Source organism: Syngnathus floridae, chromosome 22, assembly GCF_059516105.1.
Source record: "Syngnathus floridae isolate MCC-2025c chromosome 22, RoL_Sflo_1.0, whole genome shotgun sequence".
Taxonomy (NCBI): domain Eukaryota; kingdom Metazoa; phylum Chordata; class Actinopteri; order Syngnathiformes; family Syngnathidae; genus Syngnathus; species Syngnathus floridae.
The window spans coordinates 8,459,201-8,589,304 of NC_142434.1; the positions used below are offsets into that span (position 1 = coordinate 8,459,201).

General features: G+C 42.7%; 1 protein-coding gene, 1 long non-coding RNA gene and 2 pseudogenes across 3 annotated transcripts; 1 reads left to right on the forward strand and 3 right to left on the reverse strand.

Annotated features, from left to right (window-relative positions):
* Positions 1 to 16,255: 16,255 nt before the first annotated feature.
* Positions 16,256 to 21,710, reverse strand: LOC148379549 (DNA (cytosine-5)-methyltransferase 3C pseudogene; annotated as a pseudogene). The gene is made up of 4 exons (XR_015855537.1): positions 21,698 to 21,710; positions 19,165 to 20,668; positions 17,818 to 19,059; positions 16,256 to 17,196 (listed from the first exon to the last, which is right to left on the reverse strand). The product of XR_015855537.1 is annotated as a DNA (cytosine-5)-methyltransferase 3C pseudogene (transcript).
* A 4,031-nt stretch (positions 21,711 to 25,741) lies between these two features.
* LOC148379550 (DNA (cytosine-5)-methyltransferase 3A-like) lies at positions 25,742 to 29,610 on the reverse strand (annotated as a pseudogene).
* Positions 29,611 to 29,882: 272 nt separating this feature from the next.
* LOC148379551 (uncharacterized) lies at positions 29,883 to 86,113 on the forward strand. The gene is made up of 3 exons (XR_015855501.1): positions 29,883 to 30,687; positions 85,146 to 85,289; positions 85,889 to 86,113. It is a non-coding gene; the product is annotated as an uncharacterized LOC148379551 (long non-coding RNA).
* Positions 38,397 to 43,565, reverse strand: LOC148379552 (uncharacterized). Its single transcript, XM_088367635.1, has 4 exons — positions 43,460 to 43,565; positions 38,771 to 39,300; positions 38,512 to 38,635; positions 38,397 to 38,446 (listed from the first exon to the last, which is right to left on the reverse strand). Exons 1-4 carry the CDS (start codon positions 43,563 to 43,565, stop codon positions 38,397 to 38,399), a joined length of 810 nt encoding a protein of 269 aa, XP_088223761.1.
* Positions 86,114 to 130,104: the final 43,991 nt, after the last annotated feature.

Sequence of the window (130,104 nt, forward strand, 5' to 3'; positions counted from 1 at the left end):
CTACATTGGTATCTTCTGCCCGGCACAAAGAAATGCGAGACCAGTTCTGGCGCTCCCCCAGCTGGTCCCCCACTTCATCCATCGCCTGCCTGCCACGACTTTACGTAACCCAGATAGGGAGGCTAAGCGGGTACTCGGCCTTGCCCAAGGGCCTCCCGCAGACTAGTGGAGGGAAGGAGGCATCTTACTTCTCCTGTTGACAGGTGTTGACAGGTGTTACCTGCTAACTACCTGTCCCACAGGTATTATAGAACAGGGGTTGAAAATTGGGAAATTTGAAAATTGTGTCTTTTAAGATGTGTAGACATATGCGTTGGCGTTCATCATGCCAGCATTGAGTTCTAGGAGACCAGTGTGTCTTATTTAAGACACTGGCTGCCAGTGATCATTCAAATCTTTCCCACTGAGGTGTTTTGGATGCTGTTTTATCTGCAGATATCTTACCTATTTAGCAAACAATGTTTGCACTTTAATTTCCATGTTGAAACTTGAATTTTTTAATGGAATTGTCTGTATCCTACTGTTTTGGGTTGTTTGCCAAAAGGTTTGTTTGTTTAGTTGCATGAAGTAGTACTGCTTTGGCAGCTGCTGCTTGTTGCACAAAAATATGTTACAGTGTAATATTTTGTAAATGTATCCTCCAAATTGTAAAAATATTGTAAATGTATCCTCCTACAATATTTTGAGACCGTATATGATCTGATTGGTTGTGATCCCTGATTGGTGCCCCTCGTTCCCAGCCGACCCATCAGTGCAGGGGGGAGTGGCTTTATCAGTGATTGGTTTCAGATGTGCCACCAGGTGCACTAATTAAACCTCCTATTTAGAAAGGACTCTGTGCATCCAGGCTGGCTGTTTGTGTCGTGTGAGTTGTGTTGCGGAGTCAATCTATCTACATAATTTCGTGGGTGTGTTTGTGCTGGTGCCCTTACTTTGTGTCAGGGTCCATTCACCTTGTGATGATGAGAAAACCTTCTTAACACAATAAAGCAGGGGTAGGCAATTCCAGTCCTCGAGGGCCGGTGTCCTGCATGTTTTATAGGGCTCCCTGCTGCAACACACCTGATTCAAATGATCAGGATTGTTATCCAGCTTCTGCAGACCTTGCTAATTATCTGACCATTTGAATTAGGTGTGTTGCAACATGGTGACATAGAAAACATGCAGGACACCGGCCCTCGAGGACCGGAACTGCTCAGCCCTGCAATAAAGCATTCCAATCTAATGATGGCAAAATGAAGCTTAAGACATGAAGTGTTTCAGAAAAATGTGTGAAGAAGTTGTGATTCATGTCTTGAGACATTGTATGCTCATTAGCAGGCTGTAAATTCTCCGGGCTTGGAGTCTGAAAAAGAGGGAAAGGGAAAAAGAAGATGTCTGATTTGACAAATCACCCATTAACCGCTGATAATAACATGACACAACACAATTTTAACTTTTGAAGTGATTTGCCTTGCAGTTCCAAGCCCTCTGTGACACAAAAGTACTTCACTTCTAAAAGTGCCATTCACACTCTAAAAGTGTCATTCTTGACAAGGAATGTTCTATTAATGGCGCTGATTGCCTTAAACTTCTTCCCCTGCAGTAATTGCAGATTGCTGAGATGCCTTGTGAGAGTTGTTCTATGGTTGTATGTCAAAAAAAAAAAGAGAGAGAGAGAGAGACTACAAGAGTACCAGAGACATCAGGTTCGCATACAGAAATGACGTAGACACAACCGGCATGGAGGGAAACAGGAGGAAACGCTCTACCACGAATTTACACATCAGAGTTAAAATTGCACTCGAGTCTCGAGCCAAACACTCAAACAAGATCGTAAACCGAGGTAGCTGGACCAGATCTGCCATTCACTGACCGGTATTAGCAGGTAGAAAAAGAAGAGACTGGACGATGAATTTGGCTTTCTCCACAGATCACATCTGAATGACGGCCGCAATTGTTATCCAAACTTCTAGTTTCATGCGGTATTCAGCTTATATTCAAACTTCCAGTTTGTTTGTTATTGCTGTATTCAAATCATTACTGTATTCAAATCATATTTTAACTTCCACTTTATTTGTTATTTCTGTATTCAAATCATATGATATTCTGGACAAATTTCTGTTTTCTTTGTTTTCTCTCTTTTCATTATTATTGTAGTATTATAATTAGTACTGTACAGGAGTAATGTGGATTTGTGTGTCTGGCAGTGAAACCTTGGTTGGAATCGGGAAGAGATTAGATAAGCAGAATTGCTTCAACCCACTTCCCCTTTCGACAAGTCATGTAAAACAAAGTGTTAAACGAAGTTGCACTAAGTGTGTTGCACTTGCCAAAATGAGCAAAATAACAAATAAAACCTCCTGAAAATTATGTATGAAGCACATCAACACATTTTATCAACTCGAAAAAATATGTTCCTGTTAGAATGGGTTTTGCAAACTAAATGAAAACATAGAACAAAACAAATGAAAAAGGTGTGTTTCAAGCCAAGGTTTCAGTTTGCGAAACAATCTTGAAAAAATTAAAACGTCTATTTCCATCTTTCTATTAAAACGTTTATTTCTATCTTATCTTCTTTCTTTCAGTTTGTAAAACAATCTTGAAAAAAAATGAAAACGTCTATTTCTATCATAAAGAAATGTGAACGCCAGAATTGAATCTGCAAGCTCTGCACTGAGGAGGATGTGCTAACTAGCCGACCAATGTGCTACCCAATTTGAAGTCATTTAGCTCATTTTCACTGCTTTCTGCTAACGTTTTAAGTGGTATTGTTCCTTTTTTTAATTTAAAGTTATAGAACTCTCTCTCTTCTTCAGCTTGTCCCGCTGTAGGACGTTGCCTCTTGAACCTTCCTGCGAAACAGCACTCTGTCTTCTTCTATTCTGCCAGCTTCTGTTGTTGTCGTCCCCAACCAGTCCTGTATGTCTTGCTCCCATCTTCTTGTTGGTCTTCCTCTTCCTCTTTTACCCTCCATCTGTGTTTCCAGAATGTGTTTTTCAAGTGACTCATGGCGTTTGATATGCCCAAAATATTGCAGTTTCAATTTTTTCACAGTCTTTAGCAGTACTGGTGATGCAACTCCCATTCGTGTCAACACCTCGCCATTTGATATCCTATCAATCCACCATATCCGCAGAATCCTTCTGTAGCATTTCATTTCGAAGGCGGTGATCTTTTTGCTGTCAGTACTGTTGATGGTCCACGCCTCACAACCGTAAGTTGCAATTGGAAATATTGTACTTTTTAGAATTCTCATTTTTGTGTCTATACACTGTCCTTTCCAGAGCTTCTCCATCTTTTTCACTTTGGCAAATGTCATTGCCAGTCTTCTCCGCATTTCTGGTGTAGTTTTTCCATTTGCTTCTGGCTCCAAGATATTCAAAATGACTGACCCTTTCTATTTCTTCATCACCAATCGTTATTACCCCCTTCTCTTCACACTTGTCTGTGTCCATAATTTTCGTTTTCTTCACATTCAGATATAGGTCTTTCTCTTCGCTGTGTTGTTTGACCGCCCTGATGAGATTTTCCAGCCCTCTTGGAGTAGTGGCAGGCAGCGCAGTGTCGTCGGCATACCTTAGGTGTCTGATGGTCAGCCCCTGGATTCTTGCTTCGTTGTATTCACATCTCCTATGATCGTGTTCCACTTCCCTCATGATTCCTTCAGTGTAACGACTAAATAGGTGTGGTGAAAGTATGCACCCTTGTCTCACTCCCTTTTTTACTGGGAACCATTCTGTTGTTCCACATTCGAGTTGTACAGCTGATTGTTGGCCCTTGTAGAGTGATTTAATCAAGTTAATCAGATGTGGATGGAAGTTCATTTCTTGGCGAGTTAGCCAGAGCTTTTTATGATTGACACAGTCAAAGGCTTTTGAGTAGTCTATGAAGCATGTATGAAGACTTACATTCACTTCCCGATGTTTCTGAATCATCATTCGTAGATTGAAAATGTGGTCTCTCGTTCCTCTGTTTTTTCTAAATCCTGCTTGTCTTTTGCTAACTTCCTCTTCCAGTTTACTTTCCAGTCTTTTCATGATAACTTTGAGTAGTATTTTACTTGCATGGCTGATAAGCGATATTGTTCTGTAGTTGGAACACAATTGTAAGTCTCCCTTTTTTGGTAAAGTTATGAAAATTGCCACTGTTTTTTTTGCCATATCTTTGTGCACAATTTATGGTATACCGCTACTCCTTCTTCTCCACTTGCTTTCAACATTTGTACTTGTATGTTGTCGCATCCAGGACTTTTTCCTTCTTTAAGGGATTTGATAGCCCATTCGATTTCTGATCTGAGTGATGGTAATTGTGGTTGTGTGTTTCTGGTTCTATCTGGTCCAATACTTCTTCCGAATCATTTTGTGCGTACATCCCCTCACAGTACCTTCTCCATCTGTCCACAATTGCCTGATTCTCAGTCAGTGTGTTGCCGTTTTCATCCGTTTACCCCAAGACCGGGTTGAAAAGTTTTTGTGAGACTCTTTATTTCTTCATACATTTCTCTGCTTTTGTTTTTTCTCATATGGTCCTCAATTTTCTGGCACTTTTTAACCAGGTATGTCTTCTTATCCTCCTTGCACATTTGCTTCACAACTTTTGCTATTGCTTTGTACTGTTTGCTATGTAGTCCATAGGATTTCTTTGCTTCTTTTCTTTCGTCGATCTTGTTTAGTGTCTCTTCTGTCATCCAAGGTTGTTTTTTGCCTCACTTTTTCTTTAGATGTTTTTTGGCTGTTTCCATTAATATGTTTTTTGCCTCATTTGCAATGTCGTCCGGTTCTTTTTCTTCAATGTCAATCAACAGTGCTTGGAAACGGTTTCTTGTTTCTATGGTGAAGTTCTGATCTATGTTTTGTACATTGTAACGGACAGGTCTTGTTGTTGTCTTCTTACACTTTAATTTCAGTTTCATTGTTCCTACGAGAAGTTCATGGGCTGTGTCACAGTCAGCACTTGGTTTTGTCGTGACATCTTGTATTATAGATGACCATCGCTTTTCAACCATGATGTAGTCAATTTGATTTTTTGTTTTTCCATCTGGTGGTGTCCATGTATACAGCCTTCTTGGATGTTTCTCCAACATTGTGTTTTTAATTGCCAATTGATTTGAGAGTGCAAATTCAACAAGTCTAGAGCCTCTCGCATTTCTTTCCCCTAGCCCTGACATTCCGATCAGTCCATCTTCCTCACTGTTTTTTTTGCTTCCGACTTTGGCATTGAAATCTCCTGAAATGATTAAGATGTCCTGCCGTTCTTTGTTGTCTACTTCTTTTTGTAAAGTCTCGTAGAATTCTTCTAATTCTTCATCTGTTGCTGCAGAAGTTGGTGCATATACTTGTATCAATGTGATATGTTTTGCCTGGCCCTTCAATCGTACTGTTATAATTCTGTCGTTCACTGGTTTGTAGCCTATGAGACCTTGAGCTGCTGCGCTTGACAAATATATTGCCACTCCTCCCTGGCCTGCCTTTTCCCTGCCTGAATATACCATGCGACCACCGCAATCTGTTGTAAAATGTCCGCTTCCTGGCCAGCGATGCTCGACCAGCCCTAGGATGTCTACTCCGATTCTAACTGCTTCCTTTGTGATGGTGTTCAGTTTACCAGCTAGCATACTTCTTACGTTCCATGTTCCCAGTTTGTGTCTCTGTTTAAGCCATTTATTCTGGTTGTTTCTCATTCCAGCCCAATTAGGCGTTCTGCCTTCATCAGCTTGGGTGGTACTCCTCCCGGTGTCAGGCTCTTCCCCAATACACAGGAGAGACTCATCTAGCTTGGGGGTCTCACCACTGAGTCCCATATCGTTCTTCGCGTTATTTGCATTCATGGTTCAAGCTTCCACGGCATCGTTTACTGGTAGTAGTTTGCCATTGCTTTCTACCAGAGCAGTGACCATACTGGACAGGAGTCCCAGCCATTGTACCTACATTGGTATCTTCTGCCCGGCACAAAGAAATGCGAGACCAGTTCTGGCGCTCCCCCAGCTGGTCCCCCACTTCATCCATCGCCTGCCTGCCACGACTTTACGTAACCCAGATAGGGAGGCTAAGCGGGTACTCGGCCTTGCCCAAGGGCCTCCCGCAGACTAGTGGAGGGAAGGAGGCATCTTACTTCTCCTGTTGACAGGTGTTGACAGGTGTTACCTGCTAACTACCTGTCCCACAGGTATTATAGAACAGGGGTTGAAAATTGGGAAATTTGAAAATTGTGTCTTTTAAGATGTGTAGACATATGCGTTGGCGTTCATCATGCCAGCATTGAGTTCTAGGAGACCAGTGTGTCTTATTTAAGACACTGGCTGCCAGTGATCATTCAAATCTTTCCCACTGAGGTGTTTTGGATGCTGTTTTATCTGCAGATATCTTACCTATTTAGCAAACAATGTTTGCACTTTAATTTCCATGTTGAAACTTGAATTTTTTAATGGAATTGTCTGTATCCTACTGTTTTGGGTTGTTTGCCAAAAGGTTTGTTTGTTTAGTTGCATGAAGTAGTACTGCTTTGGCAGCTGCTGCTTGTTGCACAAAAATATGTTACAGTGTAATATTTTGTAAATGTATCCTCCAAATTGTAAAAATATTGTAAATGTATCCTCCTACAATATTTTGAGACCGTATATGATCTGATTGGTTGTGATCCCTGATTGGTGCCCCTCGTTCCCAGCCGACCCATCAGTGCAGGGGGGAGTGGCTTTATCAGTGATTGGTTTCAGATGTGCCACCAGGTGCACTAATTAAACCTCCTATTTAGAAAGGACTCTGTGCATCCAGGCTGGCTGTTTGTGTCGTGTGAGTTGTGTTGCGGAGTCAATCTATCTACATAATTTCGTGGGTGTGTTTGTGCTGGTGCCCTTACTTTGTGTCAGGGTCCATTCACCTTGTGATGATGAGAAAACCTTCTTAACACAATAAAGCAGGGGTAGGCAATTCCAGTCCTCGAGGGCCGGTGTCCTGCATGTTTTATAGGGCTCCCTGCTGCAACACACCTGATTCAAATGATCAGGATTGTTATCCAGCTTCTGCAGACCTTGCTAATTATCTGACCATTTGAATTAGGTGTGTTGCAACATGGTGACATAGAAAACATGCAGGACACCGGCCCTCGAGGACCGGAACTGCTCAGCCCTGCAATAAAGCATTCCAATCTAATGATGGCAAAATGAAGCTTAAGACATGAAGTGTTTCAGAAAAATGTGTGAAGAAGTTGTGATTCATGTCTTGAGACATTGTATGCTCATTAGCAACACCTATTTCTTGCAATCGTGTGGAAATCTTTGATGGCCAAAAAAGGAACAGGCTGTTCAGCAGGGATTGCTTTTATGGCAGAAAGTCGTTCCCTGTGCTCATCTAGAATAAATATGCTTCTCTTTGCTCTTACTTGTCCGTAAAGAGCCACACATAGGCAACTCAGTTACAGGCCATTCCATTTTAACAATTGCAAATTTACCAGCCTTTTTGTTTGCTTTTTGAAGCCTTTACAATGTCATAAGTTCCTTTAGTCTTAACATTATTGGCAAAATTTCATGACAGTTTTGTTCCTTCATTTTAGCTTTTTCCAATGTCATTGATCTCGACAGAAATTTAGAAAAAATAAAGACATCATAAAAACACGTCACGTCCCGAACCCAAACTCGCATATGAGTGGGGATTCTGTCAGAATGTGAATTATGCTGGTGTAAATATGAACATTTTGCTTGGGGAATATTGAAACTAAGTCACTAGGTGAATTGAATGATCTTATCATATATATAAATCATTTCTTGAATGATTATATACATTGTTTATCACAGGCCACCGAACTGGCGTGCCGTGGGCCACTCGGAATATTCATCTCCCTGGTTCCACTGTTTTATATGTATTTGGCGGCAGCCATGATGTTCAGTTGAAATAAACTACAGTAATGGCAACCCTGGTGTGATCATTGACGCACTCGAGAGCAAACTTTTACATGGTGTCAGGAATAAGATGAGCCTTCTCGTCGGCGAGTTTTTACCTTTTGTTTACAGTCTACGTGCAGTGCATGTATATTATGTTACATTTTGTTCGCGTTGGCTACCATAACGGCAACAAGCCACTCCTCTTCCCTGTAATGGCGGACGTATTTCGCAGACCCAACCGGCTCATTTTCAATGTGAACATCGCAGAGAATTGGCGTGTTTTTGAAAGGGAATATGATGTCTTCATTGCCGCGGCACAGCCAAGACCAAGCTTACATCCTCCTCAACATCGCTGCAACAGAGGCCATAGAGCGGGAGCGTTCATTTGTCTATGCCCCAAAGGTGCGGATTCCTGACGGTGAAGGATGGTTCAGGATTGTCACTACCGCCAAGTCCAGAGAGGATCCGATGTGCCTTAAAAGAAAGTTCAATGAAATCGGCAACCCACAAAATAACAGGATGATGACAGACCTTGTTGATGACCTTGTTGAGGGATAGCAGGCTGACTCTAGCCAAAGCCATTTCAATCGCCCGCATTCATGAGATGATTGAAGAAAGCAGTAAGACACTAGCATCAGCAGCTACCAGCATTGATGCGGTTAAGCCAGCACCAAGTAAGTAGTTTGGCCAAATTCCAAATCACTGGACGCGCCATAAACTATCTCACAATGCTTAAACTGTGGATTTAGCCACGCAACTAGGCGGGAAAGTTGCCCTGCATTCGGTACACAGTGCCACAGCTGCAGAACGCTTAATCATAACAAACAGTGCTGTAAGTCTAAACCATGCAACCAACTATGTAGAGCCACGAGACGATCGGTGAACGAAATCGAAGTGAATGCAATGAAGAGACATTTTATGTGGATGGTGTTGAGGTAGACAGTCAGGTGGTCTATATCAACTCGAGAATGACAAACGCATTGAAATGAAAGTTGATACCGGGGCAAAATGCGATGTGATACCACTAAAGACTCACAGAAGAGTAACAAACGGATAACAACTAATCAAGCAAGGGTCAGCCTCGTCTCTTATAGAGGCACCAGACATCAAATGTAGCCTAGATGTCCACCAGGTCACCGTGGAAAGTAACACTGACTTCAGCCTACAAGTACTAGCTCAGTACAAGGACCTATTCAGCAACGAGCAGGGAGAACTTCCTGTCACGTACTCCATGAAGCTGGATCCCAATGTGCAGCCTGTGGTCCGCCCTGCCCACCGCGTCCCTATTGCAATGAGCAAGAGAGTAAGCGCTTGAGCGTATGCAGTGCATTGATGTCATAACACCAGTCACAGAGCCAACTGACTGGGTCTCATCCATGGTCACGACACACAAGAAGGACAAGAACAAAATCAAGCTGTGTCAACTCTGAAAGTGCTCAGAAAGTTGAGGGATTTGTCACGATGGACATAAACGACAAACACGTTGAGATGAAGTAGACACGGCAGCAAAATGCAATGTGATGCCACTAAAGACTCACAGAAGAGCCGTGTGCGGCGTTGAATATGCCCCACCACCCAATATGCAGCGTGGAAGAAGTTGCAGCAAAGATGTTGGGAGCGACAGTATTCTCTGTTTTTGGATCCCAAGATTTCTTTCTGGCAGATAATAATAATAATAGTATAATACAGCCCGCTCTCGGTTCTTGACCACAATCCGTTCGAGAAGGCGGTTCGAGAACTGATTTGTTCGAATTCTGAATCTATTTTTCCCATGACAAATAATGAAAAATATTTTAATCCGTTCCAAGACTTAAGAAAACGCCTTTTTTAAGCATTTTTTTCATTATTCTACGCCATAAACTGCATAAACAAGTGAGTAGGTAATGTATAAATAAATAATATAAAAAATAATATAATAAATAAATAAACTGAATTAAAAGAGTAGGCTAGGCTGGTATTGCCGTATCTGTAGCAACTCGTACCCCAGCCTCGATTACTGAAATTGCATAAAAGAAAAAAAGTGCAGAAATACAGCTTGTGTGTTTTATTCTAAAAGTAAGAGATCTGTTTAAATTGTAAGGGGGAAAAAAGCATATCAGAACATTTTTTTTATTTTTACCAATGAAAGACAACATATCAAAGATCATGTGCAAAAAACATCAAAAACATTTTCTCAATTTCACCAATTGTAAGAAATAAAATAAAAAAAAGTGCAGAAATTCTAATGAAAGATAACATACAATATACTGTGTCAAAGTTCGTGTGCAGCAAAAACATTTTCTTACGTACAGCATTTTCACCAATGAAAACAAAAATTTATTGGTTGGAAGGTGAATCCCCTTCCATAAAAACATCAGGAAACTCGTCTGTAGGTGTTGTCTCTCGCAAATCTCTTCGGTTGGGAAGACTCTTCCACTGGGCGTTCTTTCCTTTTTGCAAAGAACTTATCTAGAGTAACTTGTTTCTGCCTTCTTTTAAGAATTTTGTGGAAGTGGGTAATGACAATGTCAATAAAAGCATACATAGTTCTGGTGTTCCAAAGTCCCAATGATCATCGTCACACACACACCTGTGAGTGGTGAAATTTGTCCTCTGCATTTAACCCATCCCCATGTGATTTTGATCCATCCCCTGGGGGAGAGGGGAGGAGTGAGCAGCAGCAGTGCCGCGCTCGGGAATCATTTGGTGATCTAACCCCCTCAATTCCAACCCTTCATGCTGAATGCCAAGCAGGGAGGCAATGGGTCCTATTTTTATAGTCTTTGGTATGACCCGGCTGGGGTTTGAACCAACAACCGTCCAGTCTCAGGGTGAACACTCTACCACTAGGCCACTGAGCTGGTTCCGGGTTTATCGGATTGATAAAGCTCGACAAAGTTCTGCAGTTCATTCCAGCCCTGTCAGGTTTTCTCGGGTCCTCTTGGCTCATATCGCGAGGTTCGACTTCCGAGTTTTTGTTCGACATCGGAAGCAAATAAATCTCAATTTTTTTTGTTTGAATTCCGATTTGTTCGAGAACTGGGACGTTCGAAAACCGAGGTTCTGCTGTAATAAAAAAAACTAGAAAATGCAATTCCTGCAGAAATTGTGTGTGAAGGCGAAGAAGTTGAATAAATACTTGGGGAATGCTTCAGAATGGTGTTTAAAGTTGGAACAGGTTGAATCGGTTGAAAAATGTAGAAAATAGAAAACGAAATTTTGTGAAAAGTTGCAAAATTTTGCGCAAATTTTAAACGTTAAAATGTGAAATTTTTTAATTTGGCATTTTTGGTAATGTCCTCAATGTGATTTGAATGTGCTGAATCATGTGAATTTCAAACTGGAAGGAAGTAAATTAGTTGGAATGGGTTGAATCGGTTGAAAAATGTAGAAATTAGTAGTGAAAAAGGAGATTTTGTGCAAATTTTAAACGCGAAAACGTTAAAGTTTTTAATTTGGCAAGTTTGGTAATGTTCCCAATGTGATTTAAATGTGTTAAATGATGTGAATTTCAAACTGGAATGACGTAAATGTGAACTGTTGAATCTGCCATTAAGAATGAATGGGGAAAAATTTGACGTAAAATTGTGAATTTTGTGAAAACGGAAAATTTTTGGAACGAAAAAAATGTAAGCAGCCGTGTCATGAATATTTGGAATAAGTGAAAAGTGGAACGGAGTGAATCGGTTGAAGTATGTGGAAGTAGTTAAGCGTAAAAAAAGTGAGCGGAATAAGTAGAATAATAACTAGAATTTGCAATTCCTGAAGAAATTGCGTGTGAAGGTGAAGAAGTTGAATAAATACTTGGGGAATGCTGCAGAATGATGTTGAAACGAGTTGAATCGGTTGAAAAATGTAGAAAATAGAAGGGAAAAAGGAAATTTTGGAAAATTGGGTGTGAATTTCAAAATTGAAAATGTGGACTTTTGGGTAAATGGGAAGTTGTGGAATAGGTAGGAAAATGATGAACAGTTGAAAGGTGGAATGGGTTGAATCAGTTGAAAAATATAGAAATTAGAGTAGAAAAACGAAATTTTGGAGACTTTGGTTGAATTTCAAATTCGGAATATTTGGTAAGTGGGAAGTTGTGGAATAGGTAAGTAAAAGATGAACAGTTGAAAGTTGGAATAGTTGAATCGGTTGAAAAATGTAGAAATTAGAGCAGAAAAAAAATTGTAGAGAATTTGATTGAATTTCAAATTTGAAAATTTGGAATTTTTGCTAAGTGGGAAGTTGTGAAATAGGTAGGCAAAAGATGAACAGTTGAAAGTTGGAACGGCTTGAATCGCTTAAAAAATGTAGAAGTAAGAGCAAATGTTAAATTCCCATAGAGAATGAGTGGGAATTTAAAAGCAAAAGCAATTGCGCCAAAAATTTTTTAAGTTTGGAACGAAACGAAATATACAGCTTCAGAAGGTTCACTTTTGGGGTTAAAATGTTGAAACGGGTTTAATCGGACAAAAATTGCAAAAGTTAGCGCAAATGTAGCTATTTGGGGTACTCTGTGTTGAAATAAGGTCACTTCCGGTTTTATTCGTGTCACTTCCGGTTTATTTGGGTCACTTCCAGTTTACCCAAGGTCACTTCCGGTTTATTTGGGGTCACTTCCGGTTTGGTTTGAGATACTTCCGGTTCATTCTGGGTTCATTGGGGCACTTCAGGGTCAATCCGAGATGGCCGCCACACCGGACGTGGGGGTCACTTTCGGTTTGATTTGGGTCACGTCCGGTCTATTGGGTCACTTCCTGTTTGATTAGAGGTACTCCCGGTCTAGCTGAGGTCACTTGCGGTATATTGGGGTCACTTCATGTTTAAAAATGTCACTTCCGGTTTATTTGGGGTCACTTCCGGTTTACCAAAGGTCACCTCCTGTTTACCTAAGGTAACTTCCGGTTTGATTTGGGGCACTTCCGGTACATTCTGGGTTCATTGGGGCACTTCAGGGTCAATCCAAGATGGCCGCCACACTGGAAGTGGGGGTCAAGGGTTGAATTGTGAAAGCGTAGTGGAAGTGGCGGTGAAGGGGGTGAATATGGTAATCATAAGGCTAACAAAGTGAATAAAGTTGGAATGGGTTGAATCGGTTGAAAAATGTAGAAATTAGAAGGGAAAAAACCAAATTTTTGGAAAATTTGGTGTGAATTTCAAAATTGAAAATGTGGAAATTTTGGTAAGTGGGAAGGTGTGGAATAGGTAGGCAAAAGATGAACAGTTGAAAGTTGGAACGAGTTGAATCGGTGGAAAAATTTAGAAATTAGAAGTGAAAAACTAAATTTTGTGAAATTTTGCAAAATTTTGTGCAAATCTTAAAAGTGAAAACGTGAAATTTTTGAATTTGGCAAGTTTGGGAATGTCCCCAATAGGATTTGAAAGTATTGAATTAAGTGATTTTCAAACTGGAACAACGTAAATGTGAAATGTGGAATCTGCCATTAAGAATGAATGGGGAAAAATTTGCCCTAAAATTGTGAATTTAGTGAAAACGGAAAATTTTTTGAACAAAAAAAATGGAAGCATGAATATTTGGAATAAGTGAAAAGTGGAACGGAGTGAATCGGTTGAAGTATGTGGAAGTAGTTAAGCGTCAAAAAAGTGAGTGGAATAAGTAGAATAGTAATAATAATAATAATAAAGGACAGCAATAACAATAGTGTGAAGGTCTTCACCTTCACACTAACTAGAAAATGCAATTTCTGGAGAAATTGTGTGTGAAGGCGAAGGCAAATGTCAAAAATGATAAGCGGGAAGAAAAGAAAAATAAATTATTATAAAATAAATGGGAAAATGACGAGAGTTACAAATGATAAGCGTTAAAAATAAGCGGGAAGAATAAAAAGGAAAATAAATTATAAAATAAATGGGAAAATGAGAAAAGATACAAATGATAAGTGTCAAAAATGACAAGCGGGAAGAATAAAAAGGAAAATAAATTATTATAAAATAAATGGGAAAATACGAGAGTTACAAATGATAAGCGTTAAAAATGATAAGCGGGAAGAATAAAAAGGAAAATAAATTATTATAAAATAAATGGGGAAATGATAAAAATTACAAATGATAAGCGTTAAAAATGATAAGCGGGAAGAATAAAAAGGAAAATAAATTATTATAAAATAAATGGGGAAATGATAAAAATTACAAATAAGCGTTAAAAATGATGAGCGGGAAAAAAAAAGTTATGAAAATACAAATGGCGAGTTACAAATGTTAAGCGTTAAAAATGATGAGCGAGAAGAATGAAAAGGAAAATAAGTTATTATAAAATAAATGGAAAAATGACAAAAGTTACAAATGATAAGCAGGAAGAATAAAAAGAAAAAAAAGTTATGAAAATATAAATGGGAAAATGGTGAGTTACAAATATTAAGCGTTAAAAATGATAACCGGGAAGAATCAAAAGTAAATTGAATTATAATGAAAATAAATGGAAAAATCACGAGTTGCGTTAAAAATAATAAGCAGTGAATAAAAAGGAAAAAAAAATGCCCCCAGTTGGAATCGAACTCACACGGGGCAGATTTACGTGCTGAGAAACGCCCGCGCCACTAACTGCGCAAACGGTCCGCTAAGGTGGTGGAAGTTGTTTAATGTGATGAATGTTGAAGTTGAATGGGCGAATGCGTAGTTTTATACCACAAATGTACTAATTATGCATAAACGGTAAATATTTAGAACGCCAAAAACTGCATTAAGTGTTCGAGTTTGTGAAATGATGAAACGCCCAATGTGACACATGTGAAATTTGAAACCTCGCATGAAGATGGCTCGTGTTGAAATTGCCATTCAGAATGAATGGCCACATATTGAATAAGCCACATTTGCCAATGACACAAAAACAGTGAATGTCATGAACAAAAAATGCTAAGAATAAATGCATAATGTTATACCACAAATGTACTAATTAATCAAAAATGTTCAATGTTTAGAACGAAAAATACTACAAACTCTGGCAGAAATCAATGCTTTTGACAAAATATTTAAGTGGCACAAAGAGCTATGCTTCCAAACAGAAAACTTAGTCTTCCCAATGAAAAGTGCAACTGCACCCCATCCAACCCCTAACTCTGACAGAAACCAATTGGGCAAATGGACAGCATTGGCAAAATAAAGTCTTTATTGACATATTTCAACTACTTCACCCTGCGAATAAATGAGTTTTAGTAAGAGTCCACCTTGTGGTATTTGAGGCAGCTCAGCAAAAGTCTTGCTCCACACACTCGTGGCAATTGTTGTCTCAACCCCCTCCCCATCCACCAACGTGACCTCTTCTTCTTCGACCATCAGTCCTATGGCCACTAAGTTGACAGTTGCATTGTAGACCTAGTGAATAAAAACACAATTAGGTTTACTCAGGTGAAAACTGACAACAATTATATAACTCAAAGGTTACAAATAAGTCTATAAACTTAAAGGTCAATTCAATACAGTCACATCCAGCAATTACTAGTAATTCACAAGGTGTCCATAAAATCCTTCCATTATCTGTACCGTTTTGGGGGGGGGGGGGTTTGCAAACAGGCTGGTCACAAGTCAACAGCATTTCTCATAAAGTTGTAAAATTTGAAGGAGATTGTATGGAAAGCCGGCATTCATAGTATTATACTCATTCATTCAAAACAACCTAAACTGATGACATTCCTTTTCCATTTTAAAGATTTTTCTTTGCTCACCGATATCTTAGAATACTGTGTGGTGTTGAGCGACAGGCCAAATTCGTTAGTCACGGCACGAACGTGCGTGAATGTGTAAAAGGCCCCAACCTTGATCGGGGTCAATTCGCCTCCCTCCACACAGCCACGCGTACGACATCTTCGTTTTGCAATAGTTTAAAACCAAATATTACTTCAGTATGCATGCGTGAAGTGGAATAACAGTAAATCGATAGGTTGCTTACTTGTTTTATGTATACGATGCTCAATGGCACCAACCGAGCCCCACGTACAGAAACCATTCTGCTTGGCTGTTTCTAATTTGGAACAAACAGAAATACAATTGTTATCCTGCAATGTTTAATGGTAGAATTTTTTTTTAATTTTTAGTAGTTCTAAATAGATATTTAACATGCATGTGTGCGTGAAGTAAACTTACACTTTCGACCTGTCCCTCAATGTTTACCAGCCCCTCAGGAGGGTTTCTGATCACCTCGTTGAGAGACATTGGCAACGACTGGGGGAAAATGAGCTTGAGGGCCTCAGCCCTCAAAGCGTCGCTGATGTCCACCTCCGCCCCCATATATACTTTGCTGGTCTTCTGACAGAGAAGAACCTTGGGGTTTCCTGGTTCCTCCATAAAATGGACGAAAACATAACTGTTGCCCTCTGTGACTTTGCTCTCCAGATTATTGAAAAGAGTCATCTTGAAAGAGGCTGAACCATCACAGAGGGCAACAGTTATGTTTTCAAAATGCCCATCCATTTCACAGCCCGTAGCACCCAACTTCCACCCTCTGGCCCGAAGGTCTTTTCGCATCCCGACCGCTTGCGCTTTAATAACTTTTTTGTTCATTCTGAAAGAGAAAGTGCCAAATGATAATGATGAGAAATTTTTCAGATTTGTTTTATATACACACTTCCATTTCATTCCAAGTCTATGAAGAAAATTTTAAAAAATGTGCGAAGTACTTGTCAATCTGGCGAATGCATGTCCCACTGCAGCATTTACAAAAAGGAAAAGCACTTCACTCGAACAAATTGCAAAACGGATGACCGAAAGCGGCCAAAGCAACATGAAATGTTGCTTGTATTTGTAGTATGTGATTTTGCTAATCTTCCTTTGTTTGTTTGTGTAACCACTTTGACTTTAAACCACCAATGTCTCCAATTGCAAGCACATGGGTATGGCAGTGGCCATTTTGTCCCATTGTGCACACATGGACGGCCAATTTTCCTCGTGCAAAAGCCTTGCGCACAGACTTTGAACGGCCTTCTTATGATACAGCATTAATTTTCACAGGTAAAACAATATAGCAGATTTAAAAGTGCCGCCTATGCTTGTTTTACAACTTATTTTCACTTTCATGCATCTGATGGAGTTAATTCATTGCAAGTTCATCAGAATGTACCTCAGAAAAAGACCATTGCAACAACAGGACAATATTTTTTCCAAGTATAGTAAATGAACAGCAGAATCATAGAATACTTGATTAACTTCCACTCAGTTTGGAAACAATATTTTGCACACCAACACAACAGTCTAGGTTAAAAATAAATAAATAAATAACGAACTATGCACATGTCTGTGTTTATCAAAGTATTTATCCAAAATCAAATTTCAAGTTGGAGGAGAGATACCTGAGAAAACCACTTACCTCTGTCTTCAGGTTTGCAGTAACGAGGGCAGCTTGGGGTCTCCACCCGCTTCTATGCATGGTGGAGTAAAAAAAAAAAAAAAAAAGCTGTTTGGGCATAGCGTCACAACTTTATTAGTTACACAGATAGATAAATAGATAGATCTTTATTGTCATTGTCACATGTACAACGAATTTAAAAATGCCAAACGATCAGTGCATCTGCTAAAAGTTAAAAAAAAAAAAAAGCTCAAAGTTTATATAAACTAAAAGCAACACAAGCAACACAACTCAGTGGCCTAGTGGTAGAGTGTCCAACTTGAAACTTGAAGGTTGTGAGATCAAAACCCAGCCAGGTCACACCGAAGACTATTAAAATAGGACCCATTGCCGTAAACAATCACAGCAATGTGAATAATATCCGGAAGTAGGAAATAAAGTCAATTCACTTGTTTTTTTACCACAATAAACCGTCAGGACATGTAATGTTTTACTGATTCAATACATCCATCCATCCATCCATTGTCTGAACCGCTTAGTTCCCACAGGGGTCGCGGGCGTGCTGGAGCCTATCCCAGCCATCATCGGGTAGTAGGCGGGGGACACCCTGAACCGGATGCCAGCCAATCGCAGGGCACACACAGACAAACAACCATTTGCACTCACACTCACACCTAGTCTTCAATCGGCCTACCAAGCATGTTTTGGATGAGGGAGGAAACCAGAGTGCCCGGAGAAAACCCACGCAGGCCCGGGGAGAACATGCAAACTCTGCACAGGAGGTGGAATCGAACCCGCACCCTCCTAACTGCGAGGTGGACATGCGACCCAGTGCCTCACCGAGCCGCCTGATTCAATACATAATAAACATAAGAAAAAACATCAACAAAAATAAAATGAACAAACTGGATTTGATTTAAATGTATTCAATTTTAAATTGTGAAAACACAAAACATGATAAACCAAACCAAGTTGGTGATTTTTGTGGGCAAAAAACAGAATAATTTATTTTTTACAGCTGAATGAAAGACAGTAGTGGGGTAAAAGTACTGTTTTTGACTTGAAAAAGTTATGTTTGAACATGTTTTTTATTATTAATATCAAAAGTCAGTGATGTGGTATTATTGCATGTTGATACTATAATAATATATATATAGTGTGTTAGAGGAGGTCTCACATAATGTTGTCAGTGGGGTGTGCTGTGTTGCGCAAGAGGGATTGTACTGCTATGTGAGACAAGTGGGGAAAAATAAAAAGTTGCTGAATAAATTAGCATTCATCTCTACTCCGCATAAACAGAACAAGTGTTTTTTTTAAATTTAATTCAACTGTAGCATGATTGTAGATGGTATTAGACAGACTTGGGAAGCATATACAAAAGGTAATGTAAACATGGTTTGAGGCAAAGAAATGTAGAAAGTCCAGACATTGTGCAAATCAAAATGATTACAACTTTAGAGTTCAAAGCACTGTCGAAAATAACAAAGTAACCAAATAAATGTATGATTAAACAATAAATAAGCAATCAAACAAGTTAACAAATAAATAAATAAATAAATCACAAGCAGTCTCAAAGGGCTTCACATAGACAAATTGGCAATTATTCTCAAAGCACCCCCTGATCTTAAGCTCCCAAAAGGGCAAGGAAAAACTCAAAAAACCCCTACCAGGGGAAAAATGAGAAACCTTCAGAAGGGACCACAGATGGGAGGATCCCCCTTTCAGGATCACCAGGCTGCAATGGATGCAGAGAGGGCACATAAAAGACATCATGTTAAAAAAAAAAAAAAAGTGGATGTCCAAGTCAAAGCGAAGAGCTGCCAGAGGTGCCCTTGATTGTTCCATAGATGAATCAGCAGAAGTCACGATTGCCACGCTGGTTTGGGAGTTTGCGTTCCATGATGCTGGCCTCCATCGTACAAGTGTTTTTGAAAGACTATAAATAAATAAAGGAGAACAGAAAACAGTTTCTAATGAATACAACCGTTAGATTTAGTCCCAGTTCTATATCTTTAATGCTTGCTATGCTAACAGTAATTACCAAGAGGCAGCCTTCACAGTTTAAATATTTCATGTATGCCAGAAAGATCAATACACAGCTATGAATCCTTCTCTGCGAGATTTCGGAAGAAGGTCTGCTGTCCTGTTTGTGACATCATACAGTAGAGTGTGGCACCATTTAAATTGGGAGTTTGAAATTTAAAAAGGCAAAAAAAAAAACATGTATGTCATATTTTTCCGCTAGTAAACAACCGATGTGAAACAAAGTGTGACTTACGTTGCACACATCGCGGGCACACCGGACAGATGGTCGACAGCTCACTGTCACGCCTTCCGTTTCTCTACTACAGGCAGACCATGACGGCAGCTTTGCAATTGAATAAAAAAGTGATATTTTTTTTACTACACACTTCCCTTTAACCAACGTAACCATACGTTATGACATTAAAACATTTATTTTCAAAAAGTACATCAATTTATCTTTTTTCTTTAGTAGGGTTGCAAGTGGCAGAGAACACCCTGGACCAGTGGGCAGCCAATTGCAAAGCACATTGAAAACACATTCTCACCCAAGGCCAATTTACACACATGTTTTTTGAATTGTAGGAGGACACCAATATACAGTGGCAAACATTTGGTGTTCCGGGAAGAGCTCTCATGCTCATGCATGGAAGTATTGTATTTTCTGGACTATAAACCGCTACTTTTTGCACAAGCTTTGAACCCTGCATTTTATAGTCCAGTGCGGATTATCGATGGGTTTTTCATGACTTTGATCATTCTGTATGATTTGTGCATATATATGGAAATAAGACATTAAAACACCTCCAGCTTATTATGCAGACTTTCCCCTAATTTTATCTGGCGTGGGTTTTATTCAGGTGCGGTTTTTAGTCCAGAAACGGTATTCATGCATATACGGCCTTACAGACTTGGCTGGTGCGATTCACATTCAAAATAATCCTTGAGTGGCGCCATCAGGTTGCAAATGGCGGCAACGCTCTAGGAACACCCCGGGACCCTCTGGCGCTGCAGGCAGTCCATGTTCTTCACATCCGTGTAGTGTTTGGGGAAACCAAAAACCTGCTCCATTTGGGTACACCACATGATGACGCCTTTCATGATGACAGGAAGTCCCAATTTCCCTTGAACCATGGAGTTTTTCTTGTGATGGTTCACACCTTGTCCAGCTTTGCTGCACGGCCAACTTCTAAACAATCCTGAAGATTCACTTTTTAATCCAGGGATGGGGCTGCCGGCCAATTCATACCTAGGAGGTTTCCCCAGAAGTAGCAAGCTCGATGTACAGGGCTGACAGTCACGGACGGCATCGATGATAATTGGAATGCACTCCAGGAATCTGCAGATGTCCGTCTTGTCTCTGCTGGACACGAACACCACATTTTCAAAGAGCCAGAAAAAAGGCCGGTCGTCACCCTCCTTCGGCATCGGCAACGTCAAAATGCGGTAGATTTCTAAGAAGAGTCTTCCGGTGCCCTCAAACAATCCTTTCCGTAGGATATTTGCCCATGGAAAGATCGTTGCTAGGACTTAGTTTAGTTTAGTTTAGTTTATTGTTTAGCACAAATAACAGTGCAAGGAGGGAGACGAAGCTTCGGGCTTGTAAGAAGCTCCACTCCTGTTTTATATACAAACAAAGTGCAGAAACAAAGTGCTGTGCAGTCAAATGTCATTCAAGTGTTTAAGAAAAAGAAAAGAAAAATATATATATGTATAAGTAAATAAACAAAAGCATAACAAGCTAAATATTAATTTTTTCATATTTATATATGCATATATACGAGTGTATGTATACATACATAAACAGATACATGATACTAAAATAAGAAACAAGCGAAACAAAATAGACACTTATCGATGTTGAAGCAATCAAAGAGATACCAGATAGGAATAGCTAAAAGGAAACAGAAGAACTGTAAACAGAAAATAACAAAACAAAACATGGAAGAATCGGAGTCAAAATTGTGGATTAAGTTGATGATCATAGTATAGATCAGCTGAGTGCGGTGGAGTAATTATGGACTGGTAGGATCATGAGTGGAGAAGGTGGTGTTTCAGGTGCTTTGTAAAAGCAGCCTGTGCAGATATGGATCGGATATGGATTGGTAGTTTATTCCAGAGTGAGGGCCCTCTAAAATGGCTATTATATTGATGGCGTGATGTTCGACAGAAAGGTGGGTGAAGATTGTCCCTCTGACTTGTTGGATAAGAATGAAAGTCTGATGCAAATGTGAAGAAATTATGAAAAGTGGCTGGAAGACAGTGTTTCCTATATATGTATTTATGGATGAGTAGACAGGTTTGATGAATGTTTACTTTATCAATTGGCAGTAATGAATAATTTCTAAACAGTGGTGCCGATGGTTCATATCTATTTGAATAAGAGATTATTCTCCGGAACTTCTTTTGTAAGATGAGTAATTTGTTGAGGTATGTTGGATATGTGGCTGCCCAGATTATGTTGCAGTAATTGAGTACAGGAAACAGGAAACTATCATACAGAGTGCGATGAGCAGAAGGATGGACCAAGGGACAAACTTTTCGTAAAATACCTAGAATTTTCATAGATCTTTTGCAAACCAAATCAATATGTTCGGACCAATTTAAGTGTTCGTCTACTATAACTCCTAGGAATTTGGTGCTAGTAACTTGATGGATTTCGTTATTGTTTATGTAAATTTTGGTCTGTTCTTTGGGGTAAGATTTGTTTATATTGCAGAAGCTCATGAAGTTACATTTTTTTATATTTAGTGTCAACTTATTTATTTTGAACCATTTTGTAATAGCGTACAACTCAGCATTCACACTTGCAATGAGGGAATTAAAGTCATCGTGGGTGGCAATGAGGTTGGTATCATCCGCAAATAACAAAGGGAGAAAATTTGAACAAGACATGGAAAAATCATTTATGTACACCAAAAATAATAGAGGACCCAATATTGAGCCCTGCGGGACCCCATGAAAAGTGAAACAATAAATATACGTATTGTTCTCTGTTGGCAAAATAGTTTGTGAACCATTTCAGGGCAGAATCCTTCACTCCATATCTCTCTAGCTTAGCGATAAGGATCTTATGGTCGACAGTATCAAATGCTTTAGTTAGATCTAGAAAGACACTGTTAGATAAATTGTATATATATGTTATCATGCGTTCCCTAATGAGTATTTATTAATAAAATTATTGCACAGAATGCTTGCTGTTTCGCCTTGCAGACGTCCACCAGTCCACAAGTCATACGATGCTGTCTGGAGCTTCCTGACCTTCTACATCTCTGGGAATCCAAGAAAGCTGTTGATAGCTCAAACTATCTTGTTGATGTCTGTGACTTCTTATTTCACATAGCATTTTGTCCTTGCACTCTTTTTGTTTCTCATGGCATCCTGTCTGCAACTTCTCTTTTCACATAGAATCATGAGACAAAGCCCGCGCTTTCCCCCACCCCAGGGGCTAGTCTCACATTGTGGGTAGGGCATTTCCTAAATAAAAAGAGTGAGGGGTGTAAACAGACCTTTAGTGTATTTGGATTGCTGTAAGTCTGGATGCACTCCTCGCGAGAAAAGACTCAATATTCTGCCTCACTGGTTTTGTCTGCTGATCCTTTTGCTGATCTTGAACCTGATAGACACCAAGAGCGAATTTCTTATTGTCAAGAGCTGTTGAGATATGGTTGACAAGCTGAAGCAGTGCATGCTCAGTGGAAAACGTTTTGCGGAAACCATATTGGTGCTTGTAAAGAATATTATTTGTTTCTAGATGCTTTGCCAATCTTGAATAAACCAATTTTTCTAGAATCTTGGAGAAGCATGGAAGAATGGATATGGGCCGAAAATTACCATATTCATTTGTCTCGCCAGCTTTGAAAATAGGAATGACTTTAGCAATTTTTAGTTCTTGGGGTACAATGCCAAATTTTAAAGATAAGGAGAAAATGTGTGTTATTGGGATTATTATTGAATGGATGATTCTCTTAATGAGTAAGCTTCTGATCTCGTCATGGCCAGGGGCCGAGTTTTTCAAGCTCATGACAATGCTGTAAACTTCCTCAACACTAGGAGGGTCAAGAATGGAGAGTGAAGGAAACTGCCCTTTAATTAGGCAACAGGGGCTTGTATCAGAGGTTGAGAAGCTAGATGCCAAGGTAGCGCCAACATTTACAAAGAAATCATTGAAACCATTAGAAATATCTACTGGGTTTGAATGGGCTCCATTTTTCCCCAGCATCTCATTTGGGGTAGATGTTTTAGATTTTTTGCGATGTAATAAATGGTTGATAAGATTCCATGTTGTTTTGATGTCACCAGAGGCTTGAGTAAATTTATCAGCATAGTAAGTTTGTTTGGTTTTCCTTAGCAATACTGTAAATTTATTTTTATATTTCTTGTATGTTTCTATATTTATAGGAGTGGGATTTGCAATAGATTTTCTATAAAGTTTTTTTTTTTTTATGTGAAGATTTTTTTAGTTCATCCGTTATCCTTTGGAGTTATTTTTACGATTAGAAATTAAAGGAAATGAAGACTCTAATACATATGTGAGTATTGTTAGAAAGGAGTGATAGGCTTTGTTGACATCTTGCAACAGGATAACCTCATCCCATGACACAGAGCTGATGATAGATATAAAATGTTTTATAAATGTTTTTCTCGGTAAATTTGCGGAATTTCATTTGATCACCAGTATAACCTTTGATTTTTGGACCACTATCATTGTGGATGAAATTGAAGACAGGAAGATGATCAGATACATCACAGATCAACAGGCCAGATGTCATTTTGTAGTCTAGAGAATTAAATAAAATGTTGTCAATGAGAGTGGCCGTTGAGCTTGTGATCCTGGAGGGTTTGTTAATAAGAGGGAAGAAGTTACTGGAGTATAATGTATTAAAGAAGTCTGCTGTATGTGACTGCTTAGTTTCAAGTAAATTAATATTATAGTCACACAATTTATTTTCTTTGTTTATGATTTCTAGAGTGGAGTCGAGGGCTTCATTGAAAGTGATTTTATCAGAATCTGGTGGTCTATATATACATCCAATTATCACATTTTTGTTGTTTATAAGTGAGCAAGATGAAAGTTCTATAAACACAGATTCTGCTACAGTCATATCAAAGTTAGCACTTAGATCCTTTCTGGGAGAGAAATTGAAATTATCAATCACATACAGTGAGACACCACCACTTTGCTTGTTTGGTCTACATGAGTGTATAGGAGTGTAGTGAGAGAGAGGGTAGCCAGATGTATTATCAACCATCCAGGTTTCAGTAAGAGCTATTACTGAAAATGAATGTGTTAAGGTTGATAAATAGGTTTGGAGACCATCATGATTTTTAGAGATACTCCGTACATTAAAGTGGACAGTGGAGAATACATTTGTTTGGCAGTGGCCAGGAGGAGTGTTGCACAGTTTGTTAAACATATCTTCAGAAAAATATTCGCATGACAATTCAACAGATTTTAGGGAAGTGTAATTAGTATCTGGGTTCAAGAAGGACTCATAAATACCAGCAGTAACATTCTCTAGGTCAAATGAATTAAATAATAAAGAGTCTAGATTCGGTGGGACAGAAATTCCTGCATTATTGAGAGTGTCACTGGATGCCATGAAGGGCGTCAGGGGACGGTCTACCTGAGTTGGATGTCCTCCCCGCCAGTTTCTGTTTGCCATGTTGTGCTCCGCTGTAATCCACCATTCTCGTCAGGAGAGTCCAATAGGTACCAGTTTATGGTCATCAGTTCAGCCATTGTAGGTGTTAGGTTGCACCAGGCCATTGATCTTCAGTTCTTCCAGTTCACTCACAACGAGGGTTTTGACATCTTCTGGTGTTGCTCCGTTTGTTTTAATCCATACTTTGCAGTTTCTGACCCACGTTGCGAGAATCTTGTTTTCCTTCTTCAGTTTGCGTGCGTTCCAGGCTATCTCAGCATTCTTCGTAGTGAGGTGTTCATTTAGGTAAACATCCGTTCCTTTTAGTTTCCTCCCTTGCTTCAAAAGATCCACCTTATGTTTCCTATTGACGAACCAAATAATAATTATAGGAGTATCTTTTGGTCGTTTTCGGTTTCTTGGGAGTGTGTGACAAGCGGCAATGTTTCCTTTCTGGAGATCCATATGCTTACTCTCGAAAAACTGTACTACCTGATTTTCCAGTGTTGACAGTTCATCCGATGGAGAGTCATCTGTTGAGGGATCCGAAGGACCCGCCGCCCTGGCATAGGAGCGGTGTGTTGTTTTAAGACCAGTGATTATGAGGTCTTCTTGTCGGGAGTACTGCTCTACTGTGCATCTACTCTCGGTACAAGCGACAGGATTTTCTCATTTTTCTCCTTGGATAATTTCTTAAGCTCCGTTAGTTCAGACGTTAGCTGGAGCAGGGTGGCTTGCTGCTCTAGGAGTGTGGTAAGGTCTAGCCGTATCAAGTCAATGGATGATTTGAGTTCGTCGTAGCCCTCATTTTTTTTGGGCGGCATGGCGAAAAGTTTGGAAATGAAAACCTGAAAACATTTGGCTGCCTCCCTCCCTCACAGCAGGATTAGTGTCCAAGGGTCCTGTTTAATTGGGCTTGATTATCAGTCACCAGTGCTGCGGAGAGAAAGGTCACTTGGTCACTGGACTTCCTCCAATCAGCAGGTCAAAAGGGCCCCATTCAGCAAGGTGTTTCCTTGTGATGGTGCGGACGTCGTTGACGTATTCAATCTTGCCAGTGTGCTTGATCATACCCACCGCGATGGAATCCTCACAAATCTCTGATGCAGTGTAGCATTCCACCTTGAAGCCAAGGTCTTTGAGCACCAGGTATCCTGTTGCGATGCCGTCAAAGAGCGACAGAACTTTCAAGGGCTTGCGGCAATGGCCGGGTAAACTCTGTGAGGCTCAAACTCCATGGCATTGTTGTTGGCAAAGAAGTCTTGGACCTTAACACTCCAGTCTGGCCTGAGTTTGAGCTTTCCCTCGCACTGCGTTGGCTGGCAAATGTAGCAGCTCCATGGATCAATATCTTTCAGGTCATGAAAGGTTCCCACCAGGATCTCCACACACTTCTTACAGAAACATTTGCAACAGCTGGCGTTACCACAAAGAATGACTTCTGTTCCGCCACAGCAAACGGTGCAGTACGACTGGTAGCCATCTTTATCATAGCGATACAGTGTTTCTGTAAAGTTTTCTTTGCATTTGAAACAAAGACCGCCTTCAAACAATGGGTGATGCACGACCACGTCAGGCGACCCGCAAGCCAAACAACAATCTTCGATTTTTGTGCCTTTGTCTCGAAGCCTCTCAATTAAAGTGTCTCTTGTGAAGCTGTAGTTGCAGGTGCTTGCCCGACTCTTAAAAGCATGTTTCCTTTTCACAGACGCTTGGTAGTCAGACTCAGTCGAATCCGAATTGGACAATTGGCCAGCCTCGTGAATGGCAGGTGGCAAAAATCCCTGCGGCCCTGATAGTAGAAATCCTTTCACTGCCCAGTCCAGCATCAGATTCATTTCTTTTTCTTCATCTCCTTCTTCAAAGGACTTCTCAGAGCGTTCACTTGCCAGCTCTATCACTTGGAAGATGGTGGCCTTGTAAGTGGGCAGGCTGGCAAATGAATTTTTGCAGAAACATTGAGTGAAATTCCGAAAAGGCATCAAAGCTTCCGTTGGGATCTTTGAGAGGGTTCCATCACCTAATCATTCAACCCTCCGCACACCTGGAGGTGAAATTTTGGTTTTCCAAGGAATCACCAAGCCGGGCCACCAAGGGAAGCCCTCTATCTTCCCCCATATGAGCTCTCCAGTCAAAAACCTATTCCCATCCTGGTAATTGGCTTTCCGTCGTCCTTTGTGTGTTGTATATCTGGGTCGTGCCTTTTCCACCCTTTTGCCAGAGTCGCCATTCTCGACAAGTAGGCTGTCATTTATGGTCAGCTCTTTTAACTTGGTAAGGGCTATGTGACATGGCTTTATATATTTCGTATAGCATTCCTTCAGTTCCATAACTGTGTTAGCTTGCGGTATTGTTTGCCTATTGGGGCTGTCTGAAATGCCCGCCATTGCTCTCCGTTGAGCATTCACTGTCAGAGAGTCATCATCTGCAATTCCCAGGTCCTTGCCGTTGGCTAGCGGCTCAGGTTCACAGTCTTTGGCGGAAGATGACAGTTTCCTTCTGCTTTTTGTAGCGGGTTCAGGTAGCAGATACAGGCTGATATCACAGTTGTTTCTGGCGGTCACGGCATCGTATTCTTCGTCCGTCACATTGGCTGTGTAGAAGGCTTTAAACCAGAGGTGTCAAACTCATTTTCACCGAGGGCCACATCAGCATAATGGCTGTCCTCAAAGGGCCAGATGTAACTTATAAATGTAGCTAAATGTATTCGAATGTAATGAAAAATAAATGTAACTAGTCCTTAATGTTAAATAACTCATTATTTATTATAACTTATTCAAGTGACAATTACAGTTGCATAGAAAACATGTTTGCTTGTTCCTCTTACATAAATCCTTGTGAGCTTATGAAAACCCACATAAATCCATTAATGAAGGATCAAACTGTCCAAGTGAATGAAGAAAAATAACATAAAACTGTATGACATTTTACAAAAAAGGCTGCACACAGCCTTGCATCCAACTGATGGTTTGATGACAACAATTTGTCTGCATACACACATAAGACCTGCTAACATTAAATAATTACAACAGCAGCTACACATAAATATGTAATCAACTAAAAATACCAAAATAAAGGTTGGCTCAGTTATACAACTATATTGGTCAAGTTTTTCGGTTAGTCTTTGATGAGGAGATGCTGCCTGTCCTTGAACACACCAAGTGGATTCTCTCTCTACTATCGATTGATCATGTTCTGAAAATGATAAACACAAAACAAAATGAAAGCACAATCGTTAAATTGCACAATGTTTAACTGTTCTTCCTCTTGGTTGAATTACATTTTATTATATTTTAATTACGTTTTTAAAAAAATGCTTACCTGTGTGTTTTCTGACCAGATGTCTGACACCGTATTCCTGTTGCCAGTGTGTCAATGTCTGGTTTGAGATCCTGTGGTGAGGCAATGCGTAGCACAGCATGGAGGTTGTCATCCGTGAGGCATGATCTGTGCTTGTTTTTGCTCAGATTCATTATGGGAAAAAACTGTTCGCACAGATAGGTGCTCCCAAACATGGACAGAACACGGGCAGCATGAAGTTGAAGCTGTGGCATCAAACCAGGGGGCAGCAGATGGTAAAAGTCCTGGATTGCAGCATCCTGGAATTTTGCTCTCAGGCCACTGTTGCTTTGAAGCTTGTTAGGTTACGGATTTTAGTTATTGATCTGACTCCAAATTGCGATCAACACTGAACACATAAATTGCTATGTCCTAATCCACACACTGGCACACCTAACAATTTTGCGAGTTCGTTCTGTCAAAGAGAAGACCAGTAGATCAATCAGACCAAATTTACCAATTGTTTATTCCTGACAAAGCGCACTAATACAGGCCTGGGTCCCGGGTCCCTCACACTAAAGCTCGTGCGTTTTTGTGACCACCAAAAGACGACACATTCTTCCGGGTTGCCCAGTTTTAAAGAAACACAATATGAATATTAAAGCATGCAAAATATTGTGAGATGATTGGTCGATGGCCATCTCCTCCCCGTGTCGGTGTTATCGCTGAGGTCAGGTGGTTGGATTTCCCCGCGAAGCCGGGCCACATAGACGTGCTGTTCTCGTTCCTCACCGACCTTGAGGTGGTCTCCTCCGGTACTCCCTATCCGGGCCTATTCCACAACACTTCGAAGAAAACAAGTTCATGCAGTTTGCCTGCACATTCTTCGGCCCCCACCAATCCACACGAGCACTCCAATACTAGATATTAATATGATTATAAGTTTAACACAACCTTAAAAAATATGTTTGCAAACTCCCGAAAGCACATTTCCCTTTAAGCTCAATTAGCACCATCTGAAGGTGTCGGGGTGCAGTGCAGACATCGGTGGTGAACGGATTGGCAAAGATGTCAAAGCCAGACTGTTGTGCTCTGAAGTCAGAGAAGCGCCGATCAAACTCAGTCTTTAACCAGCTCAGTTTGGTAGCCAACTGGGCACATGAAAAAGTCTTGGGAAATGAGGCTGACATACTCAGAAAAACAGGAAAGTGGAAAAGATTGTCCTGTTTCACTTGTCACATCCATAAGTCCAATTTACGCTGGAAAGCCGTGACCTTGTCGGACATCTGCGTAATGACTTGTTTGTGTCCCTGCAGCTTCTGATTCAGCTGGGCGAGATGGTCGGTTATGTCACACAACACAGCAAAGTCACACATCCACTTTGGATCTGATAGTTCAGACATGAGTTTTCCTTTACTCTGCATAAAAAGAGCAATGTCTTCCCTAAGCTCAAAAAATCGCTTGATGACTTTGCTCCTGCTCAGCCACCGCACTTCTGTATGGTACAGCACATCCCCGTGTTCTGAGCTGTCATGTAACATGGGGGAGAAGAGATGGTGCAAATGGTGAATATGGATTGTTCACAGGAATAAATTGGTAGAGCTGAAATTCCAAATTTGTCCAAGAGATGGCGCCAGACCGAAACATGAGACCAAAAAGGGCCAAAATAAACTAAACTAGTAAAAATAGAAATAAAACAGGAATACGGGGTCGGATTGTGAGTCACGCATGGAAGCACAAATGTGATTTTTACTTTTTGATTTCTTTGCTTGGCTAAAAATGAATTCTGTAACAGCTTAAGCAATAGTATTAGTCAATTCGATCAAGGGGCCCGCCACTGTGAGAATAGTGGCGTGATAAAAATTGTTTGGAGAAGCACAAATGTGATTTTTACTTTTTGATTTCTTTGCTTGGCTAAAAATGTATTCTGTAACAGCTTAAGCAATAGTATTAGTCAATTCGATCAAGGGGCCCGCCACTGTGAGAATAGTGGCGTGCTATAAATTGTTTGGAGAAGCACAAATGTGATTTTTACTTTTTGATTTCTTTGCTTGGCTAAAATGTATTCTGTAACAGCTCAAGCAACATTATTAGTCAATTCGATCAAGGGACCGCCACTGTGAGAATAGTGGCGTGACATAAATTGTTTAAAGAAATAGATCAAAGGTTTGGACTTTTATTTCAGAGTTGATTGAAGTGTAACTTTAAAGAGTTATCCTCATGAAACAGGAAGTGAAGAAAAGAGGAAGTGGAAGGTTTTACCAGGGGCTAGCTGTATATTTGGTGGAAAGTAATGCGTGGTCGTAATAAGGGCGGAAGCAGCTGCTGAAGGGCAACAGGTGTACGAGGGTGGGAAACTGGGCAATCTTACCCTATAGGGAGGGTATAGTTACCAGAAGAAAGAAAGGAGGGGGGACAGAGAAGTCTATAAAAAGACCTGCAGGGGCAGCTACGGGGCTTTTTCCCCCAAAGAGCGCTCATACGTGAAGAAGCCCGAAGGAGTTTCAAGATTTTTTCCAAAGTCCCGGGATCTTTGTGTGAGACGCAGGATCGTTTGCTTGGATTAACCTGGATTTACTCAAAAGAATTGGACTGGACAACTTTGCATGAGGAACTAGGTGAGGGGAACGACTTTTCTGTATTTACGCGAGGGTCGTCGGTCCCCTTGAGGCCAACCTGTTTCTCGAATTTGGATTTTAGAAGTAAGATCGAACTGATCACTCGACTTTGCTTCCACCAAAAATAGCACCCAACTGGTATCTACCTTTTCCCTCTTTCATGAACTGTGTTTTGCAATCGAATTGTTCTGGGATTGAATGATTTTATTAGCACGGGTATCAGTGAGTGAAATTGTTCGGTTTCTGGAGTAATTGAGATTTGTAATTCTATTTCATGTTTCTTCAATAAATGTGTTTTGTATATTCATCTACTTAGTTGTGCGCTAATCTGTACGGAATGTGCAATAGATTGTTTGGGGTTGATTTGACAATTTGATTAAGGTGCGGGTGGTTATTATGGTATAACATAGGACCGTAATAAAAGTAACACCGAACATTTTAGAGAATTAAATAACCTTCGTAGTTATTTGAGATACGATTGAATTTCAATCCGTTTGAAAGTTTGCTTCGTCTGAATAAATTAACGGAAGTGTTTAAACCGGATTATTGTATTGGTGTAGAATTTAAAGTAATTTAATTCTTTGAAGGGCGCAGGCCCGTTTCCCTTTCTGACGGGCCGCGTAAAAAGTAACTCCGAACATGTTAGAGAATTAAATAGCCTTCGTAATTATTTAAGCGAAGAGTGAATTTCGTTAAATGTTAATCTGTTTGAAAATTTACTTCCTCTAAATAAAATAACGACGGTGGTTAAATCTGATTATTTGAGTTTGGGAAGGATAAAAGTACTTTGATTGTCCGTCGGGCGCAGGCCCGTTCCTAATTTTGTCGGGCCGCGTCAAAAGTTAAATAGGACACGATCGAAAAATAGAGTTGCCTTTCAAATTAATTACAGGGCAAATCTAATTAGAGTAGGACATTTTGATTTGTTTTAAGAGAGTTATTATTCTTTTTAAAGCAATCGAGTGGGTTGAAGCACTCCGACAGTTAAGTGCTGGATCTACGTATAAGAAGTTAGAATTAATAATGTAAAGTGCATTCACTTTTTTCTCAAATGGTATTATTGTCACACTTTTATTAATTCGATTCTCTTTCGAATTAACAAGTTAGTCGGCTCGCTACTTGAGCGACCAAGTAGAACGGACCCATATCAACACTTACTTTGGCAAAACTAGTGCTAGGGTGCGCTATACAAACGAATCCCTGAGGTCTTAACAAAGACATCTAAAAATATCCGTAACATAATAAAAACTTCAAACAGCAAGCGGGGAGCCATCAATACGATGTGGTCACTTCGAAGTCTTGCCTCGAATCGAGTTACTCGGCTCGAGCTTCGGGTGACTTGAGAGGGATTGGCGTCGTAAAGAAATTAGATTGATTCCGGTGGAGTTAATTTAACTCGGGTGGTTAGATTACGGACGAATCTCCGAATCCCGGCTAAGTCAAACCCGTTACCGGGAAGCCGGGGGCACCTTATTAAAAAAGGTGCGTTTGACAGAGCCCATCTCCAGCAAAAACTGCTGGAACTGACGGTGATTCAGGCCACGCGCCCGAATGAAGTTCACTGTTTTCATGACTGTGGTCACAATGTCCTCCATCCCCAGCACCTTTCCACACAAAGCTTCTTGATGGATAATGCAATGATACGTTATCAGAGGCGTGTGACAGTTCATTTTTTTTGCATTTTCCACTTCATTAGTCCAACCAAGCCTACTTTTCCTCCACACATTACCGGTGCACCGTCTGTAGTTAATCCCACCAAGTTTTCCCACTGCAATGCATTTTTACTTACGGACTTCTCCACCGCATCAAAAATGTCCTGTCCCGTCGTGGTCCCATGCATTGCAGCCATATCCAACAGCTCCTCAGTGATAGAGAGGTCTGACTTTACGCCTCTAATAAAAATTGATAACTGCGCTGTGTCCGTGTTATCTGAACTTTCATCAACAGCTAATGAAAAAGCTGTGTAGCTGCGTGTCTCTTTGGCCAGCTGTGTTGTAAGATTTTCTGCTCGTTCCTTCACTCAGTCGGCGATGGTGTTTCTTGATGAACTGACATTTTTAATAGTCTGTAACTGGTCGGGACACACCTGCTCACAGACCTTCAGCATGCACTGCTTCAAAAACGCTCCCTCTGAAAAAGACTTGGAAGCGTGGGCGATTTCCTCGGCCACAATGAAGCTAGCTTTCACCATGGCCTCGTTTTTGGCTGTGTTATTTCATGAACAAACTCTGCTGCGACCGCAGTTTGCCTTTTAATTCTTGGGCAATTTGTTGCTTTTCTTGAAGGCTAGCTTCAGCGTACTTAGCTCCGTGTTTGGTGTCAAAATGTCAACGCAGATTGTACTGAAGAAATGGGGTCGAAATACAAAAAGTCCTACCTAGCTACAAAAACAGATATGCTCAAACCTCATTGAATAAAGTACATAAGCAGAAAAGTATATTCACATATTAAATCAATATAAGAAACACTTTAAGCTTATAATTATACCTACACACCAAATCAATAAAGAAGACATAACTAGACATTTTTGATAAATGGTAATGAGAAAGGTTTTTATAACTTTATGATCTGATGTATATTTCTGAGCACTTTGAAATAACAAATGACTTTTGATATATTGCCAAAATAGCTTAATGACCCTTAAGGAACTGTGTAATGTATGCCTGATGTTTTTTCTCTAAATCATGGCCCCGGCCAGAGTCGTCTTGACCGTTTAGTACTTGATTGTATCTTATGTTTTAACTAATGCTAGACGCCAGTTTTTGATTACTACTGGACGCTCTGCACATAGGGAAACATTTTGCCTGCCAAAGAAAAGATACGGTTGGAAGCATGGTTAAACTAAGAATAAGCAAAGACATGAAGTATCAAAAGAACAGCAATAGATTAATGATGTCACAGCCAAAAGCTAACATAATTTTGTACAAAATGACAAAATTGAAAGAATGAGGTACGACAGTGTATGTCCAAGATTGGAGAAGAATGTTCAGAGGAAGGTCACGTGGAGATAAAACCAGCAGGTGCCAGAGGGAGCCAGCCAAGGACTCGGCCAAAGATGATCGCCAAGGCCGAAAGACAGGATGGAAGACAACAGCCCCCACACACACCGAATCGCCCATAACCAGCACCCACTCCCATGGCGAACTTGCCCTACCCCAAAGACTCATCACCCATCAAACTCGGCCCACACTGGCATGTGCAACTGATATAAGCTAACCAAAGAACCTTGAACGTTGCCTTTTCTGAATGGAGACTTTCCGCTCTTGAAGGGCCCAGCGCTGTATTGTACTTTCCTGAAAACAGAGCTGTCTGAACAAGAATTGTGATTGAACTCAACCAACCTGTGTAAGTCTAATTTGTGCTTCAGTGTCTTGGCATTTTCCTAAATCTGAAAAAATCAAACGAGCACGCAGTGAGTAAATGGGATAACAGGTGATTGGCAATGGCTTTTGCCGTGAGGCGCAGATAACGCTCTCCCTAAATTGTGGACAAAATCCAACAGTCCTCTTTGACAACTGACACCGCCTCGTAACACAAAAGTTATACCGGTATTTCTCCTTGAAGCACAAACAAGTGTTCACCTTCCCATCTTTCTTGAAACAGTCTTCTGTCTGCATCAGGTTTTCTCTTTCTGGACATTTTGGGATCATTATTTATATCTAAATTCCACTCGTTGGCATGGACACTGCCGCAGCTATCGTAGTTGAAAGGCATTGTGGGAAATGTAGTTTTTGGTCAAAGCAAGCTCTTAATTTATTTTTTGGTATTTATTTTTAGACACTCAAAACTTTTAAGCTCTCGTGGGCCACATAAAATGACATTGTTCAACAATTTGATGGTCTAAACCAGAAATGGGCAAACTACGGCCCGCCAGCCCACAGGGCCGTTTAATCCGGCCCGCCAGACCTGAATAAATTGAATTATTAAACATTTTTTGGGTAATTTTCCCTGCAATGACTACGTTTTCCCAGTCGATGGGGAAACGCCCGCCCGCGCATTTGCTCCCGGAAGACGTGTCTGCACACTCGCAAGTGCTTGTACGTACTCAGTAGTACGGACCCGGCGCACTCCGTGCTCTATTTCTATCAGTGCCCAATTTCGAGTGTGGGCTGTGACGTTTGCATTCTTCTCTCATACGCTAAATCTACCCATAAACCTTCCCCTGGAATCCTTTCATTAAAATGAGTGGGCCAAGGAAAAGAAAGGTGGACACTGACTGCCGAGTGTTTAAAAAAGATTGGAGAGCAAAATATTTTTTCGCTGAAGTCCGATCAATGCCGGTTTGTCTGATATGCCAAGAAACGGTTGCAGTATTCAAGGAGTACAATATTCGCCGTTACTTTGGTACGAAGCATGCTAACTACTCTAGCAGTCAACACATGAACAGGCGGTTACATCGGAGAGGTTGACAGCTAATTTGAAGACTTAGGAAAATCTTACTCACCGACAAACTGAGGATCAAAAGTCAAATACAGAGTTTTTAAGGCCGATTTTAAGGTTTCCTTACCTCTGTCAGCAGGTGTTTGTGAGTTGAACCTGTCCTCTGATTTTCAGATATCCGTCACCGTGTTGCCGTTTTGATTTCTTTATTACTTTATTTAGATGTATTCTTTCACAGATTCTTCAAGATGATATATATGGTCAGAATGTTTGCCGTTTGGTGTGATTTCGCCTCATAAGATAAATATCTTTCTTAAATCTGACCTGCAGGCACTGAAGTGATGGAAACTGTTATTCATAATAATAGTGTCGTATTTAATGAGAATCAGTGATAGTATTTTTTGGGTGAAATATTTTTTTAATGCTGTTAATAAATGCATTTGTTCTCAAAAAAACTTTTTTGAAGATCTATGCTTTACTACCTACAAAAGGCCAAAACCTTTTATGCAATGACCCTTACATGTCATTTAAATTACTTCACACAAACACTACATAACATCTGCTCCTGGTTCGGCCCCCGGTCAAAAGTTAGAACCCAATTCGGCCCGCGAGTCAAAAGGTTTGCCCACCCCTACTCTAAACCTTTTCCAAATTAAGTCAAATCCATGGAAAATAAATTGACAGCTCCCCTTTTCCCCAGTGCTATGACTTTTGGAGACACTGTTGTTCCCGATAAGTCTTTTTTGGCCTCTCTTTTAAATCAATATTTTGTTAATTCAGCTAGTAATCTCCCAGTCATACCCCCACTGCTGCCCTTTTACATTCTTCTATGTTTTCCAGCCCTGTGACTTTCTCCTTTAGATCCATCCTGACCTCAGAGGTTTTAGAGGAACACTCCAAGCTGGACATGAAGGTTACGACGGGCTGGATTCAACATTTTTAAAAATTGCTGCTCCCATTGTTGCTGCCCCCATCCCATGGCTCTTTAACATGTACCTGGAGTTGTCTGTACTCCCTGCAGACTGGAAATCTGCATTGATTTTTCCACTCTTTAAAGGTGGTTCTGGCTCTGACCCCAACTGTTATAGACCTATTTCTATCCTGTCTTGCTTGACTAAGGTCTTAGAAAAAGTGGTTCACAAACTTAGTCTTTATTTGGCCTCAAACAACATCCTGTCCGAACTGCAGTCTGGGTTCCGGCCTGGCTATGGATGCGCCATCAGCTACTCCGAAGGTCCTAGATGATACCATCACTTCCATGGATTCCAAGCAGATTTGTGTTAATACCTTCATCGACGTGACCAAAGCCTTCGATTCCGTCATCCATTCCATCCTACTGCAGAGGCTCTCTAGTATTGGCCTGTCATAACACACTTGTAATTGGTTTGCCAGCTACCTAAACAATCGAGTCCAGCAAGTTAAATAGGAAAACATTCTTTCTGACCCTCTCACCATCTCCAAAGGGGTGCTCAAGGCTCGATCTTAGGCCTGACGCTATATCTATTTGTTAGAGTGGTGCTCACTCTAATTTATTTGCAAGAACTACACTAGAGACAGTATGCCCTTTTAGCACTTGCAAGTGGAGAAAATGACCGTCACTGTGCATACAGCGATGTTCGAACGAAGTCTGATTTAGGCCTCCTCCAAGAGCATATTTATTGAGAGAAGCAGGGTGGGGGTGAGAATGGACAGGTTTGGTGAACCCTCGGCCTCTGGTCAAATCAGAGCAGGAGGTATTTTCCGACGTTGGGGGAAACAGAACAATTTTGATTGCTTTCTCTGCAGCTGGTCAATCAAGCAGAGGATGCAACCACTTTATTTTACTGCGTTGTGAGAACAGGACAAATTTGGTTAATCATTATAGTCTACATTCCAACATAATCATACGATCAAAATAATCTATCAACCCTAACATTCCCCTCCTGTTTATCATATGATTATGTCACCCCGATCAACAAACATAAGCAAGAAAATATAATTAAGATAGAAAAAATAAAAATAAAAAACACAGAAACAGTACATCATTGTATCCATCACTTGCGAGGCATTTTCGATGGTCAAATCATCAAGTTTCTGTAAAACATATTCAGCTAAACAGCATTATTGCAGTCGTCCTTCCGCAGCGCACTAAGGTTATCACCTTCGACATGTCTTAGATGTTGTATTTGCACCTGAGCTACGGTAGAAGACACAAACCTTAACACAGCAGACTTCAAACATGGGATAACACAGGTTGTAAATGAGCAAAATAATACCACCACAACAAGCACAGGAGTGACAAGTTTCAACAGCAGTTGCCACCAGGCGCCAGAGAATAGCCATGCAAAGGAATCCCATTGATGTAGGAACTTGTCCTCCGACATGGCCTGCTGTAAATTCTTCAGTGAGTTCATGCCGTCGTCGATGTAAATGTCATTATCTCTTGGAATGTAAGTTCAACAGGAAGTCCCAATAATTTGGCACACGCCACCTTGCGCTGCAGTCATCAAGTCCAGAACCATCCTGTTTAGCAAGACCATTAGTCTAATAGCCTGAATCTCTCTGTTTTGTTCATCAGTGAGATTGACAAAAGATTGAAAAGAATAGTTCAGTGTCTCTACGATGAGTGATTGTTTTCCAACTCCAAGAAAACAGTGCATGAACGACTTTGTCAATGCATTTGTGGGTTTCATTTCCTTAGATGTAACGTGTAGTTCATTCGAGGTGGCCTTTTTGTATAGGCGGCTCGTGGCATCTTTCGTCCTTCAACAGTCACATTGAGATTAATCCAAAAGAGTTCGATCATAGGTTTCTTTCTGTGAGTCCAGGGCGGTAGGGGTAGCATCAATGACTGTGACAGCACGGTGTTGGCATCCAACTCCTCCCATAGAGGCCATACATTTCGCTTCACTAATGTCCATTACTTGGCCTCCAGGTGAACTTGCGTGGAGGAAGGCGGGAGGTTGGAACACGCATAAGTCAAAGTCAAAGTCAGCTTTATTGTCAATTTCTCCACATGCCAAAGACACACAAAGAAACTGAAATTTCGTTCCCTGCTATCCCACAGTGACAAGACATGGCCCACAATAGACAATCAAGTAAACACGTAAACAACAGCGTGCTGAATGAATAATGAATAAATAACACAACAAATAAATAAATAAATAAGAGGAGCAAAAAGGAGCAAGTGAGCGTACAGCAGACATTCCAGAAAATAGCGCAACAGTGCCGCACGCTACGCAGAAGGGGGTAGCGAGTTGAGGGTCCTAACAGCCTGGAGAAAGAAGCTGTTGGCGAGTCTGGTGGTGCGGGAGCGCAGGCTCCTGTACCTCTTCCCAGAGGGCAGAAGGTCAAACAAAGAGTGAGCTGGGTGACTCACACCACTCGCAATCGTGGTTGCCTTGCGGGCGAGATGGGAGGTGTAAATGTCCTCTAGGGAGGGGAGCGAAGCACCAATAATCTTACCAGCCGTATTCACTATGCGCTGCAGGGCCTTCAAGTTCTGTTCAGTGCAGCTACCACCCCAGACAGCGATGCAACTGGTGAGGACGCTCTCAATGGTGCCACGGTAGAATGTAGACAGGACTGCCTGAGGAGCACACGTACGCCTGAGCTTCCGCGGGAAGTACAGGCGGCGCTGAGCTTTCTTTGCCAGTGACGCGGTGTTTGCGGACCAGGAGAGGTCCTCACTGATGTGCACCCCCAGGAACTTGGTGCAGCTCACCCTCTCCACCACAGCACCGTCGATGATCAGCGGCAGGTGTTTTGTGTGACCCTTCCGGAAGTCAACAATGATTTCCTTGGTCTTGTTTACGTTCAGCAGGAGGTTGTTGTCCCCGCACCACGTGGTCAGAAGGTCAACTTCCGACCTGTACCGAGTCTCGTCGCCCTTCGTGATGAGACCCACCAGAGTCGTGTCGTCAGCAAACTTCACTATGCGGTTGTCGCTGTAGGTCGCAGTGCAGTCATGCGTCAGCAGGGTGAAGAGCAATGGACTGAGCACGCAGCCCTGGGGGGCCCCCGTGCTTAGCGTGATGCTGGCGGAGATTTTGTCGCCAACACGCACCACCTGAGGCCTCTGACAGAGGAAGTCCAGTAGCCGGTTGCAGAGGGAGGTACTGAGGCCCAGCTCGTCGAGTTTGCAGATGAGTCGCTTCAGCACAATGGTGTTGAAGGCAGAGCTTAAGTCCACAAACAGCAATCCTTTCTCTCCAGGTGGGTGAGGGCCGAGTGGAGGGCAGAGCAGATGGCATCCTCAGAGGACTGTTTGGCACGGTACGCAAACAGGAAAGGGTCAATGGTGGGGGGGGAGAATGGATTTGATGTGCTCCATGACAAGCCGCTCAAAGCACTTCATGATGATGGGTGTCAGTGCCACGGGGCGGTAGTCATTGAAGCAGGACGGTGCAGGTTTCTTCGGCACAGGAACGATGGTGGCAGCCTTGAAACACGAGGGGGACGATGGCCTGCCGCAGGGTAAAGTTAAAGATGTCCGTGAAGACACCCGACAGCTCCCCAACGCAGTCCTTCAGCACTCGACCCGGGATGTTGTCAGGGCCCGCCGCCTTATGGGTGTCAATAGCGGCAAGCGGTCTCCTCACTCCGTCGGCAGAGAGGCGCAGGGGCTGCTCGTGTGGGGGGGGAGTGGTCTTCAGCGGGCAAGTGCTGTTCTGGGCGTCGAAGCGAGCAAAGAAGCGGTTAAGATCGTTCAGCAGACGGATGTCGCCCTCACAGCTCCTCGGCGCGGGCTTGTAGTCCGTGATGGTCTGAATGCCCTGCCAAAGGCTCCGTGCGTCCTTGCTGTCCTTGAAGTGGGTAGAGACCTTGCACGAGAACGGCTTTTTCGCTTCTTTGACGCCCCGGGACAGGTCGGCCCTCGCTGTTCTCAAGCCAGCCTCATCCCCCGCTCTGAAAGCCTTGTCCATGGCCCTCAGCAGTCTGAGGACAGCCCCTGTCAGCCACGGCTTCCAGTTCGCGCGAGTGACGACGGATTTTGAGCGAGTCACATCATCTATGCACTTCGCGATGTAAGAGGAAACAGAGTCAGTATACTCCTCTATGTCCGTCCGATCGTTGTAGGTGGCCGCCTGCTTAAACAAATCCCAGTCAGTGGTGTCGAAGCAGTCACGAAGTGCATCGGAGGCACCCTCAGGCCACACCCGAACCCGCCTCCGAACCGGCCTGGATGCCGGCAAAAGCAAAACGGTGAGATGGTCAGAAAGCCCAAGATGGGGGAGGGGGGTGGCTTTGAAAGCTCCCTTATGCGCAGAGTAGACTAGGTCCAGGAAGCTGTCTCCATGTGTCGGAAAAGTAAAATGCTGGTGAAGCCTCGGGAAAACAGACTTCAGGTTGGCATGATTAAAGTCTCCAGCGAAGATGGTGAAACCGTCAGGGTGCGCTGTCTGTTGTTCACTGACAGCCTGGTACAGTTCACCAAGCGCCGCAATTCTGTCGCCTTCGATGTTGGAAGGCGGGATGTACACCGCGACTAGCAGAATCGCAGTAAATTCCCTCGGCAGGTAAAAAGGACGGCACTTGATGATCACAAACTCCGCAAGTGGCGAGCAGTGCTTACACCACAGAGTCCCGGCACCATTCTTCTTGGATGTAGACGCATATTCCACCTCCTCGCGACTTTCCCCCTCGTACAATGGCACGGTCCGCCCGATAGCCCGCTAGCCGCTCCAGATGCACGGCAGAGTCCGGAATGTTGTCAGTCAACTAGGTCTCGGTGATTTTGTTGTCCAGTGATCGAACATTCGCCAGAAGAATGGAAGGCACCGCCGGGCGAGCTGGGTTGGCCGCCAGCCTGGCCCGGACGCCTCCGTGCTTGCCCCTCTTTTGCCTCCTCGCACACCGTTTCCGACGGTTCCCAACCGGTGGAGGAATAGCGGGCGAGGTCGGCGACGTTTCAGGACGTAGCAGTCCGAGCGCCTTTAATGTCACCGCTTCAAAGTCCAGAACGCCACAAAACCCACTTCTGCCGATGTCGAGCAGAACCTGCCTGCTGTACTTGTAGCACAATATAGCACGACGAGACGAACACATAAGACTGTCGGACGAACACTCATTAAACGAACAAATCACCGTACAGACGGGACAGGGAGTGGCCGCTGCGTGTGCACGCGCCTCCATCTTGAAAAGATGTGTTTTCTGGGGTCCCATGACCAGTCCTCATGGTTTTCCTCATGTGACCATCTTCTCCTTTGGTTGACTTTGACAATGGGTCTATTCAGATGAGTCAATAGACCATAGCACGCTACAACCACAACGCAGCAGAGGATCCACCTGGCATGTTTAGATTAGATTAGATTCAAATTTATTGTCAGTGTACAGCACAAGTACAGTACAGCAAAAAGAACTTTGTCATCCAACCAGAAGTGCAAAAAGCAGTAAAGTGCAGAGTAAAAAGAATACTGAGCAGTGGATATCGTGCAATCAGGTAAATATGAGGTGAGTTATACTATGCGGGGTAATATACAAGAGGGATGAGTGCGTATGTGACTGGCTAAGTATTTACAATAAGGTGCAGTAGAACAAATATTTGCAGGCGGTACTAGAATGCTAATTATAAATAGGGTTATAAAATATATAATATAGTCACAGTATAACCAGATATGAACAGATATGTACAAGCAGAGTAAGAGTGATGAATAAATATATAGATTACCGTAATTTTGGGACTATAAATCGCGTTTTTTTTTCATAGTTTGGGTGGGGGGCGACTTATAATAAGGAGCTTATGTGTTTTATTTCAAAAACTTTAAAAAAAAAAAAAAAAAGTGAAACCGCGATAAACGAACCGCAATGTAGCAAGGGATTACTGTAATTTGAATTTCAAGTAACGTCAGCAGCGCGACGCGGCATGGCGGTTGTTTACAAAAAGGACAAAGATTGATCACGGGATGACGAAGATGACGAAGGGCCCCACGTACTACCGGCATCATTAGCGGCTTTGTTTCTAAGTGACACGGAGGACGAAGAGTTTGAAGGATTTAAGGATTTGGAGTGACACAGAAGGTTTGAAAAACTATTATGGTTTTTACGCACGCCCACACCTACTGGCCGAACCAGGAGCAGATGGATGTAGTGTTTGTGTGAAGTAATAGAAATGACATGTAAAGGTCATTGCATAAAAGGTTTGTACTTTTAGTAGGTAGTAAAGCATGCATATTCAAAAAAACTTTTTGAAAACAAATGCATTTATTAACAGCATTAAAAAAATATTTCACCAAAAAACTACTATCAGTGATTCTCATTAAATACGAGACTGTTATTATGAATAATAGTTTCCATCACTTCAGCGCCTGCAGGTCAGATTTATGAAATATGTTTATCTAATGAGGCGAAATCACATCAAACGGCAAACATTCTGACCAAATACATCATCTTGAAGAATCAGTGAAAGCATACTTCTAAATAAAGTAATAAAGAAATCAATAGTATTGTTGGTCTCCCTTTTTTGCGAGTGCATCATGGTCTGGAGTAAAATTTGTTGTGGTAATTCTTAGGATAGAGCCGAGGTGTCGGTCCGTTAACCTAGAGCTGTGACGGGCGTTGTTGACGTTCATGTGGTGGAACGTCTGCTCACACACGTAGGTCGAGCCAAATTGTCCTCTTTTTTTTTTTAAACACTCGGCACTCAGTGTCCACCTTTCTTTTCCTTGGGCCACTCATTTTAGTGGAAGGATTCCAGGGGAAGGTTAGTGGGTGGCATTAACGTAAAACTGTATCTGAAAGCTCAGCGCGCAAATTACGAGAATGCTGACGTCACAGCCCACACTCGAAATTCGGCACTGATGGAAATAGAGCGCGGAGTGCGCCGGGTCCGTACTACTTAGTACGTACAAACACTTATGAGTGTGCACCGAGCTTTCTGACACGGCTTCCGGGAGTTAATGCGCGGGCGGGCGCTTCCCCATCTATTGGGGAAACATACTAATTGCAGGGAAAATGCCCCCAAAAAAGTTCAATAATAAAATTTATTAAGGTTTGGCGGGCCGGATTAAACGGCCCCGTGGGCCGGATGTGGCCCGCGGGCCGTAGTTTGCCCAGGTCTGGTTTAGCCTGTTGTTGCTCGTTCATGTCTGTTCTTGGTGTTGGATGTTATCGAATAAATTTCCCCCCAAAATGCGACTTATACTCCGGAGCTACTTATATGTTTTTTTTCACGTTATTGTGCATTTTATGGCTAATGCGACCTATATTCCGGAGCGACTTTTAGTCCGAAAATTACGGTATATAGAATTATGTGCAGGTATGGACAGTATATGCAGGTAACACAGGTGTTGTTGTGGTGGGGTTATTGTGCTACAGGGTTCAGAATGATAAGAGTTCAGGGGGATGACAGGGGAGTTGTGCTCGAAGTTCAGGGTGATGATGGCAGAGGGAAAAAAGCTTTTCCTCAGTTTACTCGTCTTGACCCTAAGAGTCCGGTATCGCTTCCTGGAGGGAAGAAGAGTAAACTGTGGTTGGGATGACTGGAGGCTTTGATGATGCTGCGAGCCTTCTTTGGGCATCGTTTTTTGTAGTAGACTCGATGTGGAGTCCCCCTTGCTACTCGGTTGGCAGAGACACCGGGACATCCCATCGCTTGTCAGAGTGAGCTGAATTCTTCACTGACATTGAGACGCACCACCCTAAACGATGGAGCCCCTTTGTAGTCAGAACTTCCCTACCACTCCGAATACAGGGGTCCAGCACTCTCTCTAACTTGCAGTGGCTGAGGTGAATCCAACTGGGGCTTCCAGCAACGTTCAGTGGAGTCAAAAAGACTTGGAATGGTCCCTCGCACCCTGGCTTTCCCAGTTTTTCCTTTTCACGACCTTTATGTCAACTCAGTCTCCTGGCTTGAAGGTGTAATGTCTACGGGTCCCGTCAAAGAATAAGAGAAGGATGCCTCGCTTGGATGTGTTGATCGTCTTATACTTTATTGCCACCCGCGCATTACCAACACCGTTCCTCGTTGTATACCAACCCTCTTTCCGGATCCCCTACACTTCGCCACCAGGGGCGCTACACATACATGGCACAGTATATTCAGATCTGCTGAGAACATTATATCACTCTTCCTTTTTTTTTGAAACAAGAAACAACTAGAATGCAGTTTTCCTCATAGATTCTTTACCGCTAATTTGTTCGTAGCGATACCTGAAACCAAACCTCTATATTGGGACAAAACAGCTTAATATTTTGTGCATAAACCCTGCTCCAATAAAACAGTTTACATGGCATCACACTTCACTTCCAAACTGAGTTTAAACGTTTTCAGTGTATGCAGAAATTCAAGATTCCTCGTAATCACGAAGATACGAAGGAGGACGTCTATTGTGTCGCGATGGATATCGTGGAGGTGGTGTATCCTCAGCAGGTACGTCGCGGCTATGGACAAAGTCTGGGGGAGCGTTCTGCAACGCGGCATGGAGTTTTTTGAAGAAGGATGAGTGTCCATCTTTTGATGCTGTAATCATTGAGCCTTTGATCCTTCATATTTTGTATGGTTCAGTATTGTAGGGTGTGGGGAGCTTGTTGTGCTTGGGCTGATGGTAAAGCAATGTGTCTCCTGGGGTGAATGTGCTTAGCGCTGCATGACGACGTGTGTCAGCGTAGGTTTTCATCTTGCTTTTAGCAGCGTGATCCTTTGCTCTGATGGCGCGATCTGAGCTGATGACTGTGGCTGTAGGAATTTTCGTGTAGATCTTTCATTGGAGTTCTTCCGGTGAAGCACCTGTAGTGCTGTGTGGTGTGGAACGATACTGCCTGAGGAAGGTGTTGAGGTGTTGTTCCCAAGGAATGTTCAGTGTTCCTGAGACACAGATGCTCTTGCCTAGTGTGCGCATAAAACGCTCGGCAGTGGCGTTAGCTTGAGGCCACAGTGGTGTGATCTTGTGATGGTGGAAGCCTAAATAAGTTGCAAACTTCGCTAACTGGTCACCATTAAAAGGGGGGCCATTGTCCGTCTTAAGGACCCTTGGAATGCCAAATGTGGAAAACACTTTGTCCATGACTGGTATGACTGTGTTAGCAGAAGTTAACAACTTCAACCACTGGGTACCGGGTGTAGTCATCTATACAATGACCAACAGATATTCGCCAGTGGGAAGAGGTCCATAAAAGTCTGCACTCGCGCTGTGCCAGGGAGCTTAGGGCAGCTCTGACATCTGTAATGGCTCCATGTGAGTGACTGGTGTGTTTGCCTGGCATGCTATACAGTTGTTGACTATGGCCTCTGCTTGCTGGTATGTGTTTGGGAACCACACTTTTGTTCTGAGAAGTTTTTTTTGTTTTTACTATTCCCTGATGTCCCTCGTGTGCGAGCTGTAGGACTCTGTTTTGTAGGGTTGATGGGATGACAATTCATGTGTTTCTCAGAATGATGTCATCAGCAGGGGATACTGTCAGCTCGCTGCTGATTTGTTTGAACTGTCTCAGAATGTTAGCGTGTTGAGCGTTCTCTGTGATTTTGTTCCACGTGTTGTGTCTGATGTGTTCACTGACCTTCTGTAAGACGGGGTCTTTCTCTTCTTTGATCTCTGTGAGGGTCATCGCTTTTGGTGTGGCGTGATGAGACGTGAAGTTGATGTACTCTTCTGCAATATTCGCTGTTCGTGTGCAGTTGTTGGTCTGAAAGTCGTTCAGCTTGCCAATTCCTTTGAACTGCTCAGGGTGGCTGTTGACGAGCTCTTCTGCAACGGTCGTGGCGCTTGGTGAGGGCGACAGGGCGGTGATTATTTTGATCAGTCCTAGCTCCGTGGACGTGTTATAGCTTAGTATGGAAAAACTGTCCCCTTGAATCACGTAGAACAAGCTTTGAGACTGTTTGTCTCCTTTCTTGGCTTGTCCTTTAAATGCACCAACAACAGGGAGAGGAACATTGGAACGATATGGGAATATTTTTGTTGCAGTCTGTTTGGGCTCTGGGCGTGCCTCTAGTCTCTTATACGTTGTCTGGCTAATGATGTTCGCTGTGGCTCCAGAGTCTATCAAGACTGACATGCTCAGATTGTTTAATTTGATGTTAGTCCGTGGCAGCTTTGTGGTCTTCGTGTTTATAACAAACACATATTCATCATCACTGCTCGATGAGTCTGCCTGGTTGTTGTCACTGGGTGCAGTGCTGGCCACATGATGTACTTTCTGATGTGTGTACTGGTAACTTCTGTTGTATTTGTGTTGTTTTGCGTCTTTATTTCTGAACGTGGAGCGGCATTGTTCTGCAAAATGGTTTTGTTTACCACATGCTCTGCACATTTTTCCTTTGGTGGGGCAGTCTTCTTTTCTTCTTCTTCTTGCCTCCACAGTTCCTGCACTGGGCATTTGGTTTGCTCGATGCTGTGTATTTGTTCTCAGCTGGATGTCTGTACTGAGCTGTCTGATGCACTGCATTCACACCTTGCTCCATACCTGTAGCTTGTATTTCGGAGAGCTGCAGTGTTCTGCCGTGGTCTAAAAGTTCATTCAACGTTAATTCAGGCTCTCTCAACTCCTTTCTGTGCAGTCTAGACGACGTGCAGCTTTGAATCAGTTGTGGTTCAATTTCCGAGTCTATGTCAACGAACTCACAGTTCTTTGCAAGCATACGTAGCCTGGTGTGGTACCTATCCAGGTCTTCTCCTGATTGCTGCACTGCTCTTCTGAACATGTATATTTCGTATTGCACATTCTTTATGGGTGAAAAGTAGTCAGTGAGTTGTTTTTTGTATCAGCATACTTGTCTGTTGCTGCCGCCATTGTGTCGTAAATGTCATGCACTCGTTCTCCAGCTAAGTGCAACAGCAATGCTTTTAGCCTAGCATCTCCATTTATGTTCATGTCACTGGTGTAGTTTTCAAACTTTTGTGTCCACTTTATCCAACGAGGTCCAATGGAGCTGACTTCGCTCTCTGTGTCAAACTGGGGGACTGTGACACTGCTCGAGAGCGACATGACGGCGTTGTTCCGAGTTAGCTCCGTTAGCTTAGCAACTCACTCGGTGCGTCGTGTCGTCCTTCTTCCTCTTTCTGTTTTCTTTTCAAGTCCGACGAACGTTTCTGTTGTCGCGCGTGACGTGCTCCTCCTCGTCGCCAGTGTAATGTCTCCAGGTCCCGTTAAAGAATAAAAGAAGGATGCCTCGCCTGGATGTGTTGATCGTCTTGTACTTTATTGCCACCCGCGCATTACCAACACCGTTCCCCGTTGTACACCAACCATCTTTCCGGATCCCTTACACTTCGCCACCAGGAGCGCGACACATACATGGCAGAGTATATTCAGATCTGCTGTGAACATTACAGATGGGGTTGTTGACCTGTTGGGAAGAAAGATCAAGCGGCATTAAATTTGCATTTGACACATCTTTCAGTTTGTTTTCAAAAGGTGTTAACCCTTCTGAAGTGGGAGTGATTCTCATATAGAGCTTCTTTTAGGTTTCCGTGTGGATTATGCTTCACACAAACAGGATATGCTTTAAAAAAGTTGTTTTTAGTAAGAATCCAAACCAAGGGTGACTCATCCCTTCTGTTGACTCATGACGTGTCACAATTGCTGTTGCCTTAAAAAGCAATTTTGTTATTGATGCGGCAGATATCTTTATCCATTATTGCACTATTTGTCGTCCACTTTTGTTTTTCCAATAATGAAGCATTGTTCTGCATGTCTGGAGTGTGTGTAGATGGGGCACATTTGGTGCTCATCTGTCCTGCATCATTCACTGCTCGTAAATCTTGTGTCATTCACCAATTAATTTCATTGGCCTTTTGAAGGGGGAAAAACAGGAGTGTTTGCAAGGAGAGTCTGAGCACTTCCTAATGATTCCTCTTGACCAAAGACCATTTATAACTAGGGCTATCCCATTTATTGCCTCCTGTTCTCAAGGAGATTCTCTGATCTTGGACTGGGGCAATGGACGTTAAGTCCTGTAGCAGATGGTTCCTTTGCCCACAGTTTTTCAGGGAACGCAGCTAATTTCTCCTCCTCCTTATCAGTCAAACAAAAGATGATTAATCAGGAAAGCGCTTAAACACGTGCCTTTCCAACAGCTACATCACTTCCTCATAGCTTCTTTAGTCACTTGTCAACCATTTTCCGATTGTTTACAGCAAAAGTTTGAGAAAATGTTAACGTAATGGTATGACGCTAAATGTATTAGAGAATCTATATGTTATAAAGTGTTGTATTATTACTATCTTCCACTATCTGTCCTACACTTTCCCTCCTTTTGAGGCTTGGCAACGCCCATGCCTCACACCTTTTTGGAAGGATGTGTTCGTTACGACATGATTCTATCATCATTTAATTTGACCTTTTTTCCAAAACACATCTCTGTTTTCCAGTTCACACATCTTCCGCATATGTTACGGGTTGTGTTGGATTTTGTCCACAATTTAGGGAGCGCGTTATCTGCGCCTCACGGCAAAAGCCTTTGCCAATCACCTGTTATTCAATTTACTCACTGCGTGCTCGTTTGATTTCTTCAGATTTAGGAAAATGCAAAGACACTGAAGCAGAAATTAGACTTAGACAGCTTGGTTGAGTTCAATCACAATTCTTGTTCAAAGAATTCAGAAATATATATATCAGATCATAAAGTTATAAAAACCTTTCTCATCACCACTTGTCAAAAATGTCTAGTTATGTCTTCTTTATTGATTTGGTGTGTAGGTATAATTATATGCTTCAAATGTTTCTTTTATTTATTTAATATGTGAATATACTTGTCTGCTTATGTACTTTATTCAATGAGGTTTGAGCATATCTGTTTTTGTAGCGAGGCAGGACTTTTTGTATTTCGACCTCATTCCTTCAGTTGTCCAGTTTTTTTTCTGTAATTCTTTATTTATTTATTTACTTATCAAAAGCAACTCTTTATTCATTTATTTTTTCATAGCATTTAACTTGCTCAAAATCACTCTTTCTTCAAACTTGTTCTACTAATTTTCCATAGTAGTCTCCAACAACTTCAACCATTAAACCTGTATTTTCTTTTCATCCAGTCAATGATTCATCCTTGCTCATTTGCATCTCACACACAGTCTCCATCACATATTGGTCTCACTCTCTTCAAGATCTTCACACATTCCTATATCATTCTCAACTCATATTCCTTATCCTATTTTTTCCTGTCTCAAGGTTCATGATAAAACAATCCACCAATAAAACAAAACACAAAAACGTGCTGGCATTATAATCAGATTTTTTTTTTTATCCGATTTTAAATGTAACCAACTCAATCTCTTGGATTTAACTCACATATAGAAGTTTGTATAATGTTATAACACAACCTGTTAAGGATCGGACAGTACAGCCAAGTGCGTAGCGACAGACTGTATTGTGGAAGCGGATGATGGGAACAGCTGGCGCTGGAGCGGCGATTGGGCTGGAGAGGAGAAACGATTCTGCGGGGTTTCAAATGGTCAAGCGAGTCAGTATCTCAGGGACTGATGAGCGAAGCAGCATCAAGGGACAGACTGACACTCGGGTTTGCGCTGGCGGCGCTGATATAGCGCTGTCCATGAACCCGTGGCAGGTGGCGGTGATTCCACTGACAGGGGGGCGTGGTCCTGTCGCAGGTGGCACCAGCACGTGACAGACCCCCCCCCCCCCCCCCCCCCACAAGGGACGGTTCCCGACGTCCCCGGGAACCGAAAACAACAAAACCAAAAAAAAGGAAGCCAATACCCCGGGCGACCAGGTGGAGGGGTCAGCACACCGCTGAAACGTCCGACACCTCGCCAGACGCAGGATCGACGGACGCGGGGGCAGAAGACCCCGGTACCGGCGGACAAGACCTCCCCGGACCCTCACCCCTGGTCCCCTCGTCCCTCCTCGGGCGCCCGCGCCGAGGACCCGGTTGGTCCGGATGACAGCGATGGAACTCCGTGATGAGCGAACGGTCAGGTATCCAGCGGCTCGGAACCCAGGAGCGATGCGCGTCGTCATAACCCTCCCAATCCACGAGGTATTGTAGGCAACGACCGCGCCGCCGCGATCGGAGCAGGGAGCGGACAGCGTAATGGCCCCCCATCGACGAGCTGGGGCGGCGGTGGCGGAACGGGCGCCGGCGCCAACGCGCTCTCATGGATGGGCCGCACACGGGACACGTGGAACGTGGGATGAACCTTCATGGAATCTGGAAGGAGAAGACGGACTGCGGCCGGGACAATCACCTTCTGAATAGGGAACGGTCCAACAAAGCGGGGCGCTGGTTTGCGGGATCCCGTTCGCAGCGGCAAATCCCGCGTCGAGAGCCACACACGCTGCCCCACTCTGTACTCCGGAGCCGGCGTCCGGTGCTTGTTCGCCTGGCGGGCGTAGCCTGAAACAGAGCGGAGAAGAGTGACCCGGCCCCTTGCCCAGGCACGATGACAACGGCGGACACAAGCCTGGGCCGACGGGCACGCCGCACCACGCTCCTGGTGGGCGAACAAGGGTGGCTGGTACCTGAAGACGCAGTGGAAAGGCGAAAGTCCCGTGGCCGAGCTGGGGAGGGAATTGTGAGCATACTCTACCCAGGGAAGCTGTTGGACCCACCCGCGCTGGTCCCCGGCGGCCATGCATCGGAGAGACCTGCCCAGTTCCTGGTTCAGGCGCTTGACCATTGGACTGAGGGTGAAACCCCGATGAGAGGCTGGCTGTGGCGCCGTGGAGTCGGCAGAACTCCGTCCAGAAGGTGGAAGCGAATTGAGGGCCTCGGTCTGACACGACGTCTTGTGGGAGACCGTGGTGACGAAACACCTCCCGCACCATGATGGACGCAGTCTGCTTCGCAGATGGGAGCTTAGGCAGAGGGATGAAATGCGTCATCTTGCTGAAACGGTCCACCACCGTGAGGACCACCGTGTTTCCCTCTGAGGGGGGGAGGCCCGTGACAAAGTCGATTGACAGGTGAGACCAGGGACGCTGGGGAACCGGCATGGGTTGAAGCAGCCCGGCCGGAGGACGAGTCGTCTTGTAGCGGTTACAAATTGAGCAGGCTCTGACGTAATCGCTGGTGTCCACTTGCCAGGTGGGCCACCAGAAACACTGTGCCACCACGTACCTCGTGCGTGCAGCGCCGGGATGACAAGCCAGGCGTGAGTCGTGCGCCCATTGCAGCATGGACGATCGCAGGCCTTCAGGGATGAACAGGCGACCCTCCGGGCAGTTGCTGGGGCCGGGTTGATCGCGTGATGCGGCTTCCACTTGGCGCTCGATCTCCCATGTAAGAGCCGCCACCCGAACCGAGCTCGGAAGGATAGTGGGAGGCGGACCCTGTCCCTCCTTCCCACCAGGAAACAAACGCGACAGGGCGTCCGCCTTCGCGTTACGGGAACCCGGTCTGTAGGAAAGAGAGAACTCAAACCGGTCAAAGAACAGAGCCCACCGTGCTTGTCTCGCCTTCAGTCTCTTGGCCGATCTCAGATACTCCAAGTTGCGGTGGTCGGTCCAGACAATGAACGGAGTGGTGGCGCCCTCCAGCCAATGCCGCCACTCCTCCAAAGCCAACTTGGCGGCGAGGAGCTCCCGATTACCGATGTCATAGTTCCATTCTGAGGCTGACAAACGGCGAGAAAAGAAGGCGCACGGGTGGAGACGATCGTCTTGGCGGCTACGTTGAGACAACACCGGCCCGACACCCACGTTCGAGGCGTCCACTTCGACCACGAACTGTCTGTCGGGATCGGGAACTCTGAGGATGGGAGCAGATGTGAACCTCCTCTTAAGCTCCTGAAATGCCTGTTCCGCCCGTTCTGTCCATTTGTACGGGTAGGCGGGGCTGGTAAGGGGGGTGAGGGCCGCGGCCGCCGTGCTGTATCCACGGATAAAACGGCGATAAAAGTTCGCGAATCCTAAGAATTGTTGCAGCCGCTTGCGTGTCTCGGGAACAGGCCATGACGTGACCGCTTCCACCTTCCCAGGGTCCATTTCGATGGATCCCTCACGCACCACGTAGCCGAGGAATTTGACAGAGGAGGCGTGGAACTCGGACTTCTCTGCCTTCACATAGAGCGAATTCTCTAGGAGGCGTCGCAGCACCGCCCGAACATGCTTGATGTGCTCAGGGAGCGAGCGGGAGAAGATGAGGATGTCGTCCAAATAAACAAACACGAATTTGTCCAGCATGTTTCGTAACACGTCGTTTATCAGGGACTGGAAAACCGCTGGGGCGTTGGTGAGCCCAAACGGAACCACCAAGTACTCGTAGTGTCCGCTCGGGGTGTTGAAAGCCGTCTTCCACTCGTCTCCCTCCCGGATGCGGATCAGGTGGTAGGCGTCGCGAAGATCCAGCTTTGTGAAGATGGTGGCACCCTGAAGGCTCTCAAAGGCGGAAGAAAGAAGAGGCAGAGGGTATCGGTTCTTTACAGTGATCTCGTTTATTCCCCGGTAGTCGATACACGGGCGGAGCGTGCCCTCCCTCTTCTTCACGAAGAAAAACCCCGCTACCGCAGGTGAAGAGGACGGCCGTATGATACCGGCTGCCAGGGACTCCCGGATGTATTTCTCCATAGCCCGGCGCTCAGGAGCGGACAGGGAGTAGACGCGTCCCTTGGGAGGGAAGGTGCCGGGCAACAGGTAGACAATCGTAGGACCGGTTTGGAGGAAGAGAAGCGGCCCTGGCTTTACTAAAAACCTCCTTGAGTTCGTGATAAAATGCTGGGACATTGGAGATGTCGGGACTGTACCTGGGCGGGGCTCTGCCGAGTGGGCTGGTGGCCGCCTTCAGGCACACTTGATGGCAGCGTTCGCTCCACTGCCGAACAATCCCCACCTCCCAGTCCAGCACCGGGTTGTGCTGCCGCAACCAAGGGTGCCCCAGTATGAGCTGCTGTCCTGGGAGGGAAAGAAGAAAAAACTGGATGGTCTCGTGGTGATTGCCGGAGAGCAGTAACTTAACTGGTTCCGTAACGAAAGCCACCTCGCCGATCAGACGCCATCAATGGCACGCGCGGGAATGGACGGGCTCAGAGGGAGGAAGCCGACACCCCACTGACGTGCCAGGCTAATGTCCATGATGTTCCCCTCCGCGCCGGAATCCACCAAGGCCCCCACATTCTGGTCGCCCGCCGCAAGCTGGACACGTGCCTGTAGCGTGAGCGTGCTGGGACTGGGAGAGCCAGTGCTGGTCGAGCTCACACGGATCCCCCTGACGCCGCGTGAGCTCCGGCCTTTCAACGGGCACCCCGCCACCCGATGACCCCCTTCCCCACAGTAAAAACACAAGCCCAGTGAGAGGCGTCGACGGTGCTCCTCCGAGGGATCCCGAGCCCCTCCCAGATCCATGGGCTCGGCAGGTGGTGTGGTTGACGGGTCCCCAGCAGACGGAAGAATGTGACCACGCGGGTTCCGCGGGGACCTCCTCTCCCGATCGCGCCGCCGCGTCCGGATCCGCCGGTCTACTTGGGCCGCCAAGTCCATCGCACCCTTCAGGGTTCGCGGGCGATCGTAAGAAACCAGTTCGTCTTTCATATACTCAGCGAGGCCGTTTAGGAATGTGCTAAAGAGTGTCGGCGTGTTCCATCTGCTGCTGCCGGCCAACGTCTGGAACTTAAGGGCGTACTCCGCGACCGATCGGCTACCTTGACGCAGCGTCGCCAGTTCCTCGGCGGCGTCTTCGGCGGCGGATCCCAGGTCAAACAGGCAGAGCAATTCCTCCGCGAAGGCGTCGAAGGAATTGCAAGCTGGGGCCATCCTTTCATATTCGGCCAGACACCACAGCCGGGCCTCGCCCGTGAGGTGGGTTAGGACGAACCCGACCTTGGCTGATTCTGACGCAAACGTGACGGGCTGGAGGCTGAACATTATGCAGCAGTTAGTCACGAATGCCCTCACGTGCTTGGGATCGCCGTTGAACTTCTCGATGTTGCCGAGGCGGGGCTCCGGGACGTCCACGAGCCTCCTAGCCTCGGCAGACGGGCGGTGCGGGGGTGCCGTGACCGCCGGGGACGCAGCCACCGACAGTCTCTGGAGGGCTTGGGCCATCTCCTGCTGCTGTAGCTGTTGTTGCTGACCAACCTCGATCAGGTGCCGGATGTCGGCGGACAGGCTGCTGATGGCGGTCTTTTCCTCATCCAATTCCAGAAAGCGTGTTCTCTCTTTCTTTTGAATTTCTCGATCATGAAGCCGGTCCCCATTCCAATTCTCTATTTATCTTTTAGAAGCAATTTGTATTTCTTTACCACTTGATTTGCAAATTTTAACTTTAGTGTGCACACAATTTGATCCCTGGTCATTTGTCATTGAGCATTGTCAATCGTGCACTTAAGAATTGTGAGTGTCCGGCTCTCCGTTTAAAGGGTAAAATTCTCTACTTGAACCCCTCTGCTGTAATGCAGTATGCAGGGGAGCCGTGAATTTATTTAAGCCGGTTCGGAGAGAGGATTCGTTCCGAGTCTCACCACTGTTCAGGTAACTAATCTATCCCTAGATCAATTCCGTCTATTCGGACGCCAGTCCCGCTGAAATCATAGAAACCCGAGGGTTGAGTAACTACTTTGTCGAGACCCAGGATCTCCTCAATCGCGGCCGTCTGCAGTGGCTCTCTCTCCTATTAAGATTGTTGCTTTTGTTATCCGCTCGGAATAGTTTAGCTGTCTTTGTTAAGACCGCGGGAACTCGTTTATTTTCACTAGCGTGCACTCACACTAGCTGAGCTTAAGATAACGGTTTCGAACCAGATCTGACACTCCTTGATGTCGGGATTAAAACTGTCTTCACTTAAAAAAGAACTCAACGGTTTACAGTATGACTAGGACAGTAGAAGAAAAGAAAAATAAGGTTTATAAGATTAACATGTCCCCACTATTCAATGTCCATCCATCCATCCCATCCATTTTCTGAACCGCTTAGTCCCCACGGCGGTCGCGGGCGTGCTGGAGCCTATCCCAGCTGTCATCGGGCAGTAGGCGGGGGACACCCTGAACTGGTTGCCAGCCAATCGCAGGGCACACAGAGACAGACAACCAATCGCACTCACACTCAGGGACAATTTGGAGTCTTCAATTGGCCTACCAAGCATGTTTTTAGGAATGTGGGAGGAAACCGGAGTGCCCGGAGAAAACCCACGTGGGCCCGGGGAGAACATGCAAACTCCACACAGGGAAGGCCGGAGGTGGAATCGAACCCGCACCCTCCTAACTGTGAGGCGGACGTGCTAACCTGTGCGCCACCGAGCCGCCTATTCAATGTAATTCAGATAAAAAAGATTTAAGTAGTCAATCATATTGTTAGGGTTTTCCAGGTTATCTTTATCATAGCTTTATGTTGGAATGTAGACTATAATGATTAACCAATCTTATCTTGCTCTCACAACGCAGTAAAATAAAGTGGTTGCATTCTCTGCTTGATTGACCAGCTGCAGAGGAAGCAATCAAAGTTGTTCTGTTTCCCACAACATCGTAAAACACCCCCTGCTCTGATCTTACCAGAGGCCGGGGGTTCACCAAACTTGTCAACTCTCAACCCCCACTCTGTTTCTCCTAATAAATATGCCCTTGCAGGAAGGAGACTTTCAGACTTCATTCCTTGAACGAGTGAACTCTCCACCTGCAGGTGTCTAAAAGGACTTGCTTGTCTCCCGTGTGGTTCTTGCAAAATATTGTTTGAGTGAGCAAATCTCTAACACATATAATTGAAATGATATGATTTAGGATACTAGAAATTGAAGGAAAAAGATAAAATAGCAAATTACTGTCATTCGAAATCAAAAGACTAGATGTCGGCAGTGAGTCTCAAACCTAATGCTTCTAAACAATCCCTCAATTGAATGTTAATGACCTAAGAGAATAAAAGTTAAAGAAAAAAGTTTAATTAGAAAATCACTTTTATTCGAAATTAAAAGATTAAATGTCAGCAGTTAGTCTCAAACCTAATGCTTCTAAACAATCCCTCAATTGAATGTTAATGATTTAAGAGAATAAAAGTTAAAGAAAAAAGTTTAATTAGAAAATCACTCTTATTCGAAATTAAAAGATTAAATGTCATCAGTTAGTCTCAAACCTAATGCTCCTAAACAATCTCTCAATTGAATGTTCATGATTTAAGAGAATAAAACTTAAAGAAAAAAGTTTAAATAGAAGTTCAATGTCAATCGAATTTAAAAGATAAAAAACAGCTTTTATTATAGAAAAAGAATAAGCAATACAAGTCTTAATTATTCTTACAAACAATATTGAATTCACTCACCAAACTCATGTCTTCCATATTGTGTGTTCTCGAAGTTTACTCGATTGTAAAGCCGAAAAAGTGTATAAAAAGAGGATATATATCTTAAAAAATAAATGGCTATTTGATGGACGAAAAATCAATCTTTTTGTCTAGGACGTTTAGCGCAATCGGACAGCATCTCATCCCTTTGGACCAAAAGAAGCCTCGGCCTCGGTTGGATCACCTTTTTATACAGTTTTGGGCCTAGACCTCTTCCCGTGACTGTTTTAAAAATAGACCGAGGCATCCACCTGCTTGTGCAACGTGCCCTGTCTTCCGGAAGATTTCCATCTTCCCAGGGATGCCTTCGTGTGACCAGAGATTCTCATCCTGGTTCTCATGGATGCTACTCTGTTTTCACGGAAGGAATGCTTTCTCAGAGTTGCTTCATCTACTCCCTAATTTTCCCACGCTTAACCTAGCGTGCGACGTCCGTCGCCTTGTGTCAGCGTGACCTCTGCTGCGGCCTGCTTTCACTCATGTTCCATCCAAAAGCTCTCCCTCCCCTCTCTACTCAACTCTCAGTACATTCATGTGTAAGTGACACATCATTGCCACCTTTTATATTGAAATGGCACAATATTGCCAAATTTATGTCTGACTTCTGTTAACATTACAACTTATAACAATGTTCTCAAATTAATTCAACAACTAATCATCTTTTGTGCACAAAATACTTTATGACTAACGAAATATAATAAGTATATTTCAGCTTCTCTACTCGTGGTTAACATATCACATTCTCATCTTTTAACAATGATCATGGGCTTTTCTAGTTAGTAAATTAAAATATTCAAGCAGTTTCAATATAACATGTCAAAGCAAAAATAACACAAAATCATCCAAAGTTGTGTGTCCATGTTTTACCCAGAATATGTCCTTCTAATTAGTTAACAATTGTGACTACTGCTCTATTATCAGGTCAATTTAACATTAGCACTATCTCTAATAAAATTACTATTAATATGAATAATTAATTTGGAAAAACTAACTATTATCCTATCTTAACTCGGGCCCCCTTCTTCAGGTCTCTCATGTCAAGCTTTTGTCACCATCGTCTGGCGAAATTTAGGATTTCATTTAAGCCTAGTCTAATTGTCTAGGCCAAATCCAACACTCTTTCACGCACCATCTTAACCTCTGTGTCACTCGTCAGCATACAATCAGCATTGTCATACTTCTTGTATGTACAGGGGTTATAATAATCTGACATTGACATGTTTTGCTGTTATATGGGGGACGCTTCAGGTCTTAAAAATCTGGAGACATGTTTTACATAGGAGCGGAAAGCTCATCTTGCTGCTCTGCAACCTTGAGCTGCGACTGGAACGGTGTGCCTGCGAATTGGCCTCATTGTCTCTCGGTCTGACAAACACTTGCGGCCTCATCACTTTTCATCTTTCTATGTTTTGTCTCATGAATTTGTTCTCTTCTCTCTTGTGACACTTTCACACACTTTCTAGCACATTTCAATCCTCTCTTTCTTTTCCTTTCTCAGTTACTTTTCTTCCCAGCCACACTCCTCCAAAACGTCTACCACTTCTTCCACATTTCAATTTTCAACTTTCCTTCTACTTCATACTTATTCTTCCACTTCGGCATGGATCACATACAATTAAGAAATCTGCTCGCCATGTACTTCTCATCTCCTTCCAGAGTTCCTTTATTTGGAGATTTACAGTTTTCATTTCCCATCTTAACTTAGTATGTTATATTCTTACAATTTAAAAAAAATTTTTTTTTTTCTTTGAGAATCCTCAATGCAAGTTTAAATTGACCTTTCAATAAAATTACTAGCCTATGTTATTGCCGTGGGTTTTTGCTAGTCGTGCTTTTGAGTCAAAACCAGTCACACTCTCAACCACACAAACTAGCGCTTTTTTTCTTTCAGGCCTATCCAGGATGGGTGTAAAACCCTCCCAAACAGCTTAGAAAAACAGACAAAAAAAATCTACGCCCTTCTTTGATTCAGAAAAAGAAGCTGTTTTTCTTAGCCCGTTCCTTTCACTGGGTCTTGAACCTGTCAAGTGGCATGGTGGTACAAGATGGTGTAAAATTAGGTATTGAATTTGGCCCAGGCACATTGGCTAACCCAAAACATGTAGTAGTTCCAAAATTTCACCAGGAGATGGTTTTAAAGCTTGACATGGGGTGATCTGATGGAAATTAACAAATCTAATAAATTAAATTGTTAGCAATTGGGAGGACACGACCTGTTCAAACACGAAGCAACGCACAATTTTGGAATATGAGTTTGCTATGCCATAATTTTAAGATGTAACACCTTGAGCAATATCAATATTTCTGTTTAAGTTGGAGGAACCCATTATTATGTTAAGTACTATTATGGGTTGAGATTGATCTTTATTAGACAAGATGTATGTGATTAAGGTTGCAATGTTTTGTCCAACCTGTATTTAACATTGGTGTTCCATCCATACCTGAATATATTAAGTTGAGAGGAGACATTAAGGGCTAGTAGGGAAAGAACGAGCAAAACAGGAAACACCTGCATCCGGTGGCCGGTGGCTGTCGGGCGCAGTGGTTGCTGCTGGAAGCAGGGTTGCCAAGACAACCAGAGGTGCAGGGATTCTGACTTTTTATCTACATATTCCAATGAGGTAATGCCAGAAGCCTATAAATATGATGCCCGAATGCAGAGCGGCGCTTCTTCCTAGTCAGGGCGTTAGCCGTGACGCTGCCCGGAGTAAAAGAACCAAGATGGATTTTTCATTCTTTTTGAGATTGAACCAAAATCTACTAAGATGAATTGCCAGAGTCTTCAAATTGGACATGGTCAAATTTTAAGCTTCGAGGAAGGGCAGAGGAGACAGCCGCTCCGGGCAGAAAGGGGAAGTCGCCAATTTTACTTTTTAGACTACGCTCCTCACAGCCGGAACCTTTCGTATTTTTTAAACATAATTCGGATTTTGGAACAAAGGAGAGCTGATCACTCGACTTGTTCAACCAAATAGGTTTTTAGACCTTTAGTCTCCTCTTCAGTTTTGAGTGGGTGAGTCTTGTTTCCTTTGTTTTTTCGACTTGTAATTCTTTTGCTTGCTTATTCATTAAATCTCTTCTTAAGCCTTAATTCGGTTATCGATTATTTCGTAGTAACTATGTTGAGCATGGTTTTATATGTAGTAATTACAACTTTAAAATGTTTTTATTCCCCTATCGTAGTCATTCTTTAAATCCGTTCAAGTCTTTTTAAAGTGAAGACAGCTTTAATCCTTAACATCAGGAATTGTCAGATTTGTTTCGAAGTAGTTATCTTGAGCTCAGCTAGGGCGAGGGCGCTCTAGTAAATTAACGAATCCTTGAGGTCTTAACAAAGACATCTAAAAATATCCGTAACATAACAGCTTCAAACAGAAAAAAGGGGAGCCATCAATACAACGCGGTCACTTCGAAGTCTTGCCTCGAATTGAGTTACTCGGCTCGAGCTTCGGGTGACTTGAGAGGGATTGGCGTCGTAAAGAAATTACATTGATTCTGGTAGAGTTAATTTAACTCGGGTGGTTAGATTACGGACGAATCCCCTTACCTCGGCTGGTCCAAACCCGTTAACGGGAAGCCGGTGCCACTTTGATGAAAAGTGCGTGTTTGACAAACCCAAGCTGTTTCTTCGCTCGGACAAACCAAAGCCGTATCTCATAGCTTGCACAAACCAAAGCCGTATCTCATCGCTCGGACAAACCAAAGACGTATCTCATAGTTCGGACAAACCAAAGCCGTATCTCATAGCTTGGACAAACCGAAACCGTATCTCGTTCACTTTTACTTTTTATGCGTTTCACATCACACAACTTTAGGGCTTTTACTTACTTGTCCCCTGGTTCGTTGCACTGCCGTAACCGTCAATTCACTGTTGTCAGACGAAGGCAGACCTAAGATGCTGGCCCAGTGAAGAATTTTCTTTCGAGGTCTTTCTTTACCAGGACCTCCTAATGGACGATGGCCTGTCGACAGTGGGTATGTTGAGATCCGGATCACGGCACCAAAATGTTAGAGCGGTGCTCACTCTAACTAATTTGAAAGAACCACACGGGAGACAATATGCCCTTTTAGCACTTGCAAGTGGAGAAAACGTTTGTCACTGTGCATGCAGCGATGTTCGAACGAAGTCTGATTTAGGCATCCTGTAAGAGCATATTTATTGAGAGAAGCAGGGTGGGGGTGAGTGGACAGGTTTGGTGAATCCCCGGCCCCTGGTCAAATCAGTTTTACGACGTTGGGGGAAACAGAACAACTTTGATTGCTTCCTCTGCCGCTGGTCAATCAAGCAGAAGATCCAACCACTTTATTTTACTGCGTTGTGAGAACAGGACAAGTTTGGTTCATCATTATAGCCTACATTCCAACAATCATACGATCAAAATAATCTATCAACCCTAACACTATTTACATTAATGATGTAGTTAAGTTTGCGGGCAGTTCAAAGATCCACCTTTATGCTGATGACATTATCCTATACTGTGAAGGCCATTCTCTCCATTCTGCAGCATCCTCGTTACAACTTAGTTTCACCTCCGTTGAACAATATTTCCATAATCTCCATCTCCTTCTCAACACTAAGAAAACAAAATGCATCATTTTTGCTCCCACCACTGCCTCTAAAATCATTTGCACAGATTCCATTGAACTCGAGTTGGTAAATTGTTACAAATATCTTGGCCTATGGTTGGACTCGTCACTCTCCTTCACTACCCACATAAAACACCTACAGTCAAAAGTCAAATCTCATTTTAGCTTCCTCTATCGCAATAAGGCCTCCTTCACCCGTACAGCTAGATACTCTCTTGTCAAAATTACCATGCTGCCCATTTTTGATTATGGCAACACCATCTATAGGATGGCATCCCACTCCACTCTCAGTAAACTGGACATTCTTCACCACTCCACCATCCGCTTTGCCACAGGTGCACACTTCTCAACTCACCACTGTGACTTGTATCAATTAATTGACTGGACATCGCTCCACACCTGACGACTCCACCATTAGTTTCACCTCATTTACAAATCCATACTTGGTATGTCACCTCCCTATCTCTTGTCCCATCTGCACCATCATCATTGTTCCCTCAATCTAAGGTCCAGTAATCTTATCAAATTCACCATCCCCAAAGCTCGTATAATTTTTGGTCGCAACTCCTTCCATTTCTCTGCAGCTTATGATTGGAATACTGTCCAAAATACCCTTAAACTCACTGTCATCGCATCATTCAATTTTCAAACAAATTGCAACAAGTTTTAGCCGACTCTTGCAGCTGTTAGTTTAATCATGTATATATTGTATAGTTTTACTGTTTTTGATTGTTGTTTTTTATTTTATGATAGTGTATTCATATTATATACAGTAATCCCTTGTTTATCGCAGATAATTGGTTCCAAAAACAACCCGCGATAAGTGAAATCCGAGAAGTAGGGTCACCCGCTCATCTGCACATTTTTTGTGTGTTAATAAATGTAAATGAAACCATTTAAGTTTATATTTTATTATTAGAACATTAAACAATTGTTTCAAACATGTAAATAATACATTAATAATATAAATAACATGCAGAAAAATTTGTATAGATATTGAAAATATAAATGTACGTATGTGCGTGTAACATGTTGACAAGAAGCACTGGGCAGGCTAACAAGCTTGCGGAAAGATGCTAATTCGCGATCGTGCTAACACGCGAAAACAGACCTCTAAAGGAATGTAAACCAACATTTGGAGCAATACTACATTGTCCTAAAGGTTAGACATAGGTGATCGTTCATTTCTCTTGCTAGGAGACCCAATTACGTCGTAAATGACTGCTGTACTACTGTGACATATATGTACGCGAACGTGAAACAGGAAGTGGTATCGCCTGAAAACGGCCTTCAAAATAAAGCACCCAACCTCAAATCTAAGCACGACTGAATAACATAACATGGAGTATTTTTAACACATACTGTAAATATGTTTTTAGAGCAGCTTTTATTATTATAACATTTTTTTTATGGAAAAAGGAACAAGTGTACATACTGTAAATACGTTTTAGAACTCTTTTATTACCATAACAATGTTTATACAACAAGGTACAACACTGTAAATATGTTTTTAGAGCTCTTATTCCAACAATTTTTTCATAAAAAGGTACAAGTGTGTCAAACGCACCTCTTTCAATAAGGTGCCCTCGGCTTCCCGGTAACGGGTTTGTCTTAGCCGGGTTCGGAGATTCGTCCATAATCTAACCACCCGAGTTGAATTAACTCCACCGGAATCAATCTAATTTCTGTACGACGCCAATCCCTCTCAAGTCACCTGAAGCTCGAGCCGAGTAACTCAATTCGAGGCAAGACTTCGAAGTGACCACATAGTATTGATGGCTCCCCGCTACTGTTTGAAGTTCTTATTATGTTACGGATATTTTTAGATGTCTTTGTTAAGACCTCAGGCATTCGTTTGTATAGCGCACCCTAGCACTAGTTTTGCCAAAGTAAATGTTGATATGGGTCCGTTCTACTTGGTCGCTCAAGCAGCGAGCCGACCAACTTGTTTATTCGAAAGAGAATCGAATTAATAAAAGTGTGACAATAATAGCATTTAAGAAGAAAGTTAATGCACTTTACATTATTAATTTTAACTTCTTATACGTAGATCTAGCACTTAACTGTCGGAGTGCTTCACCCCACTCGATTGCTTTAAAAAGAATGATAACTTTCTTAAAATGAATCAAAATGTCCTACTCTAATTAGATTTGCCCAGTAATTAATTTGGAAGGCAAGTCTATTTTTCGATCGTGTCCTGTTTAACTTTTGACGCAGCCCGACAAAATTAGGAACTGGCCTGCGCACGTTAAAGAATTAAATTACTTTAAATTCTATACCAAAACAATAATCCGATTTAAACACTTCCGTTAATTTATTCAGACGAAGCAAACTTTCAAATGGATTGAAATTAACTCGTGTCTCAAATGACTACGAAGGTTATTTAATTCTTTAAAATTTTCTGATGTTGCTTTTATTTATTATTGTCAGGTTCAGAATCAGTAAAAGGATCAGCAGACAAAACCAGTGAGGCAGAATGTTGAGTCTTTTCTCGCGAGGAGTGCAATCAGACTTACAGCAGTCCCGAAATACACTAAAAATCTGTTTTACACTCCTTGCTCTTTTTATTTGGAAATGCCCTACCCACAGTGTGAGACGATTAGCCCTTAAGGGGGGGGGGAAGAGATTGTGGCTTTGTCTCGTAAGAAAAGAAACAAAAAGTAACGCACAAAGTGTTGCGTGCAGATATGGCTATATCAGCAAAACAGTTTAAGCGGTATACCGAGAGATAAAAAGAGAAAGTGACGTTCTTTAAGGAAGATCAGAAGGTTCATGACGCATCGTTTGACGTGTTGTTTTCACGATCTGTTCTGGTGGACGCTGAGCTGTCAGCAGCATCTTGTTTGACACAACCGTCATCTCGCCCCTGACCCAGCCGTAATCCTTCTGTTCTGTTGTACAAGATAAGAATAAGCAAGGCAAAGCAGCAAGCATACTGAACAGTAACATTGTGAATAAGTACTCATTAGAGATTGATCTTTATTAGACAAGATGTATGTGATTAATGTTGCAATCTTTTGTCCAACCTGTATTTAACATTGGTGTTCCATCCATACCTGAATATATTAAGTTGAGAGGAGACATTAAGGGCTAGTAGGGAAAGAACGAGCAAAACAGGAAACAACTGCATCCGGTGGCCGGTGGCTGTCGGGCGCAGTGGTTGCTGCTTGAAGCAGGGTTGCCAAGACAACCAGAGGTGCAGGGATTCTGACTTTTTAGCTACATATTCCAATGAGGTAATGCCAGAAGCCTATAAATATGATGCCCGAATGCAGAGCGGCGCTTCTTCCTAGTCAGGGCGTTAGCCGTGACGCTGCCCGGAGTAAAAGAACCAAGATGGATTTTTCATTCTTTTTGAGATTGAACCAAAATCTACTAAAATGAATTTCCAGAGTCTTCAAATTGGACATGGTCAAATTTTAAGCTTCGAGGAAGGGCAGAGGAGACAGCCGCTCCGGGCAGAAAGGGGAAGTCGCCAATTTTACTTTTTAGACTACGCTCCTCACGGCCGGAACCTTTCGTATTTTTTAAACATAATTCGGATTTTGGAAAAAAAGAGAGCTGATCACTCGACTTGTTCAACCAAATAGGTTTTTAGACCTTTAGTCTCCTCTTCAGTTTTGAGTGGGTGAGTCTTGTTTCCTTTGTTTTTTCGACTTGTAATTCTTTTGCTTGCTTATTCATTAAATCTCTTCTTAAGCCTTAATTCGGTTATCGATTATTTCGTAGTAACTATGTTGAGCATGGTTTTATATGTAGTAATTACAACTTTAAAATGTTTTTATTCCCCTATCGTAGTCATTCTTTAAATCCGTTCAAGTCTTTTTAAAGTGAAGACAGCTTTAATCCTTAACATCAGGAATTGTCAGATTTGTTTCGAAGTAGTTATCTTGAGCTCAGCTAGGGCGAGGGCGCTCTAGTAAATTAACGAATCCTTGAGGTCTTAACAAAGACATCTAAAAATATCCGTAACATAACAGCTTCAAACAGAAAAAAGGGGAGCCATCAATACAACGTGGTCACTTCGAAGTCTTGCCTCGAATTGAGTTACTCGGCTCGAGCTTCGGGTGACTTGAGAGGGATTGGCGTCGTAAAGAAATTACATTGATTCTGGTAGAGTTAATTTAACTCGGGTGGTTAGATTACGGACGAATCCCCTTACCTCGGCTGGTCCAAACCCGTTAACGGGAAGCCGGTGCCACTTTGATGAAAAGTGCGTGTTTGACAAACCCAAGCTGTTTCTTCGCTCGGACAAACCAAAGACGTATCTCATAGCTTGCACAAACCAAAGCCGTATCTCATCGCTCGGACAAACCAAAGACGTATCTCATAGTTCGGACAAACCAAAGCCGTATCTCATAGCTTGGACAAACCGAAACCGTATCTCGTTCACTTTTACTTTTTATGCGTTTCACATCACACAACTTTAGGGCTTTTACTTACTTGTCCCCTGGTTCGTTGCACTGCCGTAACCGTCAATTCACTGTTGTCAGACGAAGGCAGACCTAAGATGCTGGCCCAGTGAAGAATTTTCTTTCGAGGTCTTTCTTTACCAGGACCTCCTAATGGACGATGGCCTGTCGACAGTGGGTATGTTGAGATCCGGATCACGGCACCAAAATGTTAGAGCGGTGCTCACTCTAACTTATTTGAAAGAACCACACGGGAGACAATATGCCCTTTTAGCACTTGCAAGTGGAGAAAACGTTTGTCACTGTGCATGCAGCGATGTTCGAACGAAGTCTGATTTAGGCATCCTGTAAGAGCATATTTATTGAGAGAAGCAGGGTGGGGGTGAGTGGACAGGTTTGGTGAATCCCCGGCCCCTGGTCAAATCAGTTTTACGACGTTGGGGGAAACAGAACAACTTTGATTGCTTCCTCTGCCGCTGGTCAATCAAGCAGAAGATCCAACCACTTTATTTTACTGCGTTGTGAGAACAGGACAAGTTTGGTTCATCATTATAGCCTACATTCCAACAATCATACGATCAAAATAATCTATCAACCCTAACACTATTTACATTAATGATGTAGTTAAGTTTGCGGGCAGTTCAAAGATCCACCTTTATGCTGATGACATTATCCTATACTGTGAAGGCCATTCTCTCCATTCTGCAGCATCCTCGTTACAACTTAGTTTCACCTCCGTTGAACAATATTTCCATAATCTCCATCTCCTTCTCAACACTAAGAAAACAAAATGCATCATTTTTGCTCCCACCACTGCCTCTAAAATCATTTGCACAGATTCCATTGAACTCGAGTTGGTAAATTGTTACAAATATCTTGGCCTATGGTTGGACTCGTCACTCTCCTTCACTACCCACATAAAACACCTACAGTCAAAAGTCAAATCTCATTTTAGCTTCCTCTATCGCAATAAGGCCTCCTTCACCCGTACAGCTAGATACTCTCTTGTCAAAATTACCATGCTGCCCATTTTTGATTATGGCAACACCATCTATAGGATGGCATCCCACTCCACTCTCAGTAAACTGGACATTCTTCACCACTCCACCATCCGCTTTGCCACAGGTGCACACTTCTCAACTCACCACTGTGACTTGTATCAATTAATTGACTGGACATCGCTCCACACCTGACGACTCCACCATTAGTTTCACCTCATTTACAAATCCATACTTGGTATGTCACCTCCCTATCTCTTGTCCCATCTGCACCATCATCATTGTTCCCTCAATCTAAGGTCCAGTAATCTTATCAAATTCACCATCCCCAAAGCTCGTATAATTTTTGGTCGCAACTCCTTCCATTTCTCTGCAGCTTATGATTGGAATACTGTCCAAAATACCCTTAAACTCACTGTCATCGCATCATTCAATTTTCAAACAAATTGCAACAAGTTTTAGCCGACTCTTGCAGCTGTTAGTTTAATCATGTATATATTGTATAGTTTTACTGTGTTTGATTGTTGTTTTTTATTTTATGATAGTGTATTCATATTATATACAGTAATCCCTTGTTTATCGCAGATAATTGGTTCCAAAAACAACCCGCGATAAGTGAAATCCGAGAAGTAGGGTCACCCGCTCATCTTCACATTTTTTGTGTGTTAATAAATGTAAATGAAACCATTTAAGTTTATATTTTATTATTAGAACATTAAACAATTGTTTCAAACATGTAAATAATACATTAATAATATAAATAACATGCAGAAAAATTTGTATAGATATTGAAAATATAAATGTACGTATGTGCGTGTAACATGTTGACAAGAAGCACTGGGCAGGCTAACAAGCTTGCGGAAAGATGCTAATTCGCGATCGTGCTAACACGCGAAAACAGACCTCTAAAGGAATGTAAACCAACATTTGGAGCAATACTACATTGTCCTAAAGGTTAGACATAGGTGATCGTTCATTTCTCTTGTTAGGAGACCCAATTACGTCGTAAATGACTGCTGTACTACTGTGACATATATGTACGCGAACGTGAAACAGGAAGTGGTATCGCCTGAAAACGGCCTTCAAAATAAAGCACCCAACCTCAAATCTAAGCACAACTGAATAACATAACATGGAGTATTTTTAACACATACTGTAAATATGTTTTTAGAGCAGCTTTTATTATTATAACATTTTTTTTATGGAAAAAGGAACAAGTGTACATACTGTAAATACGTTTTAGAACTCTTTTATTACTATAACAATGTTTATACAACAAGGTACAACACTGTAAATATGTTTTTAGAGCTCTTATTCCAACAATTTTTTCATAAAAAGGTACAAGTGTGTCAAACACACCTCTTTCAATAAGGTGCCCTCGGCTTCCCGGTAACGGGTTTGTCTTAGCCGGGTTCGGAGATTCGTCCATAATCTAACCACCCGAGTTGAATTAACTCCACCGGAATCAATCTAATTTCTGTACGACGCCAATCCCTCTCAAGTCACCCGAAGCTCGAGCCGAGTAACTCAATTCGAGGCAAGACTTCGATGTGACCACATCGTATTGATGGCTCCCCGCTACTGTTTGAAGTTCTTATTATGTTACGGATATTTTTAGATGTCTTTGTTAAGACCTCAGGCATTCGTTTGTATAGCGCACCCTAGCACTAGTTTTGCCAAAGTAAATGTTGATATGGGTCCGTTCTACTTGGTCGCTCAAGCAGCGAGCCGACCAACTTGTTTATTCGAAAGAGAATCGAATTAATAAAAGTGTGACAATAATAGCATTTAAGAAGAAAGTTAATGCACTTTACATTATTAATTTTAACTTCTTATACGTAGATCTAGCACTTAACTGTCGGAGTGCTTCACCCCACTCGATTGCTTTAAAAAGAATGATAACTTTCTTAAAACGAATCAAAATGTCCTACTCTAATTAGATTTGCGCAGTAATTAATTTGGAAGGCAAGTCTATTTTTCGATCGTGTCCTGTTTAACTTTTGACGCAGCCCGACAAAATTAGGAACTGGCCTGCGCACGTTAAAGAATTAAATTACTTTAAATTCTATACCAAAACAATAATCCGATTTAAACACTTCCGTTAATTTATTCAGACGAAGCAAACTTTCAAATGGATTGAAATTCACTCGTGTCTCAAATGACTACGAAGGTTATTTAATTCTCTAAAATTTTCTGATGTTGCTTTTATTTATTATTGTCAGGTTCAGAATCAGCAAAAGGATCAGCAGACAAAACCAGTGAGGCAGAATGTTGAGTCTTTTCTCGCGAGGAGTGCAATCAGACTTACAGCAGTCCCGAAATACACTAAAAATCTGTTTTACACTCCTTGCTCTTTTTATTTGGAAATGCCCTACCCACAGTGTGAGACGATTAGCCCTTAAGGGGGGGGGGAAGAGATTGTGGCTTTGTCTCGTAAGAAAAGAAACAAAAAGTAACGCACAAAGTGTTGCGTGCAGATATGGCTATATCAGCAAAACAGTTTAAGCGGTATACCGAGAGATAAAAAGAGAAAGTGACGTTCTTTAAGGAAGATCAGAAGGTTCATGACGCATCGTTTGACGTGTTGTTTTCACGATCTGTTCTGGTGGACGCTGAGCTGTCAGCAGCATCTTGTTTGACACAACCGTCATCTCGCCCCTGACCCAGCCGTAATCCTTCTGTTCTGTTGTACAAGATAAGAATAAGCAAGGCAAAGCAGCAAGCATACTGAACAGTAACATTGTGAATAAGTACTCATTAGAGAACGCATGATAACATATATATACAATTTTTCTAACAATTCCCCCCTGTTTATCATAAGTTCTCGGGGACTAACTTATCACCCACATGGCCACTTCAAAAGATTTTCAGCCAAGGGATCACATTTCGCAAGAACTAACTTACACTTGGGAGGAAATTGAGTCTTAATCGTCAAAGCCAGAGTCACGAAACAAATCGGACAGGTTTACCACAATGGATTCGCTGACAGAGTCGTCACTAGAGAAAGAACTCCCGTCGATCGAAAAGTCATCCCTTTGGAGCAACGGAAAAGTCTCAGCTGGTGGAGAGATAGCAGTTGTAATTAGTTTATTAATTAAGGATCGGAGACAAGGAATGCAGCAACATCCACACAGGGTCAAAATGGCAGAGAAAACGGCAATGGAGACCAGGACCGAGGAAACCAGGGTGCAGTACTTTCCGAACACGTTCAACCAGTCGGTCCAAACCTCCGTGTTCACCCCACTGTGTTCCTTCATCCTCCCATTCAAGGTCCTCAGACCCTCAAGGGCCTGGGACAGGCTTCCGTCGGCTGCAGTATTATTTGGAATAAATGTGCAACATTGCTCACCAAACATGGTGCAGACACCGCCCTCTTTTGAGAGTAGCATGTCAAGGGCCATTCGATTCTGGAAAGCCATGAGGGAAGTAGCGGCCAGTTGGGAGTGGACCGCCTTGAAACCCGCCTCGGTCCAGTTTCTAAGCCTCTGCACGTTGTAGTGGATGTAGTTAATCCTGTCAACATTTTTGTTAAGAGTACACCACCAACACAGGGCGGATTCAAAACCAGCTGCTATCTGATTCACCAGCTTATACTCATCCGGTACTCCTCTAGGAACACCAATGGCGTCTATGTAAGTTGGATTAGCTGCGCCCTGCCATTCGGCGTTTCGCTTCGTTCTCGGCCAGTATTCGGGCACTACGGACTTAGCAAAAGATGTTAGATCATAAGAGGACATTGGTATCAAATGAACAGGAAACAATAGGGTTACCAAAGCGCAAATTCCAGAGCTGTTTAAAGGCAACCTATCATAAAGTTTGTTACTATTACACCAAAACCAAATATCACTACGAGCAATGGGCAAAAAAGGGGCAGTGACATTGGTCATGGACTCACACCATGGAGTAGGTAGGGCGCCGAGCTTCTCACCAGTACCAGGTAATCTAATGCATGTAAAATTACCCTTAGCTACATCGGACGAAAAAAAGGGTTTATATTTTGTCATAGAGGCAACAGGGTAAACCTTATCCCATTTAAAACAATCATGAGTGGGTGAAATGGATTAGTTTAACATTAAAACAACAGCACACTTAGGAACTATATTTGCAGGTATGATTTTCAAAAGAGGTCTTGGACCCATGCATGCAATGCAACTGGTGTTAGCCATCTTTGTGGCTTGCTCAGCCATAAGAAGCCAGTTGTTGGTTTGACCGCTTATTCCTGTGGAGGCTACAAAATAGCTGTCTATATCAGTGAGGAGCATACTTGTGATTTTTCCCCTGAGGCTGGAAGGTTGTGGGTTCAAACCCCGGCCGGGTCATACCAAAGACTATAAAAATGGGACCCATTGCCTCCCTGCTTGGCACTCAGCATTAAGGGTTGGAATTGGGGGGTTAGATCACCAAATGATTCCCGAGCGCGGCACCGCTGCTGCTCACTGCTCCCCTCTCCCCCAGGGGATGGATCAAAATCACATCACGTTAAATGCAGAGGACAAATTTCACCACACCCAGATGTGTGTGTGACGATGATCATTGGGACTTTGACTTTGACTTTGACATTGTTTTGTTAATGCAAATAGCAATAGGAAAGTGAGGACCAAGCCCACAGTTGAAAACCCCAACAAGAAGTGTTAAACAAGGTGGCATTTGGAGGACGAATTTGACCATCAGGGAGTGTAAGAGTCAAAAGGAGGCTTGTGCCCTGATTCTTCAAAGTCACTCGTTTAGCAAAGAACACAGCCTCTTCACTGGAACCAGAGAGCGGGGTGACCATTTCGAAACCTTTTAAACTTTTCATAGGTAAAATAATAGAAGAAGATGTATTAGGAGCCACAGTAAACATTAATGAGTTATTGTAAGTCCAAGACAAAAGCCATGGTACGCAAGTTGGAACGCGGTCTGGTGTACAAACAACATGATCAAAAGGGGATTTTGTGTTGCGCTTATGTCTAGCAATTTTTCCCCATGAGCCATATTGATTAGAATCAGCGTTGGTAGTTGCCCGAGAGAAGAATGTTCGAGGCTCATGGTACTCCATCCCTCCAAATAAAATAACCCCCGAAAAAAAATACAATGGTAACACAAACCAGCAAAAGCAACCAAAATCACATGGCAGACTTTGCGCAGGCCACAGCCTGATTAAAGTACTCACCAAATGACTCTCTAATGCTCATGTTTTTGGATCTCCTCAGAGTCAACACCCTGAGCTTCGGGTTGGTGTCTTGGAAATTGGCTTCTGCTAGCTTTCGTGTCAACCCTGGATCTTGGCACCAGGATCAGGCACTATTACCAGACTTTGCTCACCTTCCGTACTTAGGTTGGGTCTGCGGAGATCACCTTTTTACAATAAGATAAATGCAGAAAACAAATAAATGCAGAAAAAACAATATTCTTTCCCTTCACATTTATGTAATTGGATATAAACCATATGTATTGTCTGAAACGGATACAATAGAGTCGGGAACTTTCCTCTCTGAGGTCTTAAATTGCCTCGTGAAAAAGCTGCAAAACCGTATGTCGTATAAACAGCTTCAACTTGTTTCACCATACCCCACGTCGAGACATGGGTGACCCCATGACTCGAAATAGCAGCCCATTTGAACAAGTTACGAGGCAAGACAGGTTTGCCCAAAGGTCACACAAAAAGACCATCAGTGTTTTTAGTTGCACCCCGTTTTTCCCAAGAGAGTCGTCCACGGGAGGGGCTCTGAGACTGCATGTCAAGCAACACATCAGGGGAGATGTGTGACATCGAATCATGATCAGTGAGAGACGAGAGGACATGAAGCAGGCCTTCTGCAGCGGCCTTAGCGGATTTGTCAGCAAAAGCATTACCAAGAGAAACAGGATCAGATCTTGCAGTGTGAGCAGCACATTTGCAAACCGCCACCTTTAAAGGCAGCCGGACAGCGTCCAAACGTAGAGTTAGTAATGTGGAATGGGTGACGGGCTTCCCTGTAGAAGTTGTCATGCCACGGTTGCTCCACTGCTGAGCAAAAACGTGCACTGTAGCAAAAGCATACTGACTATCAGTCCAGATAGTGACGGACTTGTTTGCAAACAATTTGCAGACCCCAGTCAAAGCAATGAGCTCAGCGGCCTGTGCTGACATATGGGATGGCAGTTCAGCAGCCTCCAAGACTTCGCCGGCAGTAACAACGGCATACCCGGTAAGGGTCACACCAGATTCATTTTTCTTAGAAGACCCATCAACAAAACCCACATGACCATCTGGCAGAGGCGTATCTTCCAAATCAGGCCGAGCCTTTGCAATCTGTTGGGCAGCATCGACACAATCATGGAATCCGCCGTCGTCAGGAAGGGGAATGAGAGTGGCAGGATTGAGTGTTGTGCATCTTTCAACGGTCAGATGCAGCTGAGACAGCAACGTAGCCATGCAAGAAAGATGACGTGCAGGCGACAGAAAACTCACTCACTCACTCACTCACTCACTCACTCACTCACTCACTCACTCACTCACTCACTCACTCACTCACTCACTCACTCAATCAATCACACAGGTGTTAACTAATTTGTAATTATATTGCAAGCAATTCCTAATCCTACTTTACCTTTGTATAAGGCACAGGTGTCAAATTGTGCTTCATATTCATGTCATTACTCGAATTGCAAATTATCTTCCCTCTTAATAATGTTGTAAGTTTAAATATTAGACCAGTTCGTATTTGTCTGATTTGAAAGCGAGTTACTCGTCAGCTTGTTTTGCAACTCCCACAATATGAGGCGCTCACACATCTACTAGGGTATACCAGTCATACCAGCCCTCCAAAAGAAGCCATGACTACACCGCGGCCCGCGAACAAATGAGTTTGACACCCCTGGCACAAGGGATAGCCTTCTCATTGATCAATCGCGTATCTTAAATCATGCTTTTCCTCCTTTGAAGCGACCATGTACTTCAAACCCAAACGGCACCATTTTATAGGGAAAAAATGTGTCGAATTTATTCGTTGTCGACATAATACTGGTCGCAAATTTGCATGTAGAGCATTTTTGAGTTGTTGATCATAGACATAAGTTGAACACTCTTTCTGGTCTGTGTCTAAAGTCTTCAAACAACTTATCTTGTTTTTGTTTAGTTCGGCCAATGTCTGTGTAATTTGCTCTACGTTGGAATTTTATTTTTATCCTGCCCAATAGTTGGTCAATTTGTATTTGTAATGGCACCCTGTTATATTCCAATGGACGGCCCTGGAGATCAAAAGGACTCCAGGTGCCTTTAACGCTTGCCGAATGTTTGGTTAAGGATGCCATGAAAACCTGTTGTACTTCATCACCTCTCAAATTATAGGAAGCAATGAGTTGTTTAATTTGGGGTACAAAGACGGAAAGGACGGTTCGCTTTGCCGTGCCACAACATCTGTCTTTGTAATTTGATCATTTTTCTCATCTTCATTCATCACATTCTTAGCTGCGATTCTTAAGCGAGCTCGCGCTGACACTGTGTCATCATCTTCCTGTCAGTGCAACAGCAAGTTCTTTTTTATCTTTTCTTCGTCTTCCTTATCTTTCAATTTTCCTCTCATCTGGGAAAATGAGAATGTAATTTTGCTTTTTAATTTTTAATTTTAAGTCTTGCAAAATTGCTATATCCTTACTGCACCGAGATAAACTGTTAAACATATCTTTAAACAAAAACAATCTATGCTCCTGCAGAGACTCTTCAAAATGGGACCCAAATGTCAGATTACAAATCAAACCTCCTCCTTCACTCTCACATTTTTTTGATAGAACAGTCTACTTAGCTAGACACTGTCATATCATACTAAATAATGGCCTGCAAATTAAATATAGTGTTGTTGCTGTGGTCCCTCAAAACATGTGACTAGAATTCGGACAATTACTAACCCCCATCAATTGATAAATTATCTCCTCACTAAAGTCCTAGCCTGTTAACCTATCTGCATCAAGAAGACATTTGCAATGCAGGGGATTAGAGAATAATAATGACACCATTGATTTCTAATCATTAACCTAATTTTATCCAGTTCTACAATGTATGTTTTCTCTTACTCTCACATTTTTATGAGGGTTGGGCACTCTCCTCGTCGGATGAGTTTCTGCCCACAACCGTCATATTATTCTATAATTTCTAATTTTTACATTTAACAATGCAAATCTGATAAACCATTGTCTAGCACACCGTTTTCGTGCACCAATTTAACACAATTCCAACCTTTATAACGAACTGATACACAAAGACAAACATACACAGAAACAAACACACGGGCCCACAACATAGACATGACAATCTTCCCAGCTGATAACAAGGGTGGGGGGAGCAACTGAAGTGCGGAGAGCCTCGCCACGTCGCATAATGCAACCACCTCTGTCCAAAATATGCATTTGTCAAGATATTTTATATTTTCGGTGTCGACCCCTTGCATTTTAATTCATGTCGGGGTAGCGGCTTTTGTTTGCTATTTGATTTTCCCATGGTTTATTTCTCTAAATTTCGGAGTTGGCAATTCGAATGGAACCTACAGTGTCCTAAAGCCAATTTAATTCACAGAACAGTGGTTAAATGTCTCCTTTCCTCTACTCTCACAAAACCACTGTTTACATAAAGGAGAGCTCAAATGAGATCACTCTCAGCCAAACCATACACACACTCACACAATGCGCATTCTTATCGTCTCACAGGCAAGCAGGGGAGCCCGCCCTCCCGTGGATTTTAACAAACTCTTTAACCTTCCTATTGTGCAAGGAAAACTTATCTTTACCTTTTTCTCAAAGTAATATAAAACCTATCTTTTCATGGAGAAAGAAGCCAAACCGGCTAAACAAGGGTTAAGGAAAACCCACCACAGATGGCAGCAGAAAACTAACACATTAGGAAGGTTAGTGAGGAGGCCCCACGACACCTCAGCGGGATTTAACTGCTCCAACTACCTGTACGTCTTTACTTCTTTAGAAAACAGAGGAGTCTGCCCTCCTATGGAATTTAACTGACGTTTACGTCAGGGGACTCCAGCATCCCATACAGAATTTAACTGTTTCTAAATGCACTTGATAGGGTCTAGAATTGTCAAGGTTTCAAGTGACCTCTTGCCACTACACTTTCATTCCTTTCAACAGAATCAAGATTCCTACTCACAGTCTGCTGGGCCTTCTCCTCGGATGATCTCGTCAACCACTCCGGTGTCCAACCGACTGATCGAGACAGCCCCGTGAAAAGGGTTTCTCTATCTATATGCCTTGGCCAAGGACTTGTCCTGCGTCGAAAAGTCGGCCGGAACCCCGAAATAGGTCTATTGAGACCCCGGAACGAGCCCCCAAAAATCTGTCAGGTTCAGAATCAGCAAAAGGATCAGCAGACAAAACCAGTGAGGCAGAATGTTGAGTCTTTTCTCGCGAGGAGTGCAATCAGACTTACAGCAGTCCCGAAATACACTAAAAATCTGTTTTACACTCCTCGCTCTTTTTATTTGGAAATGCCCTACCCACAGTGTGAGACGATTAGCCCTTAAGGGGGGGGGGAAGAGATTGTGGCTTCGTCTCGTAAGAAAAGAAACAAAAAGTAACGCACAAAGTGTTGCGTGCAGATATGGCTATATCAGCAAAACAGTTTAAGCGGTATACCGAGAGATAAAAAGAGAAAGTGACGTTCTTTAAGGAAGATCAGAAGGTTCATGACGCATCGTTTGACGTGTTGTTTTCACGATCTGTTCTGGTGGACGCTGAGCTGTCAGCAGCATCTTGTTTGACACAACCGTCATCTCGCCCCTGACCCAGCCGTAATCCTTCTGTTCTGTTGTACCAGATAAGAATAAGCAAGGCAAAGCAGCAAGCATACTGAACAGTAACATTGTGAATACCGTATTTGCCGGTGTACAGGTCGACTCGGTGTATAAGTCGACCCCCTAAAATTCGACGGAAATTTACGATTTTATGATATATCCTTTGTATAAGTCGAGCTCAATTGTTGCATTATATTAAACTTCAAAATTCAATATGCGAAATTTATTGACGAAATGTGTTCAAATTCCGGGAGGCCGTGCGCATGCGGCTGTTTATAAGCACCGCGGAGGAGATCGCGGCCGGCGAGCTCGCGCACGCCACCCGGCACCAACGGGAGGCCGGAAATAGCTCCAAGCCGAGCGGATCGGCACTTTATAAGCACCGCGGAGGAGATCGCGGCGCCTCATTGGACTTCCAGCGGCCGGCGAGCTCGCGCACCCGCCCGGCACATCCGGGAGGCCGTGCGCACGAGCCAAGTGGCCGAAAATAGCCCCCGCCGAGCGGATCGGCTGTTTATAAGCACCGCGGAGGTGGTCGCGGCGTCTCATTCGACTTCCAGCGGCCGGCGAGCTCGCGCACCCGCCCGGCACATCCGGGAGGCCGTGCGCACGAGCCAAGTGGCCGAAAATAGCCCCCGCCGAGCGGATCGGCTGTTTATAAGCACCGCGGAGGTGGTGGCGGCGCCTCATTCGACTTCCAGCGGCCGGCGAGCTCGCGCACCCGCCCGGCACATCCGGGAGGCCGTGCGCACGAGCCAAGTGGCCGAAAATAGCCCCCGCCGAGCGGATCGGCTGTTTATAAGCACCGCGGAGGTGGTGGCGGCGCCTCATTCGACTTCCAGTGGCCGGCGAGCTCGCGCGCCCGCCCGGCACATCCGGGAGGCCGTGCGCACGAGCCAAGTGGCCGAAAATAGCCCCCGCCGAGCGGATCGGCTGTTTATAAGCACCGCGGAGGTGGTCGCGGCGTCTCATTCGACTTCCAGCGGCCGGCGAGCTCGCGCACGCGCCCGGCACATCCGGGAGGCCGTGCGCACGAGCCAAGTGGCCGAAAATAGCCCCCGCCGAGCGGATCGGCTGTTTATAAGCACCGCGGAGGTGGTGGCGGCGCCTCATTCGACTTCCAGCGGGCCGCGCACTCGCGCACGCCGCCCGGTTCAAATTTTCTAAGTGCAACGCACAATGAGATGCATGAGAAACGGCCTTGGTTACCATCACATTTGAAGCGATGAATACGAAGTTAAATTTTATGACTCGGTGTATAAGTCGAGGTCGATTTTTTTCGGTCGATTTTGGATCGAAAAAGGTCGACCAATACACCGGCAAATACGGTAAGTACTCATTAGAGAACGCATGATAACATATATATACAATTTTTCTAACAATTATGGTCCTATGTTATACCATAATAACCACCCGCACATTAATCAAATTGTTAAATCAACCCCAAACAATCGATTGCACATTCCGTCAGATTAGCGCACAACGAAGTAGATGAATATACAAAACACCTTTATTGAAGAAACATGAAATAGAATTACAAATCTCAATTACTCCAGAAACCGAACAATTTCACTCACTGATACCCGTGCTAATAAAATCATTCAATCCCAGAACAATTCGATTGCAAAACACAGTTCATGAAAGAGGGAAAAGGTAGATACCAGTTGGGTGCTATTTTTGGTGGAAGCAAAGTCGAGTGATCAGTTCGATCTTACTTCTAAAATCCAAATTCGAGAAACAGGTTGGCCTCGAGGGGACCGACGACCCGATGGCCATTCCCCCCCTCGCGTAAATACAGAAAAGTCGTTCCCCTCACCTAGTTCCTCATGCAAAGTTGTCCAGTCCAATTCTTTGGAGTAAATCCAAGTTAATTCAAACCAGCGATCCTGCATCTCACACAAAGATCCCGGGACTTTGGAAAAAATCTTGAAACTCCTTCGGGCTTCTTCACGTATGAGCGCTCTTTGGGGGAAAAAGCCCCGTAGCTGCCCCTGCAGGACGTTTTATAGACTTCTCTGTCCCCCCCTTTTTTTTCTTCTGGTACCTATACCCTCCCTATAGGGTAAGATTGCCCAATTTCCCACGCCCCTATAGGGTAAGATTTGGTCAGGTTCCCACGCTCCCATCGGGTAAGATTTGGTCAGTTTCCCACCCTCGTACACCTGCTGCCTTTCAGCAGCTGTTTCCGCCCTGACCACGCATTACTTTCCACCAAATGTGCAGCTAGCCCCTGGTAAAACCTTTCACTTCCTCTTTTCTTCACTTTCTGTTTCATGAGGATAACTCTTTAAAGTTACGCTTCTAATAACTCTGAAATAAAAATCCAAACCTTTGATCTATTTCTTTAAACAATTTATGTCACGCCACTATTCTCACAGTGGCGGGCCCCTTGATCGAATTGACTAACAATATGGTTTTAAGCTGTTACAGAATACATTTTTAGCCAAGCAAAGAAATCCAAAAGTAAAAATCACATTTGTGCTTCTCCAAACAATTTATGTCACGCCACTATTCTCAGAGTGGCGGGCCCCTTGATAGAATTGACTAACAATATTGCTTTAAGCTGTTACAGAATACATTTTTAGCCAAGCAAAGAAATCAAAAAGTAAAAATCACATTTGCGCTTCCCCAAACAATTTATGTCACGCCACTATTCTCACAGTGGCGGGCCCCTTGATCGAATTGACTAACAATATTGGTTTAAGCTGTTACAGAATACATTTTTAGCCAAGCAAAGAAATCAAAAAGCAAAAATCACATTTGCGCTTCCATGCGTGACTCACAATCCGACACCGTGTTCCTGTTTTATTTCTATTTTAACTAGCTTAGCTTATTTTGGCCCCTTTTTGGTCTCATGTTTCGGTCTGGTGCCATCTTTTGGACAAATTTGGAATTTCAGCTCTGCCAATTTATTCCTGTGAACAATCCATATTCACCATTTGCACCATCTCTTCTCCCCATGTTACATGACAAGTGTGCGCACTGCAATTGTGTGGGCACTCCCTGCCTTCTGCTGGCATGTGGGCAACTTTCGTGCCATAATTCCCCAAATTGGAAGTTTCATATTGAATTTGATATAGATATAGTGAAACCTCAATTAACGAACCGCGATGTAGCGAGGGACTACTGTGTTATTTATATTTATATTACTCAGGGATGAGAATCTTCTGCGGATTTCCGTGTTTCTTTCCGTCGAGAGTATCATTTTCGTGAATCGTGTGGATCAGTTGAGAAAATTGTTTTTATGTGGGGTGGGCGGCTGAGAGCAGTATTGCGACAGCCGCCTTATTTTCGGCAGCATTTTGACGCTAATTTCGTCGCATCATTTGCCTACTCATTTGCCTAATGAGCAAAAGTTTTAGCCAGCATGGCGAATGTTTTAGAGAAAATAGATGAGGATTGTGCCAGCGAAATAGACAAGTCGAACGGGATCAGGAACTGCTTCAGATGGGCATGGCTCGAGAGGAGCGTCATCTTACAACTCCGAACACAGTCCGTAACCACCTGCCTGACGGAACATATCTGTAAATTAGATGTCCCAGGGCCTTTGGAATAATTTGAACTGCAGCCGACGTTAGTGGCGCGGCGCAAACATTGTTGACATAAAGGACGATCGATGGGTTTAATGATTTGGAGTGACACAGATGATTTGATAAAGGTGTTATTTATGTTATAGTTATTTGGATAACTGTCAGTATTACGTCAGGCCCGTTCTCAGCCCTTCGTTTGTGTTTATGTCACGTTAGCATACCGTATCGTTTAGCCCAGTGGTTCTTAACCTGGGTTCTATCGAACCCTAGGGGTTCGGTGAGTCGGTCTCAGGGATTCGACAGAACCCCCACTGAGGAGGTCCGAACAAACCTGTTTTATCGTGTAGCTTCTGATTTGCCAGTATGTAATTTGTTGCGAGTTCATGCATTGTGTTTGTTTTTGTGCATTAGTAAAAAACATCTATGTCTTGAATTTAAATAAAATAACTTTTCACTCATAATTATGGTGTATGTTTATTTAAATGAAATGTAATGCTTCTTATATTTATTTACAGGCAATGGTTCTTGGTGTAGTTGCACAAAATAATCTCCCTCTGTCCATGGCACCTGTAATTAGGGATGGGAATCTTCACCATCAAAGCGATACGATACACATCTCGATATACGATGCATTCACGATTTATGGAATTGCCAATGATAAGATGCGATACGATTCTCCCATCTCCTGCGATACGGTGCGATACAGTACGATTTAATTTTAAAACAATGCGATCCAGTCCGATACGATACGATACGATGCAACTGCATCTTACAGGTCGTATCGATTTTCCAATGCGTATCGGTGAATCTTCCCAACCCTACCTGTAATGATTGAGCTTGCCAAGGAACTTGCCCGTGACAAGAAGGCATTAGACAATTTGATTATGGATCGGACAACTGCATTCTATCGTATGAAGAACGGTCTTGCAAAAACACTGCTCTATAGAACACTTGAGAACATCCGGAACTGCCATTTTTCTCTCAACATTGATGAGCGCACCAGCAACAACAACAAGAGGGTGCTTGGTATTCTGGTGAATTATTTCTCAAAATCGGATGAAAAGGTGGTGCTAGAGCATTTGGCTTCATTGGAGGTGATAACCGTTAATGCAGAGTCTCTGCATAAGGAACTTGTCAACCTTTTTGAAAAAATGGAACTACCATAGGCTCATCTGGTTTCCGTTCTGATGGACTCGTGCGCAGTCATGTGTGGATCAAAGAGTGGGCTGGAGACCCGGATCCGCAGTAATCAAGCACACCATCTTCTGGATGTAGATGGCGACATTTGTTATCATGTACACAATGCGTGTAAACAGTTTTGTTCAGTATTTGAACACTGGGCAGAAGGCCTGTTTACTGATCTCTACAACGACTCAAAGTGGTCTCCAGATCTTAGAGAACACATGTCAAAGATATGCGAGCTTCTACATATCAAATACACAGTGCCAGAACGCTTCGTGAATCACCGCTGGCTTTATGCATATGATTTGTCTGTCGGCACTTTGAAGACCTGGGATGCTTTGCAGGTGTTTTATTATGCCTTTGTATCTTCTGACCTGAGGCATGTGTATCATGGAATAGTGCTGGAGATTTATAGAAGAATGAATGTCAGTATCAGTTGCAGACAGAGAATTAAAGAAATCACAGAATCCCTGTCAAGGAAGATGCTGACGGATGGTGGCAAAGCCAGGAAAGCCCACATCGTTGACAAAGTCCTCTTCAAAGCCAAGCAAAGTCGTCTCATGATTCAGGTTTGTCAGTCTGCTCTGCCAATCTTGAAAAGGTATGTCTGTCTTTTCCAGAGCACAGAACCACTAATCCATATCGTCCATGACAAGCTTGAAGAGTTATTCCGTGATTTTTGGGCATGCTACGTCAAGCCTGAAAGGATTCCGGCATCCTCCCGTGAGCTGAAAACCATGGATTTAGAAGATGCAGAGATTTTCTTACGAGAGAAGGACATCTTCACAGGCGCAGCTGTTCAAGCCATCATTAAAGACAGCAGAAAGGATGACTCTACAGTTCTGCACTTTATGAGGAAAGCCACCAGGGCATTCCAGGTATGCGGGAAGTACCTGCAAAAGAAGATGCCATTGAGCTTCTAAGATCCATTTCGTGCATCCTGCAGCTAGAGGGCATGCTGTGACATCCCAAGGCCTGAAGTAGCTCCAGGAAATGGTTGCAGTTTTGAATGAGGAAGAAAAGGAGAGGTTTTCTTCACAAGTTCAACAGATGCAGTCAGATATCAACCTTCGTTTGTACAACAGTAAAGAGATGAAGGTGGATGAATGGTGGGCTAAGGTTGCTGTTTTTGACAAGTATGATGCTGTCTGCAAATTGGTGTTCTTGGTTTTGAGCATCTTTCATGGACCGCAGGTTGAATCATCTTTTAATACTATGGATGACATCATGGACATTAGATCATGTCGTATGACTATAGAGACTTGTCGTGCCATTCAAACAGTGAAGTACCATGTGAAAACTAGGGATTCCTCTGCTGTCACTTATTTCAAGAGAAAAGATACCCAGCATGATGTTGTGGACAAGAAACTGTGTGTTAATTTGCGACAATGTGCCAGTGAGTACAAAAAAGACCTTAAAAGACACAGTTAAGAATATCACATCAAGGAGAATGCATGGTTTGACTACAAATACTACCACGCAGGACAAATCCACCAACGGACACACATTGGTGCAATCTACATCAGTCCCCTTGATCTCAACAACGGCAAATCCTCATACAGGAACATAATAGTCCATCTCTGAAGCAGCAAATACATCAGGCCCAGTGCATCAACCACCACTAACTGTCTCCAGGCCGTCAGACACCCAGTCCTCCACTACTAGAGCACCACAACCCAGCACTTCAACTCCACAAGTAGACACGAATGTTCCCATTTCACAGCGTAAGCGTGAAGCCAGACTGAATGTGCTGGAAATGTTGATGAAGAAAAGAAAGAAAAATAACTGAACATTATGACTGCACAGCAGCATGTACATATTGATGTAAATATTTTTATATAAACTTCTGAATGAAACACACAGATTAACTCTCATTGTATTATAAGAAAGACTGGATAAAGGCGCTCACAACAATCTGTGGCAAGGTACTTCAGTGTTTATATATTTGTCATATGTTTTGATTTATATGCTTACCATGTCTTTATAATTTATCTTTCACAATTCATTTCCAAAAGATAGGTATTATGAGTGTTCTTTGATAACAAGATATGTGGTTGTAGATATACTATGTTGCAAAAAATTAACAGTTTTCATCAAAAGGAAAAACTCCAGAATTGATTGTGCCATTTTGATGTATTATATTCACCTTGGTAGCCCACCAAGCAGGAATATTTTTTTAACAAAACTGTTGAAATTGAGTGATGAAATTATTGGTTTTGGGGTTGCTTTACGGCCAAAATCCAGGACTTTCCAGGGAGCTTTGCCCCTAGGCCCCCTCCGGGTCGTTGCCCCTGGCCCCCTGCTGCCCCCAATGGGGGCCTGTGGGCCCCGTGGCCTCCAATAGGGGCCTGTGGCCCCTGGCCCCCTGCGGCCCGTGATGGGGGCCTGTGGCCCCTGCCCCACTGCGGCCCCCATTTGGGGGGGGGGGGCTACGGCCCCTGGCCCCCTGCGGCCTCCAGACGCCGGCTACTCTTCATTGTTTTTTTTCATTTGCCGTTGTCATCCCTGATTACTGCAGTGACTGACAGGTACAGCTCTTTCAACATCCAGCTGATAAAGTCCATCAGCTCTTTGAGCTTCGAGTCCAAAAAGAGTGCCATTTTTTCCACGTAGTATGTAGTAGCAAGACTTCTAGAAACTGCACTATAGTTCCTTTTCTAGTAGCAGCTCCCACTGAGTACTGATTTCCAGCGAGCTTTGGAACATAGAGAACATTATACATCTTGACATGTTTTGCATCACTTATTGCGAAGATCATTTTTGTAGTAGTAGTAAAGACTACTATTCCCAGCATGCGTAGGGATTCTCGTAAGGCACAGATGTCAAACTCAAGGCCCGGGGGCCAGATACGGCCCCCCCACATCATTTTATTTGGCCCGTGAAGACAAATTGTGCATCAAATTCGTGTGTCATTGCTAGAATTGCAAGCTTTTACTGTATATAATATGAGGTGCTCTTACATTTATTTGAATTGACAGTCATAATGGCCCTCCGAAAGAAGCTATGACTACAATGCGGCCCGCGAAAAAAATGAGTTTGACACCCCTGCATTGCATGTAATGTGGGCACAAGGTTTGGAAGTAAACAGAACACGAAGCAACACATCAGTGTCCAGTGTCATCATCATACATGGTGTCAGAAGTGGCGAACTGTAGGTCTCCGCGGTAGTTTGAGCAAAAGTGTTAGCTGACGAAACGTTTTAGTGCAGTTTGAACCGATATTGACCGCTACGAACACAACGACAGAGCCCCGAGCGGAGTGCTAGCTTGTTAGCACCAGCACACAGGCAAGTTAGGCGAGCAACGGTGCACCTGAGGTCCCGCCCGTGAAAGAGAGAGAGAATCGAGAAAGATGGCGACAGCTGTGCAACTCACACCCCCAGACCCATTTGACTTTTCAAGCCCGGTAGAATGGCCGCGGTGGATCCACAGATTCGAGAGGTTCGGCATTGCAACGGCTCTCGACAATAAGGAGGAAGAATACCAGTTGAATTCACTCCTGTATGCAATGGCAGATGCAGCGGATCTCGCAGTTTGCCATTAGCTAAGGCTGATAAAAAGAAATACGCGACTGTTAAAGCAGCATTTGAGCAGCACTACGTCGGAAAGCACACACTAGTTCTCTGGCCGATGTTTTTCGCCTCTGCTCCGGAAAAAGCGCGATGGCGACTCGGATTGTGTCCGTCTGAACCACCGCGCCCACTTTTCAGAACTCAACATTCTCCACAGAATAACATTCAACCGCTCATTTTTGTCGAGACGTAGGGGCGGAGCGACGATGTGATCAAAGTCCGCACCATAGACGGGAAAGAGACCCGAACCGTGGATGACCTCTCCAGGCTGACCAAAATCGAGACTCTACGCGTGAAAATGCAGGACATCTTCAATGTGAGCCCGCAGCAACAGCGCCTCTTCTCCTGGGGCAAGCAGATGGAAGATGGCCAGACAATATCTGATTTTAATATCCAGCCATAAAATGCACAATAAAGTGAAAAAAAACAACATACATAAGTCGCACCGGAGTATAAGTCGTACTTTTGGGGCAAATTGATTTGTCAAAATCCAACACCAAGAACAGACCAGCAACAACAGGCTATAAACGATACGGTATGCTAACGTGACATATACACAAACGAGGAGCTGAGAACGGGCCTGACTGTAAGGGAGCAGACAGTACAGCCAAGTGCGTAGCGACAGAGACTTTATTGTGGGGAAAGGTGGGAGTAGCCGGCGCTGGAGCGGCGCTCTGGCTGGGGCGGACAGGCACCTCTGCGGGAATATCCGAACGGGTAATCGAGTCAGGCTTACAGGGACGGCTGAGCAAAGCAGCATCACGGGACAGGCTGACACGCGGGTCTGCGCTGGCAGCGCTGATATAACGCCGTCAATGAGCCCGTGGCAGGTGGCGGCGATTCCGCTGACAAGAAGGGCGTGTTCAACAGCTAGTTCTAATTTGACGTTTTCATTATAGGATCAAAGGGAAATAAAGGTGGTCAGGTGGCGAGAGACCAACCTTTTCCAGGTAACAGTCGGACAGCGGCTGTCCATGACGCACCTGAAGACATCCTGTTCCGGTGGCGTGGAGCTCCAGTCCACAGAAAATACTGTGATAAAGGTACCAAAAGCAAGCAGTTTTTTCCTATGTGTATAAATGAAGGTATTCTAAATTGAATCAATACTGTTATTTACTTGGGATGCACTGCTATCAGTGGCTCATCATCATCAAGGCTGAAGTCAGATTCTGCTTTAGGAGTTTTCTCAAAATCGGGATCATCAACTTTATAAGATTTTGTCTCAGATAGAGCGCTATCAGGAAGACATATAATTTCACTTGCTTCCTTAACTGTATAAAATCATTGTGGTTGTCATTATGGTCATTAAATTAATCAAACTGTTTTAGGTTTTAATTTATCGATCGATCCATCCATCTTATCTATCTATCTATCTATCTATCTATCTATCTATCTATCTATCTATCTATCTATCTATCTATCTGTCTGTCTGTCTGTCTGTCTGTCTCTCTGTCTGTCTCTCTGTCTGTCTGACCTACCTACCTACTTACTTACTTACCCAACCCATCCATCCATCCATCCATCCATCCATCCATCCATCCATCCATCCATCCATCCATCCATCCATCCATCCATCCAACCATCATGTTTTCTCGTGGTGTTTTCAACACTTAATAAATTACCATGAAATTTCTTTACGCAGAAACTGGAAGAAGAGGCGTTTCATGTTGTGTCCTTTAAGATAAAAAGAGAGCAAGTGGAGCTCATGGACGCCACAAATGCCACCAAAAGGGTTCCATTGCCTACGTGGAACCAAAGATTCCCCGACGGCCTTAATTTTCCCCCAGAGGGGTTTTTGTGGTAATTTTGTTTTATTTTTTGTTCTATTGTTTGTATTTCTTGTTACTTGTTTATTGTTCTGTTTAAAATGTTCTATTATTAAAGTTTAAAGTTAAATGCACAAAATAGTCATTGTTTAATTTTTTTTTTTATTAAATTAAATTAATTTAAATTATGATAATATATTTATATTAAATTTAGTTGTCCGTGTATAAATTGTGTGTTGCGTCATTATATTAAATGTATTAGTATCAATGTCGCGACCGAAAGAACGAGATCCAGAGTACAACCAGCTGAAATGAGTTTACTCCGCAGGGTGTCCGGGCTCTCCCTTAGAGATAAGGTGAGAAGCTCGGTCATCCGGGAGAGACTCGGAGTAGAGCCGCTGCTCCTCCACGTTGAGAGGAGGCTTGGGCATCTCATCAGGATGCCTCCTGGACACCTCCCTGGGGAGGTGTTCCGGGCATGTCCGACCGGTAGGAGACCCCGGGGACGACCCAGGACGCGCTGGAGAGACTATGTCTCTCAGCTGGCCTGGGAACGCCTTGGGATCCCCCGGGATGAGCTGGATGAAGTGGCTGGGGAGTGGGAAGTCTGGGAGTCCCTCCTAAAGCTGCTGCCCCCGTGACCCGATCCCGGATAAGCGGAAGAAGATAGATGGATGGATGGATGGATGGATGGATGGATGGGTGGATGGGTGGATGGATGGAGTTGTATCAATTCAATAGATGCTTTCATTTTCCCCCCATATTTTTCCAACAATATTTTTTTTTAATTATGATAAATTGTTATTGACAATTCCGACACCAAAATACCATTTATTCGGCCGTATTTAGTTTTTCTTTCATGCATTGGCTTGATAACCACATAAGCTACAACAAAACCAGAAAAAATAACTAGGTCTTTACTAAATGTGCTAAATGTGCAACATGTTGGGTGATAAGCAGTACATTCCCTATCTGTTGATTCTGTCGCTCAGCACCTGGTAGATGTTGAAAATTATTACCATCATCTGCGTATTTAGGTGACCCAGTTTATTAAATTTCTATTGCAAATACGTTCCCTATCTGTTGATTCTGTTGCTCAACACTGACATCTAGTGGATGCATAAACTAATTACCAGCAGTTATCCGTGGATTTAGGTGACCCGGTTTATTAAATTATTGCAAATACATTCCCTATCTGTTGATTGTGTCGCTCAGCACTGACACCTCGTGGATGTTGAAAATCATTACCAGCAACGTCATCCGCCGATTTAGGTGACCCAGTTTATTATTTTGTTTATAGCAAATACAGTCGCTAAAGTATTGTTTCAATGTGTAGTATATGACAGGGGTACCCAACCCCTCGACGATTTTTAATCGACGATCAATTCATTCTGGTCAAGACGCTCGTCCCGGTCACGTGACATGTTTTCCCAGTCGAGTCCGCAAAAAAAAGTAAGAATTTATTTGGAAAAAATGGCAATTCCCTCCCAATTACATCCGTCGCCGTGTCCCTTGACACATGACGCTCGTCTCGGTCACGTGACATGTCACCCAAGTCAAGCCGCGAGGCAAGCAAAAATGAGCACGAAACAAGCCCAATAAGGAGACCGAAGAAGAGGCTACCACTTCTAAGAAAAGGAACGCTGCATTTAAAACAAAAGTTCTGGAGTCGTACTTAAAATATGGATTTTTCGCCATATATGACTCTGACGCGCCAAACGCACTCGACATATGTGGCGACAGGCTAGCTAACGAGGTGTACCTATAATAATTTTATAGAAAAATGATACTATTTACAGTGGCGCCCGAGAGTTGGGGGGGGGGGGGGGGGGGGGGGCGAAACAGAAAATAATTGAGAAGCACTGCCCTAGTGTGTGGAGTACACACAATTATAGTCACGCAGCAACTTATAGCACAACACTTTTCTCAACACTTAAAATGCAATTGCGTTCAGATAATAGTATTAACCGAAAGACTTGTTAACATAACGCATGACGTGAACAGACGTGCCAAAATGTTGAACAATGCAGCAGTGGTGGGCGCATCGATCTTAAATACCGATAGTATCATTTCCAACGTTGGGATTGGTATTGATCAATACTTGCGTGATGAGCTCGATACTTTAGTTTCAGTTTATTTTCTCCAAATTCAGTACACCACCCCCGTTAAATCCTACTGCCCGCGCAACAACGATCCTCCTTCACTGTCTGGCGTGTCTGAGCCCCACACTGCTCTCTCATGCTCTATTTGTTAATTCCCCGCCCCCCTCCGCGCGCTCTCGTTCAGCAGCGCTGATGACTCTGAGTCGTGGTGGCTGCATGATGGCAGAGAGGGAGAGGAGCTCCAAACGGCTTTTTTACATGTGTAAAAAAAACTACAACATGTGATATTTGTAGAAAAGAAATCAAGTACTGTCGCAACACGACAAATTTGTACAAGCACATAAAAAACTTCTTTATTTAAATAAATGAGAAAATAAACATATATATATTGTTACAATATCCACACAAGACTTTCATGAACCTTTATTGTAGTTTTATACACTTTATTGTTTTCTAAACACTTTTTTGTATCTTTAAACACGTTTGTAAAAAGTCCAACTGCCTTTCAGAAACATTCTTATTTATTTAAATAAATAAATAAGAAAATAACAGTAAATATATTGTTACAATATCCACACAGGATTTTTATTAACCTTTTTTGAAGTGTAAACGTGTCTGGCTCCTCTCTGCTGTTGCGTGCTGGCCAGCTAACATGCCCCCGCAACCCCGCGCGAGGGCATCCGCACAAGACTTTTACTTTTTATACACTCTATTATACTTTTAAATATGTTATTGTATTTTAAACACTTTTTTAAACATTTTAAAGTGTAAAGGTGTCACGGGTCTGCTCTGCTCTTGCCGTGCTCCCCTGCAGCCCAGCGCGAGGGCATCCGCACAAGACATTTATAATTTTATGTTTTACCATTTTATTATATTTTTAAACATTTTAAATTGTAAACGTGTCACGGCTCCGCTCTGCTCTTGCCATGCTGACCGGCTGACGCGCCCTCGCAGCTCAGCGCGAGGGCATCAGCACATCACTCCCTACTATCTATTAGACCTCTTCTCTGTGTGTAGACCTAATTTAGACGTCTATCTTAGGTGTATGGAATAACCTGATATAGACGACAAAATTAAATCCATCAAATATGATCATATTTTGAAAATGTAAACTCTCAAACAGCTGTAAGTTGTATAAATAATGTACAGAAGTTGTATTGGTTTGTTTCTATGCCAGCTCAGTGGCCTAGTGGTAGAGTGTCCACCCTGAGACTGGAAGGTTGTGGGTCAAACTCTGGCCGGGTCATACCAAAGACTTGTATTTTTGGAAACTGTTGTGAATTTTCGATGCGAATTGAGGAGTAATCGATAAAAAAAACATGTAAGCAGAATGGCGGATACAAAAGTGGAAGCGATGTCGTCTGACGAATCTCCCTCAGATGATTCTTTACCTTCTGAAGAAAATTAAGAAGAGTATGATTTCTTTCTTGGGGCACAAGGCTACCAATTTGAACCAGTGAGAAGTACCCCAGCGACTGAAACAAAGGCGTGGAAGGTACAGCCGGAGAAAATCAATGGCTATATACTGATATTGTTTTGGGTGTCCAATTTAATAAATTCGAAGAAAGTTGCAAAGCAAATTTCTTTTAATAATATATTCGGCAACATATTTTTTTATAGGGTAGAAAACAGTTGGAAAATTAATTTTTAGGACTGGGAAAACCCATGAACGATTTTTGCTCCTCTTATTAATTAATTAATTTATTAATTAATTTATTATTCATCGCTCTTGTTTATTCATTGTATGTGCCTTCTTGTTTTTACTTTTTGTGTTGTTTTCTTGTTTTGTAATATGTCTTGTCACCGTGGGATAGTGGGAAACGCAATTTTGATCTCTTTGTGTGTCTTGGCATGGGAAGAAATTGACAACAAAGCAGACTTTGACTTTACTTTGGTGTGCTAATTGTTATTTTCCCTCGACACACAGTATGTTACTACCGAAAATACACCTATAATTATAAGCCTAAACTTTTTTATTATTCAAACAACATAAAGGTAACATTTTCATACCCCAAGAATCTCCCTTTTGGCAATTGCACGGCTCTGTCTTGGCACTTTTGAGGGGGGGGGGGTGAACTTGGGGGGGCTTCGTTGTCTCTATTATGCTTATATGAAGTATTGGAGACAAAACACCAGGAAATTGTATGGATCTTTGCGCGATCAATCGGTAAACAATGGGGTGAGTCCTATCATATACGTCACGGTACCATGCGATCCAGAATGGCGCGGTTCATGGCAGGGGCAGGAAAGATCAAGAAATATACACAAATTTACTGCGTTTGGCTCACGAATGCAATTTTATTTCAAATTCTATAATATTATTTGGATACAGGTGAACATAATCGATCATTCTGAGTGGTTTTTAAAACATGGTAAAGGTGCCTTTAAATACACTTTAAGGGTTGGAATTAGGGGGTTAGATCACCAAATGATTCCCGAGCGCGGCACCGCTGCTGCTCACTGCTCCCCTCTCCCCCAGGGGATGGATCAAAATCACATGGGGATGGGTTATATGCAGAGGACAAATTTCACCACACCCAGATATGTGTGTGACGATGATCATTGGGACTTTGGGACTTTTTTAACAACCATCGAGCCCTACATGTGAAGTGTGGTTATTTCTATAACCTGATATAAAGGTCTATATTAGGTCAATATAAGGTCTATGTGTCACCCTAATTTAGACGTCTATATTGGGTTTATGGAATAACCTAAAATAGACAACAATATTAAATCCATCAAATATGAAATATTAAACCCTACACGAGCAGAAGTTGTGTTGCTTTGTTTTGAACAATCTGTGTGAAGTGTGGTTATTTCTGTAACCTGATATTAGGGCTATGGAATAACCTAAAATAGACGACAAAATTAAATCCATCAAATATGATGATATTTCGAAATATTAAACTCTGAACCAGCTGTAAGTTGTATAAATAATGTACAAACGTTTTAAACAACCATTGATGATTTTAACCATATATTTAACCATGCAGTTTGTCTGACCATGTGTGCGATTGAAATAAGTACCGTGATTTTCTGACTATAAGTCGCGTTTTTTTTTTTCATAGTTTGGGGGGGGGGGGCGACTTATACTCAGGAGCGACTAATATGTGATCAGGAGCGACTAATATGTGAATTTTTTAACACATTTTCAAAATTCAAAAGTCCGCGATGTAGTGAAGCTGCGATAAACGAACCGCGATGTAGCAAGGGATTACTGTCATTTGAATTGAAAGTGACGTCAGCAGCGCGGCGGTTGTTTACATAAAGGACAAAGGATTCAATCACGGGATGACGAAGATGACGAAGGGCCCCACGTTTGAAGGATTTAATGATTTGGAGTGACAAGGTTTGAAAAACTTATTTATGTTATAGTTATTTGATGTATTTTATTTTGTGTAGCAACTTGTATATGTTTTTATCGTTACAGTTCAGTAGGTGTTGGCTCGTTGAACTCTTGTTTTGTTAAATAAGAGCCGTTTACCAAACACACGTCTTTCCTGGTACTTTGTTAACGCTACAATATAGTTATTTACTAGATCCTTGCGGCGCGCGCGCGGCGTTGTTGACATAAAGGATTAGGAATTTGATTGATGGATTTATTGATTTGGAGTGACACAGATGGTTTGATAATATTGTTGTAATATGATAGTTATTTGAAATATACTTTATATATCATTATATGGGTCTGTGGAATAATCAGAAATGCAACTTACAACGAGTCCGATGTCATCTGCGCGGCGCATATGCGGCACATACGCGGCATTGTTTACATAAAGGACGATCAATGGATTTAATGAATTGGAGTTCTTCTTATCGTGGCTACAAGTAACGTTCCCTCTAAGCTGCGCGCCTGCGCAATCGCGCACTGCTCGCACATTCTCAGCGCACAAGAAAATATATGTTGCGCATAAAATAATATTCACCATAAACGAATTAATTAATATCTAATATTAGACCGAATCTAATCTATTTAATTAGATCAATAATATGTTTTTCTGTACTATTTTTTAATGTAACGCAGTGAGTGACAGCCTGACAGGTGTTCGGACAATGATGATACGGTTTAATTACGCTATGCAGCCAATCATAGCATTGATTGTGCTATGTGCCCCGACCATACGCGCTGCGTAGGTTAGCTTGCAAAAGCGATAGCAACAGTGCGGCGGAGTTAAGAAACGCAATTATGGCGAAACGAACGGGGACCGGCGACACATCCGCTCACCAAGGCACCCAAGTGAAAAAGAAATGCGGTTCTTTTAGGATGGAATGGCTGTCTGTGGAAATAGAAGAACAAGCGGTGAAACTGGGTAAGATTTTTTCTTATACGAGTGAGAAAGGTGTAGTCTGCAAAACATGCAGCGAAGCCAAAGTATCAAGTGAGGTTTCAGCGGGAAAAACGTGGACTGAATGGAAGTTGGACTACCTTAAGCGTCACATTCAACAAAAAAGTCATTTGAAAGCTGTTGGAATTATTCGAAGACTCAAGAGGAGTATACTGACTCTGTTACCTCTTACATCACGAAGTGCATCGATGATGTGACTTGCTCGAAATCCGTCGTCACTCGCGCGAACTGGAAGCCGTGGCTGACGGGGGCTGTCCTCAGACTGTTGAGGGCCAGGGACAAGGCTTTCAGAGCGGGGGATGAGGCTGGCTTGAGGACAGCGAGGGCTGACCTGTCCCGAGGCATCAAAGAAGCGAAGAAGGCGTTCTCGTGCAAGGTCTCCACCCACTTCAAGGACAGCAAGGACGCACGTAGCCTTTGGCGGGGCATTCAGACCATCACGGACTACAAGCCCGCGCCGAGGAGCTGTGAGGGCGACGTCCGTCTGCTGAACGATCTGAACCGCTTCTTTGCTCGCTTCGACGCCCAGAACAGCACTTGCCCGCTGAAGACCACACACCCCCGCACGAGCAGCCCCTGCGCCTCTCTGCCGACGGTGTGAGGAGGGCGCTTGCCGCTATTGACACCCGTAAGGCGGCGGGCCCTGACAACATCCCGGGTCGAGCGCTGAAGGACTGCGCTGGGGAGCTGTCGGGTGTCTTCACGGACATCTTTAACGTTTCCCTGCAGCAGGCCATCGTCCCCTCGTGTTTCAAGGCTGCCACCATCGTTCCTGTGCCGAAGAAACCTGCACCGTCCCGCTTCAATGACTACCGCCCTGTGGCACTGACGCCCATCATCATGAAGTGCTTTGAGCGGCTGGTCATGGAGCACATCAAGTCCGTTCTCCCCCCCACCATTGACCCTTTCCAGTTTGCGTACCGGGCCAAGCGGTCCTCCGAGGATGCCATCTGCTCTGCCCTCCACTCGGCCCTCACCCACCTGGAGAGAAAGGACTCATATGTGAGGTTGCTGTTTGTACACTTCAGCTCTGCCTTCAACACCATTGTGCCGCAGCGACTCATCTGCAAACTCAACGAGCTGGGCCTCAGTACTTCCCTCTGCAACTGGCTACTGGACTTCCTCTGTCAGAGGCCTCAGGTGGTGCGTGTTGGCGACAAAATCTCCGCCAGCATCACGCTGAGCACGGGGGCCCCCCAGGGCTGCGTGCTCAGTCCATTGCTCTTCACCCTGCTGACGCATGACTGCACTGCGACCTACAGCGACAACCGCATAGTGAAGTTTGCTGACGACACGACTCTGGTGGGTCTCATCACGAAGGGCGACGAGACTCGGTACAGGTCGGAAGTTGACCTTCTGACCACGTGGTGCAGGGACAACAACCTCCTGCTGAACGTCAATAAGACCAAGGAAATCATTGTTGACTTCCGGAAGGGTCGCACAACACACCTGCCGCTGATCATCGACGGTGCTGTGGTGGAGAGGGTGAGCTGCACCAAGTTCCTGGGGGTGCACATCAGTGAGGACCTCTCCTGGTCCGCAAACACCTCGTCACTGGCAAAGAAAGCTCAGCGCCGCCTGTACTTCCTGCGGAAGCTCAGGCGTGCATGTGCTCCTCAGGCAGTCCTGTCTACATTCTACCGTGGCACCATTGAGAGCGTCCTCACCAGTTGCATCGCTGTTTGGGGTGGTAACTGCACTGAACAGAACTTGAAGGCCCTGCAGCGCATAGTGAATACGGCTGGTAAGATTATTGGTGCTTCGCTCCCCTCCCTGAAGGACATTTACACCTCTCATCTCGCCCGCAAGGCAACCTCGATTGCCAGAGATGTGAGTCACCCGGCTCACTCTTTGTTTGACCTTCTGCCCTCTGGGAAGAGGTACAGGAGCCTGCGCTCCCGCACCACCAGACTCGCCAACAGCTTCTTTCTCCAGGCTGTTAGGCCCCTGAACTCGTTACCCCCTTCTGCGTAGCGTGCGGCACTGTTGCGCTATTTTCGGGAATGTCTGCTGTACGCGCACTTGCTCCTTTTTTTTTCTGCTCCTCTTATTTATTTATTTATTGTTGTGTTATTTATTCATTATTTATTCAGCACGCTTTTGTTATACTTGTTTACTTGTTTGTCTGTTGTGAGCCATGTCTTGTCACCGTGGGATAGGGGGGAACGAAATTTCGGTTTCTTTGTGTGTCTTTGGCATCTGGAGAAATTGACAATAAAGCTGACTTTGACTTTGACTTTTGACTTTGAAGATGGGAAAAGGGATCGGTGCATTACTACGGGAGAGCGCAAAAGACCGAGAGCAAAGAAATGAACTGTCACTCAAAACAAAATCTGACCCTGAGCAAATTAAAATTCTCATTGACAATATTTTACTTGCCATTAAAATGAATGTATCAATGCTGTCAGTTCAACAAATCCACAATCACATGGCAAAGTACGTGAGTGTACCAGACGCTTGGCGGAGCAAAAACTATGCCTTTGAATTTGTGAACTCAATTAATGAGATAGTGCAGAATGAGACTATGTGCAGTGTTAAAAATGCACCCTGGCATACTCTGATAGTAGATGAGAGCACAGACATAACAGTACACAAAATGCTAGTCGTATATATCAAATACAGGGATGATGTTAACTATAAAACTGTGTTTGGTGGCATCATCCAGCTGACAGCATGCACTGCTCAGGATATTGTGCGGGCAATAACCCAGTTTTACTCCAAACATAGACTAGACTTGCAGAGAATGGTGATGATTACCTCTGATGGTGCCTCAGTTATGCTAGGAAAACACAACGGAGTTGCGGCTTTGTTAAAGCGCCAAATACCACACCTAACTGAACAACATTGTGTGGCCCATAGAGAGGACTTGGGCAATGATGATGCATGTAAAAATTTACCTATCATGCGAGATGTGGAAACTTTACTTAGAACTGTGTATTCCACTTTCTCTCGGTCCACTGTGAAGAGGGGCAAAATGGAGGACCTAGCCAAGATCCTTGATGAAGACACACTGTCACTCAGGCCCCTGAACGAAGTGCGATGGCTGTCGCGGCACCAAGCTGTCAATGTTGTTCTGAGGAACTACACTGTGCTTAAAGAATTCTGCAAAAGAGAATTCACAGATAACGGAGATCCAGTGGCAAAGTACTGCTATAAAAAGCTCAGTGATTCAAAGTTCCAAGTTACTGTCACTGCTTTGGGAGATGTTTTGGGTGAGCTAGCACAACTCTGCCTCACTTTACAAAGACGCAACCTGACTGTCATGGAAGGACACTGCTTTGCTAGAGCAAAGATTGAGAAGTTGCGTTCCCAATACTTGAAGGAGAAGGATGTACAGTGGAGTGACCGTGTCAAAGAGTCAATGGGGACCTCATCGGCTGATGGCAGAAATACTGATGAGATTACTCTTTTCATGAGTAAACGCTGTGATCACATGGATGCCTGTTTTCCAGAGGATCAATTTAAGGAGTTGTCTGCATTTGACATTGAAGCATTGAGCTCAGACATCAGTTTTGACTATGGATCAGCAGACATTGCCACACTGGCAAAGAAGTATGAGGCCATTCTCCACCACCCACAGTCTATGGAGGCCATTAACACTCAATATGCTGAATTCAAGTACATAATGAAGCAAAAACTTAAACAGGGGTCAATCAGCACATTCTCAGATATGGTGGCTGCAGCATTTAGATGCGAGGAGCGAAAGGAGATCTCACAGCTTGTGGATATTTGTGCTACATTTCAAGCTTCCAGTGCAGATTGTGAAAGAGGATTTAGTTTAATGAATCATATTAAGACAGCATCCAGAAATCGTCTTGAAGTGGAACATTTGGACCAACTGATGCGCATAAATTCAAAGCAAGAAGCAGACGAAGCCATCAACCTGGACAAAGTGTACAGCCATTGGAGAAGTGAGAAGGACAGACGTGAAAAATAAGGTAAAAATCAAAGTCAAATTTGTGCATATTCTAGTGACTTATTTAGATTTTTTTTTTTTTTTTTAAAACTGTAATTAGATATTTTACAGACAGAGTTCCAGGAATTTACACTGTATTACAAGCACATGTCGTTGAGCAAAATGTGAATGGTTTAATGTGAACAAAATGTTATGTCTGAAAGGTGTATATGCTTCATTTCTTCCAGAACAGGACCCTCTACCAGGCCACAACTGGACCACACCCAGGCCAAAGCAGGACTCTTCCCATGGCCAAAGCAGGACTCTCACATAACACACATAACATATACCATACATACATAAGATTTTTGTCCCCATTTTCTATTCAAACTATGTTGTTCAGGTTATGCTGTAGTAGCATCTCGTTTATTAAGAAGTGTCTCCATGTTTTGTTTGTCTCACATGCGTAAGAGGACATGCATTTCTTCTGCTGATGGAGTTAATTGTCCAAGGCAGGCAAACCTCCAAAAACAGTCAGATCAGTCAAGGATTGTCCTGAAAAGAGCCCAACTCATTACACTGATATGACATGATATATTGGATTGGGCTCATCACTGGTATAAGAATATTAATAATAGTAGGCTAAATAAAAGAAACATCTATCAATATAATGCTATACAGCTCACTCTCACATAACACACATAACATATAACATACATACATAAGATTTTTGTCTTTGTCATTTGAATTATTGTGATTATTATTAAAAGTAAATGTCAGGTTCAAAATCAGCAAAAGGATCAGCAGACAAAACCAGTGAGGCAGAATATTGAGTCTTTTCTCGCGAGGAGTGCATCCAGACTTACAGCAATCTGAATACACTAAAAGTCTGTTTACACTCCTCACTCTTTTTATTTAGGAATGCCCTACCCACAATGTGAGACTAGCCCCTGAGGTGGGGGGAAGCGTGGGCTTTGTCTCATGAGAGAAGAAAGAGTGCAAGGACAAAATGCCATGTGAAATAAGAAGTCACAGACAAGACACCATGAGAAAAGAGTGCAAGGACAAAATGCCATGTGCAGACATCAACAAAATAGTTTGAGCTATCAACAGCTTTCTTGGATTCCCAGAGATGTAGAAGGTCAGGAAGCTCCAGACAGCATCGTATGACTTGTTGTGGACTGGTGGACGTCTGCAAGGTGAAACAGCAAGCATTCTGTGCAATAATTTTATTAATAAGTACTCATTAGGGAACGCATGATAACATATATATACAATTTATCTAACAGTAAACTAATGAAAATTGTTCCTGTGATTTGTTTCTTTTGATAAGCCATGTAACTTGCTATGATCCAAGGTTTTGAACAGGTGTGATGTTTGTGGTCACAGAGTGCACATCTGATGTAGCTCACAGTGGTCCTCAGTGTGCTCAGGGACCTTTTGTGTGTGCCCAGACACATGAAAAATTAGAGGGAACATTGGCTACAAGGCAATTAGTTACAAGGCTTGGCTAGATGTGGTTCAGCCACAGCTGAATACATTTCCGTCCCTTCTCAATAAACTCTGCTAAGTCCGGTGCTGTGCAGGGCGGCTAAGATTGTTCGTTTTGCAGAGAAGAACCCTTCGATGTTCACAGATAGAATTGTCAATGCTGGTCGTGAGGAGGTTCCCCGTTTCCAAGATCGACCTTTGTGTCTATCTCCAGGCATGATGTTGTTTTCTGTTCTGTAGCTTTGTGGCTTGTAGCTTGCAGCTTTCGGCGTAGCTTGTAGCGTAGCTTGCAGCGTAGCTTGTAGCGTAGCTTTGTAGCGTAGCTTATAGCTGTGTTGTAGCTTGGAACTTTGCTTAGCTTCATGAATTGGATTGACACCGATGGTTTGATAAACGCGTTATTTATGTAATAGTTATTTGAATAACTCTAAATGTTACGTCAGGCCCGTTCTCAGCTCCTTGTTTGTGTATATGTCACGTTAGCATACCGTATCCTTTAGCCTGTTGTTGCTGGTTCATGTCTGTTCTTGGTGTTGGATTTTAACAAATACATTTGCCCCGAAAGTGCGACTTATTCTCCGGAGCAACTTATAGTCCGTAAAATACGGTACATTAAATAGTGTTTGGCCAAAAAATAACTCCACAAGTGGATCATAGTAAAATATAATATCAACTCACACGAAGGGTGGTTGAAGAAACTCGAGTTTCGGGTTATAAGCAATCGCTTTTGTTTACGGTTCCAGTTCGTCTGGTAACAAAATCCAGGAAGAATCGCTGAGAGGATCCTTTTCTTCCAGTTGCATCGAATTGGAAACAGTCGACACTGCTACAGAAAAAGAACATAACTTGCTTTGTTGCGTTTTTCAAGCTGTAGGAGGATTCTTTGTTTCCATTAACTGAAAAAAACAATACCTTTTTAAAAGTTACAAGCAGGGCCACCAAATGCAGCTTGAACCAGGGTTTATTGAAGGGAAGGGGGGTGGGCGAACAAAGACACAGGCGGGACAGAGGCTCACGGACAGCAGGCAGGGAACAGAAGTCCACTCGGACACGGAACAGATACGGGGGAACTGATTCTGACGGTGAGCCTCCACACAAGACCTGGGGGGATGGACGAGCAGGACAGGAACAACAACTGTCTCCTCTTCTCTTTACATCAGCAATTTTCATTTGTGTATGTCCCAGTTTAAGTGCGAGGCTTGGTGTTAGGTATGAGTGTTTTTCTTCATCAAAACCTGAAACTTTCTTTACTGCTTGCACAACTCTCTGAAAGTTAGCGGGTAGAACATCCTCCTACAGGTTATGTACTGAGAATTCCGTGCGCAGGCATAACAACTAACGCCCTACTTCCCGGAGCTTCTGTCGCACATTTTCATATTTTGTTGGGTCTTCTCCATGTTTGTTGTAGAATGACTGTGCAAACTGAATAATGGAGAGGTTGTTTCGTTCAACTGAGGCAACCTCAATTTGTTTTATGACACTTAGGAGCTTCCGCACTCCCCTTGAGATCCGCTGAAAGACTGCAGACTCCTGAGTTACAGCCAAGCCCAGTACTTTGGTTCTCACAGGTTCTTTATCTGAATCTTGGTTTTCTGGCTGATAGGGGCATCTGCGTGCATGTCTCCAAAGCTCCTTACAAATGTACATTCCTTGACAGTACATACAGTAAAGAAACCTTCCTGGTGGAACTTTAGCCTTTGTTTTTCTCTTTACTTTCAGTGGTCTGGACCAACCCTGTAAAACTGAAGTATTATGTTTGAAATTTCCCTTACTCCTCATTTTTTCCAATAATATCTTGCGCATTTGTGAGTTCTCAGGGAGGCAAAATGCATGTACAGTTTCAGCATTTGTCTTGTGTGTTTTCAAGTGGCGGGAAATTTTGCTTTGTGGCTTACCACACACAAAACAGTAATTTTTTTTACACATAGTCAAATTTGTTAAATCTTGCTCCTCTGGCTTGTCCATTGATGAACCTTTTGCTGAATTAGATGTCTCAGCAGTATCAGGAACAATGTGATTTTCAAGAGGTGGCCATTCTTTTGATGTGCTGGGCCCAGCTGGGATGCTTGTGTGTGACCCATAAGATGTTCCAACATCAGGTATTAATGGTTTGACTTGAAAGTGTGGCGCTTTCGACTGACTCGGCATGAAGTTTATGCTGGCATCCGAATCATCATCTTCTGACTCTGAATCGGGCAGGTAGTCCTTGTCAGGCTCATCATCATCTGAACTTTGGTCTGGTGGCCGGGCCTTCGCCCATGGGGGCCGGCCGGGCACAGCCCGAAAAGGAAACATGGGTCCCCCTTCCCATGGGCTCACCATCTGTGGGAGGGGCTAAAGGGGTCGGGTGCAAAGAGAGCTAGGCGGCGGCCAAAGAAGGAGACCTTGGCGGTCCAATCCCCGGCTGCAGAAGCTGGCTCTTGGGACATCCTTTCTCTGGCTGGAAAGGAGCCCAAGCTGGTGTGCGAGGCAGAAAAGTTCTGACTAGACATAGTTGATTTTCTTGTAAATCTTGTAAAATAAAAGTAGCTGAAAAGTCAGTAACTTTGGCAGTACAGCAATTAAACCAAACAAAACCCTACAGGTTCCATTTGTAAGCTATCAAGAGTGTGTGTAGGGGGGGAAACCAAAAATTTGACTAACCAATTCTAAGCTTTGTTAGGTTACGGATTCTAGTTATTGATCTGACTCCAAATTACGATCAACACTTAACACATACTATGTCCTGATCCACACACTGGCGCACCTAACAATTTTGCGAGTTCGTTCTGTCAAAGAGAAGACCAGTTGATCAATTAGACCAAATTTACCAATTATTTATTCCTGACAAAGCGCACTAATACAGGCCTGGGTCCCGGGTCCCTCACACTAAAACTCGTGCGTTTTTGTGACCACCAAAAGACGACACATTCTTCCGGGTTGCCCAGTTTTAAAGAAACACAATATGAATATTAAAGCATGCAAAATATTGTGAGATGATTGGTCGATGGCCATCTCCTCCCCGGTCCAGGTGTCGGTGAGGTCAGGCGGTTGGGTTTTCCCCTCGAAGCCCGGTCTCATAGACGTGCTGTTGTTCTCGTTCCTCACCGACCTTGAGGTGGTCTCCTCCGGTACTACCTATCCGGGCCTATTCCACAACACTTCGAAGAAAACAAGTTGATGCAGTTTGCCTGCACATTCCTTGGCCCCCACCAATCCACACGAGCACTCCAATACTAGATATTAATATGATTATAAGTTTAACACAACCTTGAAAAATATGTTTGCAAACTCCCAAAAGCATGTTAGAGATTTGCTCACTCCAACTTATTTTGCAAGAACCACACGGGAGACAAGTAAGTCCTTTTTGGACACCTGCAGGGGGAGAGTTCACTCGTTCAAGGAATGAAGTCTGAACCCTCGTTCCTGCGAGGGGATATTTATTAAGAGAAAAGAGTGGGGGTTTGGGTAAACTGGCTAAAGCCCTTGTCCTCTAGTCTAAACATGTCAGGGGATGATTTACGACCTTGTGATAAGGAGGACAAGGTAAGGTATTTATTACCTGTTGCCTTCCAACATAATCCTATGATAAAGATAACCTGGAAAACCCTAACATCTCCCTCCTGTTTTATCATATGATTATGCTACCCCAAATAACAAAGACAAGCAAGAAAAAAAACACATATATATGTATAATGAAGAAAGAAGAATAGGAAAAATAAAAAAACAACAATGATAGCAACACTTTCCAGTGAAGATGAGGCATTACCTTAATACCCCAGATCAAACTTATTGTGTAAGCGAAAAACCTGCTGGCCAGATGTTATTAGCAGGAAAATTCTTACACGGTCCCTTTGGCCTAGGCGACCAGAATGCTATCAATAAAAAAGAAAAAGAAAAACACAGAAACAGCACATCAGCGTATCCATTACTCGCGAAGCATATTTGATGGTCAAATCAACAAGTTTCCGTAACACATGCTCAACAGAACAGCATCTACGCAATCCACGTCTCATTATCATCATCACATCTGTCACGTCTAAGAAGTTGTATATGTGCTCGTGTTTTCGTCAGCTGATGATGTTCTATTCTGTAGGTGAGGTCTGGCGCACACACTCGTGTCCAGTTGGCGGGCAGTATCGGATAAACCTTGTGACCACAAAACCATGATCCGTACTGAACAGGCACGTGCACTCATAGGATGCAGGTGAGGCAGTGCCTCTGAACTTCTGGATGAAGTAGGTTCCGTCCGATGGTGCAGCCATGTTGGTAGTAGAGCCCTTACACCTTGAAAACGGCTCTCTCATCCTGGCACACAGTGGTGATGTCCAAAGCTCCCATCCAGTTTCCTCCTGGAGAGCAGTCGTCGTTAATGCATTTGTGGGTGCTGCAACCTTGGATGCAACATGTGTAGTCAGCAAGACTTGGAATGGTCCCTCCCGTCGTGGCTGGCCCAGTTCCTTCTTTTGATGACCTCGATGTAGACCCAGTCTCCTGGATTGATGGGGTTGTCGACCTGTGAGGAGGAAAGATCAAGCGGCAGTAAATTTGTCTTTGACACAGTTTGAGCGTCCTGATCATATAATCTGCCAAGGACTGCTCTTTATCTGTTGCTTGCAACTCTCGTAGTCAATTGTAGTGCCCATTTAACTGGTAAATAGGAGTGTTTGCGGGAAGAGTTTGAACACCTCCTAATGATTCCCTTTAACCAAAAACTATTTATGACAGGGGCGTTCCCATTTATTGCCTCCTGGTTTGAAAGAGATTGTCTTACCCATGCCTTCTTTCTCCTCACACGCTCGCACCCACACAGGGTGTGAACACACACACACACACACGCACACACACACATCTGCATGCACACATACACAAAATGGCATACAAAGTTCAGACGAACGACAACAAGACTGTCACAATTTTACAGAGATTACTCACAAACAGAACACACAGACAAAGGGATTTTAATCCATCTCTCATGTAGCTTCTTTTGATAGAATCTCCTATCGGTAACTGTATAGCAGACGTTTTAGCATATAATCCCATACTCTGCTCTCTCGCTTCTACTTTTTCATGTCGGTGCAGTCGTAGGTGGCCCCTATTGCAGTCATTGTCTTGTTAACTGTCGCCGTGTGACTCCTATGCATGATTGTGTGAATGTCAAAAATTGAACGTACCAAACTTTCTGACCATCCAACCTCCACTGTGGTACAAAAAACCTTACTATTGTATTGAGTAGGTACATTGAGCAACCTAGCTTCCTCCTGACTGCCAAATGTCCTGTTCTAAAATTTATATAACTCGACCTCTACGTCTTAAGGTTGATGAGCCAAAATATCAGATCTAGCTCTTGTTTCCTACCGTTTTAGCCTATTTGTTTTATCCAAATCCGTTCAATCTCTGATTATAATGCTTTTCTCTATAGCCCTACGTATTTTTCAAATTTTTATTTATTTATTTATCAAATCTCCTCAGTTCTGTCAAACTCAGTGCACAATGAACCTCCCTTCCACTTTGAACCAAGCTTCACCAAATTTGGTAACGCCGTACCAAGGAGTGCGATTTGGTTGTCGGACACTCCAAGTCCATATCTTTTTGCCGCACTTCACCCTTTCAAGTTGGTGTTCTTTTGTTGTTGCTTCTGAGCGACCCCATCCATCACTCTTGAATGAGTCCATTGTTCAAATGAGTCAATTTTCATCATTGTGAGTTCCTCCGCTTTTCACTGTCTTTTCCGTCCCCGAGGATGTTGTCTGTCCTCCGGAGTGTACTTGTCGCCCTCCAAGCACAACAGCAGTCTTTTCTTGTCCTTCGCCAAAGGTCAAAGGTGCTTCAGAGCCAGGCACCATTTTGTAGTTGTTCACGGCTGCAGGCGAAGTCTCGGATTGGGTTTCAGGGACCCTGACACTGAGAATGACAGGCTGGGACATCAAACTTGTAAGACTATCTCCAAATGTAGCTGCTTCCATCAATTTGCTGGTAACATTTGTTTACCAAACTTCAAATTCTTCTAATAACAGCGGTCTCGTTTTTATATCGTGAATCCTGCAACTCATCCTATTTTTGAGCTACATTTTATCTATAGTTCCAATTTAATCGGACAGTATGTTGTCTTCAGTATCATTATTGAAAATCAACTCATCGAGGTCTGCGTTCCACATCAAGCCCTGATCTGTATGTCTTGACCTCTCACATGTTATTGTCATGCTTGCTCAAAAATGTGACTTAGAGTATGGTGCTGTGAATTCTCAATCTCCCCAATGAAATTGGATCCCACCTCGTAGTTCTTATCGTTCTCATGTTCCTGTTAGCCTGCAATTGTCCAAATCAAAAATGTTTTCTTTTAACTGTCTTTCTTTTGAACCTCTAAATCTCTCGTGTTGCTAATCTATCTACACCAGAACAAAAAATTTACCACAGTATAACACCAAATGTATTCGAAAATTCATTGTCATAAAGTGTTGTATTCTTACTATCTTCCACTATCTGTCCTACTCACTCCCTCCTTTTGAGGCTTGGCAACGCCCATGCCTCACACCTTGACAAACCTTTTGGGCGAATGCGTTCTGTACTACATACGATTCCATCATCATTTAGTTTGACTTCCTTTCCAAAACGCTTCTCAATTTCTCAGTTCACAACTTCAACATGTGTTACTGGTTCTCCAGTTTTTTCTCTAGTTAATTATCAATCCAAAAGCTACGTGTTTCTTTCTAACATTCAATCTGCTCAAAATCACTCTTTCATCAAAGTCGCTCTACTAATTTTCTATAGTAGTCGCCAACGACTTCAACCATTCAACCTCTCGCTCAGGCAATCATTCATCAATGCTCATCATATGCATCTCACACAGTCTCCAAAAAGGAGTCATACTATCACATTGGTCCCAATTCATCCAAGCTCACCACACAACATTCATATATCATTTTCAACTCAGGTTTCCTGGTAGAACAATCCACCAGTCCAAAAAAAAATTAACTAAAACAAACAACTGGCAAATTAATCTGAATTTTTTCTTTGTTTTTAAATTTGAAGAACTCAATCTCTCAGATTTAGCTTGCATTTAGAATTTTGTATAATCTTATAACACAACCAATCAATTATTCCTATTAAATGTTGCATTGCAAAATCTTAAATTCACAATTTAGCTCCTTCCAATTCCTGAAAGCATGTCCTGTTTTCTCATGTGGGCTTGACACTTAACATGCACTAGTGTGGATTAGTTTCTGCTCGCAAACAGACTTCTCTCTTTTCCTCTCATTTTTTTTTTTCGTCAAATTGTTTCTGTTCTGCGGTGTAAATTGAATAGACAACAGTCTAGCAAATTTCTTTATACTAAAAGTTTAGCCAATCTTCATCAATTTGGGACTTTAACTTTAACACATACGCACACACATGCACAGCTCTCGTGTGCGGAAGGTAGGTCTCAGCAACAATGATTCGTCACAGGCTGGCCATTTCCTGTGGTCGATCATGAGCTGGTCCCTCCCATGCACGTGAGGACAGCACATTCTAATTTTATTTATTTATCTTCTAGAAGCAAGTTGCATTTCTTTACCACTTGATTTGCATATTTTAACTTTCGTGTAACACAAATTGATCTCTAGTCATTTGTAATTTGCCACCTTATTATTATTATTATTATTATTATTATTATTATTATTATTATTAAACTCCTCTTGCCCCTTGCTTGAGCCGCGGCTTGAGCTGCGGCCTTGCACCCGCTCACAGGGGCCTTATTGTGTCCTGGTCTGACGAACACTTATGACCTCATCAGTTTTCATCTTTCTAGCTTTTGTCTCTTGAATTTGTTCTCATCTCTTTGTGAAGATTTCAACCACACTCTAGCACTTCTACTACTTCTTCCACATTTCAAATTTTCTTGTACTCCATACATTTTCTTCCACTTCAGCATGTATTGCATACAATTAAGAAATCTACTTGCCATGAACTTCTCATCTCAAAGAAGAGCAGAGCAAGAGATTTACCGTTCTTATTTCCCATCTTAATTTTAGTAGTTTAAGGTTTTACAATATTTTTTTTTTTTCAAATTTTTTTTCTTTGAGGATCCTCAATGCAGGTTTAAATTGACCTTTCAACAAATTACTAGCCTGTATTAATGCCGTGGATCAACGCTAGAACTGCTATTTAGTCAATTTATCCTACCAGTCACACACTCAATCACACAAACTCCAGCGCTTTTTTAGGCCTATCCAGGGATGGGTGCAAAACCCTCCCAAACAGCTTTGGAAAAACGGACAAAAGAAAAAATCTACGCCCTTCTTCAATTAAGAAAAAGAAGCTCTGTTTTTCTTAGCCCGTTTCTTCCACTGGGACTTGAACCCAAGCTATTCTTTGGCTTGGAAAAACATACAAAGAAAAATCTACGCCCTTCTTTGATTAACAAAAAAGAAGCTCTGTGTTTCTTAGCACGTTCCTTCCACTGGGACTCTAACCCAAGCCAGATCCCTCAGCTCGGAAAAACAGACAAAGAAGAGTCTACACTCTTCTTCTATGAACGAAAAAGAAGCTCTGCCTTTCTTAGCCTGTTTCTTCCACTGGGACTTGAACCCAAGCTGGCTCTCGTGCACCTCTACGTGTTACGCGTTTAACAACACAACAACACAACTTCAGGCCCTTAACTTACTTGTCCCCTGGTTCGTTGCACTGCCGGGTCCCGTCAATCCACCTCTGTCAGACGAAGGCAGACCTAAGATGCTGGCCCAGCGAAGAATTCTCTTCCCAGGACTTTCTTCTCCAGGTCCTCCTAATGGACACTGGCTTGTCGACAATGCAGCACGTCCTCCTTCGTCAGCCAGATAGCGGGTATGAGGGATCCCGGGTTTCGGCACCAAAATGTTAGAGATTTGCTCACTCCAACTTATTTTGCAAGAACCACACGGGAGACAAGTAAGTCCTTTTTGGACACCTGCAGGTGGAGAGTTCACTCGTTCAAGGAATGAAGTCTGAACCCTCGTTCCTGCGAGGGGATATTTATTAAGAGAAACAGAGTGGGGGTTTGGGTAAACTGGCTAAAGCCCTTGTCCTCTAGTCTAAACATGTCAGGGGATGTTTTACGACCTTGTGATAAGGAGGACAAGGTAAGGTTTTTATTACCTGTTGCATTCCAACATAATCCTATGATAAAGATAACCTGGAAAACCCTAACAAAGCACATTTCCCTTTAGCTTAATCATTCTGTCATTCAGCCTTGCATCCTGTTTGTTATTTATTTCCTTGGACAACATGTCAAAGGTCTCTAGATCAGTCATGGGCACCGCGTCACATTCTGAACGAGAGTTGAGGCTCCTCAGCCCTGGGATTGCCAAAGGGGGCTCCACAATGACCTTCCGAAACTCTGAGAATAAAGAGAAATAGAAATAAAATACTCACTTAAATTACTGCAGCTGTGACCTCATTTTAAATGACTAATGCCTACAAAAAAAAACTCTTACTTTTCCCTGTCATGGGCGTTTCACACTCACTTCCTAGCTGTCGAAGAATGAAGCAAATGTTAGCTGCAAGATTCAAATGTACCATTCTCCAATGATAAACTTTGCCCTCTGCTAGGGTTGATAGATTAGTTTGATCCTATGCTTATGTTGGAATTTAACCTGTAATAATTAACCAAACGTGTCCTGTCTTAACAAAGTAGTAAAACAAAGTGCTAAAATCCCTTGAACTGACTGACCAGCTGCAGAGGAAGCAATCAAAGTTGTTCTGTTTACACCCCGTAAAGCACCCCCTGCTGTGATTCCCCGAGAGGCCAGGGGTTCACCCCCACCTTGGCCACTCTCACCCCCACCCTACTTCTCTCAATAAATATGCTCTTGCAGAGGCCTAAGTCAGACTTCGTTCGATCATTGCTGTACGCACAGTGACGACTGACTTCTCCACTTGCAAGTGCTTAAAGGGCATACTGTCTCCCGTGTGGTTCTTGCAAAATAAGTTAGAGTGAGCACCACTCTAACATTTTGGTGCCGTGACCCAGATCCCAAAAATACCCGTTGCTGACCGACAGAGGACGACGTGCTGCTTTCCGTCGACGGGCCAGCGTACATTAGCCGGACCTGGTGAAGAAAGACCTGGGAAGGAAATTCTTCGCTGGGCCAGCATCTTAGGTCTGCCTTCGTCTGACAGCGTCGGATTGACGGGATCCGGCAGTGCAACGAACCAGGGGACACACCCAACACCTGCCACTGACCATCGACGGTGCTGTGGTGGAGAGAGTGAGCAGCACCAGATTCCTGGGGGTGCACATCAGTGAGGACCTCTCCTGGTCCACCAACACCGCATCACTGGCGAAGAAAGCTCAGCGCCGCCTGTACTTCCTGCGGAAACTCAGGCAAGCAAGTGCTCCTCCGGCCGTCATGACTACATTCTACCGTGGCACCATTGAGAGCGTCCTCTCCAGTTGTATCGCTGTTTGGGGTGGTAGCTGCACTGAATACAACATGAAGGCCCTGCAGCGCATAGTGAACATGGCTGGTAAGATTACTGGTGCTTCACTCCCCTCCCTGAAGGACATTTACACCTCCCATCTCACCCGCAAGGCGACCACGATTGTGAGTGATGTGTGTCACCCCGCTCACTCTTTGTTTGGTCTTCTGCCGTCTGGGAAGAGGTACAGGAGCCTGCGCTCCCGCACCACCAGACTTACCAACAGCTTCATACTCCAGGCTGTTAGGATCCTGAACTCTCTCCCCCCTTCTGCGTAGCGTCCTGTACTTTTGCGCTATAATCTGACTGTCTGCTGTATGCACACTTGCTCCATTTTTGCTCCTCTTATTTGTTATGTTATTTGTTTATTTATTATTTATTCATCACTCTTATTTATTCATTGTTTGTGCCTTCTTGTTTTTATTTTATGTGTTTTTTACTTGTATGTATATTGTGTACTATGTCTTGTCAGCGTGGGATAGTAGGAACGTAATTTCGATCTCTTTGTGTGTCTTGGCATGTGAAGAAATTGACAATAAAGCAGACTTTGACTTTGACAAGTAAGTTAAAGCCCTAAAGTTGTGTGATTGTGCTGTTCTGAAACGCGTAAGAGTGAAAAGTGCACGAAATATAGCTTGGGTTCAAGTCCTAGTGGAAGGAACAGGCTAAGAAAAGCAGAGCTTCTTTTTTGTTCATCGAAGAAGTGTGTAGATCCTTCTTTGTCTGTTTTTCCAAGCTATGGGATCTGGCTTGGATTAGAGTCCCAGCGGAAGGAATGTGCTAAGAAACAGAGCTTCTTTTTTGTTAATCAAAGAAGAGCGTAGATTTTTCTTTGTCCGTTTTTCCGAGCCAAAGAACAGCTTGGGTCCAAGACCCAGTGGAAGGAACGGGTTAGAAAAAACAGAGCTTCTTTTTTTTAATTGAAGAATGGCGTAGATTCTTTTTTGTCCATTTTTCCAAGCTGTTTGGGAGGGTTTTACACCCATCCTGGATAGGCCTGAAAGTAAAAAAGCGATGGAGTTTGTGTGGTTGAGTGTGACGGGTAGAATAAACTGACTAAAAGGCAATTTTGTTGAACGGTCAATTTAAACCTGCATTGATGATCCTCAAAATGGAAAAAAAAAGAAATGTTGAAGAAAAAATGTCATAAATGCATAATGCCCTCCTGCGAGGTTGGCGTGAAGGCTGGGAACGCAACCATATCAAGTTGGTTCCGAGGAGCAAGTTAACATGGGCGGGTATACACTAGGCATCAGGTTAACTCGTACCCTCGCTGGGTAATTTGGTTTGGGCTATATTCAACATAATTTTGCCTAGTTGCAGTGGGTGTCCGATAGTATAGCGGTTAAGCCGATCCCGAGTGAGTCTTTTCTTCATTACTTTGCGTCACGGGTTCGAATCCCGCTTATGACTGTTCCATTTTTATTTTTTTGTGTTTGTTAATTCTTGCAGCCAATCAGAAATGTAAATGAGACGTTTAGTTCAACGTTTTTATTGAGAATTTGAACAGTTTTGTAGTGAAGCCTGGGAACGCGACCATGTCAAGTTGGTTCCGAGGAACAAGTTTACATCCCTGTCAGCCATAGACGGCTATTAGACGTCTGGTCAATGTATAGACCTAATTTAGACATCTAAAATTGGTCTCGGTGTAGACCTAAAAATAGACGTCTAAATTAGAAACATCAAATATGATCTTGTTTCAAAATTTCAAAGTCTCAACAGGCTGTAAATTCTCCGGGCTTGGAGTCTGAAAAAGAGGGAAAGGGAAAAAGAAGATGTCTGATTTGACAAATCACCCATTAACCGCTGATAATAACATGACACAACACAATTTTAACTTTTGAAGTGATTTGCCTTGCAGTTCCAATCCCTCTGTGACACAAAAGTATTTCACTTCTAAAAGTGCCATTCACACTCTAAAAGTGTCATTCTTGACAAGGAATATTCTATTAATGGCGCTGATTGCCTTAAACTTCTTCCCCTGCAGTAATTGCAGATTGCTGAGATGCCTTGTGAGAGTTGTTCTATGGTTGTATGTCAAAAAAAAAAAAAAGAGAGAGAGAGAGACTACAAGAGTACCAGAGACATCAGGTTCGCATACAGAAATGACGTAGACACAACCGGCATGGAGGGAAACAGGAGGAAACGCTCTACCACGAATTTACACATCAGAGTCAAAATTGCACTCGAGTCTCGAGCCAAACACTCAAACAAGATTGTAAACCGAGGTAGTTGGACCAGATCTGCCATTCACTGACCGGTATTAGCAGGTAGAAAAAGAAGAGACGGGACGATGAATTTGGCTTTCTCCACAGATCACATCTGAATGACGGCCGCAATTGTTATCCAAACTTCTAGTTTCATGCGGTATTCAGCTTATATTCAAACTTCCAGTTTGTTTGTTATTGCTGTATTCAAATCATTACTGTATTCAAATCATATTTTAACTTCCACTTTATTTGTTATTTCTGTATTCAAATCATATGATATTCTGGACAAATTTCTGTTTTCTTTGTTTTCTCTCTTTTCATTATTATTGTAGTATTATAATTAGTACTGTACAGGAGTAATGTGGATTTGTGTGTCTGGCAGTGAAACCTTGGTTGGAATCGGGAAGAGACTAGATAAGCAGAATTGCTTCAACCCACTTCCCCTTTCGACAAGTCATGTAAAACAAAGTGTTAAACGAAGTTGCACTAAGTGTGTTGCACTTGCCAAAATGAGCAAAATAACAAATAAAACCTCCTGAAAATGATGTATTAAGCACATCAACACATTTTATCAACTCGAAAAAATATGTTCCTGTTAGAATGGGTTTTGCAAACTAAATGAAAACATAGAACAAAACAAATGAAAAAGGTGTGTTTCAAGCCAAGGTTTCAGTTTGCGAAACAATCTTGAAAAAATTAAAACGTCTATTTCCATCTTTCTATTAAAACGTTTATTTCTATCTTATCTTCTTTCTTTTAGTTTGTAAAACAATCTTGAAAAAAAATGAAAACGTCTATTTCTATCATAAAGAAATGTGAATGCCAGAATTGAATCTGCAAGCTCTGCACTGAGGAGGATGTGCTAACTAGCCGACCAATGTGCTACCCAATTTGAAGTAATTTAGCTCATTTTCACTGCTTTCTGCTAACGTTTTAAGTGGTATTGTTCCTTTTTTTAATTTAAAGTTATAGAACTCTCTCTCTTCTTCAGCTTGTCCCGCTGTAGGACGTTGCCTCTTGAACCTTCCTGCGAAATAGCACTCTGTCTTCTTCTATTCTGCCAGCTTCTGTTGTTGTCGTCCCCAACCAGTCCTGTATGTCTTGCTCCCATCTTCTTGTTGGTCTTCCTCTTCCTCTTTTACCCCCCATCTGTGTTTCCAGAATGTGTTTTTCAAGTGACTCATGGCGTTTGATATGCCCAAAATATTGCAGTTTCAATTTTTTCACAGTCTTTAGCAGTACTGGTGATGCAACTCCCATTCGTATCAACACCTCGCCATTTGATATCCTATCAATCCACCATATCCGCAGAATCCTTCTGTAGCATTTCATTTCGAAGGCGGTGATCTTTTTGCTGTCAGTACTGTTGATGGTCCACGCCTCACAACCGTAAGTTGCAATTGGAAATATTGTACTTTTTAGAATTCTCATTTTTGTGTCTATACACTGTCCTTTCCAGAGCTTCTCCATCTTTTTCACTTTGGCAAATGTCATTGCCAGTCTTCTCCGTATTTCTGGTGTAGTTTTTCCATTTGCTTCTATTCTGGCTCCAAGATATTCAAAATGACTGACCCTTTCTATTTCTTCATCACCAATCGTTATTACCCCCTTCTCTTCACACTTGTCTATGTCCATAATTTTCGTTTTCTTCACATTCAGATATAGGTCTTTCTCTTCGCTGTGTTGTTTGACCGCCCTGATGAGATTTTCCAGCCCTCTTGGAGTAGTGGCCAGCAGCGCAGTGTCGTCGGCATACCTTAGGTGTCTGATGGTCAGCCCCTGGATTCTTGCTTCGTTGTATTCACATCTCCTATGGTCGTGTTCCACTTCCCTCATGATTCCTTCAGTGTAACGACTAAATAGGTGTGGTGAAAGTATGCACCCTTGTCTCACTCCCTTTTTTACTGGGAACCATTCTGTTGTTCCACATTCGAGTTGTACAGCTGATTGTTGGCCCTTGTAGAGTGATTTAATCAAGTTAATCAGATGTGGATGGAAGTTCATTTCTTGGCGAGTTAGCCAGAGCTTTTTATGATTGACACAGTCAAAGGCTTTTGAGTAGTCTATGAAGCATGTATGAAGATTTACATTCACTTCCTGATGTTTCTGAATCATCATTCGTAGATTGAAAATGTGGTCTCTCGTTCCTCTGTTTTTTCTAAATCCTGCTTGTCTTTTGCTAACTTCCTCTTCCAGTTTACTTTCCAGTCTTTTCATGATAACTTTGAGTAGTATTTTACTTGCATGGCTGATAAGCGATATTGTTCTGTAGTTGGAACACAATTGTAAGTCTCCCTTTTTTGGTAAAGTTATGAAAATTGCCCGTTTCCAGTCAGTCGGCCACTGTTTTTTTTGCCATATCTTTGTGCACAATTTACGGTATACCGCTACTCCTTCTTCTCCACTTGCTTTCAACATTTGTACTTGTATGTTGTCGCATCCAGGACTTTTTCCTTCTTTAAGGGATTTGATAGCCCATTCGATTTCTGATCTGAGTGATGGTAATTGTGGTTGTGTGTTTCTGGTTCTATCTGGTCCAATACTTCTTCTGCATCATTTTGTGCGTACATCCCCTCACAGTACCTCCTCCATCTGTCCACAATTGCCTGATTCTCAGTCAGTGTGTTGCCGTTTTCATCCGTTTACCCCAAGACCGGGTTGAAAAGTTTTTGTGAGACTCTTTATTTCTTCATACATTTCTCTGCTTTTGTTTTTTCTCATATGGTCCTCAATTTTCTGGCACTTTTTAACCAGGTATGTCTTCTTATCCTCCTTGCACATTTGCTTCACAACTTTTGCTATTGCTTTGTACTGTTTGCTATGTAGTCCATAGGATTTCTTTGCTTCTTTTCTTTCGTCGATCTTGTTTAGTGTCTCTTCTGTCATCCAAGGTTGTTTTTTGCCTCACTTTTTCTTTAGATGTTTTTTGGCTGTTTCCATTAATATGTTTTTTGCCTCATTTGCAATGTCGTCCGGTTCTTTTTCTTCAATGTCAATCAACAGTGCTTGGAAACGGTTTCTTGTTTCTATGGTGAAGTTCTGATCTATGTTTCGTACATCGTAACGGACAGGTCTTGTTGTTGTCTTCTTACACTTTAATTTCAGTTTCATTGTTCCTACGAGAAGTTCATGGTCTGTGTCACAGTCAGCACTTGGTTTTGTCGTGACATCTTGTATTATAGATGACCATCGCTTTTCAACCATGATGTCAATTTGATTTTTTGTTTTTCCATCTGGTGGTGTCCATGTATACAGCCTTCTTGGATGTTTCTCCAACATTGTGTTTTTAATTGCCAATTGATTTGAGAGTGCAAATTCAACAAGTCTAGAGCCTCTCGCATTTCTTTCCCCTAGCCCTGACATTCCGATCAGTCCATCTTCCTCACTGTTTTTTTTGCTTCCGAATTTGGCATTGAAATCTCCTGAAATGATTAAGATGTCCTGCCGTTCTTTGTTGTCTACTTCTTTTTGTAAAGTCTTGTAGAATTCTTCTAATTCTTCATCTGTTGCTGCAGAAGTTGGTGCATATACTTGTATCAATGTGATATGTTTTGCCTGGCCCTTCAATCGTACTGTTATAATTCTGTCGTTCACTGGTTTGTAGCCTATGAGACCTTGAGCTGCTGCGCTTGACAAATATATTGCCACTCCTCCCTGGCCTGCCTTTTCCCTGCCTGAATATACCATGCGACCACCGCAATCTGTTGTAAAATGTCCGCTTCCTGGCCAGCGATGCTCGACCAGCCCTAGGATGTCTACTCCGATTCTAACTGCTTCCTTTGTGATGGTGTTCAGTTTACCAGCTAGCATAGTTTGTGTCTCCATTTAAGCCATTTATTCCGGTTGTTTCTCATTCCAGCACAATTAGGCGTTCTGCCTTCATCAGCTTGGGTGGTACTCCTCCCGGTGTCAGGCTCTTCCCCAATACACAGGAGAGACTCATCTAGCTTGGGGGTCTCACCACTGAGTCCCATATCGTTCTTCGCGTTATTTGCATTCATGGTTCAAGCTTCCACGGCATCGTTTACTGGTAGTAGTTTGCCATTGCTTTCTACCAGAGCAGTGACCATACTGGACAGGAGTCCCAGCCATTGTACCTACATTGGTATCTTCTGCCCGGCACAAAGAAATGCGAGACCAGTTCTGGCGCTCCCCCAGCTGGTCCCCCACTTCATCCATCGCCTGCCTGCCACGACTTTACGTAACCCAGATAGGGAGGCTAAGCGGGTACTCGGCCTTACCCAAGGGCCTCCCGCAGACTAGTGGAGGGAAGGAGGCGTCTTACTTCTCCTGTTGACAGGTGTTGACAGGTGTTACCTGCTAACTACCTGTCCCACAGGTATTATAGAACAGGGGTTGAAAATTGGGAAATTTGAAAATTGTGTCTTTTAAGATGTGTAGACATATGCGTTGGCGTTCATCATGCCAGCATTGAGTTCTAGGAGACCAGTGTGTCTTATTTAAGACACTGGCTGCCAGTGATCATTCAAATCTTTCCCACTGAGGTGTTTTGGATGCTGTTTTATCTGCAGATATCTTACCTATTTAGCAAACAATGTTTGTACTTTAATTTCCATGTTGAAACTTGAATTTTCTAATGGAATTGTCTGTATCCTACTGTTTTGGGTTGTTTGCCAAAAGGTTTGTTTGTTTAGTTGCATGAAGTAGTACTGCTTTGGCAGCTGCTGCTTGTTGCACAAAAATATGTTACAGTGTAATATTTTGTAAATGTATCCTCCAAATTGTAAAAATATTGTAAATGTATCCTCCTACAATATTTTGAGACCGTATATGATCTGATTGGTTGTGATCCCTGATTGGTGCCCCTCGTTCCCAGCCGACCCATCAGTGCAGGGGGGAGTGGCTTTATCAGTGATTGGTTTCAGATGTGCCACCAGGTGCACTAATTAAACCTCCTATTTAGAAAGGACTCTGTGCATTCAGGCTGGCTGTTTGTGTCGTGTGAGTTGTGTTGCGGAGTCAATCTGTCTACATAATTCCGTGGGTGTGTTTGTGCTGGTGCCCTTACTTTGTGTCAGGGTCCATTCACCTTGTGATGATGAGAAAACCTTCTTAACACAATAAAGCAGGGGTAGGCAATTCCGGTCCTCGAGGGCCGGTGTCCTGCATGTTTTATAGGTCTCCCTGCTGCAACACACCTGATTCAAATGATCAGGATTGTTATCCAGCTTCTGCAGACCTTGCTAATTATCTGACCATTTGAATTAGGTGTGTTGCAACAGGGTGACATAGAAAACATGCAGGACACCGGCCCTCGAGGACCGGAACTGCTCAGCCCTGCAATAAAGCATTCCAATCTAATGATGGCAAAATGAAGCTTAAGACATGAAGTGTTTCAGAAAAATGTGTGAAGAAGTTGTGATTCATGTCTTGAGACATTGTATGCTCATTAGCAACACCTATTTCTTGCAATCGTGTGGAAATCTTTGATGGCCAAAAAAGGAACAGGCTGTACAGCAGGGATTTCTTTTATGGCAGACAGTCGTTCCCTGTGCTCATCTAGAATAAATATGCTTCTCTTTGCTCTTACTTGTCCGTAAAGAGCCGCACATAGGCAACTCAGTTACAGGCCATTCCATTTTAACAATGGCAAATTTACCAGCCTTTTTGTTTGCTTTTTGAAGCCTTTACAATGTCATAAGTTCCTTTAGTCTTAACATTATTGGCAAAATTTCACGACAGTTTTGTTCCTTCATTTTAGCTTTTTCCAATGTCATTGATCTCGACAGAAATTTAGAAAAAATAAAGACATCATAAAAACACGTCACGTCCCGAACCCAAACTCGCATATGAGTGGGGATTCTGTCAGAATGTGAATTATGCTGGTGTAAATATGAACATTTTGCTTGGGGAATATTGAAACTAAGTCACTAGGTGAATTGAATGATCTTATCATATATATAAATCATTTCTTGAATGATTATATACATTGTTTATCACAGGCCACCGAACTGGCGTGCCGTGGGCCACTCGGAATATTCATCTCCCTGGTTCCACTGTTTTATATGTATTTGGCGGCAGCCATGATGTTCAGTTGAAATAAACTATAGTAATGGCAACCCTGGTGTGATCATTGACGCACTCGAGAGCAAACTTTTACATGGTGTCAGGAATAAGATGAGCCTTCTCGTCGGCGAGTTTTTACCTTTTGTTTACAGTGTACGTGCAGTGCATGTATATTACGTTACATTTTGTTCGCGTTGGCTACCATAACGCCAACAAGCCGCTCCTCTTCCCTGTAATGGCGGACGTATTTGGCAGACCCGACCGGCTCATTTTCAATGTGAACATCGCAGAGAATTGGCGTGTTTTTGAAAGGGAATATGATGTCTTCATTGCCGCGGCACAGCCAAGACCAAGCTTACGTACATCCTCCTCAACATCGCTGCAACAGAGGCCATAGAGCGGGAGCGTTCATTTGTCTATGCCCCAAAGGTGCGGATTCCTGACGGTGAAGGATGGTTCAGGATTGTCACTACCGCCAAGTCCAGAGAGGATCCGATGTGCCTTAAAAAAAAGTTCAATGAAATCGGCAACCCACAAAATAACAGGATGATGACAGACTGTTGGGTCTAAATACGATTAGACATTAAATCACTCGCTGGAATGAAGAGGAGAAGACAACCAGAACAGGTTTACTCGCGAGGAGAACGATAGAGAAAGCAATCTCAGTTACAACCTCCATCAGTTCTGAGTCCTTTCTCCACGTGCCCCTCTTTTTAATGTTATGGTTGCCCTGGTTACAGAGGCGTTGCTACACTAAAGGGAGGGGGGATTGTGTCTGTAGCAACGCTGATTAGCAAAAGAATGTAGTGTGGTGTGAATTAGCACTTCGTTGTTGGCTCTTGAACCCCCGCAGAGACCGTCCTCAGCCGTCTTCCCTCACAGTTGGCTGACTCCTTCTCGACTGTGGTCAAATACCCTGAAGCACGTTGATTGCCGCTTTGCTGTGGAACAAATGCAACTAGACCTTTGCTAACTTTGTCTACTTGGTAATTAACACATAATAATAATAATAAGTAACTTGTCCTAAACACTTCAACACACATTAAGCAAACGTGAGGTAACCGGTATGCAGTTCCTTAAACAAACATTGAGTAAATATGGGATAACTTTTATGCAACTACTTCTAACTGTATGTAACCTTTAACAAAGAAAAACAGGTCTGATAAACTACAATCTATGAACCAAAACTATATCTAACTGCAAGGGAATGAAGTTCCTGTGAATCAAACAAAGAACATGTCACCTATGCAAATAAGCCTTGCTCATTGTTAGTGAAGGCCTCTTACGGGAACGTAAACACACAGACAACATAAGGACAGGAAGGACACAAATGGCTGACAGGGATCAAAAGACATCCCTATCACTAAAAAGGAAGAACCTAGACAAAAGGAAAGATAAACTCGTAAAGGCGAGGCCTCCAGGTCTGGCAGGCCAAAGCTTCACTTAAAATTATTCCAACACAGACCTTGTTGATGACCTTGTTGAGGGATAGCAGGCTGACTCTAGCCAAAGCCATTTCAATCGCCCGCATTCATGAGATGATTGAAGAAAGCAGTAAGACACTAGCATCAGCAGCTACCAGCATTGATGCGGTTAAGCCAGCACCAAGTAAGTAGTTTGGCCAAATTCCAAACCACTGGACGCGCCATAAACTATCTCACAATGCTTAAACTGTGGATTTAGCCACGCAACTAGGCGGGAAAGTTGCCCTGCATTCGGTACACAGTGCCACAGCTGCAGAACGCTTAATCATTACAAACAGTGCTGTAAGTCTAAACCATGCAACCAACTATGTAGAGCCACGAGACAATCGGTGAACGAAATCGAAGTGAATGCAATGAAGAGACATTTTATGTGGATGGTGTTGAGGTAGACAGTCAGGTGGTCTATATCAACTCGAGAATGACAAACGCATTGAAATGAAAGTTGATACCGGGGCAAAATGCGATGTGATACCACTAAAGACTCACAGAAGAGTAACAAACGGATAACAATTAATCAAGCAAGGGTCAGCCTCGTCTCTTATAGAGGCACCAGACATCAAATGTAGCCTAGATGTCCACCAGGTCACCGTGGAAAGTAACACTGACTTCAGCCTACAAGTACTAGCTCAGTACAAGGACCTATTCAGCAACGAGCAGGGAGAACTTCCTGTCACGTACTCCATGAAGCTGGATCCCAATGTGCAGCCTGTGGTCCGCCCTGCCCACCGCGTCCCTATTGCAATGAGCAAGAGAGTAAGCGCTTGAGCGTATGCAGTGCATTGATGTCATAACACCAGTCACAGAGCCAACTGACTGGGTCTCATCCATGGTCACGACACACAAGAAGGACAAGAACAAAATCAGGCTGTGTCAACTCTGAAAGTGCTCAGAAAGTTGAGGGATTTGTCACGATGGACATAAACGACAAACACGTTGAGATGAAGTAGACACGGCAGCAAAATGCAATGTGATGCCACTAAAGACTCACAGAAGAGCCGTGTGCGGCGTTGAATATGCCCCACCACCCAATATGCAGCGTGGAAGAAGTTGCAGCAAAGATGTTGGGAGCGACAGTATTCTCTGTTTTTGGATCCCAAGATTTCTTTCTGGCAGATAATAATAATAATAGTATAATACAGCCCGCTCTCGGTTCTTGACCACAATCCGTTCGAGAAGTCGGTTCGAGAACTGATTTGTTCGAATTCTGAATCTATTTTTCCCATGACAAATAATGAAAAATATTTTAATCCGTTCCAAGACTTAAGAAAACGCCTTTTTTAAGCATTTTTTTCATTATTCTACGCCATAAACTGCATAAACAAGTGAGTAGGTAATGTATAAATAAATAATATAAAAAATAATATAATAAATAAATAAACTGAATTAAAAGAGTAGGCTAGGCTGGTATTGCCGTATCTGTAGCAACTCGTACCCCAGCCTCGTTTACTGAAATTGCATAAAAGAAAAAAAGTGCAGAATTACAGCTTGTGTGTTTTATTCTAAAAGTAAGAGATCTGTTTAAATTGTAAGGGGGAAAAAAGCATATTAGAACATTTTTTTTTTTTTACCAATGAAAGACAACATATCAAAGATCATGTGCAAAAAACATCAAAAACATTTTCTCAATTTCACCAATTGTAAGAAATAAAATTAAAAAAAGTGCAGAAATTCTAATGAAAGATAACATACAATATACTGTGTCAAAGTTCGTGTGCAGCAAAAACATTTTCTTACGTACAGCATTTTCACCAATGAAAACAAAAATTTATTGGTTGGAAGGTGAATCCCCTTCCATAAAAACATCGGGAAACTCGTCTGTAGGTGTTGTCTCTCGCAAATCTCTTCGGTTGGGAAGACTCTTCCACTGGGTGTTCTTTCCTTTTTGCAAAGAACTTATCTAGAGTAACTTGTTTCTGCCTTCTTTTAAGAATTTTGTGGAAGTGGGTAATGACAATGTCAATAAAAGCATACATAGTTCTGGTGTCCCAAAGTCCCAATGATCATTGTCACACACACACCTGTGTGTGGTGAAATTTGTCCTCTGCATTTAACCCATCCCCATGTGATTTTGATCCATCCCCTGGGGGAGAGGGGAGGAGTGAGCAGCAGCAGTGCCGCGCTCGGGAATCATTTGGTGATCTAACCCCCCAATTCCAACCCTTAATGCTGAGTGCCAAGCAGGGAGGCAATGGGTCCCATTTTTATAGTCTTTGGTATGACCCGGCCGGGGTTTGAACCCACAACCTTCCAGCCTCAGGGCAAAAATCACAAGTATGCTCCTCACTGATATAGACAGCTATTTTGTAGCCTCCACAGGAATAAGCGGTCAAACCAACAACTGGCTTCTTATGGCTGAGCAAGCCACAAAGATGGCTAACACCAGTTGCATTGCATGCATGGGTCCAAGACCTCTTTTGAAAATCATACCTGCAAATATAGTTCCTAAGTGTGCTGTTGTTTTAATGTTAAACTAATCCATTTCACCCACTCATGATTGTTTTAAATGGGATAAGGTTTACCCTGTTGCCTCTATGACAAAATATAAACCCTTTTTTTCGTCCGATGTAGCTAAGGGTAATTTTACATGCATTAGATTACCTGGTACTGGTGAGAAGCTCGGCGCCCTACCTACTCCATGGTGTGAGTCCATGACCAATGTCACTGCCCCTTTTTTGCCCATTGCTCGTAGTGATATTTGGTTTTGGTGTAATAGTAACAAACTTTATGATAGGTTGCCTTTAAACAGCTCTGGAATTTGCGCTTTGGTAACCCTATTGTTTCCTGTTCATTTGATACCAATGTCCTCTTATGATCTAACATCTTTTGCTAAGTCCGTACTGGCCGAGAACGAAGCGAAACGCCGAATGGCAGGGCGCAGCTAATCCAACTTACATAGACGCCATTGGTGTTCCTAGAGGAGTACCGGATGAGTATAAGCTGGTGAATCAGATAGCAGCTGGTTTTGAATCCGCCCTGTGTTGGTGGTGTACTCTTAACAAAAATGTTGACAGGATTAACTACATCCACTACAACGTGCAGAGGCTTAGAAACTGGACCGAGGCGGGTTTCAAGGCGGTCCACTCCCAACTGGCCGCTACTTCCCTCATGGCTTTCCAGAATCGAATGGCCCTTGACATGCTACTCTCAAAAGAGGGCGGTGTCTGCACCATGTTTGGTGAGCAATGTTGCACATTTATTCCAAATAATACTGCAGCCGACGGAAGCCTGTCCCAGGCCCTTGAGGGTCTGAGGACCTTGAATGGGAGGATGAAGGAACACAGTGGGGTGAACACGGAGGTTTGGACCGACTGGTTGAACGTGTTCGGAAAGTACTGCACCCTGGTTTCCTCGGTCCTGGTCTCCATTGCCGTTTTCTCTGCCATTTTGACCCTGTGTGGATGTTGCTGCATTCCTTGTCTCCGATCCTTAATTAATAAACTAATTACAACTGCTATCTCTCCACCAGCTGAGACTTTTCCGTTGCTCCAAAGGGATGACTTTTCGATCGACGGGAGTTCTTTCTCTAGTGACGACTCTGTCAGCGAATCCATTGTGGTAAACCTGTCCGATTTGTTTCGTGACTCTGGCTTTGACGATTAAGACTCAATTTCCTCCCAAGTGTAAGTTAGTTCTTGCGAAATGTGATCCCTTGGCTGAAAATCTTTTGAAGTGGCCATGTGGGTGATAAGTTAGTCCCCGAGAACTTATGATAAACAGGGGGGAATTGTTAGAAAAATTGTATATATATGTTATCATGCGTTCTCTAATGAGTACTTATTCACAATGTTACTGTTCAGTATGCTTGCTGCTTTGCCTTGCTTATTCTTATCTTGTACAACAGAACAGAAGGATTACGGCTGGGTCAGGGGCGAGATGACGGTTGTGTCAAACAAGATGCTGCTGACAGCTCAGCGTCCACCAGAACAGATCGTGAAAACAACACGTCAAACGATGCGTCATGAACCTTCTGATCTTCCTTAAAGAACGTCACTTTCTCTTTTTATCTCTCGGTATACCGCTTAAACTGTTTTGCTGATATAGCCATATCTGCACGCAACACTTTGTGCGTTACTTTTTGTTTCTTTTCTTACGAGACAAAGCCACAATCTCTTTCCCCCCCCCTTAAGGGCTAATCGTCTCACACTGTGGGTAGGGCATTTCCAAATAAAAAGAGCAAGGAGTGTAAAACAGATTTTTAGTGTATTTCGGGACTGCTGTAAGTCTGATTGCACTCCTCGCGAGAAAAGACTCAACATTCTGCCTCACTGGTTTTGTCTGCTGATCCTTTTGCTGATTCTGAACCTGACAATAATAAATAAAAGCAACATCAGAAAATTTTAGAGAATTAAATAACCTTCGTAGTCATTTGAGACACGAGTGAATTTCAATCCATTTGAAAGTTTGCTTCGTCTGAATAAATTAACGGAAGTGTTTAAATCGGATTATTGTTTTGGTATAGAATTTAAAGTAATTTAATTCTTTAACGTGCGCAGGCCAGTTCCTAATTTTGTCGGGCTGCGTCAAAAGTTAAACAGGACACGATCGAAAAATAGACTTGCCTTCCAAATGAATTACTGGGCAAATCTAATTAGAGTAGGACATTTTGATTCGTTTTAAGAAAGTTATCATTCTTTTTAAAGCAATCGAGTGGGGTGAAGCACTCCGACAGTTAAGTGCTAGATCTACGTATGAGAAGTTAAAATTAATGCTTCATGCTGAATGCCAAGCAGGGAGGCAATGGGTCCTATTTTTATAGTCTTTGGTATGACCCGGCTGGGGTTTGAACCAACAACCGTCCAGTCTCAGGGTGAACACTCTACCATTAGGCCCACTGAGCTGGTTCCGGGTTTATCGGATTGATAAAGCTCGACAAAGTTCTGCAATTCATTCCAGCCCTGTCAGGTTTTCTCGGGTCCTCTTGGCTCATCTCGCAAGGTTCGACTTCCGAGTTTTTGTTCGACATCGGAAGCAAATAAATCTCAATTTTTTTTTTTGTTTGAATTCTGATTTGTTCGAGAACTGGGACGTTCGAAAACCGAGGTTCTGCTGTAATAACTAGAAAATGCAATTCCTGGAGAAATTGTGTGTGAAGGCGAAGAAGTTGAATAAATACTTGGGGAATGCTTCAGAATGATGTTTAAAGTTGGAACGGTTTGAATCGGTTGAAAAATGTAGAAAATAGAAAACGAAATTTTGTGAAAAGTTGCAAAATTTTGCACAAATTTTAAACGTTAAAATGTGAAATTTTTTAATTTGGCATTTTTGGTAATGTCCTCAATGTGATTTGAATGTGCTGAATCATGTGAATTTCAAACTGGAAGGAAGTAAATTAGTTGGAATGGGTTGAATCGGTTGAAAAATGTAGAAATTAGTAGTGAAAAAGGAAATTTTGTGCAAATTTTAAACGTGAAAACGTTAAAGTTTTTAATTTGGCAAGTTTGGTAATGTTCCCAATGTGATTTAAATGTGTTAAATGATGTGAATTTCAAACTGGAATGACGTAAATGTGAACTGTTGAATCTGCCATTAAGAATGAATGGGGAAAAAATTGACGTAAAATTGTGAATTTTGTGAAAATGGAAAATTTTTGGAACGAAAAAAATGTAAGCAGCCGTGTCATGAATATTTGGAATAAGTGAAAAGTGGAACGGAGTGAATCGGTTGAAGTATGTGGAAGTAGTTAAGCGTCAAAAAAGTGAGCGGAATAAGTAGAATAATAACTAGAATTTGCAATTCCTGAAGAAATTGCGTGTGAAGGTGAAGAAGTTGAATAAATACTTGGGGAATGCTGCAGAATGATGTTGAAACGAGTTGAATCGGTTGAAAAATGTAGAAAATAGAAGGGAAAAAGGAAATTTTGGAAAATTGGGTGTGAATTTCAAAATTGAAAATGTGGACTTTTGGGTAAATGGGAAGTTGTGGAATAGGTAGGAAAATGATGAACAGTTGAAAGGTGGAATGGGTTGAATCAGTTGAAAAATATAGAAATTAGAGTAGAAAAACGAAATTTTGGAGACTTTGGTTGAATTTCAAATTTGGAATATTTGGTAAGTGGGAAGTTGTGGAATAGGTAAGTAAAAGATGAACAGTTGAAAGTTGGAATAGTTGAATCGGTTGAAAAATGTAGAAATTAGAGCAGAAAAAAAATTGTAGAGAATTTGATTGAATTTCAAATTTGAAAATTTGGAATTTTTGCTAAGTGGGAAATTGTGAAATAGGTAGGCAAAAGATGAACAGTTGAAAGTTGGAACGGCTTGAATCGCTTAAAAATTGTAGAAGTAAGAGCAAATGTTAAATTCCCATAGAGAATGAGTGGGAATTTAAAAGCAAAAGCAATTGCGCCCAAAAAATTTTAAGTTTGGAACGAAACGAAATATACAGCTTCAGAAGGTTCACTTTTGGGGTTAAAATGTTGAAACGGGTTTAATCGGACAAAAATTGCAAAAGTTAGCGCAAATGTAGCTATTTGGGGTACTCTGTGTTGAAATAAGGTCACTTCCGGTTTTATTCGTGTCACTTCCGGTTTATTTGGGTCACTTCCAGTTTACCCAAGGTCACTTCCGGTTTATTTGGGGTCACTTCCGGTTTGGTTTGAGATACTTCCGGTTCATTCTGGGTTCATTGGGGCACTTCAGGGTCAATCCGAGATGGCCGCCACACCGGACGTGGGGGTCACTTTCGGTTTGATTTGGGTCACGTCCGGTCTATTGGGTCACTTCCTGTTTGATTAGAGGCACTCCCGGTCTAGCTGAGGTCACTTGCGGTATATTGGGGTCACTTCATGTTTAAAAATGTCACTTCCGGTTTATTTGGGGTCACTTCCGGTTTACCAAAGGTCACCTCCTGTTTACCTAAGGTAACTTCCGGTTTGATTTGGGGCACTTCCGGTACATTCTGGGTTCATTGGGGCACTTCAGGGTCAATCCAAGATGGCCGCCACACTGGAAGTGGGGGTCAAGGGTTGAATTGTGAAAGCGTAGTGGAAGTGGCGGTGAAGGGGGTGAATATGGTAATCATAAGGCTAACAAAGTGAATAAAGTTGGAATGGGTTGAATCGGTTGAAAAATGTAGAAATTAGAAGGGAAAAACCAAATTTTTGGAAAATTTGGTGTGAATTTCAAAACTGAAAATGTGGAAATTTTGGTAAGTGGGAAGGTGTGGAATAGGTAGGCAAAAGATGAACAGTTGAAAGTTGGAACGAGTTGAATCGGTGGAAAAATTTAGAAATTAGAAGTGAAAAACTAAATTTTGTGAAATTTTGCAAAATTTTGTGCAAATCTTAAAAGTGAAAACGTGAAATTTTTGAATTTGGCAAGTTTGGGAATGTCCCCAATAGGATTTGAAAGTATTGAATTAAGTGATTTTCAAACTGGAACAACGTAAATGTGAAATGTGGAATCTGCCATTAAGAATGAATGGGGAAAAATTTGCCCTAAAATTGTGAATTTAGTGAAAACGGAAAATTTTTTGAACAAAAAAAATGGAAGCATGAATATTTGGAATAAGTGAAAAGTGGAACAAAGTGAATCGGTTGAAGTATGTGGAAGTAGTTAAGCGTCAAAAAAGTGAGTGGAATAAGTAGAATAGTAATAATAATAAAGGACAGCAATAACAATAGTGTGAAGGTCTTCACCTTCACACTAATAATAATAATAATAATAATAATAATCCATCCATTTTCTGAACCGCTTAGTCCCCACGGGGGTCGCGGGCGTGCTGGAGCCTATCCCAGCCGTCATCGGGCAGTAGGCGGGGGACACCCTGAACTGGTTGCCAGCCAATCGCAGGGCACACAGAGACAGACAACCAATCGCACTCACACTCACACCTAGGGACAATTTGGAGTCTCCAATCGGCCTACCAAGCATGTTTTTGGAATGTGGGAGGAAACCGGAGTGCCCGGAGAAAACCCACGCGGGCCCGGGGAGAACATGCAAACTCCACACAGGGAGGGCCGGAGGTGGAATCGAACCAATAATAATAATAATAATAATAATAATAATAAAGGACAGCAATAACAATAGTGTGAAGGTCTTCACCTTCACACTAACTAGAAAATGCAATTTCTGGAGAAATTGCGTGTGAAGGCGAAGGCAAATGTCAAAAATGATAAGCGGGAAGAAAAGAAAAATAAATTATTATAAAATAAATGGGAAAATGACGAGAGTTACAAATGATAAGCGTTAAAAATGATAAGCGGGAAGAATAAAAAGGAAAATAAATTATAAAATAAATGGGAAAATGAGAAAAGATACAAATGATAAGCGTCAAAAATGACAAGCGGGAAGAATAAAAAGGAAAATAAATTATCATAAAATAAATGGGAAAATACAAGAGTTACAAATGATAAGCGTTAAAAATGATAAGCGGGAAGAATAAAAAGGAAAATAAATTATTATAAAATAAATGGGGAAATGATAAAAATTACAAATGATAAGCGTTAAAAATGATAAGCGGGAAGAATAAAAAGGAAAATAAATTATTATAAAATAAATGGGGAAATGATAAAAATTACAAATGATAAGCGTTAAAAATGATAAGCGGGAAGAATAAAAAGGAAAATAAATTATTATAAAATAAATGGGGAAATGATAAAAATTACAAATAAGCGTTAAAAACGATGAGCGGGAAAAAAAAAAGTTATGAAAATACAAATGGCGAGTTACAAATGTTAAGCGTTAAAAATGATGAGCGAGAAGAATGAAAAGGAAAATAAGTTATTATAAAATAAATGGAAAAATGACAAAAGTTACAAATGATAAGCAGGAAGAATAAAAAGAAAAAAAAGTTATGAAAATATAAATGGGAAAATGGTGAGTTACAAATATTAAGCGTTAAAAATGATAACCGGGAAGAATCAAAAGTAAATTGAATTATAATTAAAATAAATGGAAAAATCACGAGTTGCGTTAAAAATAATAAGCAGTGAATAAAAAGGAAAAAAAAAATGCCCCCAGTTGGAATCGAACTCACACGGGGCAGATTTACGTGCTGAGAAACGCCCGCGCTACTAACTGCGCAAACGGTCCGCTAAGGTGGTGGAAGTTGTTTAATGTGATGAATGTTGAAGTTGAATGGGCGAATGCGTAGTTTTATACCACAAATGTACTAATTATGCATAAACGGTAAATATTTAGAACGCCAAAAACTGCATTAAGTGTTCGAGTTTGTGAAATGATGAAACGCCCAATGTGACACATGTGAAATTTGAAACCTCGCATGAAGATGGCTCGTGTTGAAATTGCCATTCAGAATGAATGGCCACATATTGAATAAGCCACATTTGCCAATGACACAAAAACAGTGAATGTCATGAACAAAAAATGCTAAGAATAAATGCATAATGTTATACCACAAATGTACTAATTAATCAAAAATGTTCAATGTTTAGAATGAAAAATACTACAAACTCTGGCAGAAATCAATGCTTTTGACAAAATATTTAAGTGGCACAAAGAGCTATGCTTCCAAACAGAAAACTTAGTCTTCCCAATGAAAAGTGCAACTGCACCCCATCCAACCCCTAACTCTGACAGAAACCAATTGGGCAAATGGACAGCATTGGCAAAATAAAATCTTTATTGACATATTTCAACTACTTCACCCTGCGAATAAATGAGTTTTAGTAAGAGTCCACCTTGTGGTATTTGAGGCAGCTCAGCAAAAGTCTTGCTCCACACACTCGTGGCAATTGTTGTCTCAACCCCCTCCCCATCCACCAACGTGACCTCTTCTTCTTCGACCATCAGTCCTATGGCCACTAAGTTGACAGTTGCATTGTAGACCTAGTGAATAAAAACACAATTAGGTTTACTCAGGTGAAAACTGACAACAATTATATAACTCAAAGGTTACAAATAAGTCTATAAACTTAAAGGTCAATTCAATACAGTCACATCCAGCAATTACTAGTAATTCACAAGGTGTCCATAAAATCCTTCCATTATCTGTACCGTTTTGGGGGGGGGGGGGGTTTGCAAACAGGCTGGTCACAAGTCAACAGCATTTCTCATAAAGTTGTAAAATTTGAAGGAGATTGTATGGAAAGCCGGCATTCATAGTATTATACTCATTCATTCAAAACAACCTAAACTGATGACATTCCTTTTCCATTTTAAAGATTTTTCTTTACTCACCGATATCTTAGAATACTGTGTGGTGTTGAGCGACAGGCCAAATTCGTTAGTCACGGCACGAACGTGCGTGAATGTGTAAAAGGCCCCAACCTTGATCGGGGTCAATTCGCCTCCCTCCACACAGCCACGCGTACGACATCTTCGTTTTGCAATAGTTTAAAACCAAATATTACTTCAGTATGCATGCGTGAAGTGGAATAACAGTAAATCGATAGGTTGCTTACTTGTTTTATGTATACGATGCTCAATGGCACCAACCGAGCCCCACGTACAGAAACCATTCTGCTTGGCTGTTTCTAATTTGGAACAAACAGAAATACAATTGTTATCCTGCAATGTTTAATGGTAGAATTTTTTTTTAATTTTTAGTAGTTCTAAATAGATATTTAACATGCACGTGTGCGTGAAGTAAACTTACACTTTCGACCTGTCCCTCAATGTTTACCAGCCCCTCAGGAGGGTTTCTGATCACCTCGTTGAGAGACATTGGCAACGACTGGGGGAAAATGAGCTTGAGGGCCTCAGCCCTCAAAGCGTCGCTGATGTCCACCTCCGCCCCCATATATACTTTGCTGGTCTTCTGACAGAGAAGAACCTTGGGGTTTCCTGGTTCCTCCATAAAATGGACGAAAACATAACTGTTGCCCTCTGTGACTTTGCTCTCCAGATTATTGAAAAGAGTCATCTTGAAAGAGGCTGAACCATCACAGAGGGCAACAGTTATGTTTTCAAAATGCCCATCCATTTCACAGCCCGTAGCACCCAACTTCCACCCTCTGGCCCGAAGGTCTTTTCGCATCCCGACCGCTTGCGCTTTAATAACTTTTTTGTTCATTCTGAAAGAGAAAGTGCCAAATGATAATGATCAGAAATTTTTCAGATTTGTTTTATATACACACTTCCATTTCATTCCAAGTCTATGAAGAAAATTTTAAAAAATGTGCGAAGTACTTGTCAATCTGGCGAATGCATGTCCCACTGCAGCATTTACAAAAAGGAAAAGCACTTCACTCGAACAAATTGCAAAACGGATGACCGAAAGCGGCCAAAGCAACATGAAATGTTGCTTGTATTTGTAGTATGTGATTTTGCTAATCTTCCTTTGTTTGTTTGTGTAACCACTTTGACTTTAAACCACCAATGTCTCCAATTGCAAGCACATGGGTATGGCAGTGGCCATTTTGTCCCATTGTGCACACATGGACGGCCAATTTTCCTCGTGCAAAAGCCTTGCGCACAGACTTTGAACGGCCTTCTTATGATACAGCATTAATTTTCACAGGTAAAACAATATAGCAGATTTAAAAGTGCCGCCTATGCTTGTTTTACAACTTATTTTCACTTTCATGCATCTGATGGAGTTAATTCATTGCAAGTTCATCAGAATGTACCTCAGAAAAAGACCATTGCAACAACAGGACAATATTTTTTCCAAGTATAGTAAATGAACAGCAGAATCATAGAATACTTGATTAACTTCCACTCAGTTTGGAAACAATATTTTGCACACCAACACAACAGTCTAGGTTAAAAATAAATAAATAAATAACGAACTATGCACATGTCTGTGTTTATCAAAGTATTTATCCAAAATCAAATTTCAAGTTGGAGGAGAGATACCTGAGAAAACCACTTACCTCTGTCTTCAGGTTTGCAGTAACGAGGGCAGCTTGGGGTCTCCACCCGCTTCTATGCATGGTGGAGTAAAAAAAAAAAAAAAAAAAGCTGTTTGGGCATAGCGTCACAACTTTATTAGTTACACAGATAGATAAATAGATAGATCTTTATTGTCATTGTCACATGTACAACGAAATTAAAAATGCCAAACGATCAGTGCATCTGCTAAGTTAAAAAAAAAAAAAAGCTCAAAGTTTATATAAACTAAAAGCAACACAAGCAACACAACTCAGTGGCCTAGTGGTAGAGTGTCCAACTTGAAACTTGAAGGTTGTGAGATCAAAACCCAGCCAGGTCACACCGAAGAC

Bases quoted from the DNA above. Each gene is read 5' to 3' on its own strand.
- LOC148379552 (XM_088367635.1), bottom strand. From the start codon at position 43,565: ATGCCCAAAGAAGGCTCGCAGCATCATCAAAGCCTCCAGTCATCCCAA. The intron at 39,301-43,459 runs GTAAACTGAGGA...CAGTCCTCTGAG, and splicing joins GACTCTTAGGGTCAAGACGA to GATGCCATCTGCTCTGCCCT. The intron at 38,636-38,770 runs GTGAGCTGCACC...TGTGCTCCTCAG, and splicing joins ACGGTGCTGTGGTGGAGAGG to GCAGTCCTGTCTACATTCTA.